The sequence below is a fragment of the Phycodurus eques genome, chromosome 5 (assembly GCF_024500275.1).
Source record: "Phycodurus eques isolate BA_2022a chromosome 5, UOR_Pequ_1.1, whole genome shotgun sequence".
NCBI lineage: Eukaryota > Metazoa > Chordata > Actinopteri > Syngnathiformes > Syngnathidae > Phycodurus > Phycodurus eques.
Genome location: NC_084529.1, coordinates 1633594 through 1774358, shown reverse-complemented (window position 1 = coordinate 1774358; position 140765 = coordinate 1633594). Strand labels below are relative to the sequence as shown.

At 42.7% G+C, this 140765-nt stretch overlaps 13 protein-coding genes and 1 long non-coding RNA gene across 33 annotated transcripts in view; 8 read left to right on the top strand and 6 right to left on the bottom strand.

The window, feature by feature from the left end:
- btbd11b (BTB (POZ) domain containing 11b) overlaps positions 1-8062 on the bottom strand; it is a 61187-nt gene extending 53125 nt beyond the window's left edge. For 6 of the 7 annotated variants that reach the window (XM_061676854.1, XM_061676858.1, XM_061676855.1 and 3 more), the window contains exon 1: positions 7083-8062. In XM_061676854.1, coding sequence (XP_061532838.1) covers positions 7083-7938 — 856 coding nt within the window. In that variant the 5' untranslated portion in view covers positions 7939-8062. The remainder of the gene's footprint in view (positions 1-7082) is intronic. The other variant, XM_061676857.1, reaches the window with a different exon arrangement.
- Positions 8063-11057: 2995 nt separating this feature from the next.
- cry1b (cryptochrome circadian regulator 1b) lies at positions 11058-14123 on the top strand. The gene is given in 9 exon segments (XM_061676453.1): positions 11058-11075; positions 11381-11424; positions 11426-11458; positions 11460-11517; positions 11609-11914; positions 11998-12072; positions 12075-12151; positions 13908-14053; positions 14056-14123. Coding segments are annotated over 9 exon segments (825 nt in total).
- A 1804-nt stretch (positions 14124-15927) lies between these two features.
- On the top strand, positions 15928-21022 carry zgc:153031. The gene is made up of 6 exons (XM_061677561.1): positions 15928-16147; positions 17165-17214; positions 17697-17802; positions 17921-18047; positions 19379-19494; positions 19840-21022. The coding sequence occupies exons 1-6, from the start codon at positions 16041-16043 to the stop codon at positions 19964-19966; spliced, it is 633 nt and encodes a 210-aa protein (XP_061533545.1). The 5' UTR covers positions 15928-16040; the 3' UTR covers positions 19967-21022.
- Positions 21023-23457: 2435 nt separating this feature from the next.
- On the bottom strand, positions 23458-26435 carry mterf2 (mitochondrial transcription termination factor 2). The gene is made up of 2 exons (XM_061676701.1): positions 26386-26435; positions 23458-25992 (listed from the first exon to the last, which is right to left on the bottom strand). The coding sequence occupies exon 2, from the start codon at positions 25971-25973 to the stop codon at positions 24846-24848; it is 1128 nt and encodes a 375-aa protein (XP_061532685.1). The 5' UTR covers positions 25974-25992; positions 26386-26435; the 3' UTR covers positions 23458-24845.
- A 12850-nt stretch (positions 26436-39285) lies between these two features.
- Positions 39286-47201, top strand: si:ch73-62b13.1 (Carbohydrate sulfotransferase 1-like). The gene is made up of 3 exons (XM_061676975.1): positions 39286-39418; positions 43473-43653; positions 45281-47201. The coding sequence occupies exons 2-3, from the start codon at positions 43515-43517 to the stop codon at positions 46447-46449; spliced, it is 1308 nt and encodes a 435-aa protein (XP_061532959.1). The 5' UTR covers positions 39286-39418; positions 43473-43514; the 3' UTR covers positions 46450-47201.
- A 14554-nt stretch (positions 47202-61755) lies between these two features.
- On the top strand, positions 61756-63835 carry etfbkmt (electron transfer flavoprotein subunit beta lysine methyltransferase). The gene is made up of 3 exons (XM_061676622.1): positions 61756-62158; positions 62232-62362; positions 63134-63835. The coding sequence occupies exons 1-3, from the start codon at positions 61881-61883 to the stop codon at positions 63481-63483; spliced, it is 759 nt and encodes a 252-aa protein (XP_061532606.1). The 5' UTR covers positions 61756-61880; the 3' UTR covers positions 63484-63835.
- Positions 63836-68789: 4954 nt separating this feature from the next.
- Positions 68790-79664, bottom strand: si:ch211-106e7.2 (uncharacterized). 5 transcript variants are annotated; one of them, XM_061676727.1, is made up of 5 exons: positions 79355-79664; positions 75321-76397; positions 69548-72878; positions 69263-69313; positions 68790-69184 (listed from the first exon to the last, which is right to left on the bottom strand). In XM_061676727.1, exons 3-5 carry the CDS (start codon positions 72831-72833, stop codon positions 69051-69053), a joined length of 3471 nt encoding a protein of 1156 aa, XP_061532711.1. In that variant the 5' UTR covers positions 72834-72878; positions 75321-76397; positions 79355-79664; the 3' UTR covers positions 68790-69050. The 5 variants fall into 5 exon arrangements, with proteins under 5 accessions (XP_061532711.1, XP_061532713.1, XP_061532714.1 ...); XM_061676729.1 differs by lacking the exon at positions 75321-76397 and adding an exon at positions 77720-78669 and having other exon boundaries at positions 79529-79664; XM_061676730.1 differs by having other exon boundaries at positions 79529-79664.
- Positions 77914-89075, top strand: LOC133402708 (uncharacterized). The gene is made up of 3 exons (XR_009768552.1): positions 77914-78030; positions 85938-86022; positions 88511-89075. It is a non-coding gene; the product is annotated as an uncharacterized LOC133402708 (long non-coding RNA).
- slc41a2a (solute carrier family 41 member 2a) lies at positions 82551-100163 on the bottom strand. Of its 5 annotated transcripts, XM_061676735.1 has the most exons (13): positions 99621-100163; positions 98672-98743; positions 96545-96636; positions 94923-95322; positions 93286-93393; positions 92170-92241; positions 91919-92063; positions 91091-91237; positions 85898-86045; positions 85159-85238; positions 83146-83277; positions 82888-83036; positions 82551-82808 (listed from the first exon to the last, which is right to left on the bottom strand). In XM_061676735.1, the coding sequence occupies exons 4-13, from the start codon at positions 95274-95276 to the stop codon at positions 82632-82634; spliced, it is 1512 nt and encodes a 503-aa protein (XP_061532719.1). In that variant the 5' UTR covers positions 95277-95322; positions 96545-96636; positions 98672-98743; positions 99621-100163; the 3' UTR covers positions 82551-82631. The 5 variants fall into 5 exon arrangements, with proteins under 5 accessions (XP_061532719.1, XP_061532717.1, XP_061532718.1 ...); XM_061676733.1 differs by having other exon boundaries at positions 96545-98743; XM_061676734.1 differs by lacking the exon at positions 98672-98743.
- Positions 99075-116264, top strand: washc4 (WASH complex subunit 4). 3 transcript variants are annotated; one of them, XM_061676722.1, is made up of 33 exons: positions 99075-99216; positions 99869-100008; positions 100990-101043; positions 101106-101171; positions 101336-101381; positions 101483-101550; positions 101640-101722; positions 101964-102006; positions 102080-102183; positions 102564-102684; positions 104159-104282; positions 104357-104484; positions 104567-104727; positions 104824-104950; positions 105169-105294; positions 105377-105484; positions 106651-106797; positions 108242-108321; positions 108404-108509; positions 109424-109540; positions 109615-109783; positions 110298-110452; positions 111427-111501; positions 111587-111691; positions 111767-111901; positions 111997-112105; positions 112376-112442; positions 112571-112657; positions 112800-112947; positions 113913-114009; positions 114123-114319; positions 115069-115165; positions 115273-116264. In XM_061676722.1, the coding sequence occupies exons 1-33, from the start codon at positions 99141-99143 to the stop codon at positions 115332-115334; spliced, it is 3528 nt and encodes a 1175-aa protein (XP_061532706.1). In that variant the 5' UTR covers positions 99075-99140; the 3' UTR covers positions 115335-116264. The 3 variants fall into 3 exon arrangements, with proteins under 3 accessions (XP_061532706.1, XP_061532707.1, XP_061532709.1); XM_061676723.1 differs by lacking the exons at positions 108242-108321; positions 108404-108509; XM_061676725.1 differs by lacking the exons at positions 112800-112947; positions 113913-114009; positions 114123-114319; positions 115069-115165; positions 115273-116264 and having other exon boundaries at positions 112338-112442.
- A 111-nt stretch (positions 116265-116375) lies between these two features.
- cnot2 (CCR4-NOT transcription complex, subunit 2) lies at positions 116376-124637 on the bottom strand. The gene is made up of 15 exons (XM_061676731.1): positions 124502-124637; positions 123304-123432; positions 123151-123226; positions 122796-122943; positions 122509-122691; positions 121122-121201; positions 119977-120102; positions 119681-119805; positions 119480-119597; positions 119175-119331; positions 119024-119085; positions 118906-118955; positions 118004-118104; positions 117780-117924; positions 116376-117695 (listed from the first exon to the last, which is right to left on the bottom strand). The coding sequence occupies exons 2-15, from the start codon at positions 123418-123420 to the stop codon at positions 117609-117611; spliced, it is 1575 nt and encodes a 524-aa protein (XP_061532715.1). The 5' UTR covers positions 123421-123432; positions 124502-124637; the 3' UTR covers positions 116376-117608.
- Positions 124638-128003: 3366 nt separating this feature from the next.
- Positions 128004-128859, top strand: lrrc10 (leucine rich repeat containing 10). The gene has a single exon (XM_061677645.1). It carries the CDS (start codon positions 128053-128055, stop codon positions 128857-128859), a length of 807 nt encoding a protein of 268 aa, XP_061533629.1. The 5' UTR covers positions 128004-128052.
- Positions 128860-130221: 1362 nt separating this feature from the next.
- LOC133402655 (seipin-like) lies at positions 130222-132793 on the bottom strand. Its single transcript, XM_061676638.1, has one exon. It carries the CDS (start codon positions 132581-132583, stop codon positions 131360-131362), a length of 1224 nt encoding a protein of 407 aa, XP_061532622.1. The 5' UTR covers positions 132584-132793; the 3' UTR covers positions 130222-131359.
- A 52-nt stretch (positions 132794-132845) lies between these two features.
- The window catches only part of fnbp4 (formin binding protein 4), a 10917-nt gene continuing 2997 nt past the window's right edge, over positions 132846-140765 (top strand). Inside the window, exons 1-15 of one of the 4 annotated variants that reach the window (XM_061677358.1) lie at positions 132846-133044; positions 133460-133537; positions 133806-133933; positions 134701-134866; positions 135764-135911; positions 135993-136083; positions 136159-136503; positions 136574-136763; positions 136840-136955; positions 137075-137179; positions 137634-137767; positions 138726-138889; positions 139032-139330; positions 139635-139749; positions 139837-140015. In XM_061677358.1, coding sequence (XP_061533342.1) covers positions 132921-133044; positions 133460-133537; positions 133806-133933; positions 134701-134866; positions 135764-135911; positions 135993-136083; positions 136159-136503; positions 136574-136763; positions 136840-136955; positions 137075-137179; positions 137634-137767; positions 138726-138889; positions 139032-139330; positions 139635-139749; positions 139837-140015 — 2382 coding nt within the window. In that variant the 5' untranslated portion in view covers positions 132846-132920. Of the gene's footprint in view, positions 133045-133456; positions 133538-133805; positions 133934-134700; positions 134867-135763; positions 135912-135992; positions 136084-136158; positions 136504-136573; positions 136764-136836; positions 136956-137074; positions 137180-137633; positions 137768-138725; positions 138890-139031; positions 139331-139634; positions 139750-139836; positions 140016-140765 lie in introns of all 4 variants that reach the window. The other 3 variants (XM_061677357.1, XM_061677356.1, XM_061677355.1) reach the window with 3 other exon arrangements.

Here is a 140765-nt window from a genome sequence, read left to right as displayed (position 1 = left end):
GCCTTCAAGAAGATGACTCAGCAGGAATCATCTGAGAGAAGGACGTGGCAGGTGCCATGTTTTCACCTTGAAACCCTACCCTTAGTGTGTTGTGTCTTGTAGCTTAGTACGTTATGTCTTGTAAACTTAGAAACCTCCCTATTTTCAAATAAATGCAGGAGCGACGGGAGAGATTGTTTAGAGCGTGTTGAGAGGCTGTAACCTGAACAATCTCCCATGCGCCCTCCTCATGAGTAAAATGCCCAACGTCTTCATTCCTTTTGTGTTTATTCATTATAATGTTTGGTGAGATAAATCCAACATATATGTTCTTGGTTGCTTCACAAATCAATACTCTTGGTCTGTCCCCACTTTGTCTCTTATTTTAACACAATATTAACCAATTTAAAGATCATCAAACAAATATAAATATAAGTTAAAATGCTTTTTTTTTGTTTAAATGGTGATTTCATTTATTAAGGACAAAAATACTATTCAAAGTTATCTGGCCCTGTGTGGAAAAAGTAATTACCCCACTTGTAAAGTCATGAATTAATTGTGGCTAATCGCAATTTTTGGTTAGTTTTCCCTGATCAAACTCAAGCCTGATTACCTCCAAAACTGTTCAATCAATAAATCACTTAAACAGAATCTGTCCCGACAAAATCTCAAAATGTGGTGAAAATAGAGATCTAAAAAAAGGAGTTCCAAGGCGAAAACCACTGCTGACCAAAAAGCACATAAAGGCTCGTCTTACTTTTGCAAAACAATTATTTGAATAATTCCCAAGACTTTTGGGAGGATAATATATGGACTGATGAGATGAAAGTTGAGCTTTTTGGAAGGTGTGTCTCGTTACATCTGGTGCAGCACAGCATTTCAGAATAAAAGATCATCATACCAACAGTCAAACATGGTGATGGTCGTCTGATGGTCTTGGGCTGCTTTTCTCCTTCAGGACCTGGACAACTGGCTGTAATTAATGTTACTGTAATCAATTCTACTCTTCACCAGCAAATCCTGACGGAAAATGTTCGGCCATCCGTTCATGACCTGGAGCTAAACCGCGCCCGAGTTCTGCAGCAGGACAAGATCTGTAGCAAACCAGTAGGTCAACTTCTGAATGGCTTTAAAAAACATGAAGGTTTTGGAGTGGCCTATTCAAAAGTCTGGAATTGAATACGTTTGAAATACTGTGGCTTGACCTTAAAAACGCCGTCCATTGCTCAAAAAGCCTCCAGTGTTGATGAATTAAAACAATTCTGCAAGGAAGAGTGGGCCAAGTTAAGTTAGATTTTGTGGTACAACATTTTATTTTGGCCTAATTCCAAACCACCAAGCAGTCTGAGATTCAATGATGACAACAGACTGCAAGAGTGCTCATTGAGCTCTTTATTTTCAAGGATAATTATGTCTTCCAGTGAACGATTGGGCCTATAATTATTCAATAGGAAGACTGGCATGCCAAAAGAAGAGGTTGTTTATTTCTGCACTAAATCTGCTCTGTATTTGTAGCCTACAGCTGAACTGTGTTCTTTGTCATGTGTTGAGTTTGTTTCCTCAACAAATTGTATTGAAAAGAGTGAAATAACAGACGTGTAGAACCTTCCAGTCATCAATTCCCATACATTTGCACCCCAACACTTTAACCAAAGTCCAATAATTACTTCTAAAAGTAAGTCCTATTTGATATCATTTTCTAAACCTAGTTTCACCCATGATAAAACGTAAGTTTACACAAGAACATAACATTTCAGATGCTCTTTTGTTCATTTGACAGAAAGGTAGAATGGAAAGTCAATATTTTAACTTCACTAAACGTTTCACTTGTCCTGCAATTGAATATCGCTAAACTATTCGAGCGGCACGGCGGACGACTGGTTAGAGCGTCTGCCTCACAGCTCTGACGACCGGGGTTCGATCCCCGGCCCCGCCTGTGTGGAGTTTGCATGTTCTCCCCGCGCCTGCGTGGGTTTTCTCCAGGCACTCCGGTTGCCTCCCACATCCCAAAAACATGCATGCTCGGTTAATTGAAGACTCTAAATTGCCCGTAGGTGTGAATCTGAGTGCGACTGGTTGTTTGTTCAAATGTGCCCTGCGATTCGCTGTCAACCAGTTCAGGGCGTACCCCGCCTCGTGCCCGAAGACAGCTGGGATAGGCTCCTGCACTCCCGCGATAGTGCTTCAAACCAACGGAGGTCAAATGGAAAACACTACTTGGCTGCAACTCGCAGAGGCACTGAAGATTCAATCTCAACCCTTTCGTCTCAACTCGTTTGCGGTCTAAAGAACATGACGTCAGCTCCAGTTAACTGACCTACGAAGACCCCCATTACAGCAGCTCCTCTTTGCAGGCTATTTATAAAAAAAAAGATTCTCTATCGATAAAACAGAGAATTCCTCAATCCATAACTTCTCCTTTATTCAATCAGGGAAATTGAGTCAAATGCCCATGCGTACTATACACAGAGCTTGACTGCTAATGTCCTGAGTTTCTTCTGGGATTTGCAGCAAATGATGAAATATGAAGTCATAAAGATGTTATGACATCAGCTGGGCCTGAATAAAGTACTCCGACCAGAACTTGAAACAAACGCTAAATATTTAGTTTGTGTCCTGATGGATTTGGATTTAAATAACTCCCAAAACGTTCAATAAAGCAGCTTGGGCCAAATACCTTTAGGTTTTCACATTGACAGGAAACATTAAAGCAAACAAATTATGCAGAGTGATTTTATAGCCATGACTGCAGCCTTACTGTGTTGACATTGCCAAGGCTATTATGGAGTGAATTTCATATCAGTGTAAAAGGTCATGCATAAAAATGAGAAAATTCTGCAAAACTAAAGAGAAGCTCCAGCGCATCAAAATGACTGGTGGATCAAGTTGTTGTGCGTCGTGACACAATCCTATCTATCCTAGAACTCGCCACAATCCTACAGATCAATTATGTTGTTCTACTCGTGCATGAATGTATCAAATTAAAACTAAGGCTAGAGCATGTTCACCAGTCAGAGAACTATAAATACCGTCATAGAATACAGTACAGCTGTGGTTTTGATCCAGCAAAAATGGCATAGGTCTTTTTGTTGTTGTTTTTTTAAATAACTATATGATCAAGAGACATTTGCAATTAATACTGAGCCAAGTTAACCCAAGAGTGAAATAATATGTATCTAGGTTTTTAAACATTTATATTTTGACAATACTTCTGTGGATTGTAGGTATGTTGGACATGAAACTTTGGTCAATGAAAGAAAAGCATGAGTCGGACCGGTTAGAAAAGGTCTTATTTCTCAACAACAATTAAAAAGACAGCCAAGAGTTTTTTTCTTGTGCAAGGGTTTCCCCCCTGGGTTATGGTGTATTATACCTGACCCAGGATTAATGAGGAATGGTCTCCCCCCGGTACAGAGCGGTACTATTGCACGTCCTGCCCTCCCCACAGCATGTGCGCACCAGGCACCAAAGCTCAAACAGCAACGCAAACTATTGGATAAGGAACATAAAACCTGAAAATAAAGTGACTTTTCAAGCCCACGGCAGAATCATAAAACAGCTCAAAGCAGCACAGTCGAGCTATAGCTGCTATGGCAACGAACACACAACACATTTATTTAGAATCTCGACTTTTGTTTTCCTCATAGAACGGTGGCAACATATGTTCTGCTTTATGGGTTAGGTATCGTCGCTCTACTGATTCAGCAAAATACTGTACAACAGTTAAAAATGCAGATTGTTTCAATTTACAGAGAAGCATTTTTTTTCCCGCCGTGGTTTATGCGCAAAACAGCGACTTCGTGCGCGGCGTCTATTACATCAAAGGCCAATTGAGGATGTACATCGAACCTTTATCCAATTAAACTATAGCAGCGGTGTAGATCGGAGATCAAATCGTGTATACTTTTCCCTCTCTCCATCTAAATGACAAAGAAAACATTGCCATAATACAAAATCGGGTGGAAAATACAAGACAGATTACATCATATTATTTTAAAACTTAATGTCACATTTTCCATGAGCTCTTTAAGCCCAAGCAACCCCAACCCAGACTTAAAAGGCCCATCATCATTGCCCAAAAAAAAATAACAATAATAACAATCTTCAGGTGGTACTTATTCCTGAGATGTGGATATCATGTTTGACAAAACATTGCCTCTGACATTACCCCAAATCAAAGAGTCATTATGTTCCTGGGCCTTGCGGGGACTATTAGAAATATTGCACCATATAGCGTAGTTTCCTGTTCTGACAGGATACCGCCACCATAGAAGGGAAACCCAACACCCACCTGCAACTAACACTGAGTCACGCATTGAGAGAGGAGCCCCTGACATCTCGATACATCTTTGTGCGTGCGTGCGTGTGTAGGAGGCTCACCATATGCTAGATGAGCCATTGCAGAACCGATGCAGTAGGTGAGAACGGACGTGACGGTATTGGGTGACGATGATTTTGTTGAGGCTTGTTCTGTACATCTGTAACGTTGAGACACTGTATGAAGAGATCAATTAGGAAACAAATCCCTCCACGTGAATATACACTGCACCCGGAGAAAACCCACGGAGGCACAGGGAGAGCATGCAAACTCCAAACGGGCGAGGCCGGATTTGAACCCCGGTCCTCAGAACTTGATGATCACGTAACGTCCTTCAATGACAGAAGTGCGTATGGCAGACAGTCAATTGGCATGTTACACGGTGTCATGTTGCTGCGATGTCAATATGGTTCCGGAGAGTAGAAGACTTTCTCAGGTTTAAAACAGGATGACTCTGACAAAAATAGAAGCCAAAAATTGGCTGGCAAAAATATAATGTAAAAATCACCTCAGTTACTCCTAATTCATTGGAAGAAGAGGACCGAATAGATCATTCAACTTAAACATGACAGAGAGTGGCTCGGGTTATTTTTTTCCCCCCACTGCACAACTTTTGTTTGTTACTTAACCCTTGTGCTTTGTTGTTGTTGTTGTTGTTTTTTAAGGTAAGACAACAGAGAACAGATTGTCATTTGCAACGCCAACCATAGAACGTACCACATGATCAGTCGTTCAGATCCAAATACCCAGCATCTCAAAAGGACAGTAAAATCCTTTCCCACTCGGATAACCAACAGTGCGTCCGGATTTGGCCAGCTGGAAGCCAAACGGCCTGTCTACCACACTTGCTCGGGGTTAATCACCTGTTAAAGAACCACACAACATGCCAGTGTTCCAGCCTACATTGCATCATCTTTCCAGACCTCTTCTTCACAACCCGAGACAGAGTAATACACTTCTAAATACTCGCCACGCCTCTTATGTGGCTGGAGACCTGCTGTGTGCCAAATGGACTGAATCACACAATCTGACTCAATACTGGCAATACAGTGCAGTGTGATGTTTTATGGTTGCGCTACCTTGGATTATCTGGACTACGCGTGCTGTAAATTAAACTGGAGTGCAGCCCTAACGCACGTGACATCATGTACAGTATCTGGAAGTAGTTGTAAGGGTGAAAGCAGAACATTAGCCGCAGCCTTAGCATCAGCTGGAATTCTGTGGAAACAATTGGAAGGCATTGTTAGAGGCTCCATTATGCATTTATATTCAAATTGGGCTGACAAATGGGCAATGCTTAAAAGAAACGCACTGCTTGTCTTGTTTTGCTTCCAACTTTTCCACGGTCATGCCAAAACACGCAGGGTGTCACAGCTGCGTGACACGCTTGGTCACACCGCAGCATATTCTGCCACTCAGTCGGACTGAAAGACGTGTTCCTCTGGGAGGTTGAAGTCAGAACGGCCGACATTGTGAGAAAACTGCAAATGAAAGCAAATGGACATGGCTCACGCTCGCACTCTCGCCAAAATGTTGAAGATAGTTGGTATAACAACGTTGGAGAGGCTAAACAAACAAGGGCGTACGCAAACGTTTTCAGGCTTCGGGCATTCATCGGCGATGCAATCAATACAGTCAGCTTCTCAAACGTTTTCTTTTTCACTCTCTGTTTATCTCCCCCGCTCAAAACCCCAGTTTTATTCACACTGCTCTGCATAATGGATGATAGCACACAGCCCCCCCCCCCCGCCCCCCCGGGGTCTTTCATTATGTAAACCTGTTGCGAGAAGAGCCACAACAGCAGTTTTTCAGCATCCATCAAACCAGCGGCCATGTCGTCGAGCGGTGTGTGTGTGTGTGTGTGTGTGTGATGTATTGCCAGTTACGCAGCCATAAAGTCTGAACACAATTACTTCCAAAGGACAAGAAGAAAAAAGTGAAAGCAGAAAGCCTGTGGGGAAACTAAACAGTATCAGAATAAGCACATGTACGCGGTCAAGATTAAACGCACACTTAGCTGCAAGGCTTAACATCGTCTTGATAGAAAAGAATAGAATAGAAATTGATGGCAACCGCAACCACAAGGACTATAATTAAGCTTGAGCATGTCAAATAGGACATTGAGTATTATGGAATCAGATCTACAGTATTTTGTCATGTTCATTGTATAATGTAATGTAATGGTGCCAGGCATTAACATGAATGAGTATTTTCACAATTGTCCTATCGAGGGTGAATCTATGAAATATGGGTACGTTGGGCATTTCGGCACAAATAAGAATGTACAAGCGCACTGTTACCAATCGCCAGTACCTGTGTGTTATTAGAGTGTTTTCCACCACGTTAAATGACCGGGAAATACGAATATTTTGTCTCATGATGCCCCCGCGACATATTTCTTACCTGCCCCCTCAAGTTGGCATTCCTAGAACCGGCCCTGCTGCGAATGAACAAACTCAAATGCGCCACTCGACGAATGTATTCTTCGATAACATCTTTTCGACTGGCATTCAAACTACGAAGGATTGGGGGGGGGGGGAATATATATATATATATATATATATTTGTTTAACTATATAAATCATTCGAGTCCTTTTATCTCAATTGCTCTGCTTTGGTCAAACCACGTGGAAGGGTTTGATTACCACGAGCAAAGGAAGCTTCAGCTTTTGCCACGCTACTACAAAAACCCATGAGAGAAATCAAAAAAATCCCAAATCCCCCAAATCTTCAACCTAACTCACTAACTGTAGCCATGCGTTGATTTGAAAAGCGTTTGACTCACCGCTGGCGTTCTTCCCACAGGTCAGGTGCTGCCAGTGCTGCAGCGACCCCCACAGCTCGGCGTCGCCGCCGACGGCCTGCTCCAGGCTCTCCACGCTCAACTTGGGGATCCCGTTGTCCCGTCGCAGCGGCGCACTGCGCAGCGCCCGCGCGTGCATCTGGCGGAAGAGGCTCTCCATGCAGGCCGCCAGATAGATGGCGGCGTGCTCGTGGATCCTGGCCGCGAGTCTGCTCTCCACCATCCACCTGAAGAATTTGCCCACGTTCAAGATGAGCCCGCAGCGCACGGACTTGCCGCGGCCGAACTTGTCGTCGTCGGTGCTCATGTCGTACAGGGACAGGGCGCCGAGGGCGGCGCCGATGCAGTTCGCGGAGACGACCCACGACAGGACCATCTTGGCGGCGCTTTGGATCTCGTATTTGGTGCATTTGGCGTAACGCAAACTCAAGCGCTGCGCCTCCTTGGCGACCCTGACCAGGACCCGGCCGGCCAGCGCCGACAGCCGCAGCAGGACGTCCTGCGGCGGGCTCGGCGCGCTCATTCCCTCGGCCGTCTCCAGGGCTCTCGCCACCTCCCCGAGGCTCCACGGCACATCGTCAAGCTCGGCTAGTTTCGCGCACTGGCCGCCGCACTCCAGGATCTCGGCGTCTTCGACCAGAACCGTGTTGACAGTGTCCGGGCTGTTGTTTCGACTGTGCATGGAGTCCGTCAGTTGCCAGCAGTTCCCCCCATGCGCCTCCGAGCAGCACAGAGACGCGCTGGAAGACCTGAAGGAGTCGGCGGCTCCACCATAACCCGAGTCCAGAGTCAAATCCTCCAGAGTCCTCGCCGCTGCCGACTTGCTACTCCTCGCCATAATGGCGCTTCATCGCGACGAGGAAAAGTGCGCCAAATCGCCCGGCGTGCATACGCGCGCTCCATGCGCGCCCAATGATAAGTTTGGACGCTCCGAGCGTGTCCGGTGATGTCACACAAAGTTCAAGGAGTAAATTGCGAAGAGCTCAGCCCTCGGGCGCAGTCAGCTGACACACGGGGAGGCGGGGGAGGGGGGCGGGGGGCGGGGGGCGGGGACACGGCCCCAAGGTGACAGCCAATCGACATGCGAGTGCGGAGCGCTGACCTTTTCTGATTGGACCAAACCTAGAACTCAATCGAAAGTCGCTAATAAGGCTCGTGGTCAGGCCTATTCATTCAAATGTCATGTTGTATTCACTCGCAAGAAAAAAGAAAAATCAAATCAAAGGATTACCAACGGCTTTAAATGTTTGTAATTGATTTCAATCTAACACTACCAGGCCATTTGGCCGCATGAAGTAGAAGCCCTTCACAATATTGTTTTTCAGGCCCACGGCTGATGGTAACAGGACGCGAGAGCATTTATAATAGATAACAAACAGAAAGTATCATTGGGTCTGAGCTCTATGCTTTGTTTTGTAACTTGGATAGACTCTGTACGACTCATGTTGTGTATTTATATACATAACGTATACACGTCTTAATAAATTGTTATATTTATTATGGTTGTGTTGGTATAATACCATGTCCATATACCTCACCATCGATTTTAAACAAGACCGTGCTTCATTTTAGTTCCGTGGAGAAAACATGACGTCACGTTTCAGAAATAATATAAGCTAACGCTCAAACAGTCATTTCACGAACAGCAGGATTGCTAACTAACCTTTTCTCTCTCGCTCTCTCTTGCCTTCATGCGGCAAGATTCAGCATTTGACGGGACGGAGATCTTCCTGGAGCAACAGTGACCTCTACAGGCACAGAGCGGCACTTCAACACGACGGAAGTTCCAATTGGATTTCGTTGCAGCACATTCGCCATTGTTTGTGCACACCTTCCCACTTGAACTCGGCTTCGTCCGCTAATTCGACTTCAGTTGAGTTTCAACCCATATAGCAGTATAACTTGCTTCTCAGTGTAATGTACGAACTGGAATATGACATTCCTTCATTTCCTGAATTTACACAAGCATACAGCCACACAGTAACACACACACACATATATTATTTTAGTATTATTTCCAGAATTCCATTCAAAAAGTAAACCTTCATAGATTAAAGACTCAGGGCCCACAATTTCAAGTATTTATTGGTTTATAATTACATAATTTGGGCTTTCAGCGCATATCACCCACGAAATCAGGAATTCAAAATACATTTGCATACTGTGAAGAAATTACCATTTACATCTCAGTTTTTGGTAGAAAAAAAAAAGGAAAGAAATTAGAGTTACATTAACTCAATCAAAAATGGCACTTTCAAAACGATATGTTAATCTTCAATACTTGGTCGGGAATCCCTTTGCTTTAATCGCTGCCCTGATGCGCCGTGGCATTGCCTGGGAGTTATGGATGCCCCGATTTCCTTGATGCTTGCTGTCATTTCTTCTTCGCTGTTTTGGTGGTTCGGTTTGGTGTTCTGGTGCCCCTCATCTTCGCCTTGATAATACCCCATCGATTCTCAACGGGGTTCAGATCCGGCAAGTTGCCTGGCCAGTCAAGCACTGTGATGGCACGCGCATCAAACCAGGTTTTGGTGCTTCTGGCGCTATGGGCAGGGGCCAGGTCCTTCACCCGTCTTCCTCCAAACCCTTGGACCTTGAGTCCCGAATGAAAGGGACACTTTACTTTCATCGTAAAAGAGGACCCTGGACCAGCGGCCAACAGTCCAGTCTTTCTTCTCCTTGGCCCAGTTGAGACGCTTCCTACGTTGGCTCAGGCTCAGAAGCGGCTCGACCCGAGGAACCCGACAGTTGTGGCCCGTCTCCCGGATGCGTCTGAATGTGGTGGTTTTTCAAGCTGTGACTCCCGCCTCATTCCACTCTTTCCGGATCCGTGCTAGATTTTTGTAATCTTCTCTGATAATCCGCTGATGTTGACGGTCGTCTCTTTTGCTGGTGCATCTTCTCCTGCCACATTTTGCCCTTCCACTAGACTTTCCATTGGTATGCTTGGACACAGCACTCTGTGAACAGCCAGCCTGCTTAGCTATGAACTTTTGTGGCTTCCCCATCCTATGGAGGGTATCAAAGATGGTCTACTGGCCAGTTGTCAAGTCTGCAGTCTCCTCCATAATCTCAAATATTTAACATCTGATATTGTGTTTTAATACTGCATCTCTGTATTTTGTGTATGAAAGGTGCATTAATGGTAGCGTGCATGCGAACATAGGACTAGTTGTCGTCAAATCTGATGCGCCGGAGGAGGAAGTGAATCAGGATTGTTTTGCATATCTCTGCAGTCTGTATATACAGTCTATGGAGACTAGTGATCAGCTAAAAAGTGAGAATGTTTTAAAAAGATCAGTGAAATAGTCTTTCATAGTTTCTGATTATAATGTTATATCACAGCTTCCTTATTGGCAGACCAATTGAGCTTTCCAGACGAGAGACTGCCATGATCAAACTAAACTTAGGAAGAGCGTATTTTGCACGGAGGTCGTTCAAGGTGACGTTGGAGCAAGCCTTCGCTTTCCCAGGCCTCCTTTGGGGTGCCAAAATTACAAACCTATTTCCTTTTTATGGTGACTATGCAGATGAAAATATAGAGAAAAGCCAAAAATCATCACAGTTTCGTACTAATTGGAAGAACGACATCAGTCGTTTCAGTGCATCATCCTTTCTGAGTTGTTCTTGTTTATACATCCATACTGGAACTACCCATAGTGTGTTAAAATACATTCTGGGCAAACTCTGTGATCCCGTTATTCTGAAAAACTGACACGGCTTAAATGTTCAAGGAGTTTTATTGTACATTGAGTATAATTGCTCCGTGGTGATGGACAAGAGCCCATTCGTTGTTCTGGTTGTATACAGGCCCAAATAATCTTCTCTTACACAACCACTCAGCCTTGACTCTCTGACATGAAATAGAAAAGCCCCCAAAAATAGTGACCATGTCATGTCCTGTTTTTGGACGAAAGCTTGTTTGAAGCAAGAGCTGAATGAATTTTATAAATCAGGATGGCAGTAGCTCAGCCTGTAAGGACTTTGAGTCACACTGGGGTGGGGGGGGGGGGGGAGTCCATGCTGGACAGATGCTAGTATGCAGTTTCCGCTCTTGTGGTACCCGTGAGCAAGGCACCACCCTCACCCTCCAACTACACTCTAGGGGGTTTCTCCCCTCAGTCTCTTTTTCAGGAGGTAAAATGCATGCCCTATTGGGTTAAGGTCCGGTGATTGACTTGGCCAGTCTAAGACCTTCCACTTTTTCCCCCTGATGAAGTCCTTTGTTGTGTTGGCAGTGTGTTTTGGGTTATTGTCTTGTTGCATCTATCTATTGACAGGCTTGGGTGGGAAATTTTGAGCGTCCTCGTATGAACGCCAACTCACCTGGCAAGTCCCACGGGCCTCAGCCCCTACCTTCTTTGGGTGCCTGTCTTGCCGGCTTTTCTATTTCAAGCTTACTGATCTGTACGTGAAGGTAATGGGAGAATTATTGTTGTTGTTTTATTCAGCAGAACCTATCAGTATAGAAGATCATTTTTATATTGAAACGTTTGTCTGTCAATTAGGTTAAAAAGAACAGCACGCCAACACTTTCCTTGTGTGGCCAACTGTTGTGGAGGGAGTTCTTCTATACGACTGCCACCAACAACCCCTGTTTTGATAAGATGGAGGGAAACCCAGTATGAGCCTTGATCCCTTGGGAACGAAACCCAGAGGCACTAGCCAAATGGGCAGAAGGACGGACAGACTTTCCTCGGATCGATGCAATTATGGCGCAGCTGAGGCGGGAGGGTTGGATCCACCATTTGGCCCGACACGCTGTGGCCTGCTTCCTCGCAAGAGGAGACCTCTGGATCAGCTGGGAGGAAGGCGTGCGGCGAGGCACACAACGCTCACTTGTAATCGCTTTTCTGCATGCTGCCTTTCTTCACGAGCCATGTCTGCGTCCTGCCAGGTGTTTGAAGAGTTGCTGTTAGATGCGGACTGTAGTGTAAATGCCGGCAGCTGGATGTGGCTTTCTTGCAGTTCCTTTTTTTCCAGCAGTTTTTCCATTGCGACTGCCCCGTTGGGATTTGAGTGACGACCAGACCCCAACGGAGACTACATAAGTTATGTAGAGTTTCTCTGCATTTACAGTTGTCCTCACATCTTTCCCTCACGTGCACACGCACGTGCTGATGAGTGGGGATCTGTATTGTTAGCTCACATAAGGAAGCGATTTCTTCGAGATTCTTTCACAGTGTATGACTAACATGAGTCAGTATTAGGCATGGGCTGGGCCAGTACCAGATGCTGATTGTGCGACAACAGTGAGCAAAAGTATCACGTTATTGCAATGACAGTTCTAAAATGTATTATTTTGAAATGTTGGGATAAATAACTTTTTTTCCTCTTTCAACATGCTCCATAGGGAAATGAGTAAACAAAAGAAAATAAACAATTAGTTTGTTCTAAATAAAATCTAAATTTAGTACCGTAATTTCTCGTGTATAATGCGCAAAAAAATGTTTTTGTCAAAAGTCAATAGTGCGCATTATACATAGGTATAGGGGAAAATGGAAAGAAACTTGCCCATTTTCTAAATGTATGCCGCCATCTAGAGGTTATGAAAAAGGTGTAGCCTACACTTTCATTCCAATATGACAGGGGTATCTATGACTGCATACATGTACAGTTGTGCTCATAAGTTTACATATCCTGGCAGAATTTGTGAAATATATATATTTTATAAATATGACCGAACAAAAACCATCATTAATTTCTTTATTGTTATGTTTTGTTTAATGATAATGCTTTTCTGAAATGCTTCACCGTTTAATTTGAATCCCATTCAAATAAAATGAAATGGGTTTCGTGTTTCATCTTACAAGTTTTGCTTGGGTAATCAAACATATGAGCACAACTGTGTGTTTTCTCATTTACTAAATAAAAGTAGGGTTGTGAACTTTCAAAATATGAGCAAGTAAATAAAAAGAAAGTATTCAAAAGTGTTCAAATAAAGTGCTTCACTTCAGAATAATTATTTGAAAAAAACTAACAAAATACAGATAATATTTCATGTTTTGATCATATGGGTAGAAGCAAAATCATGCATTGTACAAATGCATAATAAGGAACTTTTCCAGAATTCTGTATTTTCCAGAATTTTGAGATCAAGTTTGGGGGGTGCGTATTATACATGGGTGCGCATTATACACAAGAAATTACAGTACAACAGTAATCATACAGTACTTATTTCTCTAAAAAAAAAAAAACATGACTGGCGACTTCTCGGCTATTTTTCGCTTTGTGAAGTATAGTCAGAGCGGAAACGTACTGATGTTAGCCATTGGATACTTATCTACCTCAGTAGCGAGTCTGTAGTATTTATCTCACCAATTGTAGACGTATTGTGCCAACTCTCATAGCTGGTTGCAAACTTTCTTTCTAATAATATTTTCACCTTGCCTTGACTTTTTGAAGAGTGGTGGTGCTCTCGTTAATGGGATTTAGTATTTGAAGTATTGCCTCCTGTAGCAGCCACTCTTAGTAAGCACGTTTTGCATAAATTCTCTCTTCCAAGCTGCAGTGTTTGGGGGGGAAATCCCAAGATTTCGACAAGGGAAATGTCGGGCTTACTGACTGCTCACACCAACAACAAGAGGAGGAGGAGTCATGTCACTTTAACTGCACTGACAACTGGAAAAATCAAATACAAAAAAAAAAAAAAAAACAGCTTATACCGCTGATGGAAAGTTTTAGAACTACACCTTGAAATCAGTAACTGGCCCATGCCTGGTCAGTATTCAGTGTCTTCTACTGATACTTAGCACCAATACAGTTTCAACCTGTAAGGTTAAAACCATTTTTTAATCTCATTTTTAGGCGTTATTTGCCCATAGTGAGCGGCTTTCCAGCCAAATATATTTATGATCCGCGGAATGCCCCAGAGGAGCTACAGAAGGCTGCCAAGCGCGCCATTGGAGTCAACGACCCAAAGCCTACGGTGAACCGTGCCGAGGCCAGCCGTATCAGCAAATTTATCAGCAGCTTTCCTGCTACAGAGGACGATGTAAGAGCAACAGTCACACTTGCTTGTGATGTAACATTATTGAACAGAATCTCCATTACACCCAGCAATAGTCATACTGTACATAAGAGATGCCGAGTATTCCGATTTCTCCATCTTTTGTTGCGGGCAGTTGCCACGTGTTCCGCCATTACGAGGAAGTCGAAAATGTTCGCGCACGTCGCGCCGCTTGTGATGGGCCGACACGAGGAATCGCGCACTTTAAACCAAATTCAATTCAAACTTCCGATTGGCCGACAGCTTTTGATCAGACCGGAAGTTGGCATGCAGGCTTAGTTTTAGAGATTGCCAAGTTCCAAACAGGTCATCGGAAATAACGCGCACTAATTGAAGCAAATTTGATACTACATGTAAAAATAAATAAATTAATTAATTTTAAAAAAAAGGTGTGTTTTGAGTGAGATGCAAGTGTTGCTGACAAAATCAAAATGTTCCTGGGGCAAATCTTCAGAATGTTCCTGAGAGCTGATGATAGTGGTTGGCATCTCTGCTTATTATTATACTACTATTGCAAATGCACTCACAAACAATTAGATTCACATACCGGTATCTCAAATGCACAGTTAAGAACGTTTAACTGTAGCGAAGGGAGGGTAGGTATAAAAGTGATGTTAGAGTTGAAACTGCTCTGCGCTGAATCTCAGAACGAGGACAAGCACATTCGAATACGGATGAATGATTCTGAACGTGTTGCTTATTGTCCAAACGAGTCGGCTGCTTATTGATTTTACAACCGACTGCGCAGTGAACTGCGGACCTTGTGGAATTGTGCTGCGATTTGTGGTCAAATTGTGCCACTTTGCTGATCATTCCGGTCTGCTGGCAACAGTCCCGCATAATGCAAAAGACTAAATGCAAAGAACCTGAAGGGCAAATGCTTGGAATTTACTGGAATCGAAAGTGTCACCTGGAGTCACACTGAGTGATGGATTCCGATCCCTGTATGAGTGACTATAGAATTGGTCATGAGGGGGCAACCGTTGAAAATGCAATCTGAAATGATACATTTTGGACACAAGTACCACGGCGGCACAGTTGGCTGTCGGCACGACGCGATCTCCAAATTAGACATTCCAGGAATTTTGCCTCCTTGCGTCTTCTCGTAGGTAAAGGTGGGCTTAGGGGGGCCATCGGGGCAACGTTTTGCAAACCCAAAAGGTGATGAAACCGTGTTGTTTATTGGCCTAGCAGGATCTTTGGTTTGTAAATGGCCAGTTTCACATCTACATAACAAAAACAACGTAGCTTACAAAGGTTCTCCTCAAGATTTGACATTTTACACCCTCGCAGTATCAACACACCATGTATATTCAACAACCGTAATCGAAACTATCCAACCACATTTTTTATTTTTAATATTCCACTGGTTTCGCACAGATGAAGCGAATACAGTTTAGTATAATGCAACAACCTTGAACAAAGTCCTTCTCATGTTATCATTTTTGAGACTTTTTATTCTGATTATTATTATTATTGCTGTTGTACTGTATGGGATTCCTTTGTCTCATTTCAACCAATATGTATTGACCAAGATATTTAAAAAAAAATATATATATATATATATATATTGTGATTTATCTCCCCCCACACCTTTGCCTTATTGATTTAGTCAGGTAGTTAGTGTGTGTCTACAGGATGAGCCGATGTATCCTGTTTGGGGAATAAAGCAACATTGTGATATTTGCTTGTTATGCCGTGTGCAGTCGATTTTAACCGGCTACCTTTTGTCGGCGAACTGTCAAAGGGGACTTTGGTTTTTGAGTTCAGTGCGTCATTTTACACGTGACACTGGGCAGAACGCGTGCGCCTCACCGAGTGGGTAAAGCGCATGCGCGAACGCTGCTTCGCATTTTGGCAAATCCCGGAGTCGTCTCAGCCGGTAGATCGCTTCGGCTTCTCTTTGGGGGCTCGTGTGCGACGTTGCCGAGATGGCAGAAGGTTGCCGGAAAGTCCGGGAGAAACCCGTACGCGTCATCGCCGCGGCGTGCAAAGACGGAGGCATCGGCAAAAATGGCACGCTGCCCTGGAATCTACCGTAAGACTCCTCTTTCACACTTGGGAACACTTTTCGGTCTCTTCAAACTGTTGATATGCCGAGCAGGCGATGCGCGTATATATAGACATATATATCTATATATCTATATATATTGTCACACACTGCTTTCGAGTCGACCACCCACAATAACGAACTTCTTGGGAGCTCGCTCAAATGATTGCGCAAGTGTTCATCGCGCGACTGCTCCGTGAATTTCATCACCAACCGGGCATAGACTAAAAGCTTGCAGTGTGAAAATACAAGTCGTTGTCGTTATATGACATTTCAAACTTTAGGGATAAAGGCGCCACCCACGACAGAAATGGCTTTTTTGGGGTTTTTTTTGTTTTTTTTGTTTTAAGTGGATCTTTTTCAAGCAAATACCATACACAATCGGCCCCGATTGACGTGATCGGACTGGGACAACACTAATGAATGTACGTTTTAAAGTTAACATTCGCATAAAGAAAAATACAACAATAAGACTCTTAAACAGTCAACAATCCATTGTAGATAGAGATGTGCGTTCAAATTGAATACGCATAAAGGGAAAACAAATAACTCCTTCAGCTATCGTTATGACTCCCTTAACAGAAATAAAGTACATTGGATTGCAAATGAATAAAATAACAATCGGTCCATCCGTTTTCTATTCCGCTTGTCCTCATCAAAGGCAGTTTCGACATTCAACGCAGGCCGACGTAGAGTTTTCAGTGACCTAAGAAGTGTGTTTGGGGATGCGTGAGGAAAGCGGAGTCCCCGGAGGCGGATGTGCTAACGACCACGTCGCCTGAAAATAGCAAATCTTAATCATGAAATACTTTGTGGCTTTGTCATATGTTTGCTCTCAAGTGCGAGCGAGAGAGAGAGAGAGAGAAGGGCATAGGGATCACAGTGTTTTGGGAATTCAATCGAGCCAAATATACACCATTGGCACGTTTGGAGGAAAGAAGAAGAAAGTTGGAGCCTCGGAAGACTGACCTTTTTTCCCCATTTCTTCTCCAATCAAATTTGCAGGTCTGAATTCCAGTATTTCCTCCGCAGTGTTACACAAGTTACAAAACCAGGTAATGTGAACTTGAATTAAGATCGCGACAATTCTCGAGTGTCCGGAACGAGATGTCTTACTGCACAAATACGTTACATTCAAACATTGACATCATTGTTTTTTTGTGTGTGTATACAATTACACAAAGGGGCTTGTTTTTAATCTCCGTTAGAAAGGAAGTGGACGAGCAGATTGGGTCAAAGGGCAAAGTGCTACTTGAGTGTTCCAATTATTTGTTGACTCCAATCTATGAAAATACGACATAGTCATTTAATTAATTGGTGAACAGTATATATATATATATATAATTGCTTAAATATACACTATAATATGTTCGTCATTTCGAAATGTTTCTTCAACAATATCACAGGTTTGCTTTTGCTGTGTAGTCTACTAAAAATATTAAGAGGCATTTCAAAATGAGAATTTCATCTTGGTACGTGTTCCAAAAGCCAGCAATAGAACGTCGAAATCTAATTGCCTGTATTTCTTTTTAAACAGGAAAGTTCAATATGTTGGTGTGGGGGAAACTGTGCTGGTACTCCAACCCTCAAACTATGTTCCCAATGGCTAACGCTTTGCATGCAGTGCTGAGCAAAACAATGCAGTGAGTGCGACTTCATCGTCATACAGAAAGTAGACGAGATTTGATCAAGATGGCTCTTGGTGGCAGTCGTTTTCAACGACGTGACTCTGCTGCCACTCATTTCGCGTGGGTCTCACAGGTCGGTCCCGGATCACGCCCACTTCCTGTGTCAGGACCTGGAGAGCGCCGTCCTTTTGGCTGCGACATACCCGCTCGCAGACTTGATCGAGACCATTTGGGTGGTTGGAGGCAGTCGGGTCTACCAGGTATGTTGGTTGGTGACCGGTCCTGCGCAGTTGTTGGGAGCCATTATTCCCTTGTTGATATCCCAAGAACCCGCTAACTGAGCCAAAACTGAGCGCTGTGCTCGTCGGGCAGCGAGTGGGTTACTGCGCAACCGGTCACATTTCGTGGCGGCGTTTGATCTGGGCGACATGGGCGCTGTCGTTCTCCCGGGGGCGGCCCCGGCATCGACTTTTAGTCATTATATTTCAATACGAGCGACCGAGCGCTCAATGCCGCCCGTCCGTCCTCGTCCGAAATCGTTGCGCTTGGCGCGTACGTGACGTGGCACGCGATTGGCTGACGCGAGACCTCACGCGCGTCAGCGAAACTTCTGATTAGCCGACGGCTAGTTTAGCGGTTAGCGACATCATATAATATCGTCAGTAATATAATCATAAGTTAGATGATATGAAAGCCCCCGATGATAAATTTACCCACGTCTTGTATCCTAACCGCACGGCCGATGTTTCGAACAAACCGAGCCGTGTCAAAATCTGTCAAGAATTCAACCAGTTATGATTAATTGAATTTACTTTGGAGTCAAACAAACCTAACGTCGCACGACTTGATATGGTTACTATGTGGTCAAGCAAAGCACAATGAAAGCATCATCGCGACGAACGTTTTGTCTGGGCTGTTTGGCTGTTTTTTGCTAAGCAGGGATGGAGAGGTCCCATTGGTTAAGTTTACCAAGGTGACATCATAGTTTAGTCACCACACATCGATGACAGAGAGCAAACGCTTAAAGTGCAACCAAACAGACCCATCAAATATCTTTGACACACCATCACGCACCTCAGATGTTCTTGTCCCCGCTCCTCCTCGCCCTGAGACGCGTCTGGCTGACGGCCCTCGCGACCTAACGTGAACGGGGGCAGAGACGGCAGAGACACAAAACGCTTCAAGGGAAATATTTGTTTTTTTCGAGACGTGGGCATAGTTTGAAGGCCAATTGCATGCTCTGCGTATTGCTAGTAATGGGTCAATTTCGTGAATGAGTAAGTGGCAATTCTGATGAATGGCCACTGCATTGAAGAAGGGGCGCTTGACGTTAATACAGCGGGGAGGGTCTCGTGCTAGAAAGTATACGCCACAGCCCGCTGAGATCACGGGGTTTGTTTTTAGCCATCCCAAAAAAAAAAAAAAAGTCTAAAAAATTCAGTACTATATTGTTCTCAGTCTTTAAACGTACAATATTTCACGTCTTTAGAAACAAAACAAGGATATGAGCTTGTTTGCACTTTAATACAGTTGACAAATGTTGATGTTAATCAACGTGTGTTAATTATCTTTTTTTTTTTTTTTTAAACAGGATGCACTGGAGCATCCCTGGTGTGATTTGGTTTTCCTCACAGCTATCATGGCCGAATTTGAGTGTGATGTCTTCTTCCCTAAGATGGATGCACAAGTCTTCAAAAAGCAGGAAAGGTGCACGTGTGTCTTCCTCCCCGCTTGCTCTTTAACACGCGAACGACTCGTACGGTGTAGTCCGCCTTTCGCCTGAAGTCAGCCGGGACAATCGGGATAAATGATAAAAAAGAGAGATGGATGATAAAAGGGTACAATTGAGGGTACCTGTCCGTTACACATACACGTGGTGAAATATTTCATCTCCGTACATCTCTAGTCCATGTAGTTGAGTTTTCATTGTCTTATTTAAGAGCACTTTCTGTGTTTGCGCTACTCTATATGAAAGTAACTATTCTTTTTTTCTTATTAGCTGTGACCGCAAATATTCATTTTTTTTTCCTAATTACTTTGTCTCCAAATAAGATTTGCTGGAGTACCCAGTGGAATCCAAGAAGAGAACGGCGTGAAGTATGAATTCCAAGTATTCAAGAAGGAATCTAAACATGGAGGAAATGAAGAGAATGTTTTGAGTGACACCGGTGAGGGTTAACTGACCATTTGAAATGATGTCAAAAGTTTTGTTTTTGTCATGCAACATTCCATTTTTATAACCAAATGCTTAGTATGATCCGTTCTGACTGTTACGAAAACAAATATGTTGTGTTGTTGTGCGTCAGTCTGCACTACATTATGTCACATCCTGGTCATTGCTGTTTCATTGATTTTAGTTATGGTTTGTTTTGTTACAGAGTTAGAATCATTAATTAGATAAATGTAACAGTGGTATTAAAATGAATTAGTGGAAATGTATTATTTAGTAACGCTGCCGCTAATTGTCTATATTGTCATTTAGCAGTTTTATTGTAGCCCTCGTTGGAAAATGTGATTTGATATCAAATGTGACATTTTTGTGTGCGGTTGTTGTTTACGTGTAGTTGCATGTGATCACCACTAGAGGGAAGCAAATCACTAAGACAACACTATCCTGTACCCCCCCCCCCCCCATTACCACAGGACAAAACATCCATAACAATGAAAAGAAATACTTCATACTTAAATACGCAAACGATGTGCAAGTCAGTTAAGAACTTTATTTTATTTTGTACGCAATTAGACAAAACTAACAAGCACCCCCAATAAAATGCATCAAAGATATGCATTGTATTTTGTATTGTCTTGCATTAGGCTTAACCCTAAAACGATAGCGAGACGTTTTTCCGTGAGAGGATTGTTGCGCGTATTGAAAACTAACTGAAGTGAAAGTGAATTGTTGTTCAACGCCCAATTTTGCATCCCGTGATCGAACCTCCTTAAAAGGTACAGGAAGTGATGAAACACCACCCTCTATGAAAAATCCCCTTTTGACATTCCATATCACGACTCCCTTTTCTGATGAGTTATGTTCCTCTCGACCTGCAGTTCCTGTTTAACCATTTCCGTGTATTATTCTGCTATTCAACGAGGAACACAAATCAACATGAATATAATCTCAAATGAAGTATTTGAAGAACATCCGACTACCAAGCAGAAACATTCAGGTCATACGTGTGCTGTGACGGACTATTAAAATGATATGTTCAATAAAAGCGGTTTATTGCTTTCTGTATATTCCAGTATTGTATCTTGTGTCGTGTAAGTGCAAGTTGAAGCCCAAGTGCACGACAGCGTCCGGTCAAGGACGCACACGTACACGCCTAAACCGAAGCCTACCCAGACACATTTCCGCTCAATCGTTTTATGAATGAATAAGCAATCATGAGTCTTGAGCTCACCTAAACCTCTTGGAAATTCTATAATCCCATCGTCATCAGACGCCTTTGAGATGGAGCGGCAGCTGTGCCAGGCCCTCACGCCCGACATCAGTGACGTCTGACCTCACAGATGGGTTTTTTTGGTTTTTGGTTTTTGTTTTTTTTCTTGATGGACGGACAGCACTTGTCACACACACCCTCCAATATCTTGTCAAAAGTCACGAGTGGAACTTTTTATACCCGCAAAGGGGTTACCAGCTTTTTCCCTACCATATTGGATATATAAATATCTATAAAAACCAACACACTGTTCAATACATTTAAAATCACATTCACTGCAGTGTTTGAATGAAGGCTATACTTAAAACACAACAATGAAAGAGATGAACTTATACTGACGTATTTATTTCCACAGTGATCGTAGGCGCCCACTTCGGCTGGAATTCATTGCTTTTAATTGCCCATGTCGTCTGTTTCTGCTGAGATATGCCCCATAAAGGCAACGCGTCGAGCGCGAGTAACATCAACCTGTGCCATGTTGGAAATGGAAAAGGGACAATTGATGCTCCCGCTTATTAACCTCGCTGGCTCGACTTTGCTATTGGCGGCACAGTCAGCAAAGGACAAGTGAACACAGTCGGCTTTGCCTCTTTGGACCGCTAATGTCCGCCCCCCCCCCCAAAAAAAAAAAAACAACCTGCCTTTACGAATACATAATACTGTGCTCAGTTTTGAGTTGGACATTTTTAGAGGTTGTTTACCATACTGAGAGGCATGTCCAATATTTCGATTGTCATGTAGCTAAATGGGGTAACCACCACCATAAACTATCTATCCACCTATTTTCCATGTCGCTTGACCTTATTAGGGTCTTGGCTAATCAGACTGAGCGTACCTTAGATCGTAGCAGGTCTGAGCATGCGGTGCGGATAAAAATGTTCAAATAAAAGCAGACTGACTAAAAACATTTCATTACGTCGTGTATAAAAATCCTACTCAATGATCTGTATGCAACGTGTACAACGGTGGCCTCAACCTAGCAGCATGGAATAACGAAAGGGACGGATGTGTAAAATTAGTCAGTTGATGAGTGTACTTGAAGCATCACTCAGGCCCCGTGGGGCTTTGCCGTTGTGAATGGTCTCAATATGATCCCTGTTCAAGCATCCGTCTGCTGAGCTCACATGCATTATCACCAGATGCACTCACATTTTCATTATCTGCCCAGCGGCTATCGCCATGACGACACAGTCATGCTGAGCGATGTCGACGGCAGCAGATGGGAAGTGGAAGTTCTTAACGCATGTTTTCTTCTTGCGCCTCCCTCCTCCGGACACAAGTCCTTGCTTTGTTTGTTTGTTTGTTTGTTCGCTGGGAAACGGCCCCCTCCTCCCTCCCCCCCAGAAAAAGAACATTTGCTGGTTATAAAAACAATAGCACACCTTCAAAATACGACAAAGAACCTTGTTGACTCAGAAAGACTCAATCTAATGCAAAATCTGAAACAAATAATCATTTTCAATGAATTCAAACATAGCTGCAGACCTTTTTTTTTTTTTTGCATAAAACTGAAGCGCAAGTCAACTCAGATGAAGGTGACACGAAACCATTTCCACCTAAAATCAAGGACTTTCTGTCATCACATTATGTGGTCTGGTTTAAAACGATAATGACGGAGCATTTTTAAATGGGTCATAATAAAGTGTCCCCATCTGTAAAGTAACAATAAAAGTGTTTCACTGCTTTCTGGGGGGGGGGGGGGGGACAGCTGTTCCGCCAAGAACACTGTGGTAAAAGGAGACATTTCGACAGGCTGTAAATAAAATGGTTTGTTTGCTTTCCTTTAAACTCGGCCATACATTAGACAAACTCATCGTTCAGTGCATGCAAATTTATGATGATGAGGGGATCAATTTGAATTCTTCTCTCGTTTGGCAGCTGCGGCGTTTCAGCAAACGTTATCACACAGGCCTGATCTCACCCTGGAGGGTTGTTTGTATTTCAACCGGAATTTTCACCTGCAACCGAAAGACACTAATCCCCGATGACCACAATGGATTTTGGTTAGAAGCGGCACGAAAACAATCACTATACACGAAGTGGACAAAAGAATTAGGAGACACTTTGATCATTTTTCAAATCACATCACTTATGTAGCTCCATCTTAAGCGTCTACACGTGAAAATTTGTCGGAAAAACTTGATACTTCAATTGTACTCCCTCAAGAGGAAATTCAAGTGCCACTCGTTATAACGGGTGCGCAAATAGTGACTGAGGGGGAAATCGGTGACTTGCTCGGGGGCAAACAAGCATCGCTCCAACAACTTGTCTTTGTCCACACAGCACTAAGCGAGGTATGCTCGGATGAGTTTGGTGTGGAAGAACGTCCCGATCTCATGGCGGTCCTTCGCGATGAACCGAGATTGTAACACAGAAAACACTGCGCAACTGCTGAGATCAAACAAACGACACACACAAAGCTCTTTTTACCTGTACGGTAGTTTGTTAGAATTTCAGTTGGACATTTTGTATGCATGTCAAAAAAATGTAATCATCATAGGAAATGTGACAAAAACGTTTCTGTAAGCGCAGTGACACACATCGCGGGGAAAACATATTTCTGGGTTTAGCAAGCCGCGCCGCATAAAGCCATATAAATAGTATATAAAGCATCAAATATCGTTTTACATCGTGACTTGACTACGTGTAGTCATAATGTATATGGTACCCGTGGTTGAAAAAGCAAAGCTTGTGACCAGAATGTACGCGAACGTACGTACACGCTGGGTCTGTTCAAATGAATATCCACACTCGCGCGTTTAGTCTCACCGAACACCGTCTCTCGTTAGCACCCTGCCACTTCCCTAACTAGTCATCTATCTTTTTATTGTTTAATGAATGTGATGAAGTACAAGATACTGAACACACATTACCGGGCATCCACTGCGGGAGGCTTAAAGCAGCTTCCAGTGTGCTTCCTAGTTCCAAATCTGTTGCTAAAGGGGAACGGCTTGACAAAAAAAGTTATTGTACCAAAAATAGCATGTTCCAGACTCTAGAGACTTGTTTTGTATTCCTCAGCGATAACACTGCCGCCATGCCGCTCTCGCTCTCTCTCTCTCTGCCCGTGCTCTACGTACCATAGTTAGAACCATCATGACATGGTCGCAACGTCAATGCGCCACATTCAACATGGTCGCCATAACGGCACGGGAGGCACTTCTTTTGGAATTTGATCTAGTCATACCCGTAAATACGCCAGTCCCATTCTCTGCCTGCACTACACACAGCGCTAGTAAACAACAGCGTCCAATTCTGGAACTGACAGACTTTGTCAATGGCAGTTTAAGTGACTGACGGAAACTATTTTTGGACACACTGTCCATATATATATATATATATATATATATATATATATATAAATCAGCGTATGTGTGTTTAAGTATAGAATACAGGAGGCGCATGTGTTCTACATTGAAACATGTCTGTGAATAAAAATAAGTGCACAGTGACTTTCAGAACCGAAAGCATCTCATCCAACTCCAGAACTAAACCTGTTGTCGAACCAATAAGTTTCTGACGGTGTCAATCAAAAACGTGTATAGCAAGAACTTCTGAAACAGCTTTAACATTGGATCCCATTTGACTGCACCTAATCACGTGACGTTTAAATGTACGTCAGTCATCCCCTTTTAAAGGAGCCACGGGGTTAAAAAGAGGTCTCTCTCTGCGAAAATGTAGTTTCCCGTAGCTCACCTCAAAGTCCTTCTTAGTACCATTGAGAACGTCCAGACTAGCAGTCCTTACATCATAGCCACGTGACTTCAGTCTCTGAATGCGATAATTAACTATTTGTGTTGTCAGTTCCATCACAGTCGGAGTTTGTGCAATTTGATGCATGCTGATCCCGGCGCTGAGGAGCCCCTGAAAGCGCTCGGCGAGAATATCTTTAGGGTAGTAAAGTAACGCCGGACAGCTGACGATGATATCTCGCAGCTCTGCGTCAGAGCACCCCAAGGTGTCCCGGGAGTAGGTCAGGGTCTGGCGCATGCTGTCCGGGTTTAGCTCAATAACAAAGGCCTTCAGTTTGGAGAGGAGGTAGAGGAGCTCTGCTGTCCTGAAGCCTTTGTCTTGCAGGAAGAGCACGTTCTGCCTCAGCACTTGGGGCGGTTTGAGGAGCACAAAGGGATTCTGGTTCAGCAACTTCTGAAGCCAGATCTTCATGTTGGCCTCGTCTCCTCCGAGGTCCTGGTAGGTCTTTTGGAGGGTGCGGACCATGTCCTGGTTCTGCTCTACTGGACGACTGAAGCTCTGCGGGGCACTGGCCATGAGCTTGGTGATCATTCGCTTATTGAGGTTTAAGCTTTGGAAGTAAGCTATATTGTTGCGCTGGTTGTCATGGTGACTTGAAGAGGTGAAGAAGGAGGCCGGGAATTTCTCGATGATACCGACCAGCTCTTTCTGATTGGGACACACGGACATCCAGAGCTCTTTCTGTGCAAGTGTTTGGTCTGGATTACAGAGCACAGCCTCAGGGTAAACCGTTAAGATCTGAGAGATGATGCTCCCCGAGGCACCCAGTTCCTTCAACAAATCTGCAACCTCCTTTGTATAGGCCGGATTCTGATGCAGGACCCAGCCTTTAAGCTTTCTCACCTTTTGGATGTCCACAGAGAGACCATAGAGAGCCTCCACAGTCTGTTGGTTCTCTGACGAGCTGAGTGTCCCACATGGTCTGAGGTTCGAAGGGAAAGATTTAACGCGGTGGCACTGAAGGCACAGTGATGCGGTGATGAGGCGCAACATTGATGGAAGTGCTGATCGCCTATAGAAGAGAAGAGGAAACTATATAGAGTTATTACTAGCCCAGACGCTCTAACCAGTTCACCACTGAAAACTGTTGTTGCCTGATATTTTATGAGGGCGAATGTGAAACATTAAACAAACTTTGTTATATATACATTTATTATTATTATTATTATTATTATGACTGCATTTTCACACGAGAGGTGCAGCCGAGAAGATGACTGCAGGTCATCAATTCACAACCAAACACCGCGATGTTTTACACCATATTGTTTTCGGCACACGTAACCTGGAGCTTACTGTTAAAAGACACAGGAGCGACCAAAAAAACGCTGTGCCTGTCACTGCAAAATGTATGATTACGAGTGTAAAACAACGTAAATGTTGTAAAGGTAGGCAGCCTGGCTATTACCTTCAACTGCGGTCAGCGGAAGTGACGTTTGGTATGAAACGGCTTCTTCCTCTACCACGTCTTATTGGCGTCTTGTATGCCACAGCGACAACTAGAGGCTACCACTGTTTCTGCGCCTTCCCCTGACACTACGTACTCTAAATGCACCACTACGATTAAAGCAAAGCAAAGCAAATGTATTTATACAGCGCATTTTATAAAGAAGGTAACTCAATGTGCTTTACATGATTAAAAACATTTAAAACAAAGAGAAAAAAATAAAAGTACAATTGAAACAGGGTACAGTGCAAGAAATAGCATTTCAAAGTGGAAATGCTCTAAGAAGCATGGGAAAAAGAAGACTGGACTAAAAAAACATTCACACCTGGGGCTGACGTCACTTCTGTTGGCAACTCATTCCATTTGTGTGCAGCATAAAAGCTAAATGCTGCTTCACCATGTTTGCTTTGGACTCCGTGCTCCACTATTTGACCTGAGTCTGTCGATCTCAGAGCCCTACGGGCTTTATATTCCATTAGCATTTCATTCCTGTATTTAGGACTTAAACCGTTTAGTGATTTATCGACCAGTAGCAGACCTTTAAAATCTATTCTAAAGCTGACTGGGAGCCAGTGTAAAGACTTTAGAATTGGAGTAATATGCTCTGACCTACGACCTACCTACCTACTGATCTTCTACTACTACTACTACTACTACTACTACTGCTACTATTACTATCACTACTACTATTAAACAACAAAACATAATAATAATAATAATAATAATGAGGATAAGCGGTACGGAAAATAGTAACTAGTACTCCCAGTCCTACTAATACTACTACTACTAATAATAATAATAATGGTGGACGACTCTATTATGCTCTATTAGTCATTTCAAACTGCTCTAAATTGCCAGAGGAGTCTGCATCATTTGCACAATTGTCCAAAAAGATCATTTAAAAAATGTACGGGCATTACCACATTACCGGTAACCTTTCGTCACTGATGGTGTAGTGGTACACTCGCCTGACTTTGGTGCGGGCAGCGTGGGTTCGGTTCCCACTCAGTGACGGTGTGAATGTGGGTGCGAATGGTTGTCCGTGTCTATATGTGCCCTGTGACTGACTGGCGACCGGTTCAGGGTGTAGTCCGCCTTTCGCCCGAAGTTTGCTGGGATAGGCTCCGGCGCCCCGCGACCCTAACCAGGATAAGTGGTGTTGAAAATGGATGGATGGATGGATGGATGGATGGTAACCTTTCATTGGTCAGTGACTCTCTGTACTGTGTGTTTTTTTTGTTTTTGTTTTCATGTCGTAAGCGTATTTTCTGTCAAATGGCTGTCTGTTGTCATACTAGATTGGCTCCAGCTACCGGAGACAAATTTAGTCAAGTATAAAATGAAGACAAGTATTCCACACTCCCAGGCAATGTGCTGTGCTTGCCTAATGGTACAGTAGGTCTGCTCCTGACCCTAGTATGGATAAGCAGTATAAAAATAGAGTAGAAGTTGAAGTAGTAGTGTTTTAATTCGTAATATTATATAGGACATTTTTATGAGGATTGATTTTTCATTGCTCTTGTTGAATTATTCGTATTTTGTTGTTCTTGTAAAGAGAACATCATCTAGGATTTGTCCTTCATGCAGCCAGGTTTGTCTTTTATATAGCGCTTCCATTTCTCCTCCTCCTCAGTCTTCTTCTTCTTCTTCTTCTTGTTCCTCCCAATCTTTTATTGAAGCTGCTATGTGAACACTACTGTAGTAGTAAAATATAGTTGGGGGGGGGATATGTATATCTCAAACAGCACCCGGTGCATATGAAGCATGTGTGTCCATGAATAGACTCTGGGTAATCAGCCCTGAGTTGAATTGGTACGAAGCCATGTCGAGTTTTCTCACAGTTGGTGCTTGATCATGATGCTCGATCACCAGCTCCGCAAGCTGTTCCCTCGGCAGCACAGGAGCTGCTGCTGCTGAGTGCGAAGCTGACTTCATTACGTACGTGTAAACAGATGAACTACCTGGAAGGAAAACAGGTCAGTGCTTCTTTTCTTCTCTTTTTTTTTTTTAAACGCCTGAAATGTTGAGAGGCCCGAGTTGGCTGCACAGAGATGCCATTTCAATGAAACCATGAGCAAGATGCACCGTGTACTTAATTTGTACAATTTATTCAGTGAGTACAACTTTCTTCGTGGTATGAAGCAACATGAAACAGTGTTTTGAATCTGTTTCATTCAAAAATCTTGAAATTCTCTCCTGGATAAAACTGTAAATGTGCTGTAGTGCGCTATGTCTAATTGGTGTAAAATGTCAAAAATACCTGTTTGATTATTGTTGTTTGTGTTTTAAAAAAAATCATTTTAGACCTGCAACCGATCATCCGAATCCTGCAATAGGTACTGTAGTTTCTTCTGAAGTAATGTTCTTGTTTTGCCAAGTACAAACAGTTACTCTACATACCCTTGGAAGAAAAGTAATGATGTTTTTTTTAGGCTTGTAGAGTCATCTCGTATCCTTCATCGGCTCCAAAGAACTGTCATTTCAAGATTAACAACCGTGAAGTCGTCAGGTGACATGTCGTGATGGAACGGAAAATCCGATCTTTGCCTTGACAGGGTACTAATGTCTTCTGCTGCCATAGAGTATGTTACAATACGAACACCATGGAACGTCGATGCCATTTATTGTGTTAACATCAATTAATGTGTACTCTGTGTTGCTTGGCAGTGTACAAACCTTGCCAAATGTCTTTGGGTTTAACCTGTTGTTCAAGGTTGTACTCGACAAACAGAAGACACCACTTCACCCTGCTAAATGGCACGACTTGACTTGTCAGAGTTCAAGGAGCAGAATATCCACTGCCAACAATCACATTTGTACTGCACTTGAATGTAAAAAATATATTTGTTATTTAGTCATCCAACATGGCCTGCATGTACATGTGCTGTATTAAGCTCTTTCTAAGCTGGAACACAGAAGCGCTGGTTGTTCCAGACGTTTCCATTCATTCATTCCATTTTCCGTGCCGCTTCTCCTCAGTCGGGTCGCGCGGGGGGTGCTGGAGCCTATCCCAGCTGACTCCGGGCGAGAGGCGGGGTACGCCCTGAAGTGGTCGCCAGCCAATCAGAGGGCAACATAGAAACAAACAACCGTTCACATTCGCACCTACGGGCAATTTAGAGTCTTCAATTAAGCTAGCACGCATGCTTTTGGGATGTGGGAGGAAAGCGGAGTGCCCGGAGAAAAGCCACGCAGGCACGGGGAGAACACGCAAACTCCACACAGGCGGGGCCGGATTTGAACCCGGGTCCTCAAAACTGTGAGGCGGATGTGCTCACCAGTCGCCCATCGTGCCGCCGCAGATGCTTTCGCTCAATGATTAAAAAAGCGTGTGTATGTGTGTGTGTGTGTGTGCGCACGTGCATGTGTGCATGCATATTTCCTTCTGCGTTCCGCCATTTAAACACACAAGACTGTTTGTCTGCAGGTATGTTCGGCAGCACAATGGGGAAGAATGTTGAATAGGAGGAGACTGATGTTTCCCCCGGAGGCGGGACTCAAGTGACAAATCTAGGTAAATGCTCGGTATGAGGTAGACAGTCGCCACAAATCTCACTCTGTGACAAACGCAGCGTGTGAAACAACATGGGTGTCTTTCGATTCCTCCAAATGTCTTTTTTGTTCCTCCTTCCTCGGGCGCACAGTGAGGAGCCAGAGCCTGCGATCAGAGCAGTCGACGCCACCATCGAGTTGGGCTATTGTTTTGGAGTGGACTACATCGTTGTTTATAGATGCGGGCCGGAGGTTGACCAGCTGCTCGGGAACTCTTCAGATGACAGCGAGCCCATTGCGCTTCCTACTCACCTGCGGGGTCGCGTCCACATCAACAATCATAATCGTCTGCTCGGGCTTCAGATCCGTCGGCTCACGCACTTGGACTCGGGAGTTTACAGGAGGGAGTGCTGGAAGAACCAAACGCGAGTCAGCCAGCACTCACAGCTGCTCATCGTGTGCGATGAGGAGATGGTGGCCAAAAAGGTCATTGCAGATGAAAGAGGTGGCCAGACTGAGCTGTCATGTAACAGCACTTCCGTACTCACGGAGGGCATGTCTGTGCGCTGGTACTATGACATACAGCAGTCATACAGACTCCAGCTCTTCTTAGATACCAGTGTATCCCTGGACCCACTGGTGAGCGAGCTGCGGGGTGCTGTGACGAGCAAAGACAATGGGACATTGCTCCTACTGGACAACACCTTGCTGAAGCAAAAACAGCAGTTTTACTGTGCGGTGACCAATAGAACGGAGTGTCGAAGTTTCCAGAATATGTACCAACCTGTCTACAGTGAAAGGAGAGCAATCTTTGCCTCAGTGGGGGACAGAGTGGAACTGATTTGTCCCTTTGAAAGTAATAACCAGAAATGGGAGACACCACTGGGGGACGTAAATGTGAGCGGCGCGAGGAACGATCACATGTACGTATCGCACAAGCGCAGCGACTACTCCCTGGTGATCCCTGTTGTTTCGAACGAACACAGTGGCGAGTACTCATGCGTCGCAGCTACACTTGACCTGCAGTACTCACTGTCTCTTTGCCCTCAACGGCATCCCAAAAAAAAAATGTGTACCGAAGGTGCTGACATCCTGCTGGAATGCGATGTCGACCAAGAGGATCCCAAGAGGGTGCTTTGGTTCCGCCAAGATTCAGCGGGCGACCATAAGCTCATACTCGACTCCAGCGATGAAAGTGTAGAAGTCCCCGAGGATCTGAGAGGCAGGATGTCTCTGTCACAAGGCAAATTCTCACTGACGCTCTCGAATGTGGAGATAAAAGATGGGGTCTTTTACTGGTGCGTTGCGTTAGGAGATACAGACTCTGTGGACTTCGACTACGATTACGTGGATGATTATGATGACGATGAAAACACTGAATATGGTGATGGACAATACTGGTATGAAACACCGAGGTGCATATTTAAGCAAGAAAACAAATTGATTTTGGTCGGAAAAACTTCCGGCACTTCTGACTTCGCCATTGCGGCTCTGGCAATGGTGCTTGTCGTGGTTGGACTGATTGTTGCCGTGATTGTAATAAAGAGGATAAAAAACATACAGAGGAACAAAAAAGTGGCCTCACGGTCCAGACGAGGCACAAACAAGGACGTCACATTGAGCGTGGACCCTGAGTGTACTGAAAAGTTGAATCCTGCATGAAGGTTTGAGTGTTGGAGGTCTTTTTAAGTCAATGCTTGACAGACATTCCGCTTGTTTTCCCCATGATAACTGCAGAAAACCTACTATACATAAATGTTCCCTTTTCACTCATGTGTAAAAAAAAAAAAAAAAAAAAAAAAAAAAGGTATTGATCTTGTGACTGAAAATATTTGTTTCTCCTTCCTTTCATCGTGTATTATCAGTGTGTTTTCATGACGAGGTGGTGGCCATGACTGTTAGTATTTTCAAAACTCAAAATAAGAATTCAAAAAAATAAGAAGAATAAAGGGTCAAACTTGTTGATCTCCACTGTGTCAAACGCTACTGTACATATGTGTTTCAGTGCCAAAAACATCTTGGCACTCCGGTGTTGCTTACCCAAGGACTTCAGACCGAAAGAAACCGGTTCGACTGCTCTTCTGTTGTCAGGTTCAGTGCGATTAGAAATCATCTTAGCAGACGGAAGCTACTCACTCAATCCGCAGAGGGGGAACGGACGCCGTGCACTACTTCTTCAAAGAGTGTTCGATATGAGCGACGCATATTTGGATTATTTCATATCCATCAGTACATCGTTGTTAATAGTTCAAATGAAACACATGACGTATTTCTTTTCGTATTTGAGTTGGCATTCTTCATTTCCTTGAAGGACAATGGTTCCAAAACTGTTCACGGACGCCAGAGTGAGCATGTTCTCAATAAGGTTCATCAGGCTGAAATGAGCTAAGTTCAGTTCACGTTCACCCAAAATATGAAATCGTTACATGAACCTTCGTTCATGTAACGTATGTTTTTTTTTAACGTATGTTTTTAAAACATAAAACATACGTGTTTGCGTGTTGAAGGCACCGTTTTCCTTCCCGTGTTGCTGAATTGCAAACTTCTCAAGTGGACTTTCAGATTGGTGACTGTTCGATAGACAGATAGCTCGAAAGTGAACTTGCTTTTTACCTGCTGTATCTTCAGTGAAAGAGCATCCAGTCATGTCTTTTTTCATGGAGTCCATGATTATTGTGTGCGGGCTTTTCAAGTGTTCCTGCTGTCGCTGAAGCAGTGCTGTGAAGATGCCATCTTGTTGCAGGAGTTCCATCATCTGCTGTGTCAACGAGACAAACTCCTTGTCTGCTTTCACGTCTGCCTTTCTCGTGAAGGGAAGCAGCAGCATTTCTTTTTTTTTTCATTTCGTGGACGTGGAGGACGTTTTTCGCTTGTCCTTGTGCACTTCTTTCTCTTTTCCCATCTCGATAAAGGTTCTCTAACACCCTACCGATGTGGGCCCCGCCCATATCGCTTGGCCAAACGGCTGATTTCCGTGCCGTCGTTTCCGCTACGTCATTTGCGGTGCGCCGCTGACTGGACCACCGCAGGAACGTATACGGTAGACAATAAATAAAAAAAAATATATATATATATATAAAATTGAAAAACACAGCAAGATGTTCGAGGAGCTGACAGGCTTAATCGGCATTGTGTCGTCTCCTCTAGCAGTGGCTTGGGTGGAAATGTTGCGCATTGTAGGTTTAAAGTCAACGCCGAACGCTCATGTATGAAATGAATAGACAAAGATGAAAACAAAGAATCTTTTCGCAATGATAATAGTTTTATATCGTTTCAGTCAGTTTTTGCAAATTTAAAATGTTGTTTTAGTTCATGTTTTCTTCAAAAACATTCTTGTTTTTCTTTGATGAAAATGTTGGATCCATTTTAGTTTGAGTTATTTCGTTCATTTTCGTTCACTACAATAGCCTTGGTGCTAACATGCAATTTGACTGGCACCCGAGCTCCTATACTACGATACTTTTCCACGCTTCGGTCTACTAAACATTGATTTCGACCAGTTGCCTTGTCTCGATTCATTTCCGCGCTTTAACTTAAAACGAAAAGAACCGAGTGAGGCCGAGGTGTTTATTTCAACATTACTGGACTTGGAAAAGTGTACTAAAGTAAAGAAGAGAAAACTGACAACAACGACAAAACAGAAGTTGTGAAAGAATAAAAACAAATCATCAACACAAACATGGGTAATGAATCAAAAGAGGAACATGCTGCACCTGCTTTTGGACTCAAGTTGTTTTCCTGATCTTGTCCTAGTTGACGCAAACACATTAGATTAAAGGATTCCCTCCAGTGAGCACAACAGTTACCTGGAAGTCATGTGGGTCATGTGGGCAGCAGTAGCACTTCTCCTTGCCAGGCAGCTTGAAGGTTGCGCAAGCCAATGGCATTTCTCGCTGAGTCATGTCACTTTTCAAGCCGCTGGTACGGCGACGCTTCCTTTAAAAAGTCAAGCGAGGAAAGAACACATTTAGAATAGCAGCCATTGGAATGCAATTCGACTCGAAGTCACAAGAGAATAAAAGTGTGGCAGAAAACTTTCCAAAAACAGAAAAGTAAGCAAAAATATGCAGTTATTAAAAACCGACATGTCTTCTAAGTCCACGCAAATATGCCCAGTGACAATCTCATTCCCACCTTCATCCAGTTCAGTTTCTCTCGTGTGTGCACCAATCCAGATAGCGGCGCGCTCTCCGCCACGCTACGCGGAAGCAGCACCTCTGTTCGGTCGGTGTTTTCTCTTGTTGCGCGGACTGAGCCGAGAGACTCTCAATTCGCCCTCATTTGCGGGAACGGTTCCTTTGTCCAATGTGCTGTCCACAAAGCCCAATATGCGAGGCAGTTGGTGTGATAACCAACGAGCAAGGGGAGCGAGTACTGTTGTATAACCACAGAGAGAGCACAGGATGCATCAAGCTAATGACACCAATTATGCACCAAAGCGCACTAGTGATGGACTGTTTTTTGTTTTTGTTTTTTTTACTGCAAAAGTGCAAAGTGGAGCCACGGGGCCGAACGGCAGAACGGTGCCTTTAGGTCCCCAAAAGCCCCAGCAAAACGCGGGCGGGCAGGCAGAAGGGAGATGTGCCGCTTGGGGCTTTTCTTCTTTCTTAATAACGGTTTGCTCACTCGCCAGACGCGTTGAAAGTGTTTGGTTAGATTGTGGCAACACCAGAATTTATGGCCGTTATTTTCAGAGGGGCAAACCAAGCGACACCCGGCCCAATCAAATGCTCTCAATAAAACTGACTTCCACGGAGGTCTCAAAGGCTTTACGGAGATTTGATTTAGAGTCTGGAGGCCAGACACGAGTGAGGATGAGGTTGGGATGGTGTGATACATACTCTCGTCAGATTGGAAAACTCCTGCTCCTTTGGGTGATGAGATTGTTTCAAAGCAAACATTCGACTTTTTATCCCCCTACGGTGATGCAATCAAACCGCGAGGCAGAAATGAGTTGCATCTTTGAAGCACAACCAAATATTTGTTTTTGGGGGGGGGGGGCAGCAAAGCGAGTTTTCAAGTGGCTCGACGAGAAATATTCTGTGATCTAATTGTCTCTTTCAGTTACCGTACGTAAAAAGGAAATTGGATAGGATTTAGCCACCGTTAAGTCATTTGGAACCACATTGAGCTCCATGTGCTGTATGAATGAAAGCAGATCATGACCGTAAGCTTAATCAAACTGTTTACTACCATGCAAACACAATTACTGGTAGATCAAAGCTACAATTAAAAAAAAGGGATGTGAATCCGAAAATGGACAAGAATCTGGAGAAGAAAGTCCCAATGATACCAGAATGAAATCCTAAGAGAAATCCTAATTTACAAAAGAAAGTGAGTATAAAGTTGTATTTGTTTGAGGAGAAGTTGCCAACGTATAGCCTGCTGAGGGTCTTTTCAATGAAATTGAAATTGTCTTGTTTTTTCCGTCAGTATGAGAGGTTTGAGGTGCGTATTCTTGAGAAAGGACAAAAAGCACTGAAATAATCCCTGATGATGAGTTTCATTCAAGGAGAATTATTATTATTATTATTTTTTTTTAACCATATAGAACTCCAATATTTAGATTTAGATGGATTCACATTTGACAGAACCTCTGGAGAAGGTTCGGGTTTGGTAAGCCCAAAATAAGTAACATTTGAGACAAAGTGAATTTCATTTTGATCCTTTGGCTGGAAAACGAAACAATAAAGTGACAAAAGTCCCTGCAATTCTTACTTTTTCTTACTTTATGTTTCTTGCTGAATGTATTTGTTCTTTTCATTTTCGGCAGAAAATCTCTCCCCACATTGTATTTACTTTTTACGGATCAAACAAGCCCCTCCCCAAATCCCTTCTTAGCACAAATTGGAGAATAGCAACGATATTTGGTTGTCTGTATTTTCCGGGACGTCCGATCCCAAATTTAGTTTGCTGTTAAATACATGTAGCTATGCAATATGAAATGCAGGGGCAATTGTCTAACCCTAATAATATAGTGATGTGAGTCTCCATTTATTTTCACAGTCTTAACAGCCCGAAAGGAACACCATAACTCTGACACGGCCTGCGGTGCAAACGAGTCAGACACCCCTGTGCAAGGTGTCCGCAGGATCCTCAAGAGAATGATGCAAACGGTTGCATTTTATATATATATATATATATAGGAATCATTTATGTCCAACACAATTTCTTGCACTTTTTTTTTTTTTGCCACTGTATTTTATTATTTTTAGGCAGAAGATTCAACAAATTAAACAAAATATGGAGAGTATAAATTGGTTTTGGCATCTGCTTTTGTATTTAGAAAGAAGAAGAAGGCGGGAAAAAAATCAATGATCAATTATCAATCACTCAATCGGAACTTTTGGGATGTTAGCGCCTTTCACACTTAAAAAGCAATACAACGTGCTTCGCAAGACTCGAAGGAAAGAAAGATATGAATAGCATATACTATAATAATAATATCACAACCCTCGAATTCTTCCAACTTGAAAGTGTCATCGTCATCTATATTTGCCCTGCGATTGACTGGCGACCAGTCACGGGCGTATCCTGCCTCCCAGCCAAAGTCAGCTGGGATAGACTCCAGCTCACCCGTGGATCTTGTGAAGACAAGAATCGAAAACAAACGGCTTCCTCTGTTGCTAGCTAGTTAGCAGTATTACTCCACAAATGCACATTCGCCGAGCCGCTGCGGCCTTGCATATTCAGATGATGAAATGATTCAACGATAAAAAGCCCTTGCTGAGCCCCGCTTAAATCCATAAGGCGTCATTTTTCGCGTGATGAATTTTTGACAATTGGTGAAAGGATTTTGTTTTCTCTGGCGTTTGGGTCACAATGGAAGCATTCACCTCAACGTGTCATCAAAAACAGGACAGCCCCGTGACCTTCATGACTTATGATGATGAGTTGGGCTTGCTATGCGGTGTTCAAATTCAAAGATGTTATTTGAATGTATGGGAATGATTGTCAGCAAGACAGAGATATCGGTATATCGTGTTCGTGTGTGGCTTGACCCATGACCTTCTACTCCGTTGTTGTTATCGGAGTGCGTTCGTTGTGCCAGTTGCGGGTATTGATGAATGCCGCAATGTGATACGGCGCTCAACAATTTCTTGTTCGCTTTTGTCAACCTCGCTGGTCCAACCTTGAGTTCGGCGCTCTACGAAGTGCTGTTCTTGCTGTCGTCGTTAATTATGATTTTTTTTTTTTTTTTTTTACCAACATCATGATTGAAGCAAGATGGGAAAATTAACCAAAGTGCTCAGAGCACAAAATGTCGGAGTGCATTAAAAATAAAAAGCCTTACGGAACCCTCTGGTTCGTGGCAGGATTGCGTTTAATGGGGTTTGAATCATTACAACATCGAACTTTTAGAACCAGTGCTCTTCAGCGGTATCTTTAACTGTCGAGCTCACTGTCGACAAGAATTCTCAAATGTTGCTGGAGCCTCAACAGCAGCCAATAATAGAATAATAGAGTATAGTTATGCACTGTGCCGGTTGTTTCAGCCGCCACACTAGGTGGGCGGCATGAGATTTTCTTTTTACTCGCTTATTGCATTTATAGTGAAGGAGGACTTGAATAAAGGGAGCGTTTTGGAGACGAGATTGTCCTCCTGACAGGCAGGCTGACAAATCATTTTTCAGACTACAGAAAGAGAGAGCGATAGTTGCCAGTCAAGCCAGGATGGAGAGGCCAGGTTCATCAGAATGACTTCTTCCATCAAGTTTAAGATTCAAATGTGACGGCTTAAACAACGCATCAGGAGTGCAATTGACGTAAGATCGGCGTGGTGTTGAAAAAGACACACTCCGCATATGTTCATCTAACTAGATATGAGGAGCAGGTTGAATGATTGTGTTTTTTCACGGCAGAAAAAAAACTTTCTCCTCTATAAATCCTAGGCAGAAGATGCGGGGGCGTTCAGCTCGTCAGAATTGGGGATTTGAAGCCGGCAAAGCAAGGGATCAACGCTGAGAGGCGGAGACGACAGGAGGCTCTTGTAGCACTTGTTCTGTGTTCTCGGCAGCTTTTTGTCCTTTGTGTGCGCCGGCACGGTTCAACCTTTAGCTGCTAACGTACTGTAGACCCACACTGCCACAGAAATGCTTCTTTGTGTACTTCTTCATGGAGCGCCAGTTTTTTTTTTTTAACGGCTTAAGGGTGTTGCTTCGTGTATGTGCGTAGGTTTCATAGCCTTTAAATTCGTAGGTATAAAGACTTCTGGAGACACAGCAGAATGTTTGACATCAGAATATATACTGCAACGCTTCAGTAAAAGGCAACAGTAGTGCCGTAATCGCGTCATTCCCATGCACTACAGACAGTTGGGTTCACGTGGGCATGGCTTTGATGCGCCGATGTCAGCATTTCCGCCGTGGGTGGATGAAAAGATTGGATATCAGCGTAGCGGATGGCTGCATGAGCTCTGTAAATGGGATGACATCATAGCAACACAGCAGCATGTCGTGGAATTCAAAACAAAGAGAACAAGAGACGCAAACATTTATCCATTCCTTTCTTCGGTGTAAGCCAGGCCTTTTTTTTGGGGGGTTTGTTTACAACTATGAATTTGCTTTTCTCCGATTGTGTGGCATCCCAAGTAACGTTAGAAGCGGGAGTCACCCAGTCATGAAACTGAGTTGCAATAGAACGCTGAAGTGCCCAAACGTGAACGTGAAGACGCTTAAGCCAGCGTGACCGAGTCACACCCGCGGAGATTAATCTGGAAAGACGAGCAGAATCCCCCCCCCCCCCCAACCCCAACCTCCCCTTCAAGGAGTGATGACGCTGTCACCGGCTGAATCTGAACCCGTGGTGACCCCTCAGGGGCCACGATATTGCACTAGCGCTCGGTACGGGAGACTTGGCGACACACGTGATGATAGCAGTCATCCTCGCTGAAATGAGGGAGCACAAAGGTCATCGCGTCAGCTTCATTGGATGTTGTTGCGGATCCCCGCCGGGAACGTTAGTTACATTGACAGAGGCATCGATGATCCTGATGTCCATGATGAAAAGCGATTGCTGATGCCTGACAGGAGCTGATGAAACATGCTCCCATGCAAAGAAGACACACACACACACAAGCACGCACGCACATTTCAAGTTGATCATCGTGTAAGAAACTAAAAGCCGCCCGTGGTTCAGGTGGACTAAAAGCAGGCATTGTTTATTCAGGCGGGATGCAACACAACATAGGCGACGTGAAAGGTGCAGGATGCCGCGCGACAATACAATCTTGCACCCAATCTGGAGACGCCAGTTGGAGCCTGTGTGCTCTCTTGCCTCCTCCTCCTCCTCCTCCTCCTCCTCCTCCTCTTCATCATCTTCCTCCTCCACTCAGCCTGCCGCTGCTCTCTATCCTTGGCGCATCTCCATCCCTAACTCCCGCACCGGCTCTTCAGCATCATACGTAAAATAAATAAATAAAATGCAAATCATTTCTTTAAAAAAAAAAAAAAAAAAAACACCAGAGAAGACCGGACAAGCAGCACAATAAAACAGACTCGGGGTAAGGAAACAATTCTTTCTGCGGCTTTTACGCACGTTGAGCTTGAATGTACGTCCATAAGAGGAGCTGCGTTCGGACTTTTTTTGTTTGTTTGTTTGTTTGTTTGTTTGTTTTGCACATGACAGTGATGATGTGAGGAGGTTTCCCCTCCTCTCACAAACCGGCATGTTTTGATCGTGCCGTCTCTTTTCCCCCCATCACGCCGGAGGTTCGCGAGAAGTTCAGACTATTAACGTTTGATCATTTACGAAAGGTGTATTTATGCATGTGCATTTTACCTGCAAATGATATTGGTTAATATTGTAGTATGTTTCAGTTGTCGCTATTTCGCACTGAAAGATCACGTGGTGGCTCTCTCTCTCTCTCTCTCTCTCTCTCTCTCTCTTCCTCTCTGCACGAGAGTAAATGCATTTTTGCGACGAGCATAATCCGATTAAGATTTCCCTGAGCTGTTTGCATTTTCTTCGTGTTTGCGTGTTTCCTAAAGTAAGAGCGCCGGACAAACTGCATCCTCCGTCTCGTCCGTGGAGCTCCGCTTTATCTCTCCAGTGCACTTTGGAAGCATGGGATAACCAATGTTAGTTTTGAAACTATCCCAAATAGGATCATTTATCAAATTAACAGTGGGGATACTTTTTGTTTGTTTTGGAAGATGTGTTATGACTTAGTTTTGCTGTTTTTGTAAAGAGACAGTTAGTGTGTGTGTGATAAACAGCTTTGCCCTGAGCATGCAAGACCTCACTGAGCACGCCGTACTGTCGAAATCACACGCTCCTCACGTTCTTTCATCACTCGCATCCTTAATCCCTCAGTCCCTCCCTCATCATCGACCTCTGACCTCCTTCGTTGCCTCGTGTTCCACATTGTGCGTAGCTCGCGCGAATGGCAATACGTTCGACACGTTTACCGCTCTATGTTATCTCAGTCGTAAACGTTTACATACGTTAGCGTTTCCGATTCGTGCACAAATCCGGACGACGTTGCCGCATTAGGAACGGAACACCGTCGTGAACCCAGGACAATTGAGCGTGTTCGGCGAACCTAGCGTGCGTGTTTTTGCGAAGTGTATAAAACGCCTAACGTAAAAATGCTTAACATCGCTTGATGTCTGGAAAATGCGATAAATTGTATGTGGCTATTTCGACTTATGGCCACTTCAATGTTGGTGACATCGAATCGCAGTTTTTGGGATATTAAGCGACGTGAAGCTTTTTTGTGTGCTTACGTTAAGCGTCTTAGACTGATTCGCAGACCGGCAAGGTGTCGTCCACCCCGTTGGTGACCCCTGATTTATACCCAATATGTGTGAAACATCTAATACAGCCCGGTTTCTGTAATTTAAACAGCCCAAAACATTTGGCCTGCAGGTGCCAATTTTATTTATTTTTTTAATCTACAAATGGGGTGGTTATGAGTAAAGCCGTATTCAGTCTGCCTAGCAACAAGTGGCTGCGCAAACATGTGACATGACCAGGAAAAAGAATCTGAAGAACTCTGTTTACTCTGTTAATGTTAGTGGGATTTCTAGATATCCTATTTCCCCTAAGTACAGGTCAGGGGGCATTTATTTACTAAACTGAATATTGGGTGTTTATTTCAAGAAGCCATCTAATACAGGGAAGGCATTTATTTGTACAAATGCTTCTGTAAGAGTGGAGGTACACACACACACACACACACACACACACACACACACATTGCTGCTGTATTTGTTGTTTTGTCACGGGAGAATAGTTAATTCCATGTTGCAATGGGAATGTAATGTGTAACTGGCTCACATTAGCAGATTTCTACTTTCCATTTCCTACTATGTTATTCCCATCAATAATGCAGTGCAGTAGGAGGCAGAGGTAATTATTTCCCTCTTGTTTTGAAACCCGTCAACTACAATACATCAGCATCAGCAGGGGAAACACTAACCAAATAAGCGAGTTGTTTACCAAACTGCCCACAGGAGCGGCTTAAAAGTGTAGCACCGAAGGTACCGTATTTACAGCTACCTTGTGGCACAACTTTTTTCCAAAGGTAGAAAAAAGAAAATGTCTCTTTAGGGAGATTGGTTTATTTGTTCAAGTGGAGAACACACTCAGCGAATCATAGAGGCGCGGCGTCTCCAAGATATTTGGAAGTTAATAATTGGATGTTCTCCGTCATCCACCCTTTTCTTTCCAGAGAATTTGGTCCAAAATGTGCATTATTTGCAGTCATTTTTGTAGATTCATTCCCCCAAGCAGATGCAAAATAAGAGATGTCACACAATATAAAATGTATACATTTCATACTCACATATACCGTATGTGCTAACATTTCTGTTATTCCGAAGGAAAGTGCATGAAGAAACCGTTTCCCCCTGAAGGCTTCAATTGTGTAATTGCTGTTAGTTTGTAACTGCACTCAAACAGAATAGCTTATGATGTCAGATCAGTTTTTTTTCTCTGGCTCGCAGAGTGAACGTCTTTGGTTTGGTGCTGTTTGTGATGAACTCAACATCAAAAGCTGATCTCAGCTCAATGCGACCGATTCCTGGAGATATGAATCTGTAACAGGGACACGGGAACAGCATTAACGAACAAGGAGCAGATTTTAGAAAGCAGGGTGACAGAAGGAGAGCAATAATGTCGGTGATACGATGCATTGTTTACCTGTGGTTTTGATTGTGCTTGCCCGTGCACAGCCACTTTGAGCGACGGAAAGTCAGGGCTCTTAGGTCACTTTTATGCATCGGGAGTGGGACAAACGGATGGCTGAGAAATTTGCAGATATATATTTTTTTTAAAAAAAACGAAAAAGAAAAAACCCCACTTTTGCTTCCTTATGTCAAAGAGGTTAAAAGTGTGCGAGAGAAAGTTTAACATTCTCACCCACAGACACCAGCTACAGAGCATGTGGGCTAAATTATTACCCATAAGAGAGGAAAAGTGACTGAAATAACGGCTTTCAACGGTGTGCCAAGTATACCGAGCCTGCTGAAATATGCGCCACCAGGAATTGAATTGGAATTTACGAACTGAATTTGAAAAACATCCTTTGAATTTGTATTAACTGAAGTCCAATAAACTTGAAAGTGAATGTCAGATTTTCTTTTTTTTTTCTTTTATCGGCAAGCAAAATTCAAATGATGTATTTTCACATGCAGTTTGATCTTTTCAGATTTCAGCTCCACAAATTCAGTTTCAAATTAGCTGTGACAGACATCCGGGTACTATAAGGAATAGCAATCGATGCACAGATCTCGTCTTTGGCCAATCAGCGTCTTCGTTTTTTATCACGTGACGTAGGGATTCCCCGGGAAGTCAAATCTTCGAACCAGCGACAGTATTTTAAAGATCTGCGTATCGCCCATCGATTGCTATTCCTTGCAGTTCCCGGATGTCCGTCACAGCTCATTTGAAATTGAATGTGTCGAACCGAATCTGAAACGATCACACTGAATGTGAAAATATATCATTTGAATTTTCATTGCGGATAAAACAAATTCTTACATTCACTTTCAAGTTTATTGGACTTCAACGGTTTGATATGATATTGGGATGGTGATACAAAAAGCAGCCCCACTGTGATATATACAACAAATCTCTAACTTGAACATTCTCACAAGCATTGCAAGACGTTCTTCAATAGTTATTCAAATGTGATTATTTTAGTAGGGCTTTTTAAAATTTGCTTTTGTTTAGGGACGACGATAGGCCCCCAGCTAGTTACAGCGCTAGTCGCGACAGGACTGCTTGACTTTGCGCACAATATTGAATAAATTAGCATGCAAAAGCTTTATTTATTTTATTTTTTTGCTCAACTCTAGTCTCGATGACAGAAATTGTTAAAATATCCTATAAGTGGATAATTATTAACACCCAGAACAGACAAACAAAGTGGGAAAAGCTGATTTAAAAAAAAAAAAAAAAAAAAGAAGGCCTACAAAATGAACAAAAGCTAAGCTGTACTTGTAAAACGATGACCAAATCAATCAAAAGGGATTCTCATTCCGGGTGTGTGTGTGTGTGTGTGTGTGTGTGTGTGGGCGTGTGTGTGTGCGCGCGCACATGTTTCTCATCAGTGTGAAGGATGTAAAGCCAAAGGGGGTGGAGTGAAGAACAGGATGGAGTGCTCCTGGAAGACTGTGTTGCTGCTGGTGTGTGCTTCACTGGGGGTCCAGTACACGGCCATTCGCACCCTGAGGGACTCGCTGTCTGGACCCTGTCAGAGTGTCCACCGGTGTCAGAACAGACGTCACAGAGGTATCACAACCGGTCCGCGCGTCTAACATTAATAATGGAGAGAAGGCCATGTCCGTGGTAGAGACGGAGGTAAATATGGACCCGTTGTGGGTATAAAAGAAAGTGAAACCCGTCAAGACTGAGGTCAAATCAGAATGGAAGCCAAGGAACGAGGAAAGCACATCATTAACCCGAGAAATTGCCAAGTAGACGTGTGAACGAAGAAATAAGATCCGTGATTCGGTTTACAATCATCGTCCGATTTTTCGGAATTCATCCCTTCCTATCCTACGCCTGTTCCTGGCGCCCCCATTTGCAATCAACTCCTCATCAGTCGTAATTACATGTTAGCTGTTTGTGCTATATAGAGAGAGTCAGCATTTCATAAGCCCCTGCAGATATCACAGGAAAAGAAGCTTCTTCCAAATGATTTATACTTTATTGCCTCATGTCGTGTTTACCTTTTCCGAACTAGCAGTAATGATAAAAAATGACACTGAACACACTTAATTTACACTGAAGATTTTTGGTTTTAAAAGGACCCCAATAGTTGCTTAAGAAATGATACATGACAAATTCACAAGAGGTTCAGTTATAATTTAAATCGAGGCTCATTGAAAGATAACATTATGTGATTATTTCTTAAAGAATTGACACTTAAAAGAGCCAATCTTCCGTCATTAAAAATAATGGAACTCATAAGACTCCCCAAATAACAAGTCTTTCCCTCTTCACTTCTAAAATGCTACGCTGTGGGACTGTTGTGGCCGACTCTTGAATATCATGTGGACCGCCAGACTGGTGTCGTCGCCCCCCTTCTCGAGAAGCAACCATATAGAATATCCACAGTGTCCTCTTCCTGAGGACGGAAGAAGTGAGCTCAGTTTCCTCACCACCGATCCAGGAGGTGCAATGCACCGGCGCGCTACGCTTGCCAAGATACTGGGGCATGCATGGAAGTTTGCCCCGACCAGGAGGTGTGATTTGGGAAAGGCATTCAACCGTGTTCCTTATGGTTTCCAGTAGAAGTGAGCCAGTACTACTGGGATTTAGGCCCTCGACGACAGCTCATTTGGTACCTGTACAATTGGAGCAGAAGCTTGGTCCACACTGACAAAGTTGGACTCTGCCGACGACTCCTCGTTGGTCGCAGCTGACTGTGCAGGACGGGAATCCACACGTCTAAATCTGAGGCCGTGGGTCTCCGTCGGAAAAGTGCGATTCGTGGTATTGATTTACTGGCCGCGCTCACCTATGGTCACGCCTACGGGCAATTGAGAGTTTTCAATGAACCTACCTCGCATGCTTTTGGAATGCAGAAGAAAGCCAGAGCCCCCGTAGAAAACCCACACAAGCGTGGGGAGAACATGCAAACGCCACCGGGAAAGACCAATATGAAAAAGGGGTTTCAGTGTGGGGCGTCCATCTGCCTCGAGAAAGATAGAGGGACAGAGGGTAGAGAGAGTGCGAGACTGAGGGTAGAAGGATTTGGGGATGCATGAAAAACATTGTGCACCGCTATAACCGTCTAAAAAGCAGTCGTCAATGTACCATTTATAAATACAAACATTCACCTTGGAAAAAAAGAGAAAATATGCTTTAGTGTGCAATGCACTGAAACATGTTGTTCTTTCCCCCCCCCTCAAAGAATCCAATTGGAGAACCTTGTGTGATGAGAGTTGGATGTCCATGGAATCCCCTCGGAAGCATATCCTGCTCTTTGCCACAACACGCAGTGGTTCGTCTTTCACCGGTCAGCTGCTCAACCAGCACCCTGAGATCTTTTACATGTTTGAACCTCTCTACCACATCCAGCAGGCCTTCACAAACTCCAGCGGCAGGATGCGTCGTTCTTTGGACCGCCGGGCCCTCCTGGGAGCATACAGAGACCTCCTGCTCAACTTGTACAACTGCGACCTTCACTTTATGGAGAGTTACATTCGCCCTGAGCCCCAGGACCATGTCACTAATTCCTTCTTTCGTAGAAGCTCTAGTCATGCCCTTTGTTCTCCTCCAGTGTGTCTGGAAGGAGGGGAAGGAGCGACACCTGATTCACCTGAAGACAGTTGGTGTTCCAAGAAGTGCGGTGCGTTGAACCTCACCTTAGCGTCAAAGTCATGTCTGTCCAGAGGCCAGGTAGCCATAAAGACTGTTCGGATCCCCGAGGTGGGGGACCTGAGAACTTTGGCCGAAGATCCACGTCTGGACCTGAAGATCATCCACCTGGTGAGGGACCCTAGAGCCATTCTCGCCTCACGCATGACAGCGTTTTCAGATCAATTCCGTGCTTGGAAAATATGGAACGCGACAGGGCGGCAACCGCGATACGTGGACCTATCCCAGATAACCAGCACCTGCCAGGACATGGTGGCATCTGCAGAAGCAGGCTTGCGGAGACCGACTTGGCTGCAGGGCCGCTACCGCTTAGTAAGATATGAAGACCTAGCATTTAACCCGAAGCACAGGGCCAACGAGCTCTACCAGTTTATTGGCCTAGAGATGGAGGACAGGGTGCAAACATGGATCGAGAGGAACACCAACAGCAATCTGTCCGCTCCATTCGAATGGAATTACAAGTACTCCACCACCAGAGACTCCAGAATGACGGCTGAGAGTTGGAGGCTTCGTCTGGGCTATGATATTGTCAGGACCGTGCAGAATCTGTGTAACGACACTTTGGCCCTGCTGGGATACAAACGCGTTCGTTCTGCAGCCCAATTAAGAAACTTGTCCTATAGTCTAGTGGCGCCCGTCACTTTTCAACCCGACCTTTCCCAAACTTGGGTCACAACCAAAAACGGCCAGGCAAGCACATAATTGATCTTTGTTTTTTTTAAATCATTGATTCACGTGCGGCACGGTGGACGACCGGTGAGAACATTTGCCTCACAGTTCTGAGGGCCCGGCTTCAAATCCGGCCCCGCCTGTGTGGAGTTTCTCCGGGCTCTCCGGTTTCCTCCCACATCCCAAAAACATGCGAGGTAGGTTCATTGAAAACTCTCAATTGCCCGTAGGCGTGAATGTGAGTGCGAATGGTTGTTTGTTTAAATGTGCCCTGCGATTAGCTGGCAACCGGTTCAGGGTGTAACCCGGCTTCTGCCTGCAGTTAGCTGGGATAGGCTCCAGCACGACCGCAACCCTAGTGAGGAGAAGCGGTACAGAAAATGCATGGATGGCTGGATGGATGATGTACGTATGTGCAGATGTCAACATTACTAAGATTGGGTTCTCATTTGGATCTTGGACTGAAAGGGTTTGGGAAACCCTCAAATCAGTCGTCAGATCGAAAAAAAAATCAATACAAAGTGGTACAATGTACCTCTGTTACGCATTTATATATTTATGCAGGTGATTCGGTGCTCCGTCATGAAAAAAATAATGAAACGAAATACATGATTTATGTAAATATCGTATTTGCTATTTGAGTACTGATGTGCCGGGTATCAAAATGTGCGACATTTGCACAGAGCTAAACTAAATTGCACAGTATATGGCTGTGTGTTGTATATATGAGTGCATAGGTTTTTTCCATTTATTATTCTGTTATTGTAAAAAAAAAATATATATATATATATATATATATATATATATATATATTTAAAAGTCACATAATTGATGCAAATAAAATAAGCAAATGATGTGCTTACTGAATGTGCTTTGGGCATGTTATCATTTTAACGACAGTATAGTACAATTGTATATTCTTTAAAAAAAAAATCATTATTCAAATGTTACTTTGACTCATTTTTAGTGATTTATTTTTTCATTTCATTCTTAGAGGCACACAAACTTGTTTTCTGGTTTTACTGCTATGGAATCAAGCACATTATAATGTAAATCTTTTATAATTTTGGACTAAATTGCAATTCCATGAGGTGATGCTGCCCTTCACTCAAATGTACAGCAAGTCGTTGGTCAAGGACTGCAAACATTCAATTTGGAATTCAGTGTGTTTATATGTAATAGCAGACTAAGAATCAGAATGTGAGCAATAAGAGATTACCAGTAATGTGGTAATGCAGATGCATTGATTTATTTCTTAATTTCTTTGAACAATTGTGCAAATGATGCAAAGTCCTCTAGCAATTTAGAGCTGTTTGAAATAACCAGTAGGGCGCAGAGGCTTCGAGGAATTATGCAGTTTCAAGACGCTGGTAGTGCGACGATCTGGGACAATGTCAATTGTGCAACTACTTCGCAAGCACACGAGTGGTCAGTATTGGTCAACAACAGATATGCAAATAGTGCAGAGTGTACGAATAAACGCATAAATGGCCCGACAGATGTGAGAACAATCCCAAGACTAAATGGGCGGCATGTTACAATGGAATTGTAAGTTAACGGCTGTTGGAATGTCTGCTAGTTTTAGTTGGCATTGTTCGAAAGCGCCTACCTGAGGGGAGGAGCCGGAAGAGGTGGTGACCGGGATGTGGCGGGTCCAAGAGGGCAAAATAAGCCACAAAACAAAGCCAATGCTGAATTGGAGCAAATTTGGCCAACTTCGTGGGGACTGTTACGCTAAATCTGAGGCGAAATTGCCCCTTCAATCTATTTCGATCCTCTCCGTTCTATCTTTCCTGCAGCTGCTCTGCTATAAATGCTGACACCGCGAATATCTCTACATACATCGCGAGATCCTGGGGAGGGCAAAGAGGATTTAAAATGCACAGCAAAAAGAATATAATCTGCAAGCCTCACACAAATTGCTCATAAAGTAAACCTTTATCCCAGTCGAGGAAATGTACGTCATCATTTTTGGGCTATTCCCCCTCTGTCATGCAATCTGCAAGTGGACTGAGTCAGCCTCAAGCTAATTACCTATTTCTTCACACTTCAATAATAGCATTCTCTTTCCATCAACTTGAATGTGCTGACACAATGGCATCAATACTGGTGAAATTATGAGGTACATGCTTGGGGGGGGGGGGGGGGGGGGGAAACTGCACAAAATCTATACTTTCCTGGCTGCAGTCTAAGTACAGTACAGTAGATGACCCGAATGCAATGCACTGTTTCATTTCCTTATTCATTCGTTCATTGGCTTAAAGTAGGAGAAAGCAATACGTGTGGTGAGCTCTAATTTACTTTGAAGCCACTTTGGAAAAGACAAATAAAAGAGGTGAATGTGAATTTGCAAGCAGTCACCCTCTTATTTTGATTTTTTTTTTTTCCAACCACATCCCATTTTCCTGTCTCGTCATTCTTTGTGATGCAAGAGTTGTACCGTATAAGCACAGCACACAACTCAGTGGCCCAGAAGAGGTCCCAAGACTGGTCCAGCACTATCAGAGGCCAATACATTCGGGGATCTCTGTGACATAATACATGTTTTAGGGATGTTTTTAAGGGTGAAAGAAACGATGGCATGATTGCAGGGCTCCAATGTCGTTGCCAGGGTTTCTGGAAACACGGTCATCTTTCTTGACCAAAGCGACACGATCCTCCATCTTCGGGGCAGACAGTGTGAACCAGCCGCCGCTGACGTTTTGTTAAGTACCAGCTTGACCTTCCAGCACTGCTGTTGTGTCACTGTGGATGGAATCAGTTCTGTCGCATAATTTCCCCTCTGTGTTTCCTTAAATCCCTTCCGTAATCACCAGGTTCAACCAGTGGCTTGTTATAATAAGATGAGGGAGGGATGTCCTCGGAGTTGATCCTCGAGCTACAGGTATGTGGTCCATGCAGACTTTAATATCACATGGTCTCTACGGTTCTTTAAGGACCTATACGGGCAAGCAGCCAGGATATTGGCAAATTAGGAGCTCTCTCGCTGACACGCAAGCACTTTGCAGACATTTTGTGTTGTCGCATCGCATGCAAACAAACACGCACTGCCTCTTTGTGAGATTTTGCAGCTTAGCAGTATAAAGAGTGGCTGCACAACGATCTGCCCTCTTTTAAGATGACATTGATTTAAGAAAAGTCAGAGGCTGGGGAGAGCACAGCAAACAGAATATTGACAAACCGCTTAAAATGACTTGGGAAAAGTGCTGTTGACGATCGGAGAAAAATCACCGGGAGATGACGATTCCTATTTGAATGCAGTACACAGCGTAACGTAGGCTATAAAAAACAAAAATAAATAAATAAAAAACAAATAAAAAAGGATTTCATCCTAATATTCAAGATGGTGAGAAAATACTTAAAGCTCATTTGACTCCAAAGCACGACAGCCGTTTCTCTCGTCACACAAGCGCCACAATCCCACAGGCGCTGGCGCAGACATATTGCATTTTTCACTCTGCTCACAGGAAAGCAAAGATGTCATATATGGAGAGATTAAGGAGCATTTAGAAAACACTTTGAGCCGCCGGAGCCCCGAGCAGACATCAGCCGCAGTCCCAGCTTCAGTCACATACTGTTATTTCCCCCATGTGCACAGTTCAGACCTACACAGACAGCACTCCGCACGCAACCCTGCTCTTCATCCGTCGTCGACTCTTTTCTGTGCTCGCTTGCACCGTTTTCTCCGTTTCACTTAACTCCACGTCATTTAAATGATTTTTAGCAGGTCTAACAAATGTTGCCTGCGCACAATCTGGCACGTATGATTTGCTTCCTATTAATCCTAAAATTGTTGCCGACATCCAATTGCTCATTGTAAAAACTGCAGAGATAGAAAAGTAGAACAGTGTATCAGTGTTTCGTGATGCTCAACCTCACCAGGTCTGAGGATTCGTAGCTTCAGGGCTTCTTACTTCGCCAGGAGTTTGAAAAAAATCAATTCAAAGTGAGAAACAGACAGATGTTCTGCGTGCGGGTTTTGGCTTGCTGCCCAACCAATCAGCAGCTTGCGCATTCACACCCCCCCCCCCACCTATTTATTTCCTTTCATTCCCAGCTCCAGTTTCAGAAGGCAGTAGGTATGAAAATGTCCGTGGGGTTTTTGTTTTCCATTCTCCCCGCAGAAGTGTCGTACAACGGGAGGTGGAATAAAGTGCTGCACGAGGCGTAGGCTGCATTTTCACAGAAAGCGTGAAGATATCTTTTACAGAGGTCTGTGAGTTTGGCTTCTGGATTTGATTTTGGTTTTTTGATTTTCTTTACCTAAATGACTTGGGCAAAACAAAAATTGCATGTAGCAATGGGAAATGGATGGTATCACCTGGTCATTACACTTGCAGAAGGTGAAAATGTCATAAAACATGAAGTCACTCTCCTATTTACAACTGTAACAACTTCCACTTGGTTTGGGAAGACTTTCTACACAATGTTGTAGTGTGCCCGTGGAATTTATTCATCCCAGAAAAACCTTTGCGAGGTCAGATGTCACAATTGCAATAGCGAGTTCGTCCCGGAGGTGTTTGATACGGTTGAGGTCCGGACTCTCCAAACGCTGTCCGCAACTCACATGTTGTCACCTCGATTGATCGTTCAGGTATCGGTGAGCTAATGCGTCCAAACCTCCACAGTAACAGACTAAGACGTCACTCGAGACGCAGACGGAGTGTTTCGCGTCTGCTGGAATCAGGGAGCGCTTGGAGCTCGGCTCAGTTTCAAACTACAAAGACCATCTCCTGATCTTTTTTAGCAGATAATCACTCCATGCTTCTTTTTGTTTTTCTTTTTTTGTCAATAACACACCATGCTTTAATGAGTACTTAAGTAAGCTTAGCTAATGACCAGAGTCAAGGAGAAACAGCTTAAGCCACATCCGGTCCAAAGAAATGCTGAGAATGTCAGGGAGGATTTTTGGAACGATCCTTCTTCAGCCCCAGGCAGGAGTTAGCCTGGACCGACTCACTTCAGCCAATCCGCAGGATGAACGCATGGATGAATGCCTTTTAGTGTTTGATTCGGAAAAATAAAGCTCTCCGCTTTTATGCTTGTTTCTTTTTCCCTATGCCATTTTCCACAAAACATTTTGCAGGCTACGATGTGCAAAGAAGCAGGCAAGATGTCATCATCGGGATACGGAGAGTTGTTAACTCGGAATCATTTCCATTCTAATCATTTCAACACTATCATATACAGTGCAGAAACTGAACTTATCTTGATAACTATTTATCGCTCCATGGCTCCTGGTTCTGTACACTGGCTAGAACATTCTGACCACTTGCAGAATCATCTTTCTTTAAAAGGTGAATGGTAGTTTGAATTGACACTCTAAGAGTAGTATACATTCAACAATACGCTGATTATTAACGGCTGTGATTATATTTAAATGAAATGAAATGACTCAATCTATCCACCCGTGTATTTTCTGCATCACATGTACTGACTGGGGTCACGGGTGAGCTTGAGCCCGATCCCAGCCAATTTGAGGGACCCCGGCCTCTCATGTACTTTATCTGTCGCAGCCAATCACAGACAAACAACCGTTCACATTCACATTCCCCCCCCCCTACGGACAACGTGGGGCCTGTGCATGACTCATTGCATTGCATATATGTTGTTAAAAGCTGGAGTAAAATAAAGTTGTCAAAGTGGGAGCTGAAGAGTGGTCTGCAGAGCCTCGTTTGAATCGGAAGCGACATTTCAATGCGCCCCGACTCTAATGCTTCGTCTTTTGAGACACTCGACCGTCAAAGCCCGCTGCTTTTGGCTCAGCTCGAGCGGGGCTGTCCACTTTCTTCCCACTAACAAGCTAACTAGTGATCGGCGCTTATCAGCAGAACACGGTGAACAAGGGAATCCACACCCGAAACATACTGGCAAAAACACAAAAGGCGAAGGTCAAACCCCAAGTAGGAGTTCGGAATGCATACTCGGGCTAATGAGTTGCTCCGTCAGCAGAAGGAGATGTTCGGCAACAGCAGGAAAACTTCAAAAGCTTCGTGAAAGTGATGATGAACTCAACAAACTGGAGACCGTTAGCAAGGGAGCTGCAGGAGATTAATACGGCGAGCCTGCAATATACTCAGAAGCATGTGGATGATAAACCCTTGACAAAGTCAAACAAGCTGAACTGTGCGGCTCTGTCCAGTCCAATGTGTTCAAGGTCTGTGACAGTGTGCCGGCTGCCGCAGATAAGATGGAATATCTCGGGGGACAGTCCAGGTGTAACGACCTGGCGATTGATGGAATAGCGGAGTCACCGGAAGGGAGACCTGGGCTGAGACGGAGGAAAAAGTCAAGAAGGTCCTGGCTGAAAACCAGTAGCTGAAAAAAGGAGCTTGAGGTGGAGAGGGCCCATCTTAAATGGTAACCTAAAGGAGAACGATAGAACAATGCAGAGGCCAAATGTCTAAAAGTCCCCAGGTCTTCGCAGATGCAGGTACGCCAGGAGGAAGACGAAAGAGCCCATGCCAGGGCCGAGAGCTGCGATCGAGCTCGGAGATATCAAACTCTTCATCCTAGTACACCAAAACCACTAAGAAACTCAAAAGCTCCAACTAGGTACTGTATACCAAACTATGAATGACAATAAACAACGCCCACAACGTCCGAACGGAGTACTTTAACACAAAGAACGTCTGAAGATGATAATGTCCTAACTTTTGAACGCCAACAATTCTTAATATCACCGACAATTGCCACTATTACACCGATGAACAGTTTAAGAACACATTTAAGTCTGTAAACAAAATATCAATAATGCATTTTAATAGCAGAAGCCTTTATGGCAATTCCCAACACTATCTCGGTCAATTTACTCAGCCTTTCAGCATAAGCAGTATAATCGCAGACAGTCGAACTATTTAGAGACTAAGCGCTAGACTAAGCGTAAGTCTTTTACTTCCTCGTTCTCCTTTGAATGACAAATGAGATCATTGACTGACACCTTTTGTTCTTTTTCTATTTTATACACCGGTAACTATTTATCTTTCTTCTCTTCAATGTTTGAAACAAAGGAATCAATCAATCAATCAAAGTGCATTCCCGAACGTGTCGAATGCACAATTCGTGTGATGTAGGGTAACGATGACTTAACACGTGAGTACAATTGAAAGTTTCCAAGAATTCACCGGAAAATTTCCTGCTTCTTCTTCCTCCTGTGACAAACCAGACGTGCAGATTTCTGGACAAAATTCCTCTTACGTGTGCAACAGCAAGTTTGTGGTAGAAGTGTCAGAAATATTGAAACATTTGACAGTGTAACTCATCATAAATGGGCGTAAAATAACAGGATCTACACTTGGGGACGCTACCGATCGGGAGGAAATATTGGCGTTTGCCCTTTCCTTCTTTGATTTGACTTCACTGGTGTATTGCACCCAACCCCGCTGCTATAATGTCATTCTATTACGAGATCTCACGCAGGGATCTGCTATGCCGCTATACCCGCGTTGCTAGGTTGCTCGGGTATTGAATAGTGCCCACGTAAACCGCACGAGGAAACGTTATTTACAGCTGCCCAATGGCGCCGTTTTCCCCATTGGAAAAAGGAGCAATTACCCAACTTCTCCTCCAGTGTTGCTCTACGCCAGCCTACGCTTGAGCTTCAACCACTGCGCACTCGTCTCCTCTTTTCCATCTTTTTCTTAATCACTTTCTTCCCATTCCTTCTGATAGTTCAAGTCACAGAGCCTCGGCCGCATCAGCGCCTCAGGGCCGGCGCGGCCGCGGATGCGAACAAATGACGACTATCCCCGCTGACAGCAGGGGCCGTCTATCTGTGTCATGCTAATTGAATTTCATAAATACAATCAGAGGGATGTGTCATGTGCAGAGCTTTGGTCTTTGCGATTGTGCATTACCGACACACGACCGAACAGTGTGATGATTGCATGACAGAGGTACTTGGCCGTGAGACAAATGATGAACGCGAAGTCGATATATTTTTTTCCTTGCAGGAAGAAGAGGTTGCCAGAGACGTATTAGAATTGTGTGACAGGATCAGGCGCCTCATAATTTGGTTAAAACCTTGCTGAATGTGAACGAAAGCTTTGCCAGCAATCTATCATCGCTGATCAGTGGGTCGGTTATTTGCAAAACAGGGTTGCAGTCGTCCCGCCGACCAGCATATGCACACTCAGCAAAAAGCGTATATTCAGGCTGGAACAGATGCTGTACACGGACCATATGCCTAAACAGAAAGCACCCAATTAGCTGGTTAACGAGCCAGGCATTGACGCGAGCGAGAAGCTCCTTTTGAAGTGGAGTTAATCCCCGTTGATGCACTTTGAGGAAGTATTGATCTGACGACGCACCAAGTTCCCCTCCGAGGATGCCATCGACCAACTCACCCAGAGAGTCTTTACACTTTGCAAACTCACTCCAGGGATTTGTTTTTACGCTAACAGCAAAGAGGCAACTGACAGGGCTCCCTGAAAGGCGCATCTGACTTATGATGATAAATACCTTCAGAACTCTTTTGCCGATGATGATTTTGAGATGGAGCGGGGGGAGGTGCGGCTGAGATCACAACTCCGCTGTAACAAGCTTCAGCGCGAGCGACAAATGCTCAATTCAGCTCACACACACACACACAAAAATCGAAAAGCGAAAAGCACAGCTTCAATGAGTTTGCCAACGCAAAAACGTGGAGGAACTGCAATTGCATCAACTGAAAATGCCGAATAATGAACTGAATTCGTGACCGTAAAGAATTTATCACCGTGCATCGCAAGATACCGCACAAGCGTCCCCATTCAGAGCTGTAAGTGGTGTGGTAATGTCATAGGAGCAATCTGATTGGATGCGTTGTATTTCGATGCGACGACGTGGCATCGTTATTGTATTTCACAACGCGGTACCACTCTGAAGGCGCCAATGCAGTAAAACCCCGTAAAAACCATTGCTAAAAATCTGTGGAGTGACAAATAAAGTTCCTAAATGCTTGCCCGGACCTTCTTGAGGCTGCCTGTAGAAAACCCACGAAAAGCAACAGGCGTGCGGGGCTAATGCGCCAACGTTTTCGTCAGGTATGATAACGTTGAACCTGTGTGTCAGAAGAAATACATGCCTTTGCACTGATGTAATGTATTCTATGTTCATTATAACAATCTTTTGCTTTAGTGCAAGGATAGGAAAGTAGGCCTGATTACTCTCTGAATCCAAAATAGGCGGACACTTCTTAGAAGCAGCAATCAGGTTGTATTTGAACTGTTTTTCTCACATTACTCTCAGTATATTCTCCCGTTGGGGCAGCGTCAACGCGCTTGGACTTGCGCACTTTTCATTTGCGTGCATTCTCCTGCCCAGACTTCACTGCGCGTGAACTGCGAATAAACAACCGCACCTAAGAGGCATGACTCACTGACAGCTGAGGCTGGCTTAAAACCATGGAAACATTGATTTTTCCTTCGGACTTGTGAATGTCATTTAAAACAATTCCCCTATACACAAGCAAATGTGTGGTCGGCCAGTCAGGACATGCAGACTGTTACGGCTAGTGGTTACAATTCAACTACGAAGGAAAATGCGTTTTCTTTTTTTGATAGTGTTTTGTTTTTTTAAACTTTTTAACTAAAGCCAATACAAGTAATTAAATCAGAATACTGTGCTTATGACTCAATTCAATCATGTTTGGAGGTCTGTTTAAAAAAAAAAAAAAAAAAAAAAGGGTGTCCCGACAACTGTGCTCTAGATCAGCAGTACCCAACCTTTTTTTCTCGCTGGAAAAGTCCTTTGCTAATCTTTTAAGATTTCAATGTGTGAACTGTGCTGTCGTCAACTTGCGATAAGTGTTTTGTTTTGTTTTCTTGAATGCCTCACAAAAGCAGCGGAGCCCCGGCGAAGTAAAACACAATCTAGTCTGTGTTACAAATTGCTGTAACTGCATGACAATTGTATGATCTTGTCTCGAATAAATTGGCTCCAAGTGTTACTGTCGCACAATCTTCACTAAGTGCACAGGCAACGTTTTCAGTAACATTCATCAACTTCTCTAGTCATTTCCACAAAGGGGAATTGACCTTTACACTTTGGACTACGCTGTATTTCATTAGCATCTGTTCAAACGAAAATAAAAACGGACTACACCCTGAACCGGTCGCCAGTCAGTCGCAGGGCACGTACAGTGTACTGTAGACACGGACAACCATTCGCACTCGCATTCGCACCGTCGCCGAGTGGGAACCGAACCCGCTGCCTGCTCCAAAATCAGGCGAGTGTACCACTACGCCATCAGTGACCTCTTCATCGACCACCATCTTTTATCCGTCCATCCATCCAGTCTGTGTAGCGCTTATCCTGCGAACAACTGTGAGGCAGATGTGCTAACCGCCTGCTCGCCGTGCCGCCGTTTCGGCGTCACTAAAACCAAAAAAAGCGGAAGAAACAAAACAAAACAATGGCAGTTCACTCTCGAGGTCCTCCCTGGTCTGAAGTCTGACGAGACTAGCGGACCGCTTGCACGATGTCTCGTGATGATGGTATGTGTGACCTTTGAGGCATTTTTTTTTTTTTTTATTCCAAATCGTACCACTTTAGGGGCACTTGGATGTCTCGCCATTTGCAAGTGAATAAATCATCACTGCAAATGCAAGAAACGGCCCTGATTGGGGGAACCAGAACAATGCTCGGTCGTCAGAGATGTGGCCACGGGGGCAGGCAGCCGAGGCAATTGTCCAAGGCCCTGAGCTAAAAGATGGCTGACATTGACCCATATCAACGCAAAAACCAGGGCACTGCATTTAGATGATGATGTGCAATGAAAATCCCCCGCATAGCGCCCCCTTACTCGCTGTTGCCGGCCGGTGGCTAATAGAGATGGTTCCTATTGCTCCATTTTATCGACCCGCCCGTTTTTGTCTTACGGGAGGGTCTCCGCGGTTCTTCTTGCCTGAATTACTCCCCTGGGTATGAGTCACTCGAACAACAAATCATTTTTTCCACTTCCAAAATACATACTAGCATCTCACGCAAGACGCCACTCTTTATCAACAGAAGCCGCAGTGAGTATAATACCCTGCTGATTGTATCCTATTATTCAGCGTGACATTCATCTTGAGTCTTGCATAATCCGGCAGCCTTTGTCCATTTCCACTGCAGCCTAATGAAGCGCTTTCAAGAGATCGGTAGAACCACAATTGAAAGATTTCGTGGCCCTGAAGGATGAATACAGAATGCATCCGTTATGCCCGCCGCCAAAGATTCTCATCGTTTGGATGAACTGCAAAACCCTTTACCGAGTCTGGTGTTCACTTGGGATTTGAAGGTTTCTTTTAATCGTGGTACGGGTCCCCGTAGAGTATTGTGAAATGAAACTTCAACAAGGTTTTCGGAATCAGGGAAGGAAGGCAAATTCAGTTAAGCTATCAATCAACTCGAGATGTCATCGTGATGTTTGCCGTCTTGTGTGAAATGGTTGCTGAATCTAAGACGATGACGGTTGCACTGAATCGATGAATGCCTGTAATTTTCTCATTCAAATAGGACCCGAATCTCCCACAATTCGACATTTTACACCCAAATATTTCCCATTCATTCCGATTGAGACAAAATGGTTCCGCATCATTCCCATTCCACATTCAAAGCATTCAGCTCATTCGGATCTTCTTCGAAATACATTTTCACATTCCCCACATGACACATTTCACATTTTCCCAAATTCAAATCAGAATCAGAATTAGAATCAGTATCAGAATCATCTTTATTTGCCAAGTATGTCCAAAACACACAAGGAATTTGTCTCCGGTAGTTGGAGCCGCTCTAGTACGACAAACAGTCAAGTTACAGAACACTTTGGGGACATCAAGACATTGACAAAAAACAATTGTGCAAAAAGATGCAGAGTCCTCGAGCACTTAGAGCAGTTCGAACGACTCATATTGCAATAGTCCGGCGCAATGACCGTTGTGCAAAGGGCGCTGAGACTTCAAGGAGCGGATGCGGTTTAAAGTGACGAGTCGTGCGATCATCTGGGACAATGTCGGTTGTGCAAATGTTACAGATACTCCTCAATCGGTGTGCAAATGGAGCAGATGCTACTCTGGCATACCCCCACTGTTCCACATTCCGCCATATCCGACCTTATTCCCTCCCGCTTCAACATTTCTTGACCGATTCAAACCTTCCCGACTATTTTTCTTCAGTCCCTTCAGTCTTCAGAAATTGCAAAGTCTCGTCCTTATGATTTGAAACAAAGTTAAGCCACACGATTGCTGGCGTGCGCTGTCGCGCGCACACGCACTCTGCTCCGTCGGCGGGCTAGGCTTAGAAACTAGGAACCCACATTTTCAAATGTGAAAGACTCCGGGAGAACTGGACCGTTGGTCCCAGTTCCAATCGATTCTCGATAGTCGATGCTGGAGCTTACCCAGCTGACATATACCTTGGAAATTTAGCATCTCAAATGAACCTAGCGTGCAGGTTTTAGTACGTGAGAGGAAGCCGGAGTTCCTGGAGAAACCCCAAACAAGCACGCAGAGAACATGGCACACGTCACACTACAACGCCTGACTATTGAAGCCCCGGGCCTTTTTTTTTTTTACACCGTGCATTCCTCCCTCACATGCGCAGAACATTTCAAACATTCCAGTTAAAGCTGCGTCTGCTAAACTTACTGTGGAAAGTTCACGGTAGGTTTGTGAACATTTTCTAGAAATGTTCTGAAAATGTTCTGGAAATTTCCAACAAAGACGAGGCAGCCCCGGCACCATCATCAACCGGGGTCTTGTTCACGAGTGAGGGAAGAACGGAACGGGAGATCGACAGGCGGATCGGTGCGGCGTCTGCAGTGATGCGGACTTCGTATCGTCTTACCAAAAAGACATTTTGGGAGCTGCCTTCTACACCACCAAAATAAAGTTGAAGTTTTATGAGGTGAAGTGAAGGAAGAAGAAGAAGAAGAAGAAGAAGAAGAAGAGTATCCGTCTGCTGGCTGTTTAACTGGGAACCAAAATGTTCAAACGTGGACAATTGTGGGAATATCAGAGCGTTAGTCCCGGTTCCGATCGGTTCTCGGTACTCCAAGCCCAACCCGAGTCACGGGTGAGCAGGAGCTCATCCATCTGACTTATACCCGGAAATTCAACGTCTTCAATGAACCAAGCGTGCAGGTTTTTAGAATGCCATGGAGTCATTACTGTACCATTCCAGAATTGGAGGAGGAGTAAGGCACCCACATGTTTTGGAAAAACACCGTATCTTTTGTCATATTTTGGGTAGTCTCAAGAAAAACAGGTCACAGACAATTCTACTATTTGATTGGTCCAGCTCCACCATCAGAGTACAAGTACACTTTTTATGAGACCTGAGCGCTTTTTGGCACACAACCCTGTTAGAAATACTTGGGCACCTTGAAAACACGTTGTGAAAATATTGCTGAAAAAAAATCTTGAAGTTACGTTCTTGGCGTACTCATTTATTTGGACACAGAACAAAGTTGCAAAGCAAAGGTCATGTTAGATTTTGCTCGAGATTATGTTGGCTGTGTTAGCTGTTAAACGTCGAGAACAAACAAACAAACACACAACTTCAGAGCGTTATCGCTGCCGTTTCAAATGATTTCAAAATTACAAGGAAGTCATATCAATAAAAATCATACAAAAAGCTGACTTGAGATTGTTTTTTGGATTGTATCCATTCTATATGGAACTTGGTCATTAAGAGTGAGGGACAAAGAGAAGAAGAAGAAGAAAAAACATTGTAGCGGGTATTCAAGAGCTATTTGGTAAATTGAATCATATGTAGGAATCACTTTGATTTAATTTCACTTTAATTACAGCAGTATGTCTTGGGACAACTCTAATTTACACCAGTGAATGTTTCTGTGTTTTGTGCATGGGTCATTTGGGATTTCACGGGGGAAATAAAATGTCCTCCAATTATGGAATGACACAAATTGTATGTATGGAAAATCATGAAATATTCCCATCAACATCAAATGATTATCCGTACGGGGACATTGAAGCTGAAAAACATTTGAGCGACTGCCAGACAAAGTAGCACATGGGGAAAATGCTGGGTCATCAAGAAGTAATCGTGAAATATCCATGGATCCTTTTTCTGCAACCCTCATCCTATAAAATAGAAACGAGACCGAATTGATCACTAGATGACGTTCAGCAGTCATTACCGCCCTCTGCTGGCTATTAAAGGAATCGTCTAATGGAACCACCTCTTCCAGAAACTCTTACACGGTGTGCGCCACTAATAACGTGCGTGTGCTGTGTCCACTACTGTGACGGGTGAAATGCAGAGGACAATTTTGGAGTGCATGATTTCATGACAAAAAAAAAAAAAAAAAAAAAAGATTTCTTCTTCCTTCTTCTTCCAAAATGAGAACTTTGCATTGGACGCTTTCAGGGTCGGACAACATGGGTTCATGGGTTCTCTGCTCTCGGATCACTCCGGAGAGCCACGGCTCTATTCTCAAGCGAGACTCGCGCGACCTCTATCAGTGAAGCAAAACTAAATGTAAAATAGAATGCCAAAAGTGAAGTGGGTCTTTACAATGACGTCAATATCCCAAGCATGACCCCCCCCCCCCCCCCCCCCCAGATGACTGGATCAGTTGACTCTTAATGAAGATATTAAATCTGTGGTCCATCCCGAGCCGTGTGTGAGCTGCATATTTCGTCACCGCTTGTCACTGCTCACGGCTTGTAACGAATTCAAACTCTCCATGATCTATTTTTCAGAGTAAGAATCTTGGTGGTTGCGGGTAAAAACCTATCCAAAACGCTCGAGACCTTTGCCCGGCACTGTAAGTGCACTCCTTCTACTATTTTGCATGAACAGCAAAGTGTATTCGTGACATAAACATGTCTCCTGCACCCTCTCGATGCGGGGGCGCCCTCTTCGAGAGCTCGCACACACGATGTTCAAATGTGGCCAGTTTCACATTTCAAATCAAGCATTTATCTCAATTGACCAGCAGGGGGCGATGTAGAATGAACCAAGTTTGATACATGAGCCGTCATGCAAGTTTATCTGAATGATTAGATAGCGATATCGACGGCATTTTGGATTTACGTTACAGTACGTTCAAGCTGCGTTTTAAACCTAGTCAAAGATTCACTGTCATTAAACAATTGTTTGAAAGATTTTGGGAGGAAACAAATATGAATGGCACACGTTTTATCGTAAACTCTATTTATGTTTTCAACGCATAGAAAAATGCGTATCGGGATGAACTTGACATTCTGATAAAACATTACCGTCCTGCATTTTAAAATGTGTTTTTAAGAAAACTAATAAGGCGGAACTGTTTGTCCTCATTTCTAGTTTCAACACGACGATGGAACACATCTGTTTTTTGTTGTTGTTGTTTTTTTTTTTTTTCGAAGGACAAAGGTGTCGCCTGTTAATGTGAATGCGTTATTTTGAGTGTAATTCAGTCATCATAACGTAGCCTTTGAATGACATTATGAAATGATGTGTGACTATTATGATTAGTACCGAGATAGTGAGGTGACATGTCGAAAGGTTTGAGTGCTCTGCGGTTGTCTCATCTAAAATCGCTGAAATTGAAAGTTAAAGGCAAGTGTTTCTCTGTCGCGTGTTTGGGCGAAGGATCTATTCGGAAATTCATTTCAGAGAACACAGAAATTGTTGCTCATCAAAACCTGACGCCGGAGATCAAACTCAGACTTTTCACCCCAAACTGTAGATTTTGGTATGAAAGAGCAGAACTTTGGCCCTTTGAAGACCCATACTGGGCCATATACTGGCCAGGAGGGCAAGCGCTTTCGAGGTAACGCCTTTTCATAAATAATATCACGTTTTATCGTCGCTGTCCGGACTTGGCTGAAACTTCCTACCTGCAGGTATCTCCTGGATCATCCGAGAATATGTTTGGGGAAGTCCGTCTTGGATCTGGGAAGCGGCTGCGGAGCTTCGGCCATCGCTGCGAAATTGTGTGGTGCCCATCGAGTAGTTGCTAACGACATTGACTCCGGTGAGCCCTGCGTATAACAAAATCATTTCCCGTCCCAGCGATTGTGTATAAAAGAAATCAACACAAACATTGAGAAGTTGTGGATGACTACGCGCTGGTGCGCAGCGATTGGCTGGCGCCCAAGTCAGCTCACCTGTAACCTGAACTGGATCAGCGGTAGAAAAGGGACACATAGATGGGCGTTTTCAAGTCGCCCACTCAGTTCACACTAGTACCCACCTGCAGCTTTCACTCTACAATCTCAAAAGCATAATGCTTCGATGTTGTTGTTCTTTTTATAGTGAGGAATTAAAACCTGCAAACAAAAACACCCAACACAGTATGACAGGAACCATGGTGAAAGGACATTGATAACTTTGCGTGCCTCACAGCTCTGGCTGACGACATTAACAAAATGAGATAGATGGCTCGAGCAGACGCAACCATTGAAACATCGGGGCGTCGCCTGCTTAAAACATCCACATTTTGTCTTAACTATAAACAAACACCCTGCCATTTTTCTACCAATGAGTCAAAAGTTTCGGTCAGACATTTCCTAAGGATTTACATTGATTTATGGGCAAGTCTTTAGTCTGAAGATGTTGTGTACTGCATCCTGTGCATTTTCTCTCCCTGCAAGAATACACAAAAACCACTCATAGTGTTTTCATGTGTTTATTACAGTAATATAGAGGGAAAAAAAAGTGAGCACGTTGGGTCACCGACAGCGTCCATATTAAGCCAGCTTGTTTCAATTAATGACATTTCTAAATAAGTCTGTTTCTACTACAGTTGCCACGCTTGCAACCTGCATGAACTTTGAGCTCAACGGTCTGGAGTCCCCAGTTATTGTGACAGATAACCTGATTGGTTCAGATCCTGGCAACTTTGACCTGGTCCTTCTCGGTGACATGTTCTATGACAACGCCCTCTCCTGCAACCTTCACACTTGGTTGGAACGCCGCATCAAAAGTCACAACAGTCAAGTTCTGATCGGAGATCCTGGCAGAGCCCAGTTTGACGAGCACGGCATTCAAAGGTCCCTGCAGAAGTTGGCCCAGTTTGAGCTGCCCGAGCCTGTACGAGAGGAGAACTACGGTCTGACCCGGAGCAGTGTTTGGTGCTACAGGAACGAACTTTAAAACGAAGCTGCATCAAAAGATTACATTTGTGACTTTATTGATTTTTAATTGGTTTTGATCGCGATTGGAAGAAAGCATTGTTGTTGTGGTTATAGTCTGCCATGGTGGAGAACTGCACCCACTATACCAAATGTAGAACTACATAAGAGGGAAAATGGCGTCTTCATGAGGTGCACTTGTGTTGCGATTTGAGAACTTCTCACATAGTACACCTTTAAGTTATAGTACAAACGGGAGTGAGACTTTTTAGTCCCCATTTGTGGGACGACAGGATTTGGTATTGATCTCATGGGAAGTTAATACCAGGCCAGTATCGCTGATACGGAAATTAAATAACATTGATACATCATGACATTGTTTCATATTCATGAATTTCAATTTGTATGCCTTTTTACCTTTGGATTATGATGTGTCCTCATCAAATCCAGTTGGATTCACTTGCGATAGTGTAAGTCTAATGTATACAGTGTCTCTTGAATAGTTAGTGTATTTACAGTGCATCACATCTGAGCAGTATTATGTGAGTACTTTTAATGCCAGTGAATGTGTTCATTTCAATGAATTGCATCAAGGTTTAAAGGTCCCATATTTTAGCAAACAAAATTTTTGGGATGTAATATTGGTTCTATGGTGCCTTAGTTAACATGTGAAATATGAATTAAAATCGTCGACGCATTCCTGAGTTCTAGTTCCAGTTTCCTCCCGAGAGGCCGAAAATGAGGTCATTAAAAGTTCTCGCGCGTATCTTCGTCACGAGCGAAGATCGCCGCTCCGGAGCCAGCGCGGTCAACATAACGCGTGCTTGCTCTCACAAGTGGGTGTTCTACAGTGGGTACGGAAAGTATTCAGACCCCCTTCAAATTTTCCCTCTTTGTTATATTGCAGCCATTTGTTAAAATCAGATCTGGCCAAGGTTACAAAAACAATTCTGCTGCACTTAAGGTTCCTAAGAGCACAGTGGCCTCCGTAATCCTGAAACGGAAGACGGTTGGGACGACCGGAACCCTTGCGGCCAAACTGAGCAATCGGGGGAGAAGAGCCTTGGTGAGAGAGGTCGAGAAGAACCCAAAGATCACTGTGGCTGAGCTCCAGAGATGCAGTCGGGAGATGGGAGAAAGTTCTAGAAAGTCAACCGTCACTGCAGCCCTCCACCAGTCGGGACTTTATGGCAGAGTGGCTCGGTGGAAGACACATGAAAGCCCGCATGGAGTTTGTTTATATAAAAAAATCAAAATCAAAAAAACACCTGAAGGATTCTGTTAAATAAATTGTAGAAGTTATCATTTATTTGCTTAGCTTGCATTAGTATGATGGACGATTTTGATGGTTGCTTGCTGACCGTGGTGGAAAGGAAGATGTCTCGCCTTCTGGAAGATGACTCAGCGGGAATCGTCAGAGAAGGGCGCCTTGACCAAGGACACGTGGCCGGTGTTGGTCTCATGTCTTCACCTTGAAACCCTCCCCTTAGTGTGTTATGTCTCGTAACTTAGATACCTCCCTATTTCAAATAAATACAGGAGCAAAGGGGGAGATTGTTTAGAGCGTGATAGGAGAATGAAATGGAACATGCGTCCTCCTCATGAGCAAAAGAAACAAGCGTCTTCATTCCTTTGTGTCAATTTTTTATTGGTGTTGGGTGAGATAGATCCAGCAGATTCCAAGATGGTGAGAAATAAGATTCTCTGGTCTGATGAGACCAAGATAGAAATGGTTGGCCTTAATTCTAAGTGCCATGTGTGGAGAAAACCAGGCACTGCTCGTCACCTGTCCAATACAGTCCCAACAGTGAAACATGGAGGTGGGATCCTCATACTGTGGGGGTGTTTTTCAGCTGCAGGGACAGGACGGCTGGTTGCAAACGAAGAAAAGATGAATGCGCCAAAGTACAGGGATATCCTGGACGAAAACCTTGGACGAAAACCTTCTCCAGAGTGCTCAGAACCTCAGACTGGGTCGAAGGTTCACCTTCCAACAAGACAATGACCCCAAGCACACAGCTAAAATACCAAAGGAGTGGCTTCAGATCAACTCCGTGACTGTTCTTGAATGGCCCAGCCAGAGCCCTGACTTAAACCCAATTGAGCATCTCTGGAGAGACCTGAAAATGGCTGCCCACCAATGTTCACCATCCAACCTGACAGAACTGGAAAGGATTTGTAAGGAGGAATGGAAAAGGATCCCAAAATCCAGGTGTGAGAAACTTGTTGCATCGTTCCGAAAAAGACTCGTGGCTGTATTAGCTCAAAAGGGGGCTTCTACTAAATACTGAGCAAAGGGTCGGAATACTTATGGCTGTGTGAGATTTCTGTTTTTCTTTTTTAATAAATCTGCAAAAATGTCAACAATTCCGTTTTTTCTTCTGTCAATATGGGGTGCTCTGTGTACATGAATGTGGGAAAAAATGAACTTAAATGATTTTAGAAAATGGCTGCAATATCAAAAAGTCAACATTTTAAGGGGGTCTGAATACTTTCCGTACACACTGTGTGTATATATATATATATATATATATATATATATATATATATACACACACACACACACACACACAGTGGGTGTGTAAAGTATTCAGACCCTGTTAAATTTTTCAGTCTTTGTTATATTTCAGCAATTTGCTCAATTCATTTTTCATCTTTTCCTCATACATGTATGTATATACTTATATGTATATACATACATATAAGATTTCATGCGCCATGTCTGTTTTTGCTTCTTTCTTGCTACTTCTAAAGATCGTCCGTTGGTTTGACTTAAAATGTTTGGAGGAGTAACCGTAACTGTGTGTGTTCATATATATATATATATATATATATATATATATATATATCCATATCCATCCATTTTCTTTACTGCTTGTACCGTATATATTTATACACACTCCTCATCAATGCCATCGTCATCTTTTATTTTGAAGTTGGCATCGAAGCGCAGTGCCGGAAGCCTTGACCATGCATTGGCCCCCCTGTGGCTGCCCCTGTTGCGGGCACTGGTGCAAATGAAGCGCTTTTCACACGCCGTCTGTCTCTCATCCAGTCCGCCTGCCGCCGGCCGCCGGCCTCCTCCTCCACGTTGAGTCCACACGCAAACAGACACACGAGTAGTTATTTCATCTAGCTTTCATCATCCCTGTACCTCCTCCTATCCTAACCCCCGACGGGTCGCTTTAGGATGTGCCGGAGCGCATCTCGGCTGACTTTGGGCGAGTGGCGGGTCACGCCCTGAACTGGTCGCCAGCCAGTCGCAGGGCACATATGCTGTACTGTAAACACAAACAACCATTCACACTTACTTTCACACCTACGGGCAATTTAGAATCTTCAATTAATCTACCTTGCATGTTTTTGTAACGTGGGAGGAAACTGGAGTACGTTTCGTCATTTTTAACGTAATTATCCAACAACAACAAAAACTGGCTCGTAAAAATGCCGAGTGGCCGGTGAGCAAAAAAGTTGGTGTCAAGCCCTGGTGGCCAGGGTGTCTCTCTCGCACAACATATGTTCGTCGTTATCTCTTGTAAACCAATGCAGACCTCGCTTTTTGAGGACCTGACCTCATGTTGTAAACAGAAATTATTATCTCAACAGAGAGGGTAAGACCCGAAAGATAAACAAATGGCCTCAGGAATGCACCGACTTCTTTTGATGGAGAAATACGACGGACTGTCGCCTCGAGAGCCACACGGACTCGTGTTGTCCTCCAGATAAAGACCTGCAGTCAATTCATTCCACCATTTCTGATTGCACACGGTGGAAAGCAACGCACTGCGTTTGAAACAATCTTGCCTTTGTTCAACTCGGTATTTGCTCTCTCCAGCTTCCACGGAGATCCCGTGCAAGGCCAGGTTTCAAGTCCAAGGAAGACCACCTCTCAAAGTTAAGTTTCTCTCAAAGCAACATGCCTTGTCTCGTGTCCGTTGTCTCAAAGTACCACAGGCTTCAATTCCAGAGGGGCTTTCTTTGCCCCCCAAAGCACCAAAAACAGGTTTAAAGTTATGAGATACGGCAATTTCTAAGACGTTCAAATATCGTAGAAGGAGAAGCGCTTCCGAAGACTGAATCACCGGTGTACACGTCACCTTTAGAACAAAACAAAAAATCAAAATAGTCAAGGATTTGGAACTTTTCGAGAAAAATGTCAACTGTCTGGGAATGTGGTTGAGAGGGACAGAGGTTTTCTGAGAAAAACTACATGTAAGGCAAGTTACTGATAACTATGTCATCGCCTGTGGTCTAATCTGCCCGAGTTGGCCTCGGGGAGGATGTCAGCTCGTGATCGCGAGATGAAAGAATTGGTGTCAAGAAAAAAAAACAAAAAATCTTGTCTTATGATGGGGCAATGGTTACCTCCACATTCCATTGAGATTCTTCAGGTTTAAAGTCCGGGGTTAAGATCCCGACAAGTTCGAAAACGGTCAAAATTGTCAATAACAGAGGCGCTCCTAGGAATGGGGGAGAACGGGCAGTGGAGAGCGCAAACGCAAAAGGAGAAAATGTTCCTAAATGTAAACACTTTGAAGGATAACCGGCTTCCCAAATTCATTTTGGTTGGCTTTAGGGTCACTATTTTTAATCCCACCACACTTCAGTTGTACAGCCGGGTTCACGACCCTTGTCCCGCATGCTTCTTCTCCTGTTGACCTGAAGCCTATCGAGATGCTGCGGCATGAACTTAAAAAGGCGGTTGAAGCTTTCACAACCCTCCAATGTGGCCGCATTACAATCATTCTGCAACAAAGAGTGGGCCAAAATTCCTCCACAAGTTATTGCAAACGCTTGATTGCAATTGTTGCTGCTAAGTGTGCCCCAACCACTTCTTAGGAGGGTTAGGGAGCACTTTCATCACTTTCTCCACACAAGGCCAGGTCGGTTTGGATTGTTTTCCTCCCTTAATAATAAAAACCTTCCTTTCAAAACTGTATTTTGTGTTTGGTTTGTCTTGGACTAATATTTAAATTTCTTTGATGATGGGAAAGTAAGTGTGACAAACATGCAAAAAAATAAATAAATCAGGAAGGGGACAAACACTTTTCCACATCGCTGCATCTGCATTTATGAATAAGAAAGGACTAATGTCAAAGAGGCAGATTCTTATTTTCTGGAGAAGTGGTAGGATTAAATAAATTGTACTTCTTCCCACCGCAAATGACTGTGCAGTTTTCTACAATTGTCTTAATTGTCCATTTGTACTATTAGTCTGTTTTGCTTGTCCATTTGTTTTTGTTTTTTAATCATTTGCATGTTCGGAAAAATAAACATTTTCCCCCCACAAAATCACTACTTCTAAAGAAAAATCATTGTGCAAGCCTTTAACTGATTGTTTTTATTGCATTAAACATTGAAACTATCACATTTAATTCAGGTAAAATACAGGAGAAATGTAAACAAAAATATTAACATGGCAAAATATAAAATATATACTATATACAAATGTTTACATAAGGCATTAGGGAGCATGCCTAGAGGTAACGTGCATAAAACTTAAGACCTCTTGTACAGTGTAGTGTTAAATAGTGATAGAAAAGCAGAAACAAAAAGAATCGCACACGAATCATTGAAATGTGCCTCTCTCTACGGAGTAACTGATGGCTGTGACTTCTCTGTGTATTTCTTCTGATACTCTGCGAAGACGTCAGCGCTTTTGGACCCAGGAACAGGGTGTACAGAAGACGACTCCTTTACGGGAAAATGACTCCACACATCCACTGCAAATTAAAACAAACGTTGTCACAGATTCAAGAATCAACACACGATATAACAATGTGTACCTTTAAATACATTACCTCTGCTCTTTTTATTAGGGCTTTTCTTTCCAGATTCTGAGAGAGGTTCATCTAGAATAAATGAAAATTGTTCAGTATAGAGGATGATGATGATGATGATGATTCCTTGCCCCCCCCCCCCCCTTTTTTTTTTTTTTTTTTTTCTAGATTAGATCAGTGATTCCCAAACCGGGTGACCTGGCATACTAGTGAGAGCTGAGGGTGCCAGGTGCCGTTATTTTAAATGGTGCCTTGGCTCAATGAAAGTTAGGAAACTTCCGATTCGATCATCACGGTGAGACTTACCTGAAGAATTTTCGGTGCGCTCTCTCTCACCCGCTGATTCATCTTCAAAGCTGAAGCTGTTGGGCAAAACACTGAACTTCAAGACATTCTCCTGGATGGGCAAAACTGCCTGGGTTCCAGTTTCCTTCGTTCTTCGGTCATGTTTAAAAGACTTTCTTTGTTGGTCAACAACAGGCTTGTAATTTTGGGAGCCAAATTTCTTTTGTCGGTCTCTAATTGCTTTCATTTTGGCTCCAAGCTTTTTTTTAGTTTGAGATAAAGTCCTTTTTGTAGCTGAACCAAATGAGTTTAAGCCACTTTTATCCAGTTTTTGCTCGTCAACCCTTGCGTAAACAACGTTCGGCGGTGTTGTTGATTCATTGTGTCGATGAACTAAAATACACTTTTCCTGTGGTAGTGAGCCAAACAGCTTCAGCTGGACAGTTCTCTTGTCTGCCAAAGTTTCCCTATCGGAGCCAACAACAATCTTAGTTTTTGAAACATCTTCGACTTCATGTGAATCCATGTTTTTGTTCATCAACTTCTTCAGGTAAGGAAAAACACTGTTAGCATTGTTACGTCTCTTCCGTTTCCTTCCATCAGTCTCATGTGCTTTAGGTTTACGGACATCCGTCTGATCTCCAGGCTTTGCACTGCATTGTATTTGTTCAGTATCCAATGGTGACTTTGATGCCATTGGAGCTTGTCCACCATGTTCATCGATGGGTGATATAGGAGTCTCAATTTGATTTTCGGTCCAACGATCAGAACTCCTGCTGCTGCTATCAGTTGACTGGCAACTTTCTGCAGATTTCAGCTGAGCTTTGTTGCAACCCTCTTCAATGTCAGGAATGCGGTTGGTAATATTCTCACAGTTGGAGACGTTTTCTTTGTTTACACTTACAATTGTGGGCTGGCTCTCTCTTGGCTGTTGCTCATGCAGATCATTTGTTTCTTCGTCGTCATTTAATTCAAAGGTCCCACTGATTTCGTTGCATATTTCAAGCCAATTTATTGTTGGAAGGCTGGCGGTCCTTTTCTCCTCACTGTCCGATTCCATGTCTTTGTCCAGCGAATGAGATTGAAGATCAGGTTCCATTGTAAACTGTTGACAGTTCATTTGTTCTTGCTTCTTAGTAGGTTTGCATCGCTCTTCGTTGCACTGGCATTTATCCTTCAACAGAGTTTTGGAACCAAACATGCTTTCTTTCCACTTTGCAATGCAGCAGAAATGTTGGATGGGACCATCTACTTTGGAGCCGCTTGTAACATGTAGCTCTTGGACAGGCTCATCTACCACTGCATCCAAAGTATTCGTGACTTCCTCTGGTTGACTAATACTTGGTTTAGTTTGTGACATCATTACATGGCCTTGCTCAAAGATAGCTTTTGCCTCTTCTGGTGGCAAAACTTCAATCTTGAATAAGTAGAGAGAGTCATTACATTCTTTGTCGACTGTTTCAAGGTCAAGTCTGGGAGCCTTAGGAAGAGTTGGTGTTGGAATGTCGGTGACTCTTTTAACTGGACCGGGCTGGTTGTCACTCACATTTCTGGAAATATTCGGGCCGAATTCTTTGTCGATATCATCCAGCTGTTCATTTTTATTCAACCATGACGACGTGTAGGGCGGTTCTGTGTAAACCTCTCCATCTTTAAGAACATGAAAGTACTGGAGTTGATCGGCAAACGAGGAGTCCACCTGTGACAGCACAACAGCGTCTTCTCTCCCATAATGGGCACAAAATGAATGAGCACAATTAAGCAAGACCGAATAGGACTTTGCCTTAAGAATACTAACCAAATTTTTAACACTCCCACCCCAAAACATGACCAATAGTTGTTTTCGTAAATCATCATTTTTAGGTGCATTGTGCATCTCCAATCCTTCACCCAACAAAGCCAATTCTTTCAAGGTCCACTTTGTGGTTGGGAGAGCGGACAGTTGAAAAATGCTGGCCTTCGCATTTAGTGGCATCTCATCTTTGTTACTCGCCCACTTGTCTTTTTCTGGAGCTTCAACGTTGACACGCTGTGGCGCACATGCTCCAATACAATGGCCTTTACTCAGCGTGTCATCTGATTGTTTGGTAGCTGATGTATGCACACTCACTTCTTCACATAGAAGGTCATCTGCATGTCCGGTAGCTGACATGTGCATACTCAGAGATTTGTTGGACAGCTGAATTTGTCTTTCGAGGGGATTCCTACAATCCTCAGTTGTCATCTTGTTCTGTGTGTCCACAGTGGGTACATTAAAGTTGTGTGTTGCGGGACTTTTGCTTGCACAGGTCATCGTATTGCAATGTGGCGACAATGGTTGCACAACAGCGACAACTCTTGCAGAACTGGAGTTGTCATTTAGATTATTAGTCGATAACGGCTGTGTGCTATCGGTCACTGATCCAGGGGCCAGTATCAAGCGCGATAGGAGTGGAAGTGATTTTGTCAAACGTGCAACTTTTGAGTCAGCGGTAACCAGTCGTTCACGCTGTCGTGTTGCGGTTTGTTGATAACTGGATCCCAGTAGAGGTGTCCCAATTATATTATGCCTCATCTCTGCTGCTGGGGAGGAATTTGTTTGACTGCCATCAAATACTGTGGATGAAAATTGCTTTGTTGGCTGATTCAAGCTGGAAACCTGCAAACTTTGTCCAGTAGATGGGGGTCTTACAACAACATTTTTGAGATTGAAGAAAACATTTCCAGTATGGGCAGAAGGATACAATGTGTATTTAGTTTTGTCGACTGAAATGCCTGTGTTGTGCGCAGAAGAGGATTGAGCTCCTCTCTTTGAAACCTCCTGTATCACTTGAAGTGTGGTCGCTGTTGGAAAGGTGACTAATTTAGGTCTCGATGAAACTTTGTTATACGCTTCATGCAAGCCCTCATTCCTGCTATGTTGAAGAGCAGGAGAAGACATGTTACTATTGGATGTAGGTGGTGTTGGTCTGTATTCCAATGTAAATTGTCTCTTCTCATCCTGATAACACATCGTTTTTAACATAAGGTCAGACCCGCTTTTAATTGATGAATTATTAACAGTATTTTGACATCCATCTCCATGGAAAGGCTGTCCTCCTTGCACATTGCAAGAAGGCTTATGAATATTAACAAATGTCCTCTGGTAGCCAACATGCTTCCCTCCGGCTGTCTGATGAGAAACTTGTGTGCTTTCCCATTTTGGTGTCGGTCCATTTTCGTAAGAAGTTGCACTCTGTTGTGGTTTCACTCCTGGATCCACTGTGTTACGGGTAAGTTGGGCCAGATGTTGTGAGGATGGGTCGAGATTTAGCCACGCCAGGTACATTTTCCCCAGTTTCTTCTAGTCGTGAATTAGGGAGAAAAAAATGCCCTGCAAGAAGAAATCACAATATAGAAATGTGTTAAGAAGTTAACAAGGATGTGTAAATTGTAAACAAAGTTGCAGTCTTCATGTCAAAGCTTTCTTGAAAAAATTAATTCTGGGAAATATGCATATCAAATTTCCTTCACCACAAAACAGAAAATGCCTAATATATCCCCTGTACATGCTCCCCCCCACAAAAAAAAATTAAAAAAAAATCACAAAGTTCACGTTTCATACGACTCAGGGCCCGAAGACAGCTGTTTGACAATATTTTGTTATACATATAGCGCCATGTAGTAGTTACAACAAATGTCTTGCTTTACATTTCAACATACTGTGCCAATGATATTGAGCAGCTCCAAATGAAATTTGGTCTGTTAGGCCTCAAGACGTTGCTCAAGGTTTGTAAAAAAAAATGTTGACATTTCGGCACAGGGCACGCCTGTGGCGGTGTGGCGAATTTTTATCATTCGCCATTACATCACAAGCTGTTGTGACTACACTCCAGATGGTCATATCTTTTCAAAATTTCACACTTGATGACAGTCCCCACTTAAAACTCATTCACTGCCAGCTCTCCCAGTTAACGTGGATATTTGACTTCTAAAGCCGTCAATGGCAGTGAATGTGATAAGGCATCTGTGGAAAAAAAATATTCATACTAACAGCGCCACCTCCTGGCACAAGGACATCACATTTCATACTTTGTTCTCCACCTAGCAGTTTAATCCGATCGACCTAATATATGCTTAGAAGACAGTTACGGCCTTCATAATGTCACAATACAAAGTTTGAGAGTTTCCGACAAACGCTGTTGCCGTGGCGAGAAGCTGTTCGCCCAAAAACCACAGTTTTTTGTTTCTAAACATGCATGCAAACTCATAAAACGTACACACTTCAAGCCTGGCAAACACTACTATTTTACAGGTTTTTTGTGCAATGCCTGCGACCTTATTGAGAAAGATTTTAAAGGCTTATTGCGCAATTTTTTTTAAAAATGGCTCAGTAGCGCCCCCTACAATTTTTCCAACAAAGCAGCCCCAGCTGTACGTTTCACCTCTGTCTACCAACATTGGGAGGCATACGGAACAGAGCACCTACCAAAAAAAGTCTCTTGGAGCCATGCCCGAAACCCAACAGGAAGTCAACCATTTTTTTTTTTTTTTATTTACTTTTAAATTCTGACCTATTTTTTCCCCTTTCACAGCCGTCATATTTTTATGAACTCCTCCTACAGATTTTTTTTCCGATCGACTTCAAACTTTGGGTGTCTCATCTAACGACATTGAAGATGAAAAGTTATTCAAAGATTTCCATATGGTCTAATGCTGTTGCTGTGGAACATGCTGTTCACCACTCTGTTGTGTTGCGCTGCAAAGTGAAATTAAAATGATATATGGTTTTACGTGAATGCAAATCTGAAAAGTGTGGCACGCATTTCTATTCGATTGATCCACAATGTGCCAGTACCCCAACGTGGTCAGGGGTGCGAGGGCCCTTAACTCATTCCCTGCCAATGCCTTCCAAAGACGTCATTCAAAATTAGGCTATTCCCTGCCAATGCCGCCTAAATACGTCAATGGCGTTTTTTTTAACTGGGGTGGATGGGGGAGGGTCTTGTGCAGTTTATGTGAGATCGTCAAGTCTCTGGATAACTGCAATGAGGAATGGCACCCTGTAGAGGGCAACAATGCCTTGAGGTGAACGCCTCTCCCTCAGAGGAAGAAGAAGGAGGAGCCGGGATGGAGGATACAATAAGAAAAGCTAAGCATAATGGCGGAAAAGAAAGAAGAATTTTTTATTTATTTTTTTTAATTTAAAAAAAAAAAAAAAAAAAAAAAAAGCTTTTGGTTCTACAAATTTATTGCGCCAACGCAAGAACATTTTTCCTGTGGTCGACAGGAATCACGCCTGAGATCATGCAGGGAAATAAAGGATGACGCGCCGAGCCTTTGCTGCAAAGCTATCGCCCAAAATGCCGGGGCCGTATGGCGAGATGCTCTCAGACGAAGGTAACTCGTTTCCAGCGAGAGTTGGCTACATTTAGCGAGCAAACACACTCCTTCAATCCTTGTTACATAAACATCATTTAATCCCACTAGTTCACGTTACAATGTAACATTTGTTGCCAGTGCTGATTTGAATTTTTCCTTTCCAGATTGTCCATCTTGCAGTAATTCAACACCCGCGAGTTGAACGTCTTTTAAGATTGCGACAAACGTACCGTATTTTCACAATCATAAGGCGCACCGTATTAAAAGGCGCAGTCTCAGTTACATGGTCTAATTCTGTATTTAAAACATACATAAAGCGCAGGCATGGTAAAACATATGCTAGCATAAAACATTCGGTGGCATGCATGCACGCTACAACAATGTTTTTAAAAAGGCAGCGGGAGCAAAACTGAGTTTGGTTGTACTTTATTGAAGTATTTAACAATGTACTCACGTTATATTTTTGATCAATCCTCATCCACAAATCCATCAAAGTCCTCATCTTCTGCATCCGAAATGAACAGCTGGGCAAGTTCTCCATCAAACACGCCAGGTTCCCTCTCGTCATTGTCGTTGCCGTGCGGCTCCTCAGAAATGATGCCGGCTTTTACGAAAGCTCGAACAACAGTGCAAGCAGACACTTTAGCCCAAGCATCCACAATCCATTCACAAATTGCGGCGTAACTCGCTGCCTCCTAGTCTTAGTAAAGCTGTGTTGGCCATCTGTCATCCATCGCTCCGACGGCGCTCGCAAATTCACTTTGAACGCCCTGTTTACACGCATGTCCGGCGGTTGGAGTTCCTTCGTCAAGCCTCCCGGAATGATGGCAAGGTCCAAGTTATTGCGCTCAGTCGAATGGTGACTGGAGAGACGCTTCTCCCGGCTTTGCTCATTAATCCATTGCTCGAGTTGGTCTTCCAACTCGGGCCACCTCGCAGTGTTTCCGCGGAAACTCAACTTCGTCTTCTTGACTTGGCGAAGCTCGTTTTCCTGCTTCTTCCACTTGCGAACCATGTATTTGTTGATCTTGAATTCTCTCGCCTGCACCCATGGGGCACAGCCCGAAAGGATTGTGCCCCAACAGGGGGACTTCAATGCTCACGTGGGCAATGACAGTGAGACCTGGAAGGGCGTGATTGGGAGGAACGCCCCCCCCGCCGATCAGAACCCGAGCGGTGTTCTGTTATTGGACTTCTGTGCTCACCATGGATTGTCCATCACGAACATCATGTTCAAGCATAAGGGTCTCCACACATGCACTTGGCACCAGGACACCCTAGGTTGCAGTTCGATGATCGACTTTGTGGTCGGAGTTCGGTGAGGCCATGGAAAAAGACTTCCGGACGGCTTTGAGGAAATTCTGGTCCACGATCCGGCGTGGTAAAGAAGGAGCTAAGCCGAAAGGTAAAGCTCTCGATCTACGTTCCTACCCTCACCTATGGTCACGAGCTGTGGGTCGTGACCGAAAGAACAAGATCCCGGATACGAGCGGCCAAAATGAGTTTCCTCCGCAGGGTGTCCGGGCTCTCCCTTAGAGATAGGGCGAGAACCTCGGTCATCAAATGAAAAGTCATTGCTTGCAGACAATTGCTATTGCGTTTTATGCATTAACTGTATCTGCTCCCATTAAGTTGCAATTCATAATTACACTTTGTCAATTGCACATTTATTCAGTTCACCCTTGGTAAAATAGAATTTTTGGGGATACATTTCTTTGTTATTATTAGCCATCATTTACTCTTGTTTCAGGATTGATTTTGCACTGAACAGTGTTACATATTGTTTGTTGAAAAGTAGTGCAATAAAAATAAAGATTTGTCCCTAACATGAGGAATAATCGTGATTACAATATTGATCATAATATTTGTGATTATTATTTTGGCCATTATCATGCAGCACTACATGAATGTATTTGTCTTTAGTTTCTTTTTTCAATTTCTATTATTTTAATACATAATGATTTGACTCGTTACGTGTTTATTTTCTCGCCGTTTTTTTTAAGTTCCCGGATAAGCGGTAGAAAATGGATGGATGGATACTTAAAGTTGGGTTTTGGTAGTTGAATAAATACATATTTTTTAAATATATGAATAACAATGTTTATTAATCATGATTTCAAAAAAACGCTGATCGGAGCACCCCTAATTATACACAAAGTGCACATCATCAAGACACAAGATAAAGCATTGTTGGAATGTCAATGCTAAGTAGAATTTTGTAATTGATTTATTCTTTTAAGCGTTACTATTAATTTGTGCAATTGCAATGGCTTGATTTGAGTGAGGTTAATACAGATAACGCCATGAATGGAATTGTACGAATAATTCCTAAAAGGGGCTTAAATAATACCGCATAAAAAGGCTAAAGACGAAATAATCACTAAAACTGAACGTATTATATCCTGAATATCCGGGGCCAGTTGAAGTTCTGACAGGGGCCCCCCACAAGGCTTAACGTCGGCCCCTGATGACCCAGTACCAACCTTGATATGGCGCGACAGTCCGCAATCTCCATATATTTCCTTCAATTCCTTTGTGAAAGCAATCAAATGCACGGGCGTTTCCGTTGCTGTAGTGTTAGGATAAAACAAATTAAAAAAAAAAAAAAAAAACAGGCGAAATCACGCTTGTCTCGTTTGTTCGTGGTGACAACATACGCTAATTGTTTTCACCAGTTGATTTGCATTGCTTTGACATTGTGGTCACTTTTATGCCACTGTCTCTGTGTCCGTGTGAAAATAGAGAAAAAAAAAAAAGAAAAAAAAAAGAAGGGGAACAAAAAACCAGCGGGTGAATATCCACATTACTCCACCTAAACGTGCCGAACTTTCTTTAAAAGTAACATTTGCTTACCGTTTCCACAGAGCTCGGTCAACTTAAGGTAAAGAGCACCGAGTAAAGGAATCGCAGCCGTTGTTTTGTTGAAGCGAAAATCCATCCATGCACCTTTAAAACGTGCCGCCAACGGCCCCGCTATTCCCTTCTTCACCTCCTGAACTGCAGGACTGCTTCGCTTTCACTTCCGTTTTTCTTGCGCACGCGTGTGACGTCACATTCGGTCTCAATACATAGATATCGCTCACCACTAGAGGAAACCTCGGCAGATTTAGCCGCCATCTTTAACCAGGACTCCCCAGTCGTTTCCTCCATTCACTTGCATCGAGGTAAGGTTGTTTGGCTCCAGTAAATTCATCCTAACTCGTTGAATACTGGAAACAATGTGGGCACGAAATACAAATGTGTAGCTCCTTACTGCACAGTTGGGTAAGCAAAATGATAAAGGCTGACTTGGAGCAGTGGCGGTTCTGAGACTGGGCTTGGCTCTCCCCCAAAATTGATGACACTCTTCTTATACTGTAGTTTGCATTTTATGTTTACACTTTTGCAATGCTCACTACCTTGTTATCGGGAGAAAGTTTTTTTTGCCCAAATGGCATCTTTGTTGTTGTTTTTTTTTTTGTGTGGGGGGGGGGGGGATATTTTATGTAACCGTATTATATTTCGACTTGGAGTCATTGCAGTAAATAATAAGAAAAATAAACAATTCAGTCAAACATTTATTGACGGGAATAAAAGTGATGACAGCAGTGCATTATTGATACTGTACCTATTTACATTATGAACATTTTAAGATCGAGCAGGATCGTTTCATAGTATGGCCTCGTGACATTTGCAGTGTGTCCCTTTCTCCTTTTCATCTGCCTGTCTTGGGCATCCGTTGCGGTGTTCCTGACAGGCAAGCCGCCATTATCATCATCACCATTAAGTCGATCCGGGTGTTCTGCATATCTCCGTCCTCAGAACTGTGACGTAAATGTTGTCAGATTTCGCTTACCCGCAGGACTAATCGGGAGAAATGTCCTGACCGACTCTCCGTTTAAAGGGTCGAGCTCCCCCCTTTTCCCTTGCCGGCACCAACACCGTACGCGCGAGGGGACGAGGAGCTGTTAAGCCGGCGTCGAGATGAATTCGCCTAGGTGTGCGAACTGCCTTTAGTTTTACGGAGCCAATCCGGTCTGCCCTCACTAATCACCCCTTGATGAGTAACCGCACCGAGTGAAAGGGTCATTAAAATGAGTACTCCATTTTCACAGCAGCTTCATCCCTTAAAAATCGTTTGCGCTTGTTAAAGACCTAGTAAATTTCACAGTCCTTGTTAGGACCGTCCGGATTTGTTTTTGTATTAAGCCGAAGCGATTTAGATGAGTTACTCTTTTAGGAATAGTAATACGATCCGGTGGTATTGGTATCGTCGAAGTTCAATCACTTATAAGAGGTTGAGTGTTAAGATTGAGATTCATTCTCATTATAAGAATGACAAAGATAGAATAGAATGAATGCAAGTTATTTATTTCAGTGATTACATAAGGTTAAATTGATAATATGACAGTATGGGTTTGTAATATAACATGAACAATAATAAGAATAATAAAAATCAAAAGAAGTAGAAGTAGTTTAAAAGTCATAAATCATAAAACAAATATTTACCTTTTGAGTGAGCTTTAAGGAGTGATCAAGTCCTACGGAGCCGTAATGCCAACTAATAATAAGATCATTTGGACATAAGAATACCCGAACAGCTGACTAGCTCTTTTCCCTTATCCACGCAATGTCAATAGCGGTTCTATGAGTTACCTTATTATAATATCCTTTTAGTCTTACCCAATTAAATCGGAAGATTCAAAAATGAAGTCCTCCTGCCAGCCTGTCCCTGATCATTGCGATGGAAAAAGAACGTGTGTCTCCCTACCTCGAGAGAATAAGGAGCCCCGTTTGTCAGTGTGACGGGTTCTTATAACCTCGGTTCCAGCCTTTCAGTGTCCTGACTTTGACCTGAGTGGAAAGCACCTATTTCTCCATTACTCATTCAGTGTCCTGACTTCGGCCTGAGTGGAAAGCACCTATTTCTCCATTACTCATTCAGTGTCCTGACTTTGGCCTGAGTGGAAAGCACCTATTACTTTATTACTCATTCAATGTCCTGACTTTGACCATCTTTTTGCTCACCCAAAATAGGTTCACAGTAAATACAATCGACTACAAGCATATTTCATATGTCTTGTAGGCTCTTCAATAAATTCATTCAATGACAAGCATATTTCATATGTCTTGAACACAAGTCTCCAATTAATGCATGTTTTTGGGATGTGGGTGGAAGCCGGAGTGCCCGGAGAAAAGCCACGCAGGCACGGGGAGAACATGCAAACTACACACAGGCGGGGGCGGGGATTGAACCCGGGTCCTCAGAACTGTGAGGCTGACGCTCTAACCGGTCGTCCACCGTGCCGCTTATTAGTATTATTCGTTTATTTAAACACATCCTTAACTTATAGCGCTAAAAGCTCCAAAAACCGATGGCAAGATTTCCAACTACAAAGAAAGCCGTTTTCACAACAGCATTTCAATATTCCAAACTCTATTACTGATGAACAAATTAAAAAATGAGGTAAAATCGTTCTCATTTGAATTTATGATGATGTGTTACTAACAATAGAATTGGATAAATCACAATAAAACAAATTCAAATGTAAACAGTGACCCTAAAGCCAAACAAAATGAATTTGGGAAGCTGGTTATCCTTCAGGGTGTTTGCATTTATGAACATTTTCTCCCCATAACAAATAGTGGTAATGGAAAAAACAATAATAAAAACACGTCAACATTTTGCAACAACCATACAAGTGTATTTTTTAACTGCTAACAAAAATAAAAGAACATCACTTACCCATCAATGATGTGTGTCGTAGGTGTTTGATTAAGTTGCGTAATACAGTATTTCCCAATTGCGAAAACACAAAACCCTATTATTATTCTCACTCATCAAAACAATTAAATAAACAAAATCATAACCTGCACGGTAAATTTCCCAATAGTTTTCTAGACCAAGGTGTTGTTGCCACTATATTGTACCACATTCAAATACAGTCACTTAGCAAGCCTGAGTGTTCATCGCACATGACATCATGTTGGTATCGTCTATTTTTAAGTATCTACATCTATGTGTTTAATTTCAGTTAAATTATTTATCCAGATTCCTTAAAACCAGCATAAATATGTGAATTGCAAAACCAATGAAAGTGACTCAGTTAAAAGTTTTCAAGATATAGTTTAAATATGACAAACTGTTATTCATTTTGGTAAACTGCTTCGCAGTACCTTTCGCATTTCTAGTAGGTGGCGATAATGCAACTGGTTTGTCAGCGACATTTGAAATTGAAGAGTAGGAGGAGGACTTTCCCAGCATGCCTAGCTGCATTTCTATACAGTTACAGCTAATTACGTGTTTTATCGTGAATGTTAGTTTATGTTCGTGCTTCGCCTTGTGTAATAGTGGTTGTGTGTGTGTGTGCGTGTTTTGATGGTACCCTCATTTAAATCGGTGTTCGGTTTAGTGGGGCCTTCTCATTAGCGTTCAAATATAAATCATTCTGTTGGCTGCTGTTTACTCAGTCAATGAGTTTTATGTTCAGGCACCACTCCTTGTGACTCAATATGACTTTGGGATGATACATGTTAAAGGAACCTGTGTTTTCAAATTAACCTATTAACTCTCGAGGTTCCAGGCGTGTTCGCTTTCGTGAAAGAACTACGATTATAACGACGTGTTCAACGCCGACCAATTTATTCCTGACGGAGGAGTCTGTACATACTTCAGAGCTCTCGGTCAGCAGCTACGCCTATGTTAGCCTTAGCAGAGATGGTGTAGACAAATAGAACAAAACTATCTGTTCCTGGACCCAGTTTTCCACAATTTTTCAAAAAGGAAGTGTGGAGTTGTCTTCATCTGGTGGTCCAGGGTCCACTGACGTCATCGTTGCTATGCAGAAGGATGGCCATTGCCGCGACATCAGCCGTTGGTGGCAGACGCCGTCTCACCACTTCCCACTTCCGCATTTGCTTTGTAGCAACGGTTATCTCCGACATGTTTCCTGTGACCTCCACATGCACCCTACCGGCAATTTCCAAGCGGCACACGCCCACATCCTATCTTCACTTCACTTCGTCTTCACTGCAACAAAGCACCACTGTTCAAGCACAAACCAAGCCACTCGCGCGACCGCATCACCTCCCAGCCATTCACAACCAAGCGGCAAAACCACATCCCATCCAAACAAATCGATATATTTTCGTTCAGAAGCCTAACTTGCCAAGCACCTGATCAATCCATTCGGATCATGGGAATATAAATCGATACATTGATATAATCAATGAATCTATGTGTAACCTTTTGCCAGACTGAGACAGTAGATGTCATTTACTTTATTTCTCATCTGTTCTTCAGTTTCTTTGGATCATGGCATTTTGTTGCAGCTTTTTGAGATCTTTTGGCTGTCTTCAATTGGTCAGACAGCTTCTATTTAAGTGATTTCTTGATTTAACAGGTCTGGGTCGAAATCAGGCTCGGGTGTGGTCAGTAAAAATGAACCCAAAAATATTAGCCACAGTTAATTCATGATTCAACAATGTGGACCATTACTTATATAGGTAGCTTTGAATATTTTGTTCCCCTTAATAAATAAGATCCTCATTTGAAAACAGCATTTCATGTTTATTTGGGATATATTTGTCTGATATTAACGTGTGTGTGTGTGTGTGTGTGTGTGTGTGTCTGTGCGTACTTCTGTGTCTCTGTCTGTCTGTCTGTCTGTCTGTCTGTCCAACACTATGCTGTCAGAATCTGACAAACTATACAACACATAACTTTATTTTGTCCTCTCACATCTAAACACACAAACATTTCGGTTGTTTCACATTCCCCTTGAATTTATACTCCGGCAGTCTCTCCACTGCACCAAAGCAACAAGAAGGCAAGGGAGAGAAGAGCAGTCCCCAAAAGATCACCAAGAGCTGTGAGATAGGGTATAGAGTAACTGTCAGGGTCTTTACCCCTCCGCCACAAACAGTGGACCACACAGTCAGCAATAAACAGCAAGGTAAAGACCTGTGAGGCAGAAACATTGAAGAAATGCGTAAAAAGGAGACCGTGTGCAAAACAAAACACGAGCACACATCTGACTCACCTGAATCAAGGAAGCGGTCAAGAACGCGACAGTGAAAAGAGCACTGGGCATCGTGTGCGCCCCTTTTATCAGGTGAATGGCGTATAAGAAAATCAGCTGGCCCGGGATGACCATAAGAAGCAGGACCTTCGCAGATTTGTGATTTGGTCCTGCGAAATCAAAGAGGAACTTCACAATGTGTTCATCATACAGCTATGCCAATCTCATGACATTGCCCTGCCGCCCTCTTATACATTTTTGAACCCTTTGACACTTTACCTGAACCAAAGAAGGCGCCACAGGGTTGGTGGCATCTCCTACGATCTTCGGGAACCTCCCCAGATGAGAAATTCAAATGCAAATTTGTGGAAATGCGGCTCGCTTGTATGGAGACCAGGTTTCCTCCGATGCCTGGTGAGAATAAGGCAAGACAAATGGGGGTCACCAGTAGAAGCTTTATGTCATCAAATAAAGGGAGGCTGCCTTGTTGGAAGAGGGGATTGAATCTTTGATGACAAATGAAATGACCAAGTCTGAATAATGAACACAATGTATCTGCTCTAATGTAGTTCATCATATTCATTAAATATTCATCGAAGAGTTGAATTGCGGGTGATTGTGCACGCTTTTGGTGGGAATGTTGCGTGTAATCTACTAGGATTGTAGTAGAAATGGGAAAAGGTGTAAAAGTGGTGGAGACCGCCTTATTTAAATGACTCTAGTTAGCTCTGATGGATTTTGCCATTGAATTTGTGGGAGCACCACAAGCATTAAATTAAGTTTGAAGTAATGGAATCGTGTGGAAGAGGCAAACAACCCTCATACTGTGTTAGAGAAAAGAAATCCATAACTCCCAACAATTTTGGGGAAGTCAGAAACCGCATAAAAGCCATGTTGTGCTTGAATTAGGTCATTCCAAGTGCGTCGCAATTGGACGTATCCTTCTACCCTATGTAACATTGGGTTTAAAACTTCGGACAGCGCATCTGAAAACTGCTTGGGAGTAGCCTGCGTCCCGATCAAATTCACCAAAATTGCGTTACGCCAGTGGTCTACGTTGCCTCAGAACTAAGACAAGCTCTGAGCAAACTTAGGTTTAGATCGACTTTCAGGCACCAAATTGTCACTCTGCCAAGCGCGTCGCCAAGAATACTCCCTCGCTGCGCCAAAACACCCAGCTTGGCGCAGACCGGTCTGCCAAATAGGCAAGCACATGCAACGAACGTTGGGGTTGTACGAAAGTCAGGATCCACTGGCAGATGCGCTCTCTACGGAAATAGAGCTTTAAGTCGCCATCATTTTTGTTTCTGGCATTTCAAAATTGTTTAGACTGCCTCTCCGTTTGTCTGCGAATCCTCTTTGCCACAATTACGGCGGTCATCAAGGATTTTTACTTTTCGATTTTTCTTCATGCTAAATATACAGTCATGACTGTACTGTAGTTACGGATAGTTACATATCCATCAAAAGTTCAACGACACAAGTTAGGCTATATGAACTGTTTTACTGCTCAGTGACCATTCCATTGTAGTGGCAAGATTGCAGAGGACGATAAAAGTTGAAGCATCTGGTTTTTCGGGAGAGGAAGTGTGTTTACAAGAGCAGAGATGAAGGAAGGTGAGCCATTTGTACCCCACTCACACCAGCTAGTATGTGGCCAGCTTCTTTCAACTGTGTTCAATGCTCGTCTTTCTAATCAAAGCAGATGTTATTTTTTTCGAAATAAGTTACCCAACCCTAATGACTGACTCGTGAAGTACCAGTAGACTGACATTGTAAGAAAATTTGGTATCCATGTAGCTTATATTACTTGAACACGTTCTTACCAATGAACAATGAGACATACAATAGCATCATTGTTTTGTTTCGTTTTGTTTTTTGAGATTTCCACAGATTGACCAGAAGAAACATGAAACGGACTTTCGTCATATTTTTTCCCCCTTTATTTTCTCATAAAAACCATTTCAAAAAAATACAAATGCTTGAGAGGATAGGGTTTTGTGTTTTAGCAATAGATAAATACACAACTGTACACATCAGCAGCCACACTTATTTGTTTAGGTCTTTTTTTTCTCCTCGCATTAAAAAATGTAATCCTACAAAATAATCCACATTTTAAATAAATGCACCTGTAATCTGATTGTGTTTTTTTCCCCGTAACTAATGGAATGCATATTACTTTTGTTACATCCTGATTACGTAACGTCGTTGCATATATTCCGTTACTCCCCAAGCCTGCACGCCAAATACTTTTAATTTACCTTGAAAAGAAAACAAGAGAAGACAACTCACCATTGATAACTGGGGCATAAAGTATGATTCCGGCCAAGTTTGGGTCTGACACAGTCTGGTGAAGAATAAGTCCACTCATACTGGGAAAAAACAAACAAACATGTAAACCAGAAAACCAGGGTTCAGATAACAGATAGTCAATACTTCTAAAATATATGTGTATCTCAATCAATTTCATAGAATGTCATATATTTCGGTAGTTAAATTCAAAAGGTGAAAAATGAAAGTTTATTTAGGGTCAAATCCTACCGAGTTGCTATAGTAATAATCATTTTGATTGTTTTCACTAGCCTATGACAATCAGAATCAGAGCCCACACGATGGCTGCCTCCATCATCAAGAAGTCTGAAATGTGAATAAACCTAAGACGCGAGTTTAATATGCTCCGTGACTACGCTCGTAAGTCAAAACCCGCACATTCAAGTCATCTTTCCCCCATTGAAATAAATAAAAATGCCATTAATCTGCCATCAAATTTGCTGATCCTGTAAGCTATTATCATCATAATTATTCAAAAAGCAATGTGAAACATTTTTCTCTGTCTCATGAATCATTATATTACTGTAAAGGATGTACAATATATGTTTCACTTCTCTCTCTCTGAGAGATATGCAGGTCAAGGCCTTATATATTAAGAACGAGCCTACTGTACAATTTGATAGTAGTATTTTGTTAGATGATCTTAACCAATGCACAATGGATGTATTCATGCAAATTGAATCAAATCAAAAGCAAATACCTGCTGATGACCATTGCTGTTATGATCGGTTCCCACCCAGTACGGAGGAGGATCCGACAATCGGCGTGTTTGGAGGAGATCGCAATCCACAGAGGTATCAGGCACAACAAAACCAGATCCAAGAGGTACAACACATACAAATACAAGTCTGTCAAGAGAAAGTGTTGTCATTTAAGATTTACTCCACTGTCGACTTGCAGTCCTAGCTAGCATCAAGAAAAGTAGGAACCAGACCTTGTTTAAAACTGAACATTGCACCCGGACAGGCAGCCCAGGCAATTGCCTTGGGCAGTGATTCCCTACCAGGTTGCTGTATGATGTGAGAGATCATCAGGTGTGCCACAGAAAACCGATCCAATTTCACATCATTTGCCCCCCAAAAAATGGAAATGAAGCCAACTTATACTGTAAGGGCACACAAAAAGAATTAAAAAAAAAAAGAGGATGAAAAGAAAAAAATAACACACTGGTACTCTTAAGCTGGAACATGAGAAGATGATGGCAGTTTGTGCAAGTCCCACTGCGCAGTATATCTGTTAGAATTTGTTTACAAAGAACCCGTTTGCTATATGTCATTTTTAGCTACATTGCAAGAAGTGAGTCGTCCTGCCAATGATAATTTCTCCTATTAGCAAAATAAGAAAAATGCTCAAATTGTCAAATGCTCATATTTATATCAACTTTGATTCCTGCTGTCAGCTTGGTCTGTCCAAACGCTTACTAATTTGCCTTTTCAATAGAAAGATTTTATACTCTTACTCCTTGAAATTTACCAGTACAATGTTAATGTTTATGTTAATGCTCTTCCTCAGTGTGCTTTGTTTAAGTTTTTGGGCCAACAACAATTGCGGCCCTCTTCAAATCAAAGCAGGACATTTTTATGTTTCAAGTAAAGATAAAAGTGATTGGATATACTCATGTATTATGTAAAACACACACACACAAACACACACAAATATCTTGCAGGAGTGATTTGTTTTGTTTTGTTTGTTTTTTTGCTAATGTAGATCCATGTACTGTATTTATTTCCACCTGCATTAAGAGTAAATGCTTATACTAGTCAGGGACAGTAACAAGTTGTATTGAGCAATGCAAATTCCATGCAAGTGCAAGTCTCACACTCTCTAACATCAACCCGATATGGCTTCAGTATAGACCTGAACGGCTAATATAATCATGTCACGTTCATAAATTATTGGTCATGGGATAGGTCGGGGGGTCGGGGGTTGGTAATGAGGTCAAAGGTCACCATCCATCCAAATTTTTCTCAATTGGAACAATAGGTTTGATACATTTAGTGGCCCTGTCTCGCACTTTCAAGCAGAATTGAGGTTGGTATCATTTGACAACAAATGCATTATTTTTTGCTAACAGGAGAACCTAATGACATACTGTATATCGTACCTGGTCTTTGTAAACAAGTTTAAACAGCTATGTATTTTATCTCAGCTAGTTCATTAGCTGCTTTGTTGCCGTTTAACTCATGATCGCTAATAATATGGTGTAAACGTTTCTGATGCTTGGTGGGACTGGGACAATCTGGCATCATACTTTTCTTATGTATCAGATGCACATTTCCACTTACCACTAGGACGTTTCTTTTTTCTTTTCATCCTCTTCTTGTTTTTTCCCCAATTGTGTGTCCTGGGTACTAGTTTGCTTCAATTTGGTTTTGTAGAGGGTCTCCATGAGGAAATATTTGAATCCTAATGGGTTACTGCACTGTCTCGGAACCTTAAGTGCAGCAGAATTTTTTTTGTAACTTTGGCCAGATCTGCCCTTGCCACAAATCTGGTCTCTGAGCTCTTCAGGCAGTTCCCTTGACCTCATGATTCTCATGCACTGTGAGCTGTAAGGTCTTATATAGACAGGGGTGTGGCTTTCCTCATCAAGTCCATCCAGTATAATCAAACACAGCTGGACTCCAATGAAGGTGTAGAACCATCTCAAGGATGATCGGAAGAAATTGACAGGATGTACTTATTCATAATAATTATATACAATTATTCTGCTCTACGATACCATTATATCAGTCGCGTTAAAAAAAAACCACACACACATCAATGATACTATCATTGATCGTGATAGTTTTTGGGAAAATATATTGTCCTGAAAAAATTGCTATCGGGCTAGGCTGAAAGATAATACATTGAGAGAGAGCAATAGGTAACACAAAAATATTGTTCAAATTGTACAAATAAAAATCTGCACTATAGCAGGATCGCAAAGCAACAACTGTCATAAAACGGAGGATTACGGGATCTGTACTCGCTGATGATAAATTGTAGGGACTCATTGTTGTAGAGCTGGGACTCATTGTTTCCGGACATGTGCATCTTGGGACTCACATAGTCTCAAGTGTAAAATGATAAATGGATACATTAAACAGTAAGGGAACAAAGCTTAATCACTTAAGAGTCTTAAGTAAAAGTACGTAAAAAGTCCAAGGAAAATCCAGCGTTTAAGTTATAGGTTTTAATGATACTGTATGGCTTGTTTGTGATGGGATAAAAGAAAGTCGGTTGACCTTTGTATCATCGCTCAGGCCTTTGAAAGAAAACAAGTGTGTTGTTCTCTGCGCGGTTGACAGGGGCACTATTTTTTTTTCTATAGAGCCTCCACGTAAACATTGAATGGACCTCAAAGAGGGAGCCGGGATAGCTTGAACCGGTAATGGCCCAGATGTTCAGTGTTTTGGAAGGGGCTTCCTGTCAGGCCCAGCATGGGAGGAAGACAATTTACTATCAAGAAGGGAGCACCATACTATCCAAGACCTTGACTTGCCTGAGACCAAAACAAGACCAAGACTTTTGGGAGTCGAGACAGAGAAAAGACCAAGACCAAGACAAGGCCAAGAGACTTGTGGTCTTGAGACTAAGAGACTATTTAAAATGGGGTGTTTCCCTATGATGTTGAGTTTTTTGCCCAGTCATGTGACCAAATTTGGAAAACTTAGCGATAGCTTATGTGACGGTGACGGTAACCTGTAAGTCAGGTCATTCATCTTTCAAGACATCAATTGATAGTTTAAACCATAAATATACCGAAAACTACAATGTCAAAAAAACTTTATTAATATTGCAAATATTTACGACCATTGCTGTACTCTTAAAAACACAGTAAATGGTTTATAGCTGGGGATGCACATACGCAAAGTACACGAGTCGTACGTATGTCAAAAACAATCAACAAAAGACTGTGCAGAAAATACCGTTGTTGTTTTTAAAGTTGAGGTGAAAATCTCTCTGAGAAACCTCAATTGTGAACGTTAGTAAGTCACAGATGCGTAACAATTGTATTACTCATACGACAAATCTGTTTTATTGGAATGATGAAATAAACATGTGTTGTTAAATGCCAGTAAGGTAACAGATGTGCTGTTCATACTCAGGAGCTGCAAGTAACATGGAAGTCGTATTTTTTGCAATTATCAAATGTCAGTTATAAAATACTGACCGTGTGTAACTCTCATGAGCTCTCTTTCTCCCTAGACACACACACACACACACACACACACACGGGAAGTCATCCACCCCATTTCACACAATCTCCACATAAAGAGGTTCCTTTTTTTTTTGTGGAACCCCTCTGACATTCCAGGCATAACAAAAACAAGCTACAGAGGCCTGCAAAACTCTGCGACCAGATGTAAGTGATAAATATGTCAGGGGCTTACAAAATGCACAACACACATTATTGGTTTAAACAGTCGTAAATACATCATGCAACTAATGAGCACTTCAAAGATCAACCTTCTACAACTGTACCTCTCAGGCTGTGCCGGACCACGCTGACGGAAAATCAGACAAATTTGGAAAACTTGTTGTGGAATTCAATTCTATAGGTTGGCACCTCTGGTGACATGATGCTAATTACAGATGAAAACATTCGTCCCTACAATTTCGATAGGCCATGGCCCCACGGCCGTCTGTGACGTCCTGACATGTCATATCGGCTTTGGTTGTCAACATATCAGTACACCATTCGGGATTTAATGTTTAAAAATCAAAGCCACGGTGATTCATAGGCAGTCACGAGTGTCCGCTCAGGGCCCTTTTGGAAACGATGGGATGGAGACGAATGAGAAGGGCGGGGGTCAAGTTGAGAGGAGTTCAAGGGTTGCCAACAAAGGATCTTTTCACTTTTACATTCTCTGTCAATCCAAAATATGGAATCATGAAGTGGTAATTGACCGCCACACACCCCTAGAATGAAGGATCCAATACTGTCAGGAAAAAGCTGTTTGTGTGTCAATAGCCAATAAGTCTCTCTCAAACACATACACAGATGCACGCATACACACGCACGCATTGCCCAGATAGCTACGATGTCATAGGTCATATCACCGCTCAGTGGGGTCTTGGTGCATGGACTCTGGATAATACTTTTGACTGGACAATGCTTTTGTTAGAAGCAGAGATTTTTAAAATCGACCTATTCATCTTTCTTTTTAGCTCAGCAAAACAATGGCGCAAAACAATACCGCTTTAAAGTCATCCATCATTGACAATACCGCTTTAAAGTCATCATCATTGACATGAGCGTAACAGGGAAGGATATTGGTCAAAAGATCATCAATGAAAGTCATCAACATTTTTGACCGGTCATGGTATTATGATGAAGTTCAAAGGTCAAGGGACATCCCATCGAAACCCGTCAATCAAAATGAACGACACATGGAATTCTCGACGGCCAAAATGTTTCGGCTGAAAATAGCCCAAAAGGACATTTTCAGCTTCGGACTGAAAGACTTTTGTCACCGAAATAAAACTGTCGAAATAACTAACTCATAGCTTTGCCGTGGCTGGCAAGCGAGCTTGTACACTACATATTTAAGAAATATTTGCTATTAACAAGCAATGTCCATTGGACTATACTGAGTATGTGGCACCAAAAATGATCATCTTTATTACGGCAACATTTCAAATTTGCCTGTCGCAATGAATTGTGGGAACTGCGTGGCTTTACCATCATTATGCTAGTGGCTCGTCCAAACTACAGCGTCCCAAATGTCGCCCAACCTTTTTGCGTTCCGCTGTTTGGCTACTAAAGTGGAATGCTTGTTGCGTGCTATTTAATTGCGCCGTGCCAGCTAACCTGCAAGCTACAGCTAACGCGGCTAAATAAAATGCCGAGCCGAGGAGGCGACTTTTGGGGAGATTCCACTGCGGTTATATGCTCAATTGTACTTACGAATGAAGGAGTAGAACCACTGACTGAAGCAGGCCAGTAAGGCCAAAGTGATGAGGTCTCCAAAGCTGGCTGCCATGGATGTGGCCACATTGTCAGGGTTGATCCCAATTCGCTTTGAGCCGATAATCACTCCCACCATTATTATACCTAGACAGAGTCAAAGTATATGGACCATGCTTTATTTGTATGACTATATCTGTTTTTGATACAGTTTGTCTTTTTATACATTGCTCTGTGATCGGTGATCAGCTGAAGTTTAGAAGTTGTGTTGATGTGCATAATGTACAGTACAGTATATGCTTCATGGTTTTAATGTGCATTGAAACTTGAGGGGGGTTCCATATGTCAGTAAATGCCTAATGTTAAAAAAATGTTAAGTATAATGCTTACACATAATCACACATACGGACATGTGCGCGTGGTGATCCTTTTGGAAAGAGAGGAGGGAAAATAAGAGTGGAGTTAATAGGCGTCATGTACACGCAATTACAGTATCGAGATAACAATGCCTAACTCAGAAATGTCAAACATATGCGTGCATGAGCTTCACGTGGCTTGACGATATTAAACTTTAGACGGGGAGCATCTTGACGCATCAAAGTCATCCATTCTAACTTTACAGGTAACGTCATGACACTCATCAAAAAGTGATCTATCATAATTGGACGAGTCACATGTTTAATGACTTCATGCCGAGTTGTGACTAAAGCGGCACTCCACCTCCTCCTAATATCCTGCATTCAGAAGAACCAAAAGTACAATAATACAGTCACGTAGCAAATGAATGAACCAAGATGACAGAAGAGAATTTTGTAATGTTATATTTACCCTGCAGCAGTGAAGCCACAAATGTGGTACAAACGCTGGTTGAACACAGAAGGACAACGTGATCAAATGGTATCCTTCCATCGGCAATCCAGCCCAACACCATAGCCACGAGGGAGGCTAAAAGGGCCAGAACAGTCGATTGTAGCTGTAGGATAAGTACTATAAGTAAATAGCCCCCATGGTCAAATGTTACAATAGCTGCTCGCTGGTGTATGATACATTTAGCTTGGGACAGACTTTTCATAATGAACCTGCTTGAGCGCCAGGTTTCCAATGATCAACATCCACTTTTCGTTTGCAAGTTCCATTTTTCCCGCATTTACCTGAAATACAAACATATTCATATATTAAATAGAACAGGATGACTCGATAAAACAAACGAGAAATGATGATTGGATTTATGGTATGTTTTTTCATTTGCAATATTTATTATGACTTTGTTTTGAACGTGGATAAAAAAATTAAAAATCAATTGCTCTCCTCAGAAAACTCTAACAGGTGATGTTAAAATAAAAACAATTGAAAACAACAGCAAAAAAATGTGTAGTTACAGAAGAGAAATAATCTGCTGAATAGAAATAATCAACACAAAGCGATAATAAATTGCCTGCTTACAAGTACCTGATCATTATATTCGAAAAGCAGTAGAAACTTATCGGTTCCTACCCCATTATCTCGACGTTACTATCGGTATATCAACAATATTTAAGAATATTCATATAATACTATCTTTCGTCAAATTAAGTATAATGTTATACAGTATGTGTATATGTGCATCAGAATCATACAGTAGATCATATTCCTTCTCCGAAAAAACGAATTTATGAACCAATATGTAGTTATCCGTATATACGATCAACTTTCCCTACACCAATCGTCTATTAATACAATACAGTTAATACACTAGTTAATAATAATAAACAATGTACCCGATACAATAGATTTTCCCATAACAACAACATAATTTTACCTCTAAGAAATAAATAATATAGGAACATATAAGGTCATAATACAACTACAGAGCTAATTCCAAACCTTGTGATTTTAATTTCAAGTTACTATTTGAACTAACTTAGTTCAAATAGTAAGTATGTGTCCCCCACCCCAGCACATACATGACTTTATGTGCTGCAGGTGGATCTGCTGTCACAATAAGTCAGTGTGAAGTTTCACAAGGGCACAAGACACCCCATGATGCAAGGGGTCAAAATATTATTCCGTGAAAGAGACTATTGTTCAATCTGTTGTGAGGTGGAATCTGTTACACCTGCATGTTACGTGCACTGCTACAGCACATGTATACAGGGCGTCATAATACTTTAGTCCATACCATGTATGCCTGTGCATGTTGCTGTGCGCACACTCACCGCCGTTGACAGTCGAGAGGCAAGCGTCATTTCCAGGTTTCCCTTCATGCCCAACACAGCAGGAAGCAAAATGAAGATCTCTGGGATTTCTTGGAATATGTCCCAGCTCTGCCAAGGAAATGCAAACAGGGGTGCAAAAAAATAAAATAAAAAATAATAATAATACACATCTCACCCAGAGGATACACACACACACACACACACACACACACACACACACACAGGGTTTAAAGCAGACATATTATGGTATTTTTTGTTACAGTTTAAAACAGTTCCGAGGTGTCTTAATAAAAGGACGCTGATATTCTTCAGTCAAAATACTCAAAAGGATAAAGATTCACAGCACACCGAATATGCAATTGTAACACTCTTGTTGAAATTACAGTACTTGGTTTTGGAAGCGCAGTTCTGTCTCATACCTGCTGTACTACGGCTTTCATTACCACGATGACCGGGGGCTGAGCTACGACTTGTTCTCAAACAGTCCAGAGTCTAAAAGGAGAAGCGAGCCACCATGAACTTGCGGTCGAAATCTATTTTCACTTGTGGTGGCAGCACTTCACCACCAAGCTGCCGAAAAGGGCTCTTTGCACATATTGTTTCATGTTGCCAAAATAAGGCACGGATTTGAAAAATGCTCAGGGTTAAGTGGTCTTCTACTGTACAAGTTTGAAAATAAGGTTCGACAAATGTCATTTTATAGAATTGGGTGAAGTCAAGTTAAGTTAGTCTTTATGATTATCACAAGTGCAAATGTTAATCACATTTTTGCTGCACCGAATCAAATTGAGAATCGTATTGGTGCCATCTTGAATCGAATCGTATCGAATCGTTCCGCCCGTAAAGATATCGTTTTTTGAATTGAATCACTACCTGTGTATCTAGAGATGTATCGAATCGGCCTCGTGCCAGAGATTCCCAACCCTTGTTACTGTGGTGTCTATTTTCTCGGACTCTTTTGTTAAACCTTTCCTTTGTGTTTTCACTCAAGTTTGCACCTGCACATTATAAAATATGGTTGAGCACTCCAGATTCCAATGTGACCTGTATGAACCCTAGCTGACTTCCTAAAAAGCCTGGCTGCTTGTCTCTAATAGCTGAGGCCATTATAGCTACCTTTGGGGCCTAGTGTAAGATACCGGAGTATGATAATTAGCCTCTTTACAGCACTGTGACTGAGAACATGACCTTTGTATGGAATACCAATGGATTATAGTCGGCCCGCAATTGCAAGTACAGGACCATAAAGGGCCTCCGAAGAAGGCACAAACAGGTTAGGTAATTGGGCTATGTTCTCCACCAATGTAAATAGAACGAATAGTTGCGCAAAACCGCAAGAGTCCGCAACGGATATGGCATCACGAGATTATACTTGTCCGTCAGCGTGCGGATTTGTGCATGTGACACATGCACCGTATACATTGACAAGCACAATACCCGATATTCACGTTTAAACAACATGCTAACGCTGATCTGTGCTAACACTGCAGCTCTGCATACTTTTTGGATTTGACATGGTATTGGTGCTGTGGTATTGGAAATGGTGGGTCCTTGCCCGAATTTGCTGCTAGATAATGGGTGGAGAAATTTGGCACTACTTGAGAACAATTCCATTGGATCACTTGCTATTTCTTCACCTGAACCACATCAAGAAGCAGTCCAGCAGAGACGGTTCCCAGCCCAGCCAGAAGGAACGGCACCAGGATTTGCAGCACCAAGGCGTAGACTGACTCAGCAGGTAACTCTGCACCACGTGGCATCTTTGCCTCCTCACACCCACTGAATCTTGACCCGCTGTAGCACTCATTGGGCAGTAGTGGGTCTGTCTCAGTGTAGTCCTGTGGTTCATAATTGACACTGACCGGTAAAATATTAACTTTAGGGATAAGATGGTTCGGTCCTGCAGAGTGTTGTGGTAAGTGGTGGTTCTGGATGGGCGTTTTATCCTTAGACCCACTTGTTATCACATCCTTTGAGTCTGGGAATACCATAATGTCAAGTTGGCTTCTGGCAAGATGGAATCCTGCTCTACTTGCTCTAAACAAACACAAACATAAACAAATTCAAATAAGGAACTCTTTCTGTCCATGAATTGCAAAGTAAGAGAAACAAAGCACAATATTTCTGGTCGTTTGGTAGTTTGTTTGATTCTGATTTGGTTACAAAGTAGTGAGAAAGAGGGGTTGTTTAGAGTCATCTGATGTGAAGATTGCCTCCATTGGCACTCGACACACGCAAGCCTAATCAGCAGCACTGAGGTTGTCTTGTCTGACAGTGGTACGCGACTTAATTTGACATTCCTAAGAGATGCCTAGGTATGACACAACAGAGGTCATAGTCCAGTGATTTTTTTTTTCTTACAATTTTGAATACATTCATTCATTTTCCGTACCACTTATTCTCACTAGAGTTGCGGGCGTGCTGGAGCTTCTCCCAGCTGACTCTGGGCGAGAGGCAGGGTACATCCTGAACTGGCTGCCAGCCCGTCGCAGGGCACATATAAACAAAGAACCATTTGCACTCGCATTCACACCTACGGGCAATTTGGAGTCTTCAGTCAACCTAACATGCATGTCTTTGGGAGGTGGGAGGAAAGCGGAGTACCCGGAGAAAACCCACGCAGGCACGGGGAGAACATGCAAACTCCACACAGGCGAGGCCGGATTTGAACCTTGGTCCTCAGAACTGTGAGGCAGATGTGCTTACCAGTCGCCCACCGTGCCGCCATTTTGAATCCATCCATCCATCCATTTTCTGAGCCGCTTCTCCTCACTAGGGTCGCAGGCGTGCTGGAGCCTATCCCAGAAATCATCGGGCAGGAGGCGGGGTACACCCTGAACTGGTTGCCAGCCCATCGCAGGGCACATACAAACAAACAACCTTTCGCACTCACATTCACGCCTATGGGCAATTTAGAGTTGTCAATTAACCTACCGTGCATGTTTTTTGGGACGTGGGAGGAAACCGGAGTGCCCGGAGAAAACCCACGCAGGCACGGGGAGAACATGCAAACTCCACACAGGAGGCCACTTTGAGGCTGACGCTCTCGCCAGTCGGTCACCATGCCGCCATTTTGAATCCAATTTGCTAAAATTATGCGAGAAAGTTTGAAGTCCGTATCGTCCACAAATTAACTTATAATGCTAGGCGTGTGTGTTTGTGTGCGTGTGTTTTAAGTGCGTATACATGTGTTTAACAGCTGAATTACGAAACAGTTGCCTTAAATGAATAAAAATGTAATATTTTTAAAAGGCCTTACCATTAATGTTTCGTAAGTCCACAGACAATAACTTCTCACGCCGCACTGCTGACTGTGACGGTTCCTTGTGGCATCCTCCTCGGAATGATGTGCTGAGTGTCCACAATGAGTTAAGTGCGACATCATCCCACCCCTCTCACAAGCGCTCCATACACACTCATACAATGACCAGCACATATCATATACTGTAGCAAGCATGCTCGCCACGTTTGACAGTTATTGGTTAGGAGAACGCTAATACTTGCCTGCACTTTACTGTTGAGCAATTGTAGCTGTTTCCACTAATACTGCACGTTATACTTGCCAAGCATTCGTACACGCAGCACACTGATCCTACTTTCTCGAGTAACCCAGGTTTTAAAGTCTACTTCTTAGAAGCAGGTGTTGGCACGTCCATGGCAGTTGGTGGTAATTCAGTGCCAGCTTGTGGCATGTAAGTGGAAGAGAGTCACACCAAAGTGTTGTTCCCTTATTTGGGGGGCCCTGGATGTATCCAAGAATGGCATAAAGTCTCCGTTTTTTACTGAGAAAATACAGTTGAAACCAGATGTTTACATTCACTGAATAAAAAGTTGTGTTTTTTTCTCCACGCTGTCTAACATGAAATTGGACTAAACCTTTCTTGTTTTACTGTAGGCCAGTTATGATTATCAACATTATTTGTATTTGCTAAATGCCAGAAACATATTGTTTGTGTGAAAATGTTTCATTACATTCTTCAAAGTCAGATGTTTACATACAGTAAGAGTACTGTGCCTTTAAACAATTTGGGGAAACCCAGATGATGATGTCATTTATTTGGAAGCTTCTGATAGGTTTTTGATAACATTTGAGTAAATGTGAGACACACCTGTGGATGTAGCTGAAGTAGGCACACATGAAACACTGCTTTTTTGTGCAACACCATGGGAATGTCAAAAGAAATCAACCATGATCTCAGGAAGACAATTTTGGTATTGCACAAGTCTTTTTTTATCCTTGGGTGCAAATTCCAGATACCTGAAGGTGTCACCTTCATCTGTTCAATCAATCATACGTAAGTATAAACACCTTGGGGATGTCCACCCATCATACTGCTCATGAAGGAGTCGGGTTCTGTGTCCCAAAATTGAACGTGGTTTGGTCCGAAATATGCATATCAACCCAAGAACAAAAGCAAAAGCCCATGTGAAGATGCTGGCTGAAGGTAGCATCATGTCGTGGAGCTGTTCTGTTTGAGGAGGCACTGGTGGACTTCACAAAATGGATGGCATTAGAACATCTAAGAAGGAGAACATTATGCGGAAATATTGAAGCAACAGCTCAAGACATCAGCCAGGAAGTTAAAGCTTGGGTGCAAATGGGTCTTCCAAATGGACAATGAGCTGAAGCATCCTGCCAAACTGGTTACAAAGTGGCTTAAATATAACAAGGTCAGTGTTCTGGAGTGGCCATCACAAAGCCCTAATCTCAATGCTATTGAACAATTATGGGCAGACCTGAAAAGGCATGTGCGAGCAAGGTTGCCTACAAACTTGGCTCCGTTACACCAGTTCTGTCAGGAGGAGTGGGCCAATATTCCTGTCAACTATTGTGAGAAGCTGCGCAGTTTAAAGGCAATGGTACTCAATACTAATAGAATGTATGTCAACTTCGAACTTTGTAGAAAGTAATGAAAAATAGGCTAAACAAATTTCTATCCCTCATTATTCTGGCATTTAGTGATTATAAATAATATGTAATTATCCGGTTTTAACTGTAAATAACACACCTGTAAAATAAATGATCTTGCATACAATAAATAAATAAAGGGCACCAACCAAAAAAAAGTGTCTAATGTCGGATTGTTCTATTTGTACTCATGAAGCTATGTTCCTTTCTTTAACAATGAAGTTCCATTTCCAAAACATCCGAGGCCAGAGGGGTGCCCACATCTTGGGATGACTCCCTTTTCTTCTTTATAGCACACAAGGTAGATTACTGAAGAATGATGTTCTTAGGATGACTCCCTTTTCTGATAACACCCAAGGCCAGAGGTACCTTCTGCTAAACATATGTCAAAACCTTCTACTGAACAGTCATAACGAAACCTTCTGATGTGTATAAAAGGAGTTAGCTCAAATCAACAAGGTGTGTCATTCACTGAACCTGCACTCTGGTGGGCAGTTGCTTGAATGCACCCTGAGACTCAGCACGTTGGTGTCTTGTTTTTTCCTCTCTCTTTGGACAAAGAAAACGAACACGCATGGACGATTGAAGGTTCCATAATCTATTGAACATTGACATTATATTACGTCCTTAACACTAATCAAACTTGGGTAACCGAAAAAAATTAATTAGTTAACCTAAAAAAAACCCAAAAAAACAATGCTCAATAGGTTAAAATGAGGATTTAAGCAATACAATTAAATATTATTTACAAAATAAAAAATGTTCATTTAATTTGCAAACCACCACGATCATTTTTACATATGCATTGTGTTTGATGGGAAACGTTGCCCACTTCCGGACTTCATTTCCCATGAACGGTTGCGCCTTTTTTTTTTTTTTTTGCGAAATCATAAGACCCATCATGGGTTCCTGAAGCTCTACATTTTCAAAACAGTATTTGGATCTGATGTTTTCGAGCGGAATGGCTGTGGAAACGATCGCACCTGACTGGGAATTTGACCGTTTTGACGACGGTTCGCAGAGTAAGTCACTGCAATCCGGTCGAGTGATTTTTTTTAAAAGAAAGTGACTGCATCAGCCTACAGCAGTTAGCAACTTAGTTAGCCCCCAAAGCCTCGTTTCTCCCGGTTTTGGAAATGACAGTTTTTGTGCGAACAATTCACCAATATATTGCTATCATTTACTGTTAGCATTGCTTGCGTTTAACGTTCACCAATCACTGACCGTGATCCCAAGTAAACTAACGCTCAATCCGTCACATAACATTACAACTGACAGATTGTTCAATGCCGGAGGAAAGGAAAATACTACGGTATTATATATTTCTTGATAGTATGTATATATGTATATAATGCATTAAAAGCCGTAGTAGTATAATATAATACGACTATATCCGCTCAATGGTCAAAACATATGGTATACTTACATCATTTAATGAGGTCCTATACAATGTCTGTTTGGAAGATTCTACTCTGACGCCGATCAAAATACTCAGTGTCATGGTATTCGTTCAAAGAGTTTTTAGCACCTTGAAATAATACTGTGCTTTCGTAACATCGACCTTAGGAGTACTTGATGAAACTACTTCCAAGAAATTAAAATGGGGGAAAAAAAGAAAAAAAAATGAAATGACTACTTAACTACTACTACTTGATGAAATCTCCCACCCAACAGAAATACACACGGACGTTCAACTCAAGAACTACGCCAAGTTTCTGGAGGAATACACAACTCAACTGAGGGGCATTGAGGAGGCTCTCGATGACTCCATTGGAGACGTTTGGGACTTCAGTCTGGACCCCATCGCCCTCAAAGTAAGGGAAACTACCATCAGCGTCAATCTGTTTAGAACTTGAAACAAAGCCCAAAGTCGCACAGAAAGGCAGAAACCAACTTTAGTCAAATAGAGCAACTTCTCATCCTTGAAATGAAAACTCAAAATGAATGAATGATGTGAAGCTTCCTTGGCCGTCAGACCGGCAGCTCAAAAAAAATCACAGAATCTTCCTCCATTCCACCAGTATACATTTCATCACATTTTTTTCCAGTGGAAAATTTTGCTTTCATCCTGATTTAAAAAAAAATATATATATATATATATATATATTTTTTTTTTTTTACAGCAGTCCATTACGCAGTAAATTAGTTTGTCCTCATTTGTATGGTAAATGACAAATAAAGATGATTCTGATATATATATATATATATATATATATATATATATAAAATGATATAATGCCCCACTTAAAACATTGATTTGGTTTCACAGACATAGCAGCCCTCTGAGGGAGACCATAACTACAATGTGGCCTGTGACAAAAAATGAGTTTGACACCCCCGGTAATCGATGGAATAATCTTTTCAATAATCACATCTAAAAAAAATTGATAGTGACCGGTCGAGTGGAGTTTGCATGTTCTTCCCGTGCATGCATGGGTTTTCTCCAAGCACTTTGTCTTGCTCCCACATTTCAAAAAAATGCATTCTAGGTTAAACACTCTCAATTGTCCATTGGTCTGAATGCGAGTGTGATTGGTCATTTGTCTCTTTGATTGGCTGGCGACCAGTCCAGGGTGTACCCCACCTCTCGCCTGAAGCCAGCTGGGATAGGCTCCAGTTTCCTGCAATCCTAACTGAGGTCAAGCAGAATAGAAAATCGGTTTATTGATGCTTTCACTGAACAAAATCAAACCTTGCAACTTTACAAGTTGTAGAGACCAATATCAGAGTATGTGTTTGACCAAATGATGACTGTCACAAATTAGAATCATTTGCTTCTTTTTTTTCACTTTCAGCTCCTCCCACATGAACAGTCTTCCTTGCTGGAGTTGATTAAAACGGACAATAAGGTAACACCAAGAACAACAGTTCAGCTTTTTTACCGTATAATGAAATTAATGTTGACTTGCAGGTTCTGAACAAAGTCATCACAGTATATGCTGCACTTTGTAGTGAAGTGAAGGAACTTAAGTATGAGGTATGCATGTAACTTCACCCTTTCTATATGCATTTATTCTGTGGCTCCTCCAGTATCTCCCTGCATTAGTGATTTTTTAAAATGTATTTTCTTTTATTGTGCTATTAATAGTGTACTGTACATGTTAATATTAGAATTACAGTAATGGTCTTGTTCCCTCACAGGCAGAAAACAAGTTCTACAATGGTCTATTATACTACGGCGAGGGAGGTAATCTGCCAGTCATTCCTTTTAGCTTTTAGAATTTCCAATGTAACATTTCATATTGTTTCCGGATAGATTAATGAGACCCATGTGTGCCCTTTTTACAGTATCTGACTGTGGTGTTGTTGAAGGGGAGTGCCAAATTCAAATTGGCAGATTCATCTCCTTTCTACAGGTAGCGAATAAAAGGAATGTATGTAACGGAATACAAAAATAAGTGTGTTACTGGAAAGTACCAAAAAATGGCTCATCATTTTCTATCAGGAACTGTCCTGTTTTGTGTCAAGATGCTATGAAGTGGTTGTCAACATTGTTCATCAGCTAGGGGCGCTCTACAACAGCAACAAGTAAGATTCATAAACGGAAGCAAGCTTTTGGAGAAAAAGAATGGATTCAAATGTTTACCTATGCAAGCTTTAGTCGCATTGCCCACTAATTTTCTATCCTACACTGAATGATAACTGTAAAAGGAAGCAATCGATTGTTAAAGTCATACTTGAGCAGGAAAGGCGTTTGGTATCCATTATCCAGGTCTTTCGTAAAACCGCGACCACCAGTAAACAACTGACCAATGCCATTATTCTTTAGGGCTGCTACAAAAATTATTGATTCATCAGGTGTCCATTTCCAGGTAGGCCTTCACGTATCAGCGGTGTTATTTATGGGTTAATGTTTCTAAGCGTCCGTTACCTTTCCCTCTGCAGGTAGTGTATGAACACCTTGGTGAGTTGTTAGTAGTTCTGCTCACGCTTGATGAAATCATGGAAAATCATGGCACGCTCAAAGATCACTGGAAGATGTATAAAAGGTGAGCTACAGTATTTTAATGTATTGAACATATCGGTTGTATTTTTATACTCCAAGGTAGGGACTCTTAATAGTTTAAAGGTTGGATTTTCATTTTAGGACATTTGAGAATATTAAAGTGTGCTTATTTCAGATTTAGTGTTAAAGCAAAACTTTGTTTTCATATGATAAACTTTTGTCCTTTGTCCTAATTTTTAATTTTGCCCTATGTTGAATTGGAGTTTGACACTCCTGGTATAGAACAAAGTGAACTTTTCATTCTTAATATTTTGGCGCACATTTGTCGCTTTCAATTTCATCCTGACATTGTCTCTTATTATTATTCTCTAATCTCTAATAATCAATCATACATGTTCTGCCACTTTCATGCTTCGGTTGCAGGTTATTGAAGTCTGTGCACCACAATCCTGGGAAATTTTCAATTGCCGAAGAAAAACTAAAACCATTCGAGAAACTCTTGCTCAAGCTTGAGGGACAGCTGCTAGAGGGCATGATACTGCAGGTGACTCACTCGCAAGTCATATCATATCATTTAAATATCGATCATACCAAAAATCATCCCGTCGAGACTCCAAGCCAACTTGTAATGCTGCTGAGCGGCTATTCTGAGTCACATTGTTCTACAAGCAAGGGCAAATAGGAAAGGACCTATTAGGCACACCTTCAGGATTGTATACACCATCCATCTCTGCTGGTTGTCCTTATCCATTCTGTTCCGCATCATGGGAAGCTGGAGCTTATTCCAGCAGATTTAAAGCGAGAGGCACGACATACTTGCCAGTTAATCGCATGGCTGACGCATTCAAAATGTAGCAGTAGTTCACATTAGGGCTGCGTGATATTAGGAAAAAAAAAAAAATAGGAAAGCAATTTTTTTTTTTTTTTTGTAACCTGCGGTATATATGGCGATGTGAAATACTACAGGATCAGTGTTGGGAAAGTACATTTTCTACGCAAACTAGTTCAAAGTTCAGTTTATCATTCCAAAAATGATCTCGTTCAGTTCATAATTCAAAATCTTCCAAAAATGAACTCGTTCATAGTTCTTTTTCTTTCAATATGTCGCTCACGGGCTATTACGCTGAAAATACTGGCGTTTCATTTTCCCATTGTTGCCACCCGTTCAGTCCACACGAGTAGCCAGCTGCAGCTTTCACCCTCCGATCTCAAAAACATGAGGAAAAAAATCGTTGCTCGAATTGTGTTTTTTAAAATGGGGAATTAAAACAACAACAAGACTTTTGTCCTTGATATGCAAACACAAACACTCAACACAGTATGACAGGAATGATGGTGAAAGGACATTGATAACTCTGGCAGACTATATTAACAAAATAATTTATCTACTCTTATAATACAAAACAAATAAAATTCCATATTATCAGTGCAATTGTACATTGTTTTAACGAAAGCATTCTGATACAAATCCAAATTTTCCTAGTAATCGAATTGTTTACAAATATGTGCTGTATTACAAAAGAACACATTCACTCCCATTTACGCAGTGTCCCCGAACGTACCTCGTGCACTCGTCGCTGTTGCGTGCCTGCTTAGTTTCATTCTGAAGACCGAAATTGGAAATGTAGCAAGTGTACATTCTTTCTATTAGCATGTACAAACAGGTCCCTCTGCTGGTCACTTAGAATTTGATAGTTGATTCACTATATATAACAGAACACCAACATCGCCGCATACCCTGCGATGTGACTATTGCACACACGTACATCGCAATGGCGATGCTCCAACAAAATATTGTGCAGCCCTAATTCACATTCACGTAGTGTACATGCTCTGATACTGTGAAAGGAGCCGAAGGTGCCGGAGAGAACCCACACAACCACAAGAGGATGCAAACTCCACACGGAAAAAGCCGACAGCAGTTCGGACCCACAACCTGCATAAAGTGATTTTGATGTCCTCTGAGCATAATCAATAACCAAAACAATCCATGCTATCGGTCTTGTTCAATAAAACAGGCATGTGTGGACCAAAGATTTGACACTCCTGGCGAGGGAGTGTCTATTGCCAAAAACAACGCCTTTGCTGATGAGTTTGCCTTCAATATACGGAGCATTTTCTCCAATGTGGAATCCAAGATTGGTCAGTTTTCATTCTTGTTTACCTTACATTGCTCAAACTTCAGTATTAGTGATGGATCTCCGTTTGGTTTACAGGGGAACCGTCAGAGATCGATCAGAGAGATAAATATGCTGGAGTTTGTGCTCTTTTTGTGCTCCATTTTCACATCTTTAGAAGTGTAGACAAAAAGCTCTACAAAGCACTCCTCGATGTCTGTAAAAAGGTATTCAAATAAGTATATTGCTCACTCGTCGTTTTCTTGACACGTCTTGCTCAAGATTTGCTGTTTGTCACCTTTCCTTCAGGTCCCAGCTGTCACTCTGACTGCTAACATCATCTGGTTCCCTGACACGTTCCTGCTTACCAAGGTTCCTGCTGCAGCCAAACTGATTGACAAGAAGAGTGTTCAAGCGACGCGAGCACATCGAGACACCTTCCTGCAGCAAAGGGCTCAGACACTCGCTAAGTAAGTCATTAGTTGCTGGGTTTTTCTGTTTTGTTTTTGTTTTTTTATGTCAGCAGGAATTCCAGTGTTGAAAATGTGACATGGGCTTGTCTTCAGGGATGTTCAGTCGTACTATGTGTTTGTAACGTCGTGGATGATGAAGATGGAGTCCATTCTATGCAAGGAGCATAAGAGTGACAGGATGGCTGAAGACCTTAACAGCAGATGTAATGTATTTGTTCAGGTAAGACGTTGTTGTCCTTCACAAACCTAAGCTCAAAACATCATCTTTTAAAGTGTTTAGCACTTTACTCTTATGTTGTGTCAATGAACATACGAATAAACTATAGTTCATCTTGAAAATCTAGCCCTAACCCTTACGAAATCTAGATGACTTTCTAGAACCATAAGACATGTTTTTTTTTTTGACAAAGTTTACTTTTGGTGTTCTCTCCCACAAAGGGCATCCTGTATGCATATAGCATCAGTACCATTATCAAGACCACCATGAACATGTACATGTCCATGCAGCGGCCAATGACCAAGACCTTTGTCAAAGCTCTGTGTCGACTGGTGGAATTGTTAAAGGTGTGCTAACGTGTCAGTTATGACCGAGGCTGTCAGGAGTTGGCGGAGGTACTGATGTCGCGTCGTGTGACTGTCCCCCAAGGCTGTGGAGCACACGTTTCACAGACGGTCCATGGTCGTAGCAGATTCTGTCTCTCACATCACTCAGCAGTTGCAGTCACAGGCCCTCAACGCCATCTGTGTTGCCAAGGTAACACACAAGCTATTAGTCACATTACATTTCTTTAGTTGTGAAAGCTGCCCCGCATCCACCACCCAGTCACTGCTCTGCGTATGTTTATTACTGTATTGTGGTTGTAGACTGGAGTGGTATAGTATTACATCACTTCAGGCTGTTTTCAATACCTAAAGGAAAAATGCAATTCCATCTCAAACACTGGTGTCATTTTAACATTCTAAGCGGTATTAACCACTGTTATTACAATATGAAACTTATAAAACAAAAACAAAAATCATAATGTGTCATTCGTGACTTTTTTTTCCCCAATTTAGAACAGTTGCCAAGTGTCTTAATAACATGACATATTGACATACTTTTGTTAGAATACCCCAGGGCTCAAGCATTGTAGTACACTTGAACCTTTTCTGGACTTGTTGAAATCAAGCATTTTTTTAGGGCCTGGCCCTACCGCGTGCAAGTGCCTTCGTCGTGCCTCTCCAAATACTGCTTGGCCAATGGAAAGGCCAGCTTTCACTACCATGACAATTGGGGCGGAGCCTGCGCTTTGCCTCTTGAAAGGCATTGTGGGCCGTCTCTTCCCATCTTGCCGTCAAGTTGATGCATAACAGTGGCTGGATTTTGCGTGCGTGCGTGCGTGGGTGGAGGGGTTGGGTGGGGGGGTTTAAGCATGCCGTAAAGACGAAATACAACAAAAAAACAAATTTGAATTCATGGAGGACAAAGTAAATACAATACAGTGTGTGTATCTGTCGCATGGACACATCACCAAACACAAATACCATCAGCTTTTATTACATATCTTTGGATCTGTGTTCTTCTTTTGTTTTTTTCTGAACACCCTGTGTTAAGATCCCTTTGTTGGAATAAGTGGGGGGGAAAAAAGGCAAAGAAAAAGCGAAACACATGCCCTGACTAATCCTTTGGTACTTGCGGAACTGAACCCTATTCAGGTTTGCTATACTGAGGTTGCTCTTGGTATGTTGCTGTCTGTCCCATGTGACCTCTTGCAAGACAGCAGTTCGAGCTCCCAAATTTTAATGAGCAGTGTCCGATACTTTGGCTCTCATTAGTAGATAAGCGAGCATAATGTTGTTATCAGAGAGTAGGTTTTGGGGTACAGAAGGTCACCGCTATTTTTTATTTATGCGTTCCTGTTTTGATTTGTTTGTCCCCAGAAAAGAGCGATATCTGACAAGAAGTACAGCGAGCAGCGTCTGGATGTGCTGTCATCCTTGGTGCTGGCCGAAAATGTCCTCAGTGGACCCAGCATAAAGGAGAGACGCCTTGTGGTGTCTTTGGCTCTCTGTGTTGGCACTCAGCTGGTAAGTGTGCACCATTCAGGTCACTGTGATCCCAACATTTTTGCTTGTTCTACTGAATTCAATGGATTTTGAATTTGGAGTCTCTCGTGTGTGTCATCATTGAAAATAATAATGGCTGAGAATTCTGAGATTAAAAAAAAAAAAAAAAAAAAAAAAATCCTTGACACAAAACAATCTTTTGTGCACTTTATTACCAATTCAACGAGGTCAAATGAACAGTACAGAAGATCAAGCGGATACCAATGCCGTCTGAAAAACATAGATTCTTTCTTATACACTTCAAATCATTTTTGTGTGTTTCTTCCTCAAGGCCTTCTCATCTAGTTTCTGGCAGAGCCATCCTTGTAAAGACAAATACGTCGTCGTTTGACTTTACCTTCATAAATTCTAATTAGTTTTCTGAGGACCTACAGGTTACACAGAATATGTGAAGAATATGAAATACAGAAGTAGTTTAAGACAAAGTGAATGCAGTGCAAATAGATGAGCCTTAATGGAAAAATTAACCCAAATTATCCAATACAGAGGGTACTGGAAATAATATTTTGGAGACAAGAGCGTGCACAGTTTATCATCTTTGCAAATAGATCGCAAAAAAGATGCATCGTCTATAGCTGTCTTGCAAAGAGGAGATTTTCAATGCCATATCTCCCCTGGTCCGAAAATATACCAAATTAATCAAGATAATAAGTAAAGCAGAAACAATCACACCTCATGGGATGCAGCCATGTCTGGAACGGAGATCGTATCAAAGAGAGAGAACTCTTGCTTTGGAGTTATTTTATCTTTAGATTTTCACACTCCAGCAGGTGCTGCTAGGTCCTGACATCAATGGTACTCTGTCTGCTACACTTTCTTAACAAAAAAACACGTCCAATGGTATACGAAGAACCTATAGCTTATACTTTTACTTTGTCATCTTAATGAACTTTGTACAGCATCTCGCCATCGTATTGAACATTTGACAGCAGAGGCAGAACCACCGAAGGCATCTATCCTGCGGCACCTTTTCTCTTTAAATGGACTCTTCTGACATCTTAGTGAACATTGTACAGCGCCAGACTATGTGATAAATGTTGCTCACTTGACATCCATTGCAGTCTGGTCATCCTGGAGGGGGGATTTCCCCCCCCCCCCCCCCCCCCATCTTGCAGTCCCTTCTCAATGTTTCTTTTTCCCCAAATGGGGTTTTGAGGTTTAGATTAGGGGGAAGTCGTCAATCATTGCCAACTGCGGGCCTGTGAAGCCCTTCAAACCTATTTTGTAATTAAGGCCTACACAAATAAACTTGACTTGATAAGAGTACGCTATGAAACCCTTTAGAACTTTATGTTCCTGTAAATGATACAATTTTTAAACCACAGTGAAAAATACCAAATCAGCATTGGCGTAACAAATGACAATGTGTTAAATATCAGAACGTTCCTGTTTTACGTGCCTGTAGAAAACCTTCAAAGATGAGGAGTTACTCCCACTGCAGCTTGTGTTGAAGAAGCTGGACCTGATAAGTGAGCTGAGTGAGAGGTGGGGGGAATTGAGTATCACACTGGACAACTTGTTTGTGTCAGACATATGTACTTATTGTCTGTTTTCCTCTACTTGTAAGGGTCAAACTTCAGTGCGACTGCAGATTTCTTTACTGGCACCGAGCAGTGTTTCCTATCTACTTAGATGATGTTTATGAAAACGCGGTGGACGCGGCACGAATACATGTAAGAACCACGGCCTCTTCACGTCACAGTCTTATCAGTTTCAGAATTATATCGTTAAACTGTCCTGATTGTACAATTACCTGATCACTTGTTTCCTTACTTGACTTATCAGCTATTTGGTATGCACCTACACTTAACTTTTAATAACACTGAGATGTATCCAAAGCCTTCTCAGTGAACAATCCATGTATTTGAAATGACCCAATTCAGGCATCTGCAATACGTGAGTATCCTTCCATTTTCCGTACCGCTTATCCTCCCTCTGGTTGCGGACGTGCTGGAGCCTATCCCAGCCACCTTTGGGCGAGAGTCAGGGTACACGCCGAAATGGTCGCCGAGCTAAACAAACTCGCATTCACACCGACGGGCAATTTAGAGTCTTGTGGGAAGAAAGCGGAGTACCCGGAGAAAACCCGCGCAAGCACGGGGGAGAACACGCAAACTCCACACAGGCGAGATGTGCTAACCGGTCGGCCGCCTGACGCCCAATTCAAATGAAATTGTTCCTTGGCGTACGTTTGAAGCGCTCGTTTGCAGCAGTGTCGTACTGAGAAATGTATAATAGATCAGGTCCTTATTTAGTTGCATGAAAGTGCCAACATTTTAGAATGTCAATTCAAACTAAGTATTATTTTCTTCGTAAAAGGTGATGATTTTTCTTCCTTCTTCTCCAGTCATTAGATCTCATTTTGACCACCTAGATTTGTCCACAGTATCTTTTCAAATATATGAATCAGTAAGTGTAACGCACCAGGTGAAAGTTTAATACTTTCTACAGTTAGGTTTAATACTATACATTTGTAGGAGATGTGCTTTTACCGTGTGCTAACAGATATTTCAGTGTATTTCTTTTTTAAAATGTGTTTGAATTGTGACCTCCTCTTTTGCTACGCCGCCGTGATTGTTCCATACAGTACATGTTTAGCGCCCTGAGGGACTGCGTTCCCTCCATGTTGCAAACCAAGCACATGGAGTCACCTGACCAGCTACTGGAGAACTACGACAAGGAAATCATGGTTGTTTTCAATGAGGTGAGTCAAGGTGTGATGACCGCAACGTTTGCAGAACCGCAATCATGTCTTTTGCTCTGTGTGTTGAATGAAAGCACCTGCTGGACAAACTTTGTAAGGAGATAGAGAAGGACTTGCGGCTCTCCGTTCACACTCACCTGAAGCTGGACGACAGGAACCCGTTCAAAGTTGGCATGAAGGACTTGGCCCACTTCTTCTACCTCAAACCCATCAGATTCTTCAACCGGTTCATTCATATTAAAGGTGCTGAGAAAAAGTCAAGCGCTTAACAGCATTTCCAAATCATATTTACAATTGACTAAACCCGGGATTGGCGCCACGATGGCCGACTGGTTGGCACAACTGCCTCACGGTTCCGAGGACCGGGGTTCAAATCCGGCCTCGCCTGCGTGGAGTTCGCATGTTCTCCCCGTGCCTGTGTGTGTGTGCGCGTTTTCTCCGGGCACTCCGGTTTCCTCCCACATCCCAAAAAAGATGCACGGTAGTTTAATTGAAGACTCTAAATTGTCTGTAGGTGTGAATGTGACTGCAAATGGTTGTTTGTTTATATGTGCGCTGCAATTAGCGATTCAACCCAGAACCTCAGAATTGTGAGGCAGACCTGCTCACCACTAGTCCCACCGTGCTGCCCTTACGGAAGGCCAAATGTGTTTATCAAAACATTGAACAACATAAATACTGTACACATAATTACATCTGCAAAACAAATTTCAAAGCACATTATTGTTGTTCATAATCAATGCAAATGTCCTTTCAGCCTACGTGACACACTATCTGGATAAAACATTCTACAACCTGACCACTGTGGCTCTTCATGACTGGGCCACCTACAGCGAGATGAGAAACCTCGCCACGCGGCGTTACGGGCTGACAATGACGGAAGCGCACCTGCCGAGCCAAACTCTGGAGCAGGTTTGTTGGTTTGCACGTGACATGTTATTTGCGCAATGCTCAGAGTCAAGCGCGCACAGAAGTGCCATTGTTCACTAACGTTTTGCCTCAGGTAGCCATTTTGTGGGGGGGGGGGATTCCCCATTTCTCAACAGATTTTCAATTCAAAGGACAAAGTGTGGGACTGCTACCTTGTTTTTAACTTTGGCCAAACACTAAACGGCACGGAATGGCAGTTGGGTGAAGTCATCCCACCGTTATTCTGCCTTCTGAGGTATCATCAAAGTCGTAACAGAGGCAGGACGGCACTTGATGGCCTTGTGAATCTTGAGCCTGGACCACGGGGCACCTAATAACTTGTGGCGTCATGAACCTCGGGGTTGCCACACATGACTGTCAGTCATATTAAAGCGGAGTTCAAAGCTTTCTGTAATATGACAATATTCACCGGCAAAAGCCTAACAAGGCGTCGATGTCCAGCGGTGGGGATTTTCTTTTGTTGGGTGTTCCCTGCATCCTCGCCCAGAGTCAGCTGCGATAGGATCTAGCACGCCTGCGACCCCAGTGAGGGTAAGCGGGATGGAAAATGGATGGATGCATTAAGCACAACTAACAATACCGTAATATCTGGATCTGGATTATGATAGTTGAATGGTATTGGCTTGTATTTACAATTTTAGCTCAATGACTGCATTACGCAATTACTTTTGTCATAAATACATTACCACGGGGGGGAAAACAAAATGTTAACACACATTCCAATAGACAAGAAACAGGACGAGCACTTTGAACATAATGAGATGCAATTGTTAAAAACTAAAAGCATCCAAACACAGATATCTTGCCTTGTCTCACAGAAAAGTCATACTACGATAGATATCACAGAGACAGAAACAGGGTCGCCTGTCTCGTATTATATGAGGTTATAACCAACATGGAATACATGTTACGTGTGCAAATAAGTCTATTCTCCTAACAGTCCCTGTTTTCATTAGGGCTTGGATGTCTTGGAGATCATGAGGAACATCCATGTTTTTGTCTCACGCTACCTCTATAACCTCAACAACCAGGTCAGAATTGCACAATAGCAACACTACCAATGCTGCTGCATTGTCAAGTATCTTACAATGTACCGTAGCAATCATTTTCTGATAGATTTTCATAGAGAAGGCAAGTAACAACAAGCACTTGAACACCATCAACATCCGACACATCGCCAACTCCATCCGCACCCACGGCACTGGCATTATGAACACCACGGTGAGTTTCCATCCATGGATCACGCGCTTCCAGTTGATCCTTGTTCGTATCGGCTCACGTTTGTCTCTTGTTCAGGTGAACTTCACCTACCAGTTCTTGCGCAAGAAGTTTTACATCTTCAGTCAGTTCATGTACGACGAACACATCAAATCCAGGCTCATCAAGGACATTCGTTTCTTTCGAGAAACAAAAGACCAGTCTGACCAAAAGGTGGGACAAGGGTTTAAACAACCTGAATTTCTGACCATCGAAGTAGACGTATATGTTCTTACTTTTCTCAAAAGCAGCTGATGACTTTGTTGTAGTATCCTTTTGAGCGCGCTGAGAAGTTTAACCGTGGCATCAGGAAGTTGGGCATCACTCCTGACGGACAGAGTTACCTGGACCAGTTTAGACAGCTCATCAGTCAGATTGGTGAGCACATCTGCATCACAGTTCTCAGGTGTGGGATTTGCATGTTCTCTGCGGGTGCTCCGACTTCCTCCCACATTCCAAAAACACGCGCGTTTGGTGAATCGACGTCTCTAAATTGGGAATGTGGCGTACCAACAGCATTCATAAAGTGATGTCCACTAGGCAAGATTTGTCTGATGGACGGAAAGAAAGAATAACCGCTCCCTCTACGGGATCTTTGAAACCATTTCAGAGAATCCTGTAAACGGGACCTCGTCACTTGTCTTCCAGGTAATGCCATGGGCTATGTGCGCATGATCCGCTCTGGAGGACTCCACTGCTGTAGCAGCGCCATAAGGTAAACTGTGCAATGACAATAGTCAAAGTGGATTCCGAGAATGGATGGATAATAAGATAAAAACAAGTGGAACGTTTTGTTAATGCCGCATATGAATTTCAGTTGATTTGTATCGTGGGTCTTTGAAGGTTTGTCCCAGACTTGGAGGATATTGTCAATTTTGAGGAGCTGGTAAAAGAGGAAGGACTGTCAGAGGAAACTCAGAGAGCTGCAGGGTAACAAACTGCTCTAACATGTTGACATTCTGCATTTTCCGTTCATTGTTTCACATTTCGGAGTCCAATATCAATACAGGGACGCCGATCTCGACAAATGTAATGGAAACGTTACCGCATCAACTTTGCTTGTCGTACGCAGCGTGTTGGATTCTGTGTTGGGAGATCTGACAAGCAACTCTGCCGAGGGGACCGAATACTTCAAGATGCTGGTGGAAGTGTTTGCACCCGAGTTTCGACGTGCAAAGAATATGCACCTGAGGAACTTCTACATGATTGTGCCCCCACTGGTCAGTACCAATCCATTTTGTGACTCATCTCCATTGGCAAAAGCGGATACTAACAGGGAGCATTTCTTGCACATGGTCAACCGGGCTGAGACGATACTATTTGTGAATATATGGAAAGAAAGGCGTGACCCAAAAAAATGAGCCAACATGCTAATGTTAGCTTGGCATGCAACTGACTGTTAGCGCCACCGTGTCATACACATGCTCAAACCGAAAGCTTTGGCTTAACCTCAAAACCAGTTTTTCCCAACCTTGATTGAGCGAAACAGGCCCACATTTCACGTGGGGTAAGTACATTGAGACGGACGAGCTCATCACGCATATCACCGAACAAAAACATCACAAAAAGTACTCTATGTACACTGACATAATGATCCCGTCTCAATGTAATAACAATTGTAATTACTCGGTGTGAAATCTGGGTCTGTTTAGTTGAACACAAAAAAGATATTACTCTGTTGTATGATTACGAATGCCAACAGGTGCGTAGACAGCTTAATTGCTCTTTCTGCCATCTCGTGGAAGAGTATTTCATTGTCCTGCACGTTGGCACAAACAAACAAAGATGCGTTATTTGTGGTCAATAAATAAATGATAGATTTCCGACCAATGGAAAGTGAATTTTGATCCTTTCCCACGGCACACCTGATGATCTCTCACAGCAAACTAATGTCTACTTGGGAAGCACTGCTCCAAACTACAGCAAGAAGAATGACATGAGACAACACTTCTCAAGTTTGCCGCAGTGCTACTGGCTAGGAGAACGTTTCACAGCTTTTTGTGTTACATCACACTTATTGAAGCATCCAAAATTAAAATTTGAAGGGAATGTACCGCTTTAATGGCATGGGATAAAACATCGCACTGTAGCCAGTAAGAAAATCCAAGATGAACGAGTCACTTGTGTGGTGACATTTTCAGTATATTTGACACATTTTACTCCAGCAAGTCAATTTGTCTTTTAGACTGTAAACTTCGTTGAACATTCCATCAGCTGCAAAGAGAAGCTCAACAAAAAGAACAAGACCGGAGCTGCTTTTACAGATGACGGATTTGCTATGGGCAAGTGACCTTCATCGAAAGAAAACCGCACGCAGCGTGCTGCACCACTAAAAATCGGACACACGCGCATGGCTGCTTGACTCTTGATCCATATCCTCTCGTTTTTCCCCCAGGTGTGGCATACATTCTGAAGCTGCTGGACCAATACCTGGAATTTGACTCCCTGCACTGGTTCCATTCGGTGAGCGATAAGTACAAGAAGGAGATGAACGCCGTGGTGAAGGAGCAGCACCTCCACTCTGCCAGTCAGGATCAAAAGTTGCTGCAAACAATGAACCTCACTCAGAAAAGACTCGATCTCTACCTTCAGGTACCGGCTCCGTGCAACCTGGCCTCTCTCATGAGTTTTTCTGCTCCTTCAAAGGTCTCTTGAGCAGGGAGGGGATACGTACGCCATGTGCAGAATTAGTAGTAACTTTTATTCATCACCAAACACAGTGCTTAAGGTTAATCCAAAACGTAAACCTCAAACAAGAATGTTTAAGAAAGTAAGGTTTAGGCTCTCTTAGGAGAATATCAATATGTGCGCAATTGCAGATCCTTACAGGGCTGTGAATTTCAAACTAAGAGCAAGTAAATAAAAAGAAAGTATTATGTGATCAAATAAGTGCTTCAGAATAATTCTTTGAATAAGAAAATGTTTTGATCATATGGGTAGAAGCCAAATCATGCATTGTAAAAATGCATTACACACAGGCAGAAGGGTTTTACAGAATTTTGAGGTCAACTTTGGGGGTGCGCATAGCCCTGAAATCTTAAATATTTCAAGAGTGTTGCATCCCTCTGAGAGACTTTTGATAATTGTTGACTTTTCGGAGTCGGTTAAAAAGAGGCTGCCTAATAATTCCGCACACCTTTTATATAGGGTGCTGATCTCCTAAGCCCACACCCACACTCGTTACACAAATACATAGCCCCTACTATGCTTAAATCCATTAAGCATTCACGGTTATCCAGTTGGGAGCTAGGAAATAGGCGCTAAAAGTCATGATATGGTCAAAATAATGACCAATTAATTCTGCACATGGTGTATTTATGTTCTGTGATCTCTATCTGCAGGAGTTTGAGCTGCTTCACTTCTCCTTAAGCAGCGCCCGCATTTTCTTCAGAGCAGACAAGACCGCAGCTGAGGAAACTCAGGAAAAGAAAGATAAAGGTCATAAATTACAGTATATAAAGCCCAAGTGCCTGTGAAAGATAGCTTCGTGATAAATGAATCATAAAGTCTTGGTACTTTTACGCTTCATCTTCTTTCCCCAATAGAAGATGCCTCTAAAGCTGGAAGTTCCGATGGACCCAGTCCTGCAGAACCTGGATCAAAGTGACTGTTGGGATTTCAGCAGCAAGCGGACAATGAAAGAGAAGATGCAACATGTCAGACTGCACTCTGTGGAACGTGTGGCTCATTTCGAAAGACTGTAAATTGGACAACATTACCAGGGAAGAATGAAAAGATTTGAATGATTTTTTTTTTTTTTTTTTAACAGCAAATACAATGAGAGTATGTGCTTTTATCAAAGAATGTGTACTCATTGAGGAATTATGTGCAATGTGTCTTTTTCCCATCCATCCATGCATCCATTTTATGTACTGCGTATCATGACTAGGTATCAGCTGTCAGCTGATCTCAGCTGACTTTGTGTGAGCAGTGCGATATACCCTGAACTTAGTTGCCAGCCAATCACAGGGTGTGTTTTCCCATTTACTGAGTTGAGATAATAATATAATAGCGCAAAGCTTTCAAGTTGCCAGATAGCCTTCACAAACTCAAATAAGTACAATCTGTTCAGTTTTCTTTTGCTGCGCTTTATACAAATATCATGTCTGTGTAACGCAACGTTATTGTCAAAGGCTGCATCGTGATTGTTCATGGCCTCGGTCGGGTGTTAGCTCGGATTTTAAGATTTTAACTCCTCAGAATGCACAGTAGTAACGTATTGAATGTTTGTGTGCCATATTTGCAGACAGCTAATTTTTGGAGTCCTTTTACCACATTGTTTAATGTATATGTGCCTTTCTAAATTGTAGATACACCTGACTATAGAATACCAGATTAATGTGAAAATAAATGCACAGAAATATTCTGTCATGTCTTGCACAATGCAAGACTATTTTTTGCAGCACTGCACATCATTGCATTTTACACATTTCCTAATTTTCTATCTATGAGTGTGATATGTAATTGCACAAAATGACAGTCCATCAATTTAACATGCTTGGATACATATTTGAAAACTAATAAAACTTGCACTTTGAAATAATTGTTTGTCAATCTTGTGGATACTAAAAAAAAAAAAGTATAAATATGAGCAAGTCATAGAATATATTTAGGGCTTTTCTTAAAATATAAAACAAAGTGTCATTTTTCCTGTGTCTGCAGGAGCCAGTTTTAAAACCATACAGTACAAGAGACACTGATTCAGTAAAGCTTTTGTCTGCTTTAATACAAAGATGAAGCAGATGCTTCAAGAAATACAAGACAGATCTGTACTGATTTTCTCCACAAATTTCTATGAAATTCAGCTGTCCAAACAGCTTCAACTCACTTTTCTATTTTTGCTTTGTACTGAAAACTAGGTCTGTTTTTTTTTTTTGTTTTTTTTTTGTTTGTCATGTTGATTTTGTTGTTTAAGATGAGAATCAGGCAATCGCTTGCGAGACATCCTAACTTATTTTGATGCCCAATGCTGTGTTCCAGGCTCTCCAGCAAATATCCTGTTCCTTCCACATATTGCATCCATGCTTACCTCAAAAATGAGGTACAAGGCAGGGCATGATTTCTTCCAAAATAGATGTCATATATATATACTGTATACACATATATATTGCAATCATATATACACATTCAAAATTACATATACTAATCCATGTAATGTAAAGAAAAAAAATGTACACAATTCTTAGAAAATTGTAACAAAGACTGGAAAGTGTTTTGTTTGCCGGTGTTTAGCCTCTAAGAGGATTTTGTCCATACTGGTGGACACTGAAGTAGCCCACACTTCACAAGCTCAAAGCTCAGCTCAGAGACATCAGGAGAAATGAGAGGGGAAATAGCTGGTGGTGGAAGAAAAGAATAATGGGTCAGAAATTGCAAATACCTGAACCAAGGGGGAAAAAACTGAAGCAAAACAAATGCAGGGAGTGGTGGCATAATAAAAAGCACAAACAAATGTTGTGTTCTTTTATTACTAAATATAGTGCAACAATAAACATTGCATTTCTTTCACCCTTCCACTTGAGTCTGAGGATTTTAACTTTGCCTTCCCCCTCACTTTTTCTGGTGTTACAGACGAGGGTCAGCCCTCCTTCCTGGGAGAATTCAGACTGAGACGTAAACATAACACAGACCCTGCTCAAAACAAGACCGGAAGAAACGGGGGGAAACAAATAGAATAAAAACAAAAGTGTTTGTGTTCTGGGCAGCATGAACATTTGGAAAGGAAGGGCAGTTCTGATGTCAGACAAACACCCCCCCCCCCTGCAGTCAAACAGACAACTCCTCGAGGAATAAAAACCAGGCTGTGAGAACCATAGCGCCCTCCTGGACAACAGCATTATGTGCAGGAACAGCTGCAGCCTTGTGGACAGGTCGGTCGGCCTTAGAAGGCCTGCTGGGCTGGGTTGTAGTTGAATGTTGTTGGCACGTGAGGCCTCTCTTCCAGCTTGTCGTACTCCAGATGGAATTCCTTAGATTTGCAGACAATTTTGGACACCAAACATGAGCTCTTCTGAGAGGCACATAAAGCAGAACTCGGCAACAGGGGATTTACCTTTGCCACTTTTCTCCAGTTAAGACAGTCAAAAAAGTAGTAGGTTCCCCTCTCATAGGCGTTGGTCTTCAGTGTCGGCTCCATGCCAGGTGCTCTTGTGATCCAAAGCCGCTCCTCTTTGTGGTACCGCCAGTCCCGGTTAAAGCTAGGGAGACGAGGGATTTAAAACCCCTTAACTTCGTCAGCATAAGACAAGGGTTGAAAATTCTCTGTTAACTACTCACAGTTCTACTGCTGCCAGAAGCTGTAGTAAGTCTCCACCGTTCATATAGTACAAGTAGAACAACAAGTCTTCACCGTATCGAGACAATTTAATAGCAGCCAGCTGGAGGCAAGGCAGCAGGGGCACAAAAGATGAGCACAGGGCCAAGATGCACAGTTCCAAAACAACTTCAACACTGCAGCCATTTACAGTGGAACCTCTCAAGTCGAACGATTTGCAATTCCAGAAAAATGACAAATTGTTACTTAATAAAGGGGAACTAAACCCGAGATGCCAAAACTTTGAGCATTATTTATCAGCTGCTGTTTACTTAACTCTGCAAGGTATGTATTCTAAAAGATACATTTAAAGCATTGCGTCTACTCGCTCATGGGGTGGCGGGTCGGCATTTTTTTGAGGTCTTTTCACTCCTTAGAGTGCTCGGCGCGACAATGTGAAGTAGCTCCGTAAGCTGCGTATTTGATTTCATTAAATGTGCAAAACTTGACATAATAAACCTTATTATCATAAACATCATCCACATCTGATCCGGATTTCTTTCTGTGGATCTCTTTCACATCGAGACGTCGATGCATAATTCTTTTACTCTCCGCTACGCGTCCTCTGAGGGCCGCGGCATGTAACGACAGCAATATTAATCAATAACGCAATATTCTTGCGTTAAAGATTCTGAGGTTTAGTTTCCCTTTGAAATATTGCCTGTAGGAGGTTTTGTGATGGCAACAGTTAGACCCCTGGAAGAAGTGTATTCAATATTGATTCATTTTCTATGAGTAAAATTGTGTGAAAATAAAGAGAGAAAATAAATAAAATAAATAACTCGATAAAATCGGGGGCGCGAACCGGCATCTCGGAACAAATTGCATTAGATCTTAGAGGTTCCACTGTACTTTGTTGAATTACCTTGTCCCTTATGTGGATATTGGTTAAGTACTCCGATGGAACATGGAAGTCTAATGAAATAACACAGGTGAAACAAGTATTATAAGAGAACCAACTTGTATCCAGGTTGAAGTCTTACCAATATCTTGGGGTCGACAAGGTGCTGAAGCCCACGGTGACGCAAACTTGGGGTAAAGGTTTCTATCGAGAGAGGAAGCAGCGGTCAGTCGTACTTTTGGGATGCGGTCCGTGTTACCGTATTGTTCACTGAGGGGGGGTTACAATCGTACTCTGGTGAATTTAAATTGAGACCCAGTGTCGTGAGGTCGCTTCCGAGCGCTAGGTGGACCATGCCCGGATCGGTTTCTGCTGCCCGGATGAACGTCAAAAGGCCAATCATGCCAAATTGGTCAGTCACCATGCCGGAGGGAATATTCGTCACCCGACCTGCAACCGCAAGACATGACGAGGCTTGAAGAGTAAACTTCTCGTGATACACGATGGCACACTGACTCAGCTTTCTTAAGCGGCGAGAGCTTGTCTACCTTAAACTGATCACTCCATGGAAATGCAACAATACAATGACAGCGCTCACCGTCGGGCAACACCTGGATCCCTTTCTTCTGGTTGTTGTTCTGCGCCGAGGCCGTCTTGTCCCCGGGGAACTTGGGCCCATCTGCGTTGGATGTGCTCTTACTTGTGGAGTTCAAGTTCTAAACAAATCAAGAGCACAGAAAATTAAATAGCATAAGATCATAAAAGGATCGTCTGGTATCCTATGGTGTGGTGTGCTTACAGTTTTATTATCATCGCTGGTCAGCGACGGATCCTTGTAGTTTGGGCCGGGCAACGCAGGGAAGTCCTCATTATGGATCGAGAAATCCTGCGTCTGTTCCGTTGATGGTTTTGTCACCATTCCAACTTGTTAGTCGTGAACACAACAATGGCACAGTTTTAGACAAAAAGGCTAGTGTCATAAAACCAGTATTATATGCTATTCGTGTTTTTCCAGACTTGGTAAAGACGCAAGTTGTCCATTGGATTAATGAGTGATTTCAATTTTTTTTTTTTAAATAACACTCCCCGGCCTACCATAAGGAGCTCTTCCAGCCAACGGGTTAAGCACTGGCGTTGGGTTGCCAGTCCCTTCTCTCCGACTCCTGTCTGCTAACGCCGGGAAATCTGACAGATCCAGCCCCGCGAGGTTTTCACTCCCATCTGTAGCAAGTGAAGGAAGGAGAACATGCAATTCATTCAATTCACTAGAAACTTCCCAATATCATCAATTCATAAATAGCATTTCAATTGAACAAGTCAAACTCAAGCACAGGATTCCTGCCTAATTTCCATATTACAAATATTTTTTATTGTCTCATGTTATATTCCCATTTTTGAAATGCTGAATGTAGGCGTTCATTAGCCCGAAGCTAGCCATCCATCCTTTTTCCGTTCCGCTTATCCTCGCTAGGGTCGCGGGCGTGCTGGAGCCCATGCCAGCTATCTTCGGGCGAGAGGCGGGGTACACTCTGAACTGGGCGCCAGCCAATCGCAGGGCACATATAAACATCCAACCGTTCGTACTCACATTCACACTTACGGACAATTTAGAGTATCCAATTCATGCATGTTTTTGGGATGTGGGAGGAAACCGGAGTGCCCGGAGAAAACCACACGCAGGCACGGGGAGAACATGCACAGGCGGGGGCCGGGGATTGAACCCGGGTCCTCAGAACTGTGAGGCAGACACTCTAACCAGTCGACCACCATGCCGCCCCACTGACTTCATGTTTCTTGCTAAATTGATTTGTTCCTTTCATTTTGTCAGAAAATCTGTCCCAAATTTATCAATTTATTTACTTTTAACGACATTTGTTTCACCAAATCCCTTCTTAAAATAAACCGAACAGTAGGCGAGAGGCGGGGTACACTCTGAACTGGGCGCCAGCCAATCGCAGGGCACATATAAACATCCAACCGTTCGTACTCACATTCACACTTACGGACAATTTAGAGTCTTCAATTAACCCGCAAAGGCAAATCATCAAAACTAATTACAAAAAAAAAATTTCACCCTGTGCGTAGTGAATCTATACATTGAGTTTGACATTTTGAATTGTACTCCTAAAATAAATTCAGTTTTCCATGATATACTAGTTCAGTGGGATGCAGCTATATTGTTTGAGTGGGAAAAAAAAACCCTCTACTTCTAAATGACAACGTTGGTTTAACATACTGACCTGTGCCATTGAAGATATTGCTTGATAATGAGTTGTTCATCCCAAAAGCCTGGTTGCGGTTCATTCCAAAGCCAGACATGCTGCACGACGCAGGAAAATCAACACAAATTAGAGTTTAGACTAGACTTTACACCGATTTTATCGGGCTGATCGGTATCGGCCGATAAATAGCATTTTATGCCGATCGGCTTTAATGTCATAATTCGCCAATCCGATCAATGACGTCATTGATCGGCTCCGCAAAAGACATTTACTCCGCGTTGCCATCGTGCACAGTATATTTGAATCCAAAAGCTAGTTTATTTTTAGCCTTGTCGCGCGTCTTTTAACGTAGTATTGGAAATATCTGACCGCCAATAAAGTTTTTTTTTTATTAAATTAAAAACATGCTGGCGGTGTGGAACAGGCAACACGTCTGAGACAGACAACACGTAATGCCTGGATCAGACTACAAGACAAATTTGCTCTTTCACGATTACACTTAAAAAAAAAATCGTGTATGCCGACACCACCGCATCCCTTTTTTTTAACGATCATTGGGTTTTATCTTGTCAATACACGCGTTACCGTGGCGATGACAAAAAGAGTGGATCATGCCGACTATATTATAAGACCAAAATGGGGGAAAGTGTGTGTTGGTGGTCACCGGTGCTCGGGAGAGGACGTTCGTTCGAGACTTGCTTGAGGTATGTTCCCGTACTTTGAATACGATACGGCTCGCAAGCAGGCAACAAAAACGTTATGTAGCATAGCAAGCGAGTGGTAGCCCAAACGGTTGGACGTAAACATGCCGCCGTTCTGTCGAATCATGCTCAAAGGTTTTGGTGTGGGTGAAGTCATTTAATTCTGTCATGTAACGTTGGTTTGACCTGACTGATTAGAATACACGATCTGACTAGAGCAGTGATTTGTTTTATGGAGCCAAGGCACATATTTTGCAATTAGAAAATCTCACGGCACACCAACAAACCAAAATGTCACAAAACGTGGATACATTCATTACTGTATTTACTTGCTGCCATCAAATAGAAGACCATTCATTTGTTCTGTCTGTCACTATGCCTCACTGGCATAAATAGAGGAACAAAGATACATTATTTATTGTAAATATAATTTTTTGAGCAATTAAGTACACAAGTATATACAATAAATGTCATTTAAATAGACACATTCCTCCATCTTGTGATCGGATCGGTGATCGGTTATCGTTTTTTTAAACTCGCTGATCGTTGATCAGCCCCAAAAATCCTGATCGTGTAAAGCCTAGTTTAGACGTACTTAGAAAAAGTATAAAGACTCTGACAGAGAGGTCTTTAAAGTCGAAAAGAGACGTAAAGAGACAAGAATAAGCAAGAGCATGTGTATTCATCAAACTACTGGCTCATACCTGTTTACAGTGAAGGCCTGACGTGCTGGTTGCTGTTTGGGCATACAGATGATACTAGGAGAGCTGCGATTGGGGCTGCCGAGGCCCGAGCTGCTCATACTATTGGTCCTGCCGCTCATGCCGAGGCCTTGACCGACCTGAGAGTGGTTCAGCATGTTCCTTGTGTTCATCGGTAAAGACCCCCTATTGAAAGAAACGGGGAAACATTTATTGGTCTATTTTATTTCTCGAATCAAGTTAGGTCAATCTTTAATTCCAGGTGTACTCAAGTGTCGTGAGCCTGGCACCTGCTCGGTGAGGGAGGCGTATGGAGGGACATGGTGGGGACACCAGTTGTGGGGGTGATGTGACTTTGTAGCTGGGTGCCTTGTGTTAAATTTCGGTTCAACTGAGGCGCACTGTTCCCCATGCCTCTTACCGAAAAGCCGAGTGCACCTGCAGAGGAAATAATAACAATGGTAAAATGTAAATAGAGCCAAGCAATGCAATTAAGAGTCTGTGCATCCAAAATGTTCACAAAATGTCCCTTTCAATACCGGTCTGATGGTCAGGTTGGTGTTAAAATACACATACAAGTACTGCACAATATATATTTTTTTAACATTTTAAATATCTTTTGTGTGTCACTGTTCCCAGACTCACTTTGTGGACCGTACAAACTGGCACCAAGTTGTGACAGCTGCCCCGACGACGAGGATGGCGAAGGTGACGACAGCATCTGGAGGGGAACATTAGCCGTGAGAACACAAGCCCTTCGATAAACGGTGGACCACGTTAGGACTCAAAAGAGCTCACGTCTTTGTCCGACCGATGTGGGAACATCGACGGCTGGTTGTAGTACATGCTTTCATCAGCAAAGTCGTTGTCCACTACCTCAACGAACTCTGCAAATTTCTTTCTCGAACCAAACATGCCTTTTGTCACCTGCAGAGAGAGTAAAGACGATGTTAAGTATCTATGAAGGTTAGCGTACGACCAAGAACAACAAACATCTCAGATCCTTTGCCCCATCAGACTTTACAACAACTTAGCCAGCGTTAGGCGCACAAGTCAGCAATAGGATTTGAGTTTAGACTCAATCTGGATTGTGTGGCCCCCTTTATTTACTTTTATTTATCCTGGGATAATAGCCACCTGTTTTTACACATTGCAAATAATTGTGGATACTTTTGAAAACAGTTTCTAACTTATTTTTACTTTTACCCTGGGTTGTTTTTAAGTGATGTGCAATGTCTTTTTATGTATTTGTGAGCCATGTGAGCTATTGTATGGACGACTGAATTTCCCTATGGGCTTATTAAATAAAGTATCTATCCATCTATTAAAAGCCACTTTTGCACTGCTCCTTGTATTTCACGCAATAACAGATATTCAGCCAAACGCTCCCATTAATTGAGCAGTTCAGATATAAACTGCACATCCCCCTCGATTACAAATATGATTACGATATTACGACACAATACATATTGAGGGAGTGCACACGTAATTGTTTGCTACATGTTACAGAGTTTACCATATTATGTATTTTGTACCAATGTAAGGACTTGGCTGCGATGCTAAGAGGCTAGTTAGCTAAAGACCTGGCCAACTAGCTTGTGTAGGCAGGTAGAAGCAAGCTCCGTGCTTGTATGTAGCGTTAGCTTAGCTCGCTAATGTGGCTTCGCAAACGAACCATTAAGCTAATAACAACATATACCCGTGCGTCTTTGGCGCGTGTTTAGAATACACACGGACTCGACTTCCTAACGGTCGCAAAAGCGGGCTAGATTTCATAAACCCGGAGACAGATGCCTCTTTCTCTGCTCAATTTACGCTCCGTTTGCAAGGCAGCAGCAGCAGCGACAATCAGAGGAAGCTAGCAGCTAACGGAACCGCCCCCCCCCCCCCGTGAAAAGGTACAGGAAATCACCAGGGCTAAGTTCTCTCATTCATTTGAACGAGCTGAGCCGCGCGTCGTTTTAAAAAGACGACATACAATTAAAAATAGCCTCACCGCATCAATTTCACTTGACTTCGTTAAATCCAAGATGGCTGTGTTCTCAACCGAAAAAAAAAGGAATAGCCTTTACCCTTTGACCTTACAACCTGCAGACCACTTCCGTACACAAACCTGAACAAGTCTGTGTCTTTCACACCGGATGATGCTCAGCCCCGAGCGAACGTGGCAAACATTTCCTTTGAACAATGAGAATTATCTCAAACTATCGCCACACCCCTTCTATTATTATACATTTGCTTTGTAAACACAGTAACTCACTTCTGTATGCTTTGATTTCAGGTCCTTCAGGTCTCATTTCTCAAACGACAACAGTCTCTTTTACAATTGAACACACAACCAGCAAATGCAGAGTCTGGAAACGATTCCAAAATAAGGAGTCAAGCAGAACTGTGAACTGGTGGTTAACACGCCTGCCTAACAGTTCTGAGGTTTTGTGTTTGATTCTCGGCTGCAGTCTTCTTGTGTGGAATTTGCATGTTCTACCTGTGCTCGCTTAGGTTTTCTGCGGGTACTCCAGTTTTCTCCTACATTCCTAAAGCCTGCATGTTAAACTCATTGAAGACCCTAAATCACAGGTGTCAAACTCAAGGCCCGGAGGAGGGGGGCAGATCTGGCCCGCCACATCAGGATCAGAATCAGAATCATCTTTATTTGCCAAGTTTGTAAAAACATTTTACATCCATATTTTTTTTGACAATTGTGCAAAATGATGGCAAGTCCTCTAGCAATTAGAGCAGTTTGAAATGACTAGTAGAACAATAGTCTGGTGCAGTGACCATTTTGCAAATGGCGCAGAGACTTCAAGAAATGTATGCAGTTTAAAGTGACTAGTAGTGTGATAATCTGGGACAATGTCAATTGTGCAAATGGTGCAGATGCTTCTCAAGCACATGAGTGGCCAGTATTGGTCAGCAACAGATATGCAAGTAGTGGAGCGTGTCGAGACTACTACGGTGAGTGCACAAATAATGTATACTTCGCTCGACAGAGATGTGACAACCATTTCGAGGCCAAAAAAAACAATTGTATGTGTCCCTTTAAAGCAAATCACCTCGGTCAACTTCCATGATTCTTGCACAAATCTGTACCAAAATACAAATTGTCATATGTAATAAATAATAACACTTGAGAAATTGCAACCGTTTTTTTTTTTTTTTTTGTTACCAAACCCCTTTTCACAGTCACGAGAACAATAGTTAAGCAAACTATGATCCTTGATTTCTGATTTCAAAACTAGTTGTCCATGCACTTGTTGTGCGTATGTAATAATATAATGAGGTGATTAACCATTTGTGGTTTCACAGTCGGCCCTCTGAGGGAATTAGTAACATCGGGGTACCTGAATTACACAAATGTACAGAAAAGGTACGGACATATATTCTCACTGTCATTGAGTCTGAATGGAACTCACGTTGTCTGTACAGAAGAAAGACAAGTACACCACTCTACCATGAGTGACTCCAATTCCCAACATTGTAGTTTTAAATGCTTCTGGAGGGAATTGTTAATGTCCAACTTGCTGCCTTCAAAGTACTCAACCACATTGGTGGCCCACCAGACAAGAAAAATAGTTCCTTATACAGAATGGCCATAACATTAGGTACATGACATCCAATACTGAGGTGGCCAGATTGAAAGATTCTGCCTTTACACTGCTTAATAATCATTTGTTGTCATATGATTCTCAAAGGCACAATTATAGATGGCGGCATGGTGGGCAACTGGTTCGCACATCTGCCTCACAGTTCTGAGAACCCGGGTTCAAATCCGGCCCCGCCTGTGTGGAGTTTGCATGTTGTCTCCGTTCCTGCGTGGGTTTTCTCCGGGTACTCCGGTTTCCTCCCACATCCCAAAAACATGCACGGTAGGTTAATTGAAGACTCTGAATTGTCCGTCGGTGTGCATGTGAATGCGAATGGTTGTTTGTTTATATGTGCCCTGCGCTTGGCTGGCAACCAGCCTCCTGCCCGCAGTTAGCTCGGATAGGCTCCAGCGTGCCCGCGACCCGAGTGAGGATAAGCGGTGTAGAAAATGGATGGATGGACAATTAGAGATCACGGCTGTTATAAGACTGTGCAGATGGTGCATCCATTAATCTGATACCTGTAGGTAATCCACAACACAATTTGTCAAACTCGTCACAGCATACTGTATTTTCCTGAGTTTACTGCGGACGTAATCACTACTGATATCTCATTGACTGAAATGTTTCAGTAGAAAACAAATGCATTGTCAACAATGTTCGTCACATGGTTCACTGTGTGTACTGCTAGTTACCTGTCAGAGGGCACAAGTCTATAAGAGGATGAAGAGGGAAGAGGAAATGTGCTATAAAAAAATCTGCCTGTGAACAATGACCAGAGCCTCTTCTGATAAGGAACATGACATTCCATCCAGTTGGATTCAGTTTAAAAAAACAAAACAAAAAAAACCATCTCCAGTAAAGGTATGTCAGACACTTCTGGAATAACTAAAAAACGTTTTGAAAGAAATGCAAATAGAAACTAAGTAAATTTCAAATCTTGAATTCTGAGTGGCGATGAAATTGAAGTCATGATTGATCCAGAACAAAGTGAATACAGGTACTCTCAAAGTGGAAAGCACAACTGTCCCACCAAACACTCTCCACTACACCTTAATAATGCAGGAACATGTAATCTTTTCACCAAAGGAAACAATACAGCTGTTTGAAATGTAATACAGCACACAATTATAGTTCAGTTCCTCAACTTGTATACTATACTTAAAACGTCACGATTGTCTGTTTGTTATCATCTTTATGTGCTCCTGCATGCAGATTCATTCATTATTTGATGTCGGAGGAAGCTATTCAAACAGTCAATTCTTTGTCCACCTGTTTTCTCAGTCCAGATGATGAACTGTGTCCAGCCCTATTAAAGCAGGATATCTAAGGCTTTGGCAGTAAACACTTGCCATGCATATCCATGACACGCTGTGCCCCTCCCTGTCTTTCCCTCTGTCCCAACTCTGTCATCTCAGGGAAGACGAGGGGGAAGTCATTTGGCACAAATTGGGAGGAGAAAGCTGTTAGCGGTTGCATTGAAAGTCTGGGCAAAGCTCAGAGAGACTGAGTTACGCACTGGGGAACATCCGCTCGGGGAATCCAATGCCTTTTCAGCTCATTATCCTGGATAAACACATTGCTAACTGTCTGCGATAAAGATAGTCATGGATCAGATACCTGTATGCTGGAAAGTAGGTCATTTGATTTATTTCTTGTTTCTTATATTTATAAATTTGTATTATTTCAGTAGTGAATGTTCATTGCTGTTGTATATTACTCATCTGTGTATATTTTAATCTGATGAAATGGTGTAATTAGCACCCTTACTATCTGATTGTCGCTTAATAGACCAATATATAACATAGATCATTTCTAATCTACCAACTGCTGTTTTCCACATACAGTATTTTCATGTACTCTGGCACTGGATTGGAGGAGTTCAAGATGAATGCCATGACAAATATGTAAAGATGGCAACTGCTTACCTCGATTTCCTGTGAATGACCAGCAAGGGGGCAAGATGGGGAATGCCATGCGAGGTGTTCTTGCCTTCATTCCGTCAGAACGCTGTCAACGCTTCTTAGTGGGGGATCTGAAGGAGATGCCACTTGATCGGACTCTGGACCTGAGTAGCCGTCAGTTGCGGCAGTTACCTGTTGCTGCTTGTGTGTTTGACGAGCTGGTGAAGCTCTATCTGAGCGACAACAACCTCAGCAGCTTGCCTAATGAACTGCGCCAACTGAGAAAGCTTCAGCTCCTGGCCCTTGACTTTAACTGCTTCGAAGAGCTACCCGCAGTTGTCTGCAGACTACCTCATCTTAGCATCCTTTACTTGGGTAACAACCGACTCTACCACCTCCCCAACGAACTCCAGGAGCTCAAGGAACTTAACACCCTCTGGCTGGAGACAAATTGCTTTACAGTCTTCCCAAACGTGGTTTGTGAGCTTCCCAATCTCAAGACCCTGCACCTCGGCTATAACCAAATACGCTGCTTACCGTACGAACTTAACAGCCTGGAAGAACTGAGAAGTATCTGGCTGGCTGGCAACGAGCTGACGGAGTTCCCGCCAGTGTTGTTGGAAATGCACTTCCTTGCTGTCATTGATGTGGATCGAAACAAAATCCACAGCTTCCCCACTCTCTCTCATTTGCAGGGCCTAAAACTTGTAATATATGACCACAATCCATGTGTTAATGCCCCAATGGTAGCTGAAGGAGTGAGAAGGGTCGGGCGCTGGGCGGACTGTTCTGACGATGAGCAGGAAGATGAGGTTTCGAAAGCCAAGGTCATAGAGATCGAGCCAGAGATGGCGCTCAACATGTAAGGTCGAGGAACAAAGTGACATTCAGCTGTGGCGAGGCCTGGAAGCCCAGGACGCCACTCAAGTGGATCACTTGACGCACAGGGGTGTGCGGTGCCTTCATACCATTGGTATTTCAGCCATATATGGGAAAGCAAAATGTTACGGGTTGATCGTAAAGGGAAAAGAGTTCATAAGTCAAAATATGATTGTAACTCATTACGGGCTAAGGAACCATATTTAGTAACTGGTAAGTCAAAATGAACAGAGGCAAAGTTATCATTTAATGAAAGAAAAGTGTATTAGACTCCTATGTGCTTATTTTGTATTATATATAATTATTCTTTGTATTAATTTTTGAAGGAAATGTTTACTTAATTAATTGGGGTAAAATTAAAAATTTATTCATTACATTTTACATAATTATATTGTATTTGCATATACTGTATATTTTGTATAATTCGATCGATTTATTTTATTGTAATATACCTGTAGTATATAGGTAATGTTAAGTTCTGTGATATTTTTTTTTTTTTTTTTTGGGGGGGGGGGAGGAGGAGTGGTAAGTGCTTTGGGAATTGTTTTATATACATTTTGGGGGTACAACCAATTTAAGTCAAATAACGGATTTGATTCATATTCAGTGTCCAAATACTTTGATTGAGGGACACAGTGTGTATCACTGAAATGAAGTGGAACCTTTCACTGGAAACAATGTGCAGTATTTTTACCTGATTAACTGAAGCGGCATGTACGGCAATACCGGACACAATTATACTGGTTGAGAACTTCAGCCATTTTACAGGTTATGCAGCCTGCAGGTGTCAGCAGGCACATTATAAATATGTTCATACCATGAATACATAGTGAACTATTGTGTGTTGGTTTGGCATTAGGGCAAAAGGAGATATAAATCTTAAGTTATATTTCCAGGCCAGTAATAAATGTGTAGCTCCACTCAAGCTAAATGCGGTGAGGTTACGATACAAGCGATGGATGGGGTACGCAGTCAATTAGTGCACTCCATATCCAGAATAAATGCATAATTCATCTGATAGATTGGGGATGTGGCTTTTAATGAAGCCCGCTAATGGGCATAATTGTCACTGCATTACTGATACCATCAAAGGTTCTCTGAACACACTGTCATTTAAAATGTGTATTTAGCATTTTTAAGCACCACAATCGTAACTCATTGGTAGTTTGTCATTTTGCAATACTTTATGCTTTTTATTCCATGTTCACTATACTTTAATTAGACAACATAATCTATCGTAAATAGCATTATCATATAATAATAATAAGCAGTGAGGAATTTGGTGGTTAAAATCCATATAGCAAATCCAATGGAAATCAGAGACAGTAGTGCATCATTATTGTCTTTACGTTTTTATTCAGTGACAACAAACGCCTTTTCATCCAGTTTATTAGACACACACATTGACCAGAACAAAACAAATAAAGCCTGTCATTATCTTTGGTATCATAACTTACTTAAACCCAAGCAGGTGACCCTACGTCCATCCATTCTCTTCACTGCTTATCCTATTTAGGGTCACAGGGCACTGGAGCCTATCCGGGCTTACTTCAGGCGAAAGACAGACTACACCCTGAATTGGTCGCCGGTCGGTCGCAGGGCACACACAGAGACAGACAACCATTCAGACTCACGTTCACACCGTCACCGAGTGGGAACTGAACTTACGCTGCTCAGGCAAATGTACCACTCAACCATCAGTGACTGCGGGGTGACCCTATTCAATAACTTTAATACCAACCATGAGCTGAGAAACACTTCAATTCAAAACATGTCAATGTTATATCAAGAGCCACAATGAAACATATATAACTTAAAACATCCATCTAAAACATGCTTATTTTCTGTGAAACAATACATACAGTTTTCAACCATTATCTTGCGTGTATGCAGTGTAAATCTGACAAGTACTGATGGGAAGAAACCCAGTTTTGTAATAGACTGGATTATTTGACTAAATGTGCAGAGGTTAAATGAGCTATTGCACTCAGACAAAACTTCCCTTAGTGCAATATGAGAACGACGACGCATATAAACAGATACATGAAGACCCACAGAAACAATTAAAAATAAAGGTAGTATTTTTCAATGGTAACTGCTTGTGAAGAGCTTTGTGGAAAAAGCAACGTCTTAGAGACATTCCACATTTTAACCTGACTTTTTAATTATTTTTTTTTTTTTTTTTTTTTTTAGGTGTGTGTGCTATCTTTAAAAAACAAAACAAGCTGTGTAACATTTTAATAGTTGTAGACAAATTGCAGATTATAGGAGTGCATTACAGTGACCAATTGACACTTGACAGAAATATTGTCTCTTATCAAGATGGAATAAAACTATGCATAATATATTCTCACTGTGCTACATATTCTTGACCTCTAATAGTGTGCGTTCGTTTGTATTAAGATCTGCTACTTTATCCAATGGAATGATATTTGAGTACCGTTTATACACTCTTAAATATTCTTAATTTCAAGATGCCCCATTAGTCTAAAGGCTTTTTGATTGCCCATATCTCTGTCGGAGCGTTGTCTCACGCTGGTCTATTTCCTCGGGCAATACGGAGTCAGGAGACACATCCTTTTTGGACTTGGGAACATCAGCTTCAGTGGCATTTACTTCCACAAAGGAGGTTTTTGATGACTGCGTCACCACCGTGTCATCAGCCTGGTCATCAGATGCATCATTCATAGATCCAATCACTTTTGGGTAATCAAGCTCCTTCTGGGAATTTTCTTTCTCCATGCGTTTCTTCACCTCCTCCCTCCTCTGCTGCATGCGTGTGCTGTCCCCCATCATGACTTTGATGCGTACTTGATCCGGCGGCCAAAGCCCACCCCATATGAATTGCAGGTAGCTGAAAAGCACAATCACACCAAGGAAGGCGAAGTTGGTGCCCACACCGATCACCGCAGAAGTCAGGGGGAAGTTGTACAGGACATAACGAACGCCTGTGAAATACGCATGGATGCGAAGCTGGGATGAGTAGATCTGCACACGTTTGGATTGGATCTCAATGACTGTGCCAACGGTGGGTTGATAAGTGTTGGTCTTGTAGGCAGAGAACAGCTCGACTTCTACGAGCTGCTTCTGTTCAGTCATCCCAGTCAGCAGGAGAGGAGAGAAGAAGAAAGTGCTGAGGGTCTGCAAAAGGGTGGAGCGGTAATGAAGCATCGTTGAACGTCTGACTGATGACAACATCTTCCCACCTTTGGTGTAACACGACATCTTGACCAGAAACATGCCCAGTTGTTCATTCACAGGAGATTCTGGCAGCTCCAACTCCAAAGATATTCGATAAGGTTGGCCGTAAGCCATCACCTGGTCCCTGTCGTTCTTCAAGAGGGAGATGTTGGCCGTTGGGAATGAGCAAAGTTCTGATTCTGACGCATCACAATCAGAGCTGTAGTAGAAGTGCACAGGGGCGGAGAAGCTCACGGTGGGCATGTAGGAATAATAGAAACTACCGTAAAGGAAAATGGACACCCAGAGCAGCAGACCCAGAACACAGAAAAGTACAGCAGCTTGGAATAAAGTCCTCCGGGCCTTCAGGAGAGTCACGGCTGCCACATCGTGCAGCCAGTGCAGAACCGGTCCCATCGAACCCCCCATCGTGCTTGATCCAGTTTGCCTTGTCCCGAATCTGGCAGAATCTCTTCCTGTCTGCGGCTCTGCTGGCCGCTGCCCCGATGGTGCTTCTTTATAGTCAAACATTAATGGGCGGCTCCACTGCGACCGTGAAATGGATCATTTTCACTTCGACATGTCAAGGCAGTCGTTGCAAACGTGAGGACATCTATTTGCAATCTGTCATGCCACAAAAAAAGCAAGCGGTAATGGGATTCTAATGATTAAGGCGCCACATTTCCCCCGCCGAGCTCGATAAACTGCTTAGCTTAACAGTTGCCGTGTAGCTTTGACGAGTGACCAACGACCCGGAAGTGTTCGGAATACCACTTCCTTCCTTTGTACTAGCATAGGTGCTACTAGCTGGACGACTTGGCGAGGCGGAGGCTTGCTCGCAGTCTCACAGGTCAAACAACAAGCCGCGATGAAGAAAAAGACTCGCTCCACAGGAGGAGCGGTCGGTCGGAGAACAATTCTACAACTCTCTCCTTCCGGTATCCGTGGCGCGAATGCCGGCGAGAGGGAAGAAGGACTCCCAGGATCCGATGGTATTTTCGAACGTGCTAGTATATGTCGGCAGCCTGCTAAATGCTACGTGTTCCGAGTGTCAGCTGTATAACGTTAGAAATGTATATTGAGCATATGTTGTGCTATATACTCGATTTGGGGATTTAAGGTAGACACAACAGCAATAGGCGTTATATGGCTGGAAACTATAACAGCAAAGCGTTGATTTGACGCAAATTCTGGTATATTATAAATACATAAATACTTGTATTATAAATATTTGTACCCCCCACTAAAAGGGTAACAACGAGCTAATATGCGTTGAAGTGCTCGTTTGAGCTAATACAGCTAGCTGTTAGCTTTAACGTGCTCCAAACTCGGTTACCGTGTCGTGGTTTTGAAGATTGTCGTTAACTTTTTTTCTTTTTTTTTAAATGGACGTTTTTCTTGCAGCAGAAGAGCAAGAAGGAGAAGGACACCCATTCGTGAGCGAGAGACTTAACAACGTGAAGCCTCCCGCAATGAAAGCCACCGGTACGGTATTTATGTTAATCATATAGACGATCACCACCAACCTTTTTGAAAATGAAAATAAGTGAAAATAAATTTCTATAAGTGTTTACATTCACAATCACAATGTCTCATCACTTGTGAGCTATTTTTAGAACAGACCCGTGGGCTACTCACGTTGTCCTTTGGGGCAACCTGGTGCTGGTGGGGAATTGTGTTCCCTGATATAGACTCTCACTAAGCAAGAAACAATGGTAATTTGACTGAACACGTTGTCTGTGTCCACATGTAGAGGGACTGTCCTTGCTTGGAGCCTATGAAGATACTGATGAAGAGGATGCTGCAGAGTCTCGATCAACTACAACTTCTCAGCACAATCACTCTGCTGATATTGACAGTACATTAGCCAATTTCATGGCTGTAAGTATAACTCTATTTGTAGGTGACCTGGGCTAGAGTAAAATCTCAGATTTTTCACACACGTGCACGCACACACACACATTCTCTCTCACGCACACTAAAAATAAAACCTTTATTATGGATTTACTCCTTGAGATGAAGCATCTATTTTTAGAGGGGAGCCAACACAAAAAACAAATAAACACAATGTATTAAACAACTCAAAATATCCATACAAATAGATCTCTGCTAGTCTCCCTGCTGCCCCCTACAAATCTACACAATATACACAAGTCCCTCTAAAAGTATTGGAACGGCAAGGTATTCCTTTGTGTTTGTTGTATACTGACTACATTTGGTTTTCAGATCAAAAGATGAATATGAGACAAAAGTTCAGAATTGCAGCTTTTATTTCATGGTATTATTTACATCTAGATGTCTAAAATAACTTAGGACAGAGCACCTTTTGTTTGAAGCCACCCACTTTTAAAGTGAGCAAACATATTGAAACGTGACTGATGAATGTTACTAGTTGCTCAGGCGTTGCCTTTCACTTCTCCACAAAATTACTGGATTTTATTTGAAGTGACTAAATGAAGACGCAAAAACAAAATGACATTGATTTCTTGTTTGAATGAATAAGATCAGTTGTTTATTTGCTATGGACGACATAAGACCATTCGACAAACGAGATGACATTTTTAAAATTGTTTCAGTTGTAGCCATAGTAATAGTGGTCTGTAAAAAAACAAAACAAAAAAAAACACACTATAATATTGCCTCCACAGGAAATTGATGCTATCACCACTCAGCCAAGTTCGGATGATGCAGCAGGTCAACCTTCCGTCCCAGCTGGTAATTCCCCCACCCCAGAGGCGAATGCCCAGCAGCCAGATGCCAGTGAGGGACAACGTGCACAGTTTGAGTTCAATACTCAATACTCGTTAGCTGGAGGTAATTATGTGTGCGATGTAGGACAGATTTGATTAAGTGGAGATAAGCTTGGAACTTGGAACTCGTAAATCCGGCTCACAGTTCTGAGTTTGGGGGTTAGCATCCAGGCTCCAGCCTTCCTGTGTGGCGTTTGCATGTTCTCCCCTTGCTTGCGTGCGTCAGGTTTTTATCAAGGACAGAAACCCCCCCCGGTAACATACGGCGACCCATACATATTATTGACCATATATCAAAAACAAATTGTAGTGCAGTCCTTTAACTCTAAGATGGCACTACCTGTATCAAACAATGGGTTGTTTTGGCTTCTCCCAAGACTTTATTCGGTGGATAAAAACATATTCATCTCAGACTGCAATGGTCACAATAAACGACAGCTTGTCAAACTCAATATAACTTCAAAGTGGCTGTTGCCAGGGTTGCCCACTCAGCCCAAGTCTATTAAATTTCTTTATTGAACCTTTACCTCACATGATTAGAGAGAAGTATCTTGAAGGTCTAACCATAAGAGGCGTAGAATAAAAAATTGTTTACATGCTGATGACATATTACTAACATTGCAAAATCCAGGTTCAGCAGTGCATCAACTGATGGATACTTGTAAAATGTATGGATCCCTCTCAGAGTACTCACTAAAGTACTAGGTGAATAGGTGAATTCTCAAATGCCGAACCGCCAATATGCAGGGGTCCACTGTCTATATACAATGTAATTGTCTACTATATTTTAAAGATTAGACCAACTCTATATTTTTGTTTACGTTAATGTATGGCTTTTTACAATGTATCTTTTATTATAATGAGAAAGTTAATTAAATTCTGGACTAAAAAGAGTGGAACGTAATGTTGAAGAAATGAATGATAAAAGTTCGCATCATCTAAAATATCTGTTTTCTTCCAGTGGATGTGGAAATGGGGGACTGGCAGGAGGTTTGGGATGATAACTCTGGCTGCTATTATTACTGGAACATTCAGACCAATGAGGTCTCCTGGGAGCTACCTCACTCTCTAGCTGATCAAGTGCAAAGACTGGCTCACCACGCCAATAGGTGAGTGACTCCATCTGAAATTTATGTCTGAGGTCTTCAGTCATGAATACAGATACTGAAGTGACATCTTTACCTATGTAGTTTTAGTGTCAATGGCAATGGTACATCAAGTGCCTGTGATCACACTGGTGAAAGCAAACCTGCTGCAGCGCCAACATCAACTAAAGTCAAGGCAAGTTTAAATCCACACAATTCCATGGACTAAATTCCTAATGTTTTCATGACATCATTGTGTTTTATTTCATAGGAGGTAATGGAGAGTGTGGTGGGCCTCACAAGCAAAGAGGAGGAGCGCTGTGGAGTGGCTGCATCTCTTCTGGGTCCGTTAATCCCTACAGAAGTGAAAAATGCAGAAGAGAAATGGCGAAAAAGACTTCTTAAAGGTTTGAATGAGAATGAGACCAGTTTAGACTCTGATGGAGAGGGTGTTGGCCCCGTGGAATCTCCCTCTACACCTTTGCATGACTCGGACCCAATCCAATCTGTGGAGAAAGATTCTGACGCAAAGAAGGTGTTAGAGGAGAACTCAGACACCGAAGGGGGACCAGAAGAAGACACAATGGAGCTGGAGCTGGCTCTGGAGAGGAAGAAGGTTGGTAATGATTTTGTCTGTTATGTGCTACCTTTATGGTCACAGTTTAAACTGGACCTCTGATTTTTAGGCTGAGCTCCAGGCTCTAGAGGATGGTGATGGAAGTGTGGGAGGCTCCAGTCCTTATTCTGAGACAAGCCAAGAAGCGCCTGGACTTCGTGGCACCCTCAGGAAAAAACGATGGAAAACTGTCTTCCCCAGTGCGCCCAGTCCTGATTCCAACAGTCAGAGTTCAGAGCCTCAGGAGAACATGCAGACAGGTGAGTTATTAATGCCCTGTCCTAGAGGATGCAATTTGTGTGTGAAATTCCAACATCTAAATGTAATTTCCAGTAGCATGTACGAAGGTCCAGGAGAGTGTTGTAGCAGAAGAAGAAGATGGGGAGATGGATAACTCTGAGCAGAAACCAGAAACTCCACCAAAAGAAGAAGTGGAGACACCTGAGCTCAGGGTAAGATTATACTACAATAGTGTAATCTAACAAGTTGAAGATAAGCGGTTAAAAAAATGGATGGATGGATGGATGGATGACTGTGCCAAGCCACAATTTTAAATGTTGAATGGCTATAGTTTCAGATTGGAGAACTGGCTAACACCTTAACTAGCAAGATGGAGTTCCTGGGCATACACAAGAAGGCCGTCTCGAACTTTCAATTACTTCTGCTGCAAACTGAGGTAAGACATCCTTTTCAATGTAAGCCTATCGCCTGCATCCTCCTCTCTAACACTAACTACCCTCATGTCTTCTCTCATTACATCTATCAACCTTCTCTTTGGTCTTCTAGCTCTCTTGCCTGGCAGCTCAATCCTCATCATCCTTCTACCAATATACTCACTCTCTCTCCTCTGGATCTCTCCAAGCCATTGAAGTTTGCTCTCTCTAACTTTGTCTCTAAAATTCTATATCCGGCCAAAATTCTTCCAACTTCCATTAGGAGCTATGTCACTGCTTGAAATATTAATCGCATAATTTTCTTTGTCCTTTTGCACCTATCCATTTGGTGTACTTTAATATTTAAAACTATCATTATAATCAATCACTTGTCATCCCTGAACTAATTGCTTGGCGTTGCTATGAATTTTGCTCATCAGCTTCCTCTTAATCTCCTTCTTTTCTCCCTTTTTCCAGACACGGATAGCTGACTGGAGGGAGGGCGCTCTGAACGGGGTCTATCTTCGCCGCAGGCTACAGGAAGCCGCCGAACACATAAAACATTATGAACTTAACGCCACCCCTAAAGGCTGGTCCTGCCACTGGGACAGGTACGCACTGCTTACCTTTCACATCTCTACACCCCTTCGCCCCCACCAAAAAAAGGTGCAGTGTGACTACGCGCTCCTCAATCCTGTGGTTGCAGACTTTTTATCATGACATCATGACAAGCTTAACCAGTACGTGCGGATCACTGCACAAACCAGAACCAGACTCTGCAGGTTTCTGTGACGCAGTGCTAGCATTGTGCCTTTCTTGTACTGATAAGGGAGCATCCACTCAGGGCCAGCCTGCTGCTGCTATAATTATTCCTGCTACTGAGAGGAATCCATGTCTTGGTGAGAGACTCCAAAGCTCTCTGTTGTGAGGGCCTTTGTAAGACTGAATGAATTTCAGTCAGTGGAGGATTTGGGTGGGGAGATGGTAGGGTTGGTTGCCTGGGAGAGCTTTGCACTTTACAGGACTACAGCCCCCAGAATGCAATGCAGACAGAGTGATGCCTTGGAAGCCACAAGTGTCACGCATCCAGTAAAAGGTGAAGATGGAGCAATGACGGGAATCCAGCAGGTCAGACCAACTCTATTTCATGTCTTCCTGTTTATTATTTTTCATGACTGAGACAAATCATTGTGTCATTGTAAATGATGTTTGTTAGTGATTTCTTGTTGATGGTGGTGCCTCCTTCCTGGCATCTTCCTGTCTTGGGGGGAATGGTTGTCTTAAACATATTTATGACGACCATGATGTGGGATGCTCAAAACCACTTTTGGGACCCTGAGATGATTTGTTTTGCTTTGACTGGTTTTAAGAGCAAGGTGGGTTACCTATCCACGTCCTTAGTCAATCTCCAATTGGTCTACCCTTTAGGATGGTGAAAAGCCACCATCCATACCAAGCCCCACCACGTCTACTCCCTTGCCCTCTGTCCCAGGTCAACATGCCGGTCAGATAGTTGCAAGGACACTCTTTGAGACCGTTGCCTTCTATCTCTGTTGTTCCACTCTTTAGAGAGCACAGGCGGTATTTTTATGTCAACGACCTGACGAATGCATCACAGTGGGAGTTCCCGACAGAGGAGGCGAAGGGGGGTGACCAGAAAGGAAACCAGGCTAGCCCGACCTCCAGTCAAGGCGATGCCAAAACATCATCTGCATCTAACGGCGGGACTTCAGGTCAGTTCTAGGAGGTGCCTGCAAGGTGTTTGCTTGTTTGAGGGTTTAAATAAAATATAATCGAATAATAACATGGAAATGTTTCTTTAGATTTCCTCTGTGAATGTTGCAACGCTCATTTAAATGTTTTTAAACAATACAGGACCGACAGTTTGTGCCCCTGCTGCTCCATCAGCACCCCCTCAGTCCAGTGATTCATCAGTGTGGTCCTCCTCGCAACCCCCACTTCCTGACAGCCCACCGCCACCTCCTGACCTTCCACCACTTCCACCTCTCCCCCCTGGCTCACCCCCTCCACCTCCTCCGCCCCCTGACAGTGATAGTGAGATCATGGAGGTCGAGATGGAGATGGATGATGACGACAATGATATGGAGCCTCCAGCCCCTGGAACTGAAGATGATGGCAGTGGGTGGTCCCCTTCAGGAATTGCTGGAATTCAGGTGTGTGTTTTGGTAAATGGATTGCACTTATATAGCGCTTTACAAAGCCTCACATTCACCCACTCTCGCACACATTCATACACAATTGGGCAGCTGCAAATTGGGGTTCAGTGTCTTGCCCAAGAGCACTTCCAACAGCAGACAGCCAGAACCGGGATTTGAACCGGCGACCCTTTTGGTCACCGGACGACCCACTCTAACGACTGAGCCACAGCCACCCCATTTGGATATGTATCCTGGTGGTAGTTATCCTGTTTAGCATTAGATTTAGAAGATTTACACTTGTTTCCTGTTTTTGCTGCAGGTCTTGGACTCCTCAGGTCCACTGGGTAAGGGTCAGAAACGCAAAGCTGGTCAGTTGAATAAAGCCATCATTGGAAGTAGTCCTATCCTGTACACACAGCATGTTGCCACTGCAGGTAAACTTTCAGCATCTTATTGTCACATTAGAAATTGCACCAGCAACATAACATTGGTTTGCCTGTGTGTCCCGCCTATCATTACAGCACCAGTCTATTGGGGTGTGCCGGATGTAAGTGCACCTCTAGTCCCCTGTGAACCTTCTCTTCCACCTGTTCAGGCTCTGCCCCCACAACCAGCGCTGCCCCCTCCCCAGCCCCCCTGTGACCCCCCAGGACCTAAAGTGGCACCTCAAGAAAAGCTCAAGAAAACTAAGAAGGACAAGGTTTGTAAAAAATTCAGATTCCTGTGGCATTACTTTTATTACATCAAAAGTATTGCTTACATCACATGTTCTCTTGAGAATTTAATATGAGCGATATTACATTTGTATCTGACTAACCACAAAGTATGACTTGTGCTGCAGCAACAAACTTCACAAATAAGCTGTGGGAAGCTACACTGAAAATACCATATTACCACAAAAATAGATTTTCTTTTTTCTTAACCTTATGAATGTCTTATTTTAAAAGCATTGATAACAATATTTAGTCTGGAACAATCTCAGTCTACTTATGACATTGCATTACATTTTGTACAAAATCCATGTCTTTGGTGTCAAACTCTACGCCCGGGACCCACCACATCATTTTATGTGGCCCGCGAAAGCCAGTTATGTGCACCAACTTCCATGATTCTTGGTAAAATCTGTACCTAAATTTCTAATTGTGATATAAATAATGTTAAAATATAGTTTAAAATAAAAGGTTTTTTTTGTTTTGTTACCAATACCCTCTTTTTTTACAGGAACTGAATCATCCTTCTGATTTCAACATTGGTTATCCATCAATTTGTTGTGTTTATACTCTAATATGAGGCTATTAACCATTTATGTGGTTTCACAGTCATAATTAGCCTCTGAGGGAAACCATAACTACAACACGGCCCGCGACAAAAATGTTTGACACACCGGTGTAATGTGCTGGAAGCAATTACATTACTTGCACAATACAATACATAAAACAGCTGTTTCGTA

What these genes read in the sequence shown, in the direction of transcription:
- slc41a2a (XM_061676732.1), bottom strand. An exon ending in CCTCTCGACTGTCAACGGCG is followed by an intron (nt 92,242 to 93,285) that starts GTGAGTGTGCGC and finishes TTTGTATTTCAG; the next exon opens with GTAAATGCGGGAAAAATGGA. An exon ending in TGGCGCCTTCTTTGGTTCAG is followed by an intron (nt 83,037 to 83,145) that starts GTAAAGTGTCAA and finishes TTGATTTCGCAG; the next exon opens with GACCAAATCACAAATCTGCG.
- si:ch73-62b13.1 (XM_061676975.1), top strand. Translation starts at nt 43,515, where the DNA reads ATGGAGTGCTCCTGGAAGACTGTGTTGCTGCTGGTGTGTGCTTCACTG. An exon ending in TCAGAACAGACGTCACAGAG is followed by an intron (nt 43,654 to 45,280) that starts GTATCACAACCG and finishes CCCCCCTCAAAG; the next exon opens with AATCCAATTGGAGAACCTTG.
- zgc:153031 (XM_061677561.1), top strand. Translation starts at nt 16,041, where the DNA reads ATGGCAGAAGGTTGCCGGAAAGTCCGGGAGAAACCCGTACGCGTCATC. An exon ending in ACGCTGCCCTGGAATCTACC is followed by an intron (nt 16,148 to 17,164) that starts GTAAGACTCCTC and finishes TCAAATTTGCAG; the next exon opens with GTCTGAATTCCAGTATTTCC. An exon ending in GTCTTCAAAAAGCAGGAAAG is followed by an intron (nt 19,495 to 19,839) that starts GTGCACGTGTGT and finishes TCTCCAAATAAG; the next exon opens with ATTTGCTGGAGTACCCAGTG.
- si:ch211-106e7.2 (XM_061676727.1), bottom strand. Translation starts at nt 72,833, where the DNA reads ATGTACCTGGCGTGGCTAAATCTCGACCCATCCTCACAACATCTGGCC. An exon ending in GCGCACCGAAAATTCTTCAG is followed by an intron (nt 69,314 to 69,547) that starts GTAAGTCTCACC and finishes CATTTATTCTAG; the next exon opens with ATGAACCTCTCTCAGAATCT. An exon ending in CCCTAATAAAAAGAGCAGAG is followed by an intron (nt 69,185 to 69,262) that starts GTAATGTATTTA and finishes TTTAATTTGCAG; the next exon opens with TGGATGTGTGGAGTCATTTT.
- lrrc10 (XM_061677645.1), top strand. Translation starts at nt 128,053, where the DNA reads ATGGGGAATGCCATGCGAGGTGTTCTTGCCTTCATTCCGTCAGAACGC.
- etfbkmt (XM_061676622.1), top strand. Translation starts at nt 61,881, where the DNA reads ATGTCGAAAGGTTTGAGTGCTCTGCGGTTGTCTCATCTAAAATCGCTG. An exon ending in GGAGGGCAAGCGCTTTCGAG is followed by an intron (nt 62,159 to 62,231) that starts GTAACGCCTTTT and finishes TCCTACCTGCAG; the next exon opens with GTATCTCCTGGATCATCCGA. An exon ending in TGCTAACGACATTGACTCCG is followed by an intron (nt 62,363 to 63,133) that starts GTGAGCCCTGCG and finishes TTTCTACTACAG; the next exon opens with TTGCCACGCTTGCAACCTGC.
- LOC133402655 (XM_061676638.1), bottom strand. Translation starts at nt 132,583, where the DNA reads ATGTTTGACTATAAAGAAGCACCATCGGGGCAGCGGCCAGCAGAGCCG.
- cnot2 (XM_061676731.1), bottom strand. Translation starts at nt 123,420, where the DNA reads ATGTTTGGTTCGAGAAAGAAATTTGCAGAGTTCGTTGAGGTAGTGGAC. An exon ending in ATATCCACATAAGGGACAAG is followed by an intron (nt 118,105 to 118,905) that starts GTAATTCAACAA and finishes CCTTGCCTCCAG; the next exon opens with CTGGCTGCTATTAAATTGTC. An exon ending in CTTCTGGCAGCAGTAGAACT is followed by an intron (nt 117,925 to 118,003) that starts GTGAGTAGTTAA and finishes TCGTCTCCCTAG; the next exon opens with CTTTAACCGGGACTGGCGGT.
- washc4 (XM_061676722.1), top strand. Translation starts at nt 99,141, where the DNA reads ATGTTTTCGAGCGGAATGGCTGTGGAAACGATCGCACCTGACTGGGAA. An exon ending in ACATGATTGTGCCCCCACTG is followed by an intron (nt 112,948 to 113,912) that starts GTCAGTACCAAT and finishes TTTGTCTTTTAG; the next exon opens with ACTGTAAACTTCGTTGAACA. An exon ending in AGATGACGGATTTGCTATGG is followed by an intron (nt 114,010 to 114,122) that starts GCAAGTGACCTT and finishes TTTTTCCCCCAG; the next exon opens with GTGTGGCATACATTCTGAAG.
- mterf2 (XM_061676701.1), bottom strand. Translation starts at nt 25,973, where the DNA reads ATGTTGCGCCTCATCACCGCATCACTGTGCCTTCAGTGCCACCGCGTT.